This window comes from Scleropages formosus, chromosome 3 (genome assembly GCF_900964775.1).
Source record: "Scleropages formosus chromosome 3, fSclFor1.1, whole genome shotgun sequence".
Lineage (NCBI taxonomy): Eukaryota > Metazoa > Chordata > Actinopteri > Osteoglossiformes > Osteoglossidae > Scleropages > Scleropages formosus.
In genome coordinates this window covers 18,487,655-18,629,280 of record NC_041808.1, presented here as the reverse complement: position 1 = coordinate 18,629,280, position 141,626 = coordinate 18,487,655, and the positions used below count along the sequence as shown (strand labels likewise).

Sequence of the window (141,626 nt, the reverse complement as noted above, 5' to 3'; positions counted from 1 at the left end):
GACAAAAGTTTAGATTAAAGTCTTCAGGAATATTGTTGAGAAATAACAGACACCAACGAAATCAGAACTTTTTGCACGTCATTTGCTTAGATTTGGCCGCTAAGTGAAACGTAAGCCTACATGATTTCTGTGGCACAATAATAATAATAATAATAATAATAACAATCATAATAATAATAATAATTTTAAGATTGATTAACCGTAGTATTAAACACTGTTATTTTTTTTCTAATGAAGCAACTAGTGGAGAACTTTCTGGACAGGTTACCAGGTTGTCTGTGTAAAACTGCAACACACAGGTAACTTAATTCTTCTGGTAACGTTCCTGTCATAAGTGAATTTTTTTTATTCACGTGAAACTGTGATACAAAATGGAGCGTGTTCTACTTTATTCTTCATACCGTCGAGCTCTTCTCCGTTCAGTAGAGATTTCGTTCCGGCACTGTGTGAGACACCTCTCTGGGGTCTTGATTTTGGGTCCTATACGTGGCAGGAGCTCAAAGATGGCCGAACTTAACTGAGTATCAACGGTACACTATTCGTTTATGTTCATTTTCGTAGTTGTTCATGTGTTTCTCGAGTGGAGACTGTGGCCCTGGTAAGATTTTTTGGGAGATGGCTGGTTGGGGAGGATTTTCAGAGGAAGAGCTCCGGAGGTTGCAAAATAAAGGTAAAGTAAGATCATTTTTGCCGGTTGTTGTGTGCAGCACGGTCGACGCGGATGTGGTGACAGTATTATATTTTTGCCAGCAGTAGTATTTTGATATACTGTATGTTACAACTCATGGAACTCACTTTGAGAGATCTTAGTTACTCAGTGTGGGGCTGCGAGTGGCATATGATATGGTTAGTGTTTGTGCTGCAGTGAGTCTGATGACCAGATGCAGATCCCCCCTGGGCCTGTCTAGTATGTTCTAACTTACACACAGCTGAGATGGAAGCTCTATCAGAGTCTATCAACGGGTAAATCAGTGTAAACTTGGGTGGTACAAGAGGACATGGGTTCGATCCCCGCTCAGTCTGTGTGGAGTTTGCATGTTCTCCTCCTCTCTGCATGGGTTTCCTAGGTGCTCTGGTTTCCTCTCACACTCCAAAGACCTGCTGTTCAGGTTCCCCCATAGTGTGTGAGTGACAAAAAGAGAGTGTGTTCCACTGATGTATGGATGAGTGACCCAGTGTAAGTAGTGTATCTAGCAGTGTAAGTCACCTTGGTGAATAAGGGCTAGTAACACTAACATAGTGTTTACTGGAGGTCGCTTTGGAGAAAAGTGTCTGCTAAATAAATAAATAAATAAATGAATGAATGTAAATGTAAGTTGATCATCTAACATTGTATGTCACTTTGAATAAGGTGAATATTGATTTTAAAAAGGTTCAGAATTAATCAGGCAACACTGTTGCTTAATGTGTATTTGCCCTTAGTAGTACCCAGAAAAAAATAACAAAATCTGTTACCATTTCTACACAGATATGACTGCCCCAGGTGCCTCTGGTCGTGGCAGGAGAACAGCTCCTAATAACCGGAGCCGCCAGCAGCTGCAGCGTGAGAAGGCCCTTCAAATGGCCGTTCAGCAGAATGGTTCTAATTCGTTGCTACCTGACCAGCAGCTCATGAAGCCCAAAGTGCAAGTCCACAGTCACAATGTACAGAAAAGCCTGGAGCCAGAGGAGACACCTCAGGAAACCTCAGGGACCTCTGGAAAACCACAGTTGCATGACAGTGGTCCAGTAACAGATGCTCAAATGCTCTCTGATGATGTACTAGTGGCCACGGAGCTGGACAAACAGGAGGTCGAATTGTTAGTAAGTCTATGATACTAAACAAGTGAGAGTAGTCAATGGGTTCTATGTCCATATTCTTTTTTTTCCCCCTTATGTACAAGTGTAATTTCTTTTGACACATTTCAGTTAAGAGGTTGTGTTCATTCTGTCCTTGTTCATGTCTGCTGATCAAATTACAGAAGAGAAAAAACTCGACTGGAAAAGCTTCAGCTGGAGCAGAAGGTGATGGAAGAGAAGAATAAGCGCAAGAAAGCACTTTTGTCAAAAACCATTGCTGAAAAGTAAGCATCACATAGTGTTTGATGGCATGTAATCACAATGTTTATTTTTTTTAGAATGTATTATATGAGTATTAGAAGATAACACATCTCAATATGTTTCCTCATGCTTAAAGATATGCTCAAATTCCTGCAGGAAGTATGGTGGTTAAGGGTACCTTTCTGTATACTGAAGGTTATTGGGTGGGGCTAACAAACTGCTCCACTGAACTATTAAGATGTATAGATGTAAATTTGTAAAAGTTCTAATAATAATAATAATTTGCCTCCTCTTCTGGATGAAGGTCTAAAAGAACACAGGCAGAAGCTGTCAAACTAAAGCGAATTCAGAAGGAGCTTCAAGCCCTGGATGACATGGTGTCCAGTGACATTGGAATTCTGCGTGGACGAATTGAAGAGGCCAGCTGGGACTACTCCACAGCAAGGTAACACTGTACAACTGAGACACAGGTTTACTTTGCTCTCTTCCTCCATCTCATTTTTTTTTTCCCATGCACTACTCTTTCCTTTCTCCTGTTGAAAAATTAATTTCAAATTTGATGAATGTGTGTGATTGTCAGCATTTCTTTATACCAGCCTCTGAATTGCTGACACACTTGTACCAAAAAGGAAAACAACCACAAAGTATGTTATGTGTTAAAAATTTAGCAACGTTGATCATGATTTAATTTGTAAGGAACACTGCCATCTGTAGGATTACTCCTGTATCCTCAGAATCGGAAAGGTCCAAATGCACTCATCCCCAAGATGCGCCCCTGCCAGTTGCCAGAATTCACCCTAACTAAGAGTTCCATTTAATACTCATACTCATCGTTATGAGTATGGATTTTGCATGCATCACAACAGCTGAGCGGTGCAAGACTTTTAAATGTACTCATTTATTTATTTCGCACTTTTGTCCAGAGCTAGGTACAATGATTAATAAACAGTATTTCACTGACACTTTCACCTGAGCTGACATACAGTGTTACATACACTGGTCTAAGTTCCCTGTAATCATTAACACATTTATGCAGCAGAGCGATGTAACAGATACACATACATAAGAGGCAATTTGAGTGAGTGAACACAGATGAGAGATGGGTAAAGGGAATTATGTATATTTTGTGTATCTTTTTAAACAAATCTAGGTAATCACAATTTATTTAATAAAAATTCTAAGTATTACATATTAAATTGGCATAAGCACAAGTTTATAGTAATGGATCCAATAAAGTTTATGTGGTGACAGGTTTAGATATGGTTTTGGCTGTATGCTCAGAGTCAGCAGCAGGCAGCTGTACAATATTATATCGTAATTAATGAAGGAAAAGTGCCTTGTTTTGTTGTGTTATGGTAACTGATGTTAGCTATTGAAGTAATTCTCTTCAGTTTAATGGGATATGGTGTTATTTTAGTATAAATGGATGTCAGTTTTGGCCCTCAGGAAGGTGGAAATGTTTTATCATTAGTACTAATCTTAACTACAGTCTTAATTTATAATTCACCTTACGACGGGTTTCTCCGAAATAAATAACATTTCAAAAGGTGAAGGAAGAATATATTTTTCATAGTTCATACAAATCAAAATGAACTTTGATCTTTCTGTAAGGAGATTCTTACAGCAGTATTGGTTATTTTTGAAGCAAGTGGCTGTTTGTAAAGGCTTTTTTTCCCCCTAGAAAGCGATATGAGAAGGCAGAGGCAGAGTTTGTGGCTGCAAAGCTTGACCTGCACAAAAAGACAGAGCTGAAGGAGCAGCTGACAGAGCACCTTTATGCCATCATTCAGCAGAATGAGCAACGCAAAGCCCATAAGCTGGAGGAGCTGATGCAGCAGCTGGAAGTCCAGACCAATGATGAGGACCTTGAGCTTGAGATCCAGGTGGAGAGGTTGCTGGAGGAGGCAGAAGCCCAGGGAGAAAAGCCACAGGTGGCGGCTGCTGCTGGTGAGGGCAGTTCTGATGCTGCTCCCCACCAGGAAATGCCCCACACAGATGATTTGCACGCTGAAGTAAAGACAAGCGACTCCACTTGTAAAAGCCAGGATGCTTCTCCTGTCCAGAAACCTCCAGGGAGTGAGGCAGCGGCATCTGGCTTGTAAGGCCCTTACAAGGTCTTTCCTTGCCTTGCAACTATAGTAAGCTCACACAAACACTGACTGCACTGAGAGTAATTGATGTGCGATAAGCAACTATGGCATTGTACAATCCATGATCTCTGCTGAGTTCCCCTCTGCTCTCTTACAGAATGGTGTCCTAAAGTACATCATGCTGCTCAAAAGTTTACTGTCTGATAAGACCTGATGCCAAAGTATCAGTCATTTTGCACATAAGTGATCTGTGTTGTTCATAGCATGCCTTCATTTTGATGAATTTCTGTCAAATTCCATTTACAGTGTTTGTTACACACAATAGATTAGTTTTTGCAGATCTGTTTCTTCATGGATATGAGTCGGATTTTGTTTCCTTTTAAGGTGCTGTACAAAAATACTGTCTCTTTGTGGGAGACAAGTTTTGTACACTTAGCCTTTGAATAAACACACTGCGTAATAGAAGAGGCAAATGGGGAAATGTTTAAATATTTTTTGTAGAAAATTTTCTAGACCTTGTTAATTTTCTTAACACATTTGAAAAGCTCTGAAATTTTTACCAAGTGTTTTTCAGCATAGTCTTCCAGGATATGGAAAGGTGTGTCATTTGTACCTAAATGTAAATATTTTACAGTGGCTATAACAGAACAGCCATTTTGTTTTGCAGTCACTCTTAAAAGAAATGCACTTTAGTATGACTGCTTGCTGTGATTTGTTACATACTGTACAATATATATTTGTGGGATGTTCAGCTTTGGGCAAAGGATATTCAGCCTTGATACAATGTGTAATATTTGTTTTATGGTTTGGTTCATCACAAAAATTGTTTCATCTTGGTTTTTGAGGTGGTAAAATTCTTTTTGTTTCTGGTCTTTTTAAAGTAATTGATATGTTTAAATGTATTTTATGTGTTCATTTAGAACAGGTTTCTTGGACACTTTGAAACACTAACTTCGAATTGCATTTAAATGTCTTTTGTTTTTTTCCCACTTTTGTGAGTAAAAGCATTTATTCAACTGTATGGCGATTAACTTTTTTACCTTTTGACTTCATACATTACCCCTTTACTGTTCAATGTCTGAGTGATTTAAAAATGTCCCGAACTGGCAGAAAATGAAATGTATTGTGAAAGTGGTTCTTTGGCTTCTTTACATGTCCCATTTCTCGTTTATAACCTGCAATCGTTACTTTTATTTGAACATTAAACTAATTGCACGCCTACGTTTTGGTTTGCATGGTATTACTTCTAAATAGATATAGTATAAGCGCTTACTCGTTTTAATGCTTTTCCAGATGAATGTTTGGATTTCCTCTTGGCTTGAAAAAGTGTCAAAGGACGTATGCGCAGTTTTCACGAGGAAAATCAAAAGCGGTTTGTCCTGTCAAAAACTGATCTCGCTCTTTAATGTACAGTGTGGTTCGAACTGTTACGGGGTTTAATTTAAAATTCCACTCTGGCAGGTACCCTTCTTTCAAACATCATCCGTCTTACAAAGACAAAGTCGGGCTGCTTATTAGTGAAGCGACGCATTTCGCCACTAGAAAATAATAATAAGCATCTTCTGCGCGCGGGCTGAGATTATTATCTTAATTATAACGATTTACATTTTTCCTCGCTGAACGGAAAACGAAGTTTGTAGGGAAAAGCGAGGATGGAAAAGCAGGAGCATAAATAGCTTATGAAGTATGTAGGAATCTTGGAGAGCTGGGAGCCGAGTGAGACAACAGGGTCCCCGTTCGTGCGGCTCCTGATTAATGTGGACTCGGTTTTCCCGGACAGGTTGGGAAGGAGCTCGTAATCCGAGGAGCGGGGAGCTGCCGGGAGCCGCCGCGTAAAGCGAGGAAGGCCGCCTCCGGCTGCACATTACTTATGTGTGACACGCTGTGTACACCGCGTGAATTACACTAATTGGATTAACATAAATCACCAATAATCAGGCAGCGGCGGCCTTGGAAGCGCCGCTACAAAGGAGCTGACGGAAAATCCATAACGAGCTCGTTAAAGACTTTGACACGTTTTTGTGTTCACACGCACACACAGGAAACACACTGCGCTAAGCGATGCGTCCACTTTCCCGCTCTTAACATGTTTCCTGAAAACACAGTTGCTTTTTCATTCGATATTTTTTTGTTCAAAACGACATTTCTTCCTTTATTTTTTGAACCCATTTATTTATCCATTTATGTAGCATCTGTGAGAAGAAAAGAAAAAATAATGCCTCAAACTCTTTTATATTATCGTAAAATTAACATTTTTTGGTCAAAAGCAACAAATATATTTCACTTCAATATTTTCAAATATCAGTAAGAAGCTCACCTAATGTGTTTTTGTAAGAACATATGAAATACTACTTTTTTTTTTTTTTTGCAAATTGAGGTAGACTCATGAAAAAGTCTAACTGTGATATTCCCTAAAGTATTGTTTTAGACGGTGCATATTTATATATATACCTGTAAAACTTGGGTAAATATTTTCAGCATCGATGCCATTTCTGCATAAATGTCTCCGCGACATCCAGTAAATTCTGTATATGGTGTTATCAGCCCACACACCTTATTCACCAAGGTGACTTACATTGCATTTTCATAAACATTTCGGAGGTGACCGTGACACGGAGGACTCGAGACTCAACCGACGATGGGCCAGTCAGTCGTTGTTTTCAAAAAGGTCATCGCTCCTATATCACATTTACATTTTCACATAGTCCACGAGCTCTCTCTGGTCTAACGTAACTCACTGGAATTACTGGCAACGTAAAGACGACGTTTATAAATTCGGATATATTTTTTAACGTTAATGTTGACAATTAACTTTATGTTTCATAGCTACTTTGGAGAAAAGCGTCGAAATAAATATGCAATGCAAATGTAAAAATGGTCCGAAAAAGTCACGGACAAAACGGACCCAGCATGCCGTGGTTCACTTTACTCTTTCTTGCGCACGTCTGTAAACAATATTATTATTGCCCCCTTAAAATATGCTGAGGCAAATAATAATCGTCATGTTACGGAGGATAACCGTCTTAAATGTAAGCGACCCGTCGTCAGTGTGCAGTGGCGGGAGGCGCGAGGCGGGAGGCGCGAGACGCGGCCCCGTGACCCTCGCCGCTCATTAAGACGACACTGTGACCTCTCGTTGGGCTCGTTTCCCTGATTACCCCTAAACGCCTCTCCGCGTTCGCGGTGCAGAGCAATGAGCTCGTTGCTTAGTTTGTACCAGACGTAGCTGCCCAGCCATGGAAAGACAACTTTCTACATATATTTTTCATTCGGATTGATCCTCGTGGCGTTTAGCTATGCTTATGGTTCAGGGGCTCCTCTATTATTATTCTTTTTTATACAGTTTTATACAGGAATTCTTACTGTATCGTTTCAGCTCTTGTAGCGCGAGTGGGACTCGAACCAGCCAGGAACCGGACTGTAACAGTGTAAGGCAGCAGGCGCAATCAGGGCAATACTTGTGAGGTACTGCAGTGCAGCCCCGAATCGTCCTAACTGTAAAGACTAGTTTACATCGGGGTTAGTTATACGTAAATAGACGTAGTTTTTTTTTACCCCCGGAATGTGTTTCCTCTCAGGCCCTAGTCGCTCACTAAGGCCGCTGGGCTTCAGGCACGAGCTGGAGGCGCGAGCTGGAGACACGAGCTGTAGACGCACCGACGTAAGCGAGCTCCTCCGCGGTTGCCTGCGGTCGCCGCACGTGACGCCGGTCTGCTTTGAGTTAGACACCCGGAGAGCTAGATCTCCGCCACTTTAATTACTTTACCGGCTACACTGTCATCGAATCCAGAAGTAGTGAGCTTCAGCACCACTTACAGCTACACACTAATGCAACTAATTATGTTTTTATACACTGCGACATGTGCAATTTCTCAGACGCAACTTCTGCCCCTAACGAGAGACGCGGAATTAAGCGACCAGAACTATTTACGTGTCATAATATATGGAGGTAATATATTGCTTTTCATTTGTATCAGTGACTAAAAAGATAAACAACTTGTATTCTGCTATATTTTTGTTTTTCTGTAATGTGAAATTCATTCTATAGGCATTATAACCTTTGTAAGATAGACGATGTTAGAGTCGCTCTAGTCTAGTTCTTCACCTAATAACGTGGAAAATAAAGACATCATCAAATATTCATTTGCACAATGTGGACCACGAATCCCTATATACATGTTTAAAGACACTAAGTATTTATCTGAATTTTTAAAATTCTATTATATAATAATAATAATAATAATAATAATAATAAATAGTTGTCTTCACAATCAATGCACACTTTGAAATTATGATTTAACTGCTGCCCAATCTTAATTTCGATACAAATGATATTTAATGATAACTGCGCTTGTCAAGTCAGCGGTTGATACATTTTCGATCTGCGGGAAAATACTTTTTATCATATCATAAAAATCGCAGACAGTAATGTCTGTTTTATCAATTTCATAAAATTAACCTGTTGTCATCTTGTTGTAAACAATAAAATGTTGATTAATATATTAAACGGCGGTATTTCTAGTACAAGTCATTCAAGTTGAAATGTGGTTTAGATCTTTTTAATCATAATGTTCATTTACTTTGTATGCTATTAATACTCTAATAATAAAGAACTTTCTACAAATCATACAGTGCCCATTTTATTTTTAATTGGCGTTAAAAATATCCATTTGTATGATGTAGTTTGAGGCAAGTTATCACAATTCTTTAAACACTTCTAATTAGTAAAACAAAAACGATGCACACTTCGACAATTGCTCTAGTATTCCGAAATTTTCCGAAGAAAACTCTTTAACTATAATCCAAAAGAAGATGTTAAAATGCAGTTTTACATGTAGTTAAATTGCACAGGCAAAGTGGGTTAATAAACTTGCTACACAGTTACTTCAGTGACTTGATTTTGTTTTTGTTTTTTTTTTTTTTTTGCTTGCTGGAGAAACAATAAAAAGAAAGCAAACTTTTCCCGAACGCAGGACGACGAGGCTCCGAATTCGAGGGTATTTTTAGATGAAACACGGAGACGCAGTTCCCCTGGCATGGACATGGGCTCGCGCTCGAGGGGGAAAGGGGATCTGGGGGAGTTAATGATGAAGAAAAGAGTATTTCCATTCCAGCGCCTTAATTAAATGCGTGGAAAGAAGGAGAGAGGAGCCGTACATCTGGTTTCAATCTGCGTCCCTTTGATGGCATCAGACCTCCTCTTCCCAGATCTGGGGCTCGAAGCTCAGCCCTCACTGTGGCAGTCTGAACAGTAAGATGTGCCATGCGAACACTTACACCCTCCACCAGACCCTGGAAAGTGGAACTTTAAGAGAACCCCTTTCCAGGTAGTATAGCCCTTTCTCTGAATTGCCTCCATGTTTGCCAGCGTTAGAGAATCAACTTTAACGGGATTTACACAGCAGGGTATTCTAGCTGTACCAATCCAAGGTAAGTACCTTGATGAAGGCAGCCATAGCAGGAACGAGACTCACACCAACAACCTTCAGGTTGCAGGGCAACAGCCCCAACCACTACGCCACCTGGTGGTCCAAATAGATGCTGGCTTGCACTGATAACCAAGACGAGCACAGATCACTGCTTCTCAGTCAGACTGTAGATCCACAGAGAACCCAGATTGTAGATGGTCTGTTGCGCACGCCTTGGATTTAAGCATCACATTCAAATAAATCTTCGCTCTTTCTTCCCAGAAGCTCAATCCAACCGAAGCCACTTCATTCGGCAGTCGTTTACACACAAATGTTTTGTTAATTCTATTAGCCCTGCATTGTAGTCCAGCCCTGCAAGTGAAATTAATTCCCCATCCTCTGCAGTGCTGCGTGTTGATAAAACCTGATTGCGCTGTTAGATTTTACAAACAAACCGCAGCATGTTTTTACTCTATCAGTGGTGTCTGCGCTCAAACACCCACAATTCAAAGTGACACGGGGGTCTGGAGCTATTACTATTTACCTTTCTTCCCCTAACACCTTTGTCCAAGACAGTTTACTGTGTTAGTGAACCTCACAATGTTTCACCCATTTATACAGCGCGTTATTTTTACTCGGTCGATTCACAGTAAGTACCTCGACCAAAGGAGTACTACAGCAGGAGTGGGATTCAAACTAGAAACCTTCGGAACCAGAATACTATCCATCATCGTCCGCTGTTCTAGTGAGCCAGCTGTTACAACAACTGTTGAGCTATAATCAGCGAAACGAGGTGAGCATTAATGTTTATTGATCGATTGATCGTGTATCAGTGCGAGTCAAGTCCTCACAGTGGCGTGAGATTCTGGGAGGGTGCTCGCGGAGATGGGGTTCCAGGGGTTCCGTACGCTCCTCAAGCAGGGTGCTGTAAGGGGGGGGGTGGGGTGATCTGGGACCGAGAAGGGGGTCTGTTAAACGTCAGAGAGCACAAAGGCATCGCCACGTAATTACCCGCTCCCTTTTAGGGCGATGTGCCCTCCCAAGGGTCTCAAACGTTCATTTATTCCCCGTCCGCCCCCCCCCCCCCCCCCCCGTCCCCCCCTCCGCGCCCCCTCCTCCTGCACGGCCAGTCTCCGCCGTTTGAAGTGTCAGAGTGTGCGGACGGGACCGAGGGAGGAACTTCATCCACATCCGTCCGAGAAGTCAGTGTGTGACAGCGCACTGTTCCTGAACCCTTAGTCACCGAGTGCGGAGAGACAGCAGGCGCTGATCGGAACCCACAACCTCCCGGAATGTGTTGCCGCACCGACGCTGGACGGAGAACAGACGGAGATGCCCCACTCAGCGAGCCGGGGGTTGTGTAGCTCGGGGAAGGGTTTGAGAAGAAAGTGCTGAAGCCCACTTGAAGTTGAAGTTGAAGCTGGAGAGGAAGAAGAAGAAGGTCCATTTTCCTTTGAGTTGCAGAAGAAGAGCGACGCGCCTAAGACTCGAAGTCGAACGAAGCGTGCAACTAGGAGAGCGCTCTGGAGCCGTACAGTGTTGGTCTTTTCTTTACTAAGATCTCACTTGTTGATGTTGATGGGCTTGGACACTTGGTCACTGCTCTGTGTGAATAGGGAATAAAACGGCTTCTTCTTGTATTATTTCTCCTGTCTTTCTGCCTGCCCTGCGTCATGACTTCTGGTTATGCGCATGTAATGGACAGACAAGCCGCGCTCCCCAGCCGCCTGGACAGCCCGATCACAGCCAATCTGGACACGCTGCAGGCCAAGAAGAACTTCTCAGTGAGTCACCTGTTGGACCTGGAGGAGGCAGGGGAGATGGTGGGCACGCCGGGCGAGGAGGGCAGCGGAGAGGCGCCCAGGAGCATGCTCGAGTCCCCGGGTCTCACGAGCGGCAGTGACAGCGCGCAGCAGGACAGTAAGTGCTCGAGCAGAGCCCCCCTCAGCCGCCGCTGTCACGCCTGCCCACGCGCGGGAGGCTGCTCGCGTTGGCGCGTGCGCGTCCCGCTACCTGCGCCAGGTCTGACCGTGGTTCGTTCGCGCGACAGACACGCAGAAAGAGAGAAAGCCGCGGCGGCGGCTGCAACAGGTCAGGTCAGGAGGGAGCCGGAGAAGAGATCTCGCTTGTTTCTCGATCTTTGCTTACTGACCGCGTTCATAGACCGCAGCACGTGGCGTTACGTTTCCGTGAGCGACTGTGTGTGTGTGTGTGTGTGTGTGTGTGAGTGGCTGCGACCCGAAAGCGGTTCTCGGAATTGACATCCGCTCACCGATCTGATGCCGACTTATCATTTCCTAGTTACGACTTAACTGATGTTGCTTTAGTACGGATTTCGTAGCGCAGAGTTGACGCAGAACTGACGTTTAGCTGGCAATGAATCGACTCCAAATTTAAACACCCGCCCCGGTGTGTTTCCCACATCACAAAATAAAAATAGTACTCGAGAACTGCGTTGGTCATTTTTTATAATAAAGACATCACCGAGTTTTATAGATAATAATAATAATAATAATAAGAAGAAGAAGAAGAAGAAGAAGAAGAAGAACTTTTTAAAAATCGCCTGTAAAGAGGATGGTAGTGTGAAATCGATGACCCCAAAAAAGGTTTATCTGAAAGCTGCAGTGGTAAATTTAAAGGCCGGATCATGTGTGGATCGTTAATGTGGCAATAATAAATCGGGCGTTTCTTTGCACGTTCGCAGAGTGTATTTATTTGAAAATATATGAACGCTTTGAAGTAAAACGCCATACATAGAATAATTGAGAGAAAAGAAAAACACATAATGTGTTTTTATCCACACAATAAACACAGTGGAAGTTTCGCGTTGTGTTCTCGGGATAACCTGGAACAGCTTAATAATATGAAACATGGTGAAATATATAAACCATGTCAAAAAGTTAAAGCAACGAATTTGATTGATTTCGTTGTTATTTCGCTGCGCTTCTCGCGTCATCATGTATAACAGGTTACTTTTGCTCATAAATGTTCCGTTTTCTTTTATATCACCTAAAAGAGCCCAGTAGTAAATACGTTTAACTAAATAGAGCAGTTTACATTTTAACGCCGGAGTTGAAGTTCATATACAGGCCTGACATCGGATGAAGGTCATTTGTTCTTTTCGGATGTTTTCTGTAAATCGGGTATATTTTGATTTGAATTTCGTTGGAGGTGAAACAGACGCGCTCCCTGAAAGTGTTTTCCGCGTAAATAGTGGGGAAAGTTAGAATAAGACCTGAAAACAGCACAAGGGCACCAGGCAGACCGTCCAATACCCTGTAGCCTAGAATAAAAGTATCACCTCACAATAAGAGCACTGATTGACAGTGAATTTGTCTTTATTTAACCTGCGCTTACATGTTAGACTCAGCCTCAAACCTTTGAAAACCTATTTCTGCCCATTGAACTGTATTTTGACTGCAGTTTTATGATCCCTCATAAATCCCCTTATTGATAGAGTCCCTTCGACATGTGATGAGCATTCAACTTTATAAATGCGGAGCTGTACTTGTGCATATTCCATATCACTTTTGCGCCGTTAGATTTGAAAGTTTGCTGTAGTTTATGTACAGAAACATTAAGAAATATTCAGTTTATATACAGAAATATTCAGAAATACAATGTTTATTATTGCTGAGATCAGTGTTCAGTTACTTACAGTATTTTACACTGTACCACCTAAGACCAGTTGTGTTGCGCCTCTGTTAAGGTACAAAATATGTACTGATTTCACCGTTTCATAGAGGTAATATGGAAAAGTTATTATTATTATTATTATTATTATTATTATTATTATTATTGCTACAGTAGGAATGCTGACCTCTGAACACTTCAGTACTGGGATTCTTTCCTTTCATCTGGCTTTCTGTGATAAGGGTGTTTAAGGGGTCAGTCAATCCGTCAACAGGACACTTTTCCTGCCCTCTGTGACATTTTATGTGTGTGATTTAAGGAGACGTCTGCCTTTCTTCCAGGAGAGAGGTCCTTAGGGGATGGAAGAAGCATCTCCTCTTATCTAGGGATGGTTTTTATACACTGCTCATCTAATTCAATCAGAATTTTTATCTTTATATTTATTACATTGCTGTATCCCCATATTACGGCATTTTAAATGCCTGAAAAAGACACAAGATCGACAAGATTTTCGAGTAAGGAATTGTATATAATATGGTCATCAAAAGCATTAAAAATAAATATTACATTTTTCTTTTTGGTTTTGGTAGAAGTCACATCAGTTGATTGTGTCAGCATCACTAGTAGGCCTAAAAAGACTACAGGCAGCAGATAGTACCTGTAGAAAACTCTTCCTTAAGAAACATTTTTGGTTTTAACAAAGAAAATCTTTCCGCTTGTATTAAACACCCCAGAAGTGTGAAATGTCATAGCTGTTAATAGAGGTTATTAAGGGAAATCAGGGTTGTGTATGTACCTGCTGAATATAAAGAAATGTAACTTACCATGTTATGTATTTAAAAATATTGAATAGGCCAGAAACAGAAGACTCACTACAGATGCAAAAATATTTTTACTTGAAGTTAATAAATTAATGCAAACCTCATTCCGATGTTCTGATTTTTTCGTTCGTTTTTACCACTGATGTTGCGCAGGAAACAAATGTGACACTTGCATCTGCGCATTAACAGAAAATAGTGCACATTATTGCAAAACTTCTGCTTATGCTGTTAAATCAATGTTTGAAGTGTATATCAAATGAAAGGAAATTTGTCAATCAGTATAAATGTTCACTACCATCCATATGTTAAATAATGTAAATATATCAACATGCACGCTCTTGTGGAAAATTGTGAAATACGAAAAATCGGCAAGCTGCATTGTTTAAGAGTAAAATATATTCATTTTAAAGTTTTTGTTTGCTTAACAGACTTTTAAACATTTCAGGAAAATTGCCACTTACAGGTTTGAGATGCACATTGTCAATTTAATGCTCATAAAATTTGTTTTGATCTTAAGTTAGAATGAATACAAAATGCATTAGGTCAGTGGTGTCGTTTGGCCTTTGATGAACCCACCCGCTACCAGAGTTAAGTACTCTAATAGGATTTGGTTTTTCAAGTCACTCTGAAGATAGCTGATCGAAAACAAATGCTCAAATGACATCTCTTTGCTTTCTTCATTAAACTTTCTTGAGGATTTTATGCTGTGAAAGACAATGTTACACCATTGTTAAAGAAACTGCTGGCTCCACAGTTTGTGTTTTGTACAGTGCACATTATTTTTATGGGAAAGGGTGGAGGGTAATACATCTCATAAAGTACTAAAGAACTGTTCTCCATGTGAATGAACTTAATATTGCACATTTAGCTGTGTGCAAGAAATTACTTTCAAGCCATTTCTCTCACCCGGTCACAAAAGTACTTTCATCAAGAGTTCATGTTGAACTTTCCCACCGTTTGTTAGATACACATCTGGGCGATAATATTAAAATTAACGTACTATCCTTCGTCTCAAGCGGGGTTGCGATGAGCTGGAGCCTAACCCGGCAACGCAGGGCACAAGGGGGGACACACACTCAGGACAGGATGCCAGTCTGTCACTAGGCACCCCAAGGAGGGCTCGAACCCCAGACCCGCCACACAGCGGGCACCCGTTAAACCTGTGCCACCCCCCCGATTCATTTAATACTAAAGTGATTTTAAGCTCCAATGCAGTGTTTTATTCATATTTACTATTAATTGCTGAATAAGACAAAAGTAAAAATGAACCTAAAGGGAAATTTTTAGTGAGCTGGAAGTTGCATTACTGAACCTTGCTATAAATGATAAAAAGTGATGTTCGATGTGCGTCTCCGGTTCAACAGATGGTGCCATTTCCAGTTGCTGCTGTCTAAATGTGTGTGTGCGCATGTGTGTGTATGCGTGCCCCCTGCAGATGAGCAGCTAAGTGCTGAGGAGAAGAAGAAGCGCAAGCAGAGGAGGAACCGCACCACCTTCAACAGCAGCCAGCTGCAGGCCCTGGAGCGCGTGTTTGAGAGAACGCACTATCCCGACGCTTTCGTGCGGGAGGACCTGGCGCGTAGGGTCAACCTCACTGAAGCACGTGTGCAGGTAGGGCGAGTGCATGACACACTCGGACATGCACGCTTCCATAGCCAGACAGAAAATCAGAAGGCCTCGGTACAGTACCCTGGTGCACCTAAAGTAGTGGTTTCAGTCTACATAAGGCTTTACATATTCTTGCGTTCACTGCAGTATAATGGCATTGTGCTCATTTAATTGATCCAGTTCGTAGTTAATCATTTACTTCATGCTCCAAGACTTAGTTTCAGCCCCTTGACCAAAACCATTTTTATGCTCATATTATTAAACGAAGGGGGGCGCAGTGGCGCAGTGGGTTGGACCATGGTCCTGCTCTCCAGTGGGTCTGGGGTTCGAGTCCCGCTTGGGGTGCCTTGCGGCGGACTGGCGTCCCGTCCTGGGTGTGTCCCCTACCCCTCCGGCCTTACGCCCTGTGTTACCGGGTAGGCTCCGGTTCCCCCGTGACCCCGTATGGGACAAGCGGTTCTGAAAATGTGTGTGTGTGTGTGTATTATTAAACGACTGCAGAATGCTTATTACCTTGAAACACTGTAAAAGTGTTGATCAGTACTCAGTGAACATCCTTTTTCAATTCCACATTATATTTCCAGAGCATCCAAAATGCTTTAAACGTGTGTATTTAACAAATGTCGATACTTTTCCTCAGTACCTTTTTCAAGAGAACAAACAGTTGGCATCTCTTCTGTACGGCCTCCTCTGTCCACATTTACCTCGAGGATTAGGCTGAATTTTGCTTCATAGTCCTTATGAATAAATACAATTTCATTTGATCCCAGTTTGAACGTGTTTAAATCTAAACATTTCAAACTCATTTGTTATCACATACCTCGTTAAATTTACTTAGAGGAAATAAATCAGCACTTGACTTTGTGAAGTTGCCCAGACAGACTGATCCTTTTCCCTCAAATATTTCTGAACGGACTATTTATTATTATTATTATTATTATTATTATTATTATTATTATTATTAATTTCTAATGGATAATATCAGTTGCTTTCAGTTTTACATTTACAGGTTTTAAATGTTATTCAAGGCTTTGCATATAAGAAGTGGTATAGACATCATTACATCACGATTACTGCCCTCCTTGGTTAGTGTTTCTCCACATCGCCATATTTGTTCCCTGGTTGTAGGGGCACAGTTTTAACCACAGCAACAAGTCAGTCATTTTAAACAAATCAGCAGTGCTTTATGAGCTGTTATTCAGCAATCATGTATATCCACACAGCCAATATTTTTGTTAAGGAGCAGGATTTCCAGATTCTTTTCCACTAAGAGACCCCACTTTAACCACATCAAACATGTAACAAGTTACAACAATGGATCTTATTGCTGTCATTTATTGCTTCTGATTTATGCAGGGTAATTTCCAAGATAAAGAAAAAATGCTAATTATTTTGTCAGCTGGACTGGCTAAAACATAGAAGAGCTTTATTTAACTAGCTAGCAACAAAAAATCTCAACAAGTGAATCATTATATTATTTTCGCTATACCATTCAATATCATATGAGAGTAAAGGTTGATTACTGAAATAATTACAGATTTTTCAAGGTGGTCCAGTTTCCAAGTGTAAATTTATATTTATAAAACACACCATTCCAGTTCCTTAATTGCAGCTTTTCAAGCTATTTAGTTATACTTCAGACTATAGTGTTTTGAGTTATTCATGATTCATCACACTGTTTAAACTGACATCTTCACCGCTAAAATCTGTAGGCATATGTACATGCATGCGTACACACACACACGAACAAGACTTTGTACTTTGTTCTAATTTAGATATTCAATTTTCTTTACTACAATAGAACTTGAATAAAAAGGCTAAATGTAGAATATGTGTGCTTAAAAAAAATACACTGTTTATGTTAGTTAACATGATATTCAGCATGGTCTGATTATAATCTGTACTCCTTTATCCTCCCAGATTTGTCAAGCCAACTCACTGATTTCAAGATGTTTAAACACACACAGATTGCTTTGCTCTCAGTGCATGGCCAGCGCTTTCTGATAAGACTGACACTGTCATTTGGGTCAACGTCTTCCAGGTCTGGTTTCAGAATAGGCGAGCCAAATTCCGCAGGAATGAACGAGCCTTGCTGGCCAGCAAGAACGCCTCCCTTCTCAAGTCATACTCTGGAGACGTTACTGCCGTGGAACAGCCCATCGTACCTCGCCCTGCCCCTCGACCCAATGACTACCTATCCTGGGGGACCTCTTCTCCATACAGGTAACGTTCCCCCATTATGATCAGTTTTGTTCATGTTTTTGCTTAATGTATTTATTTATTATGGAAGATACTGTCTTCTCTGGTAAGGACACATTTCTTAAATTAGCTTGGATAATCATTTTTGCCAACAATCCAAGAGGCACTCTTGTCCCCCTTATGCTATTTATATTCTCACCATAAATTAATCAGATGTGTTTCTTCTGTTATTCTTCCTCACATTTTCAAACTAGCACCCATTTAATATCCTTTAATATCTTGACTCCATGGCAGCGCCAAGTAGATACTTTTTATAAAGATTACGGGAAGCACACTGACAAAAGTTGATATTTTAAAGGAGATGCATTAGCCACATCATCCCACTTCCTGCCAAAGTATGGCTTTTTTTTTGCTGAAACCCAAAAGGTCAGTGAAAGAAATGAACCTATACCTTATACTTAGAACAGCACAAGGGAAAAGTACTTACCATAATTATTTTAGCATAGAGATATATGACATATCATTTATCATTCCTTCCAGTGCCATGGCTACTTACCCACCCACTTGTGCCAACACGAATACCGCTCAAGGAATGAATATGGCCAACAGCATCGCCAATCTCCGCCTTAAGGCTAAGGAGTACAGTTTGAACCAAGTGCCCACGGTCAACTGAAGGGCTGGACAGTGCTTTTGGCCCCAGGGATCTGCAGTGTTCTCCTTACCCAAGAAAAGGGAAGCAACGGGTTGTGAGCCAGCTCTGCCACGAGAACCACAAAGTCAGCCTTCCGCTTCATGGCACGTCATCTTTTTGATGAATGTATTTTCTTTTTAAACACTTTTCTTAAACTTGCATCTATTAGACAGAAAGTAAGACTGAGCTAAGACTTGAAAACGTTTTGCTCAGAGGACTTATGCATTCTTCTAGAAGACACACTTTGGGATGCTGTAATACATAGTAACTGGTTCCGATTTCAGTTTACAAAAGAGGACAAGGCAAAGTGGATTAAATGTAATCTCTGTATATATCTGAGAAAATACTGCTTGCGTGCACTCCTATTAGAAACCCGTCAGTGATGGTGGCTTCCATCTGATGCTTCCTGGAAACCCCGCAGCTCTATCTCAGCGGCAGAGATCAGACTTTCTTGTCTACAACAGCCAAAATGAACAGAAGACTGAACTTTTACCTGCATAAAGAGAACCCAACTGGAGACTAGAGCACTGTAAATGATGTCCTCCTTCGAATATAGCCAAGCTGTTATTAACTTTTTGAGTACCTTTTATTTCCCTTTGCATTGTATACCACTCACATGCAGATGTCACCAATGTACTTACGTTATGTATATGATACAGGCAAACAAATGTAACTCGGTTTGTGAAAAATGCATACTTTTTGAACCCAAAACATTTATTTCTTTCACTTTGTATATACTTCGATTGTATCCGTATTTGTAACAAGAATCCTATATAATAAAAATGCTGTTACAGCAATGCAGTGGAAGCAAGCTACAGAGGGGTTGCATTATACAGGTAGAGAACTCCCACAGAACGTGTACTCTAATCATTTTAAGGTTCGAAATTGCTTTGTTGTTGCTCGACTTCACCCATCAAGCTTTGTTTAGGTGAATTTTCAACGTATTCTCGTTACAGTGCATCTTAAATTTCCTGGGCTGTTGCTGGCAACAGTAATGCAGTGTTGAGGAAAACTTTTATAATCTCTATTCCGTATTGTGCCGGTGCAGAAACAGGGTCATGTAGAATAAATATCAATGAAACAACCGCATGCTTGTGAAAGGACTTATTTTTTATCTGGATTTGTTCATGTTCTTTCCTGCCAAAAATGAACATGTAAATATTGACACATTCATATCTGTGATACCATGAAGGCTTTGATGTGAGCATTTATGGCACTTCAGGTCAGACCCGTTGCCTCGTTGCTCTCTCTGGATCGACTCGATATAACTGAACAACTAACCCCCCCGTGCTGTGAAAAAGGCTTGGCCTTTGTCCCTGTCTTCCTTACTGTCCTATGTGATCAGTGTTGGTAGGGGGTACATGTGTGACCCAGGAGGGACAGTGGCAACACGGTAGCCTCTGTGATGTCATGCTGAAAGTGGCCGGATGAAGCACTTGCAGACAGCTGTGTCTGCCATCAGCACATTCCACTCCCTGGACAATGTTTGTATTTACCTTGGACGCCTGATCAGACACAAATCCCAGTGGCTTCGACAGGGAACGGCTGCCGAAGTTCGCACGCAAACCAAAAGAAGTATTTTACTACATTTACAGACTCTCCTGTGACCACATCCTCCTTGAGTCCACCAGGCTGTCCTCTGGACTGGCTCTGCGAAGCTTCTCCGAAATGAAATGTCAATATCACAGGGAATCTTTTGTTTTATAAAAGTGGTCTCGTCTTGTTCCGTGACCATGGCGCGTTTTTCCTGCCCGATGACCCCTCAAATCTGTCACGTGATGTCCAGCTATCGTGGCCTGACCCACACGAGTCATGATTCCAGCGGGAGGTCTGAAACCTCTCGTCCAACGGTCTCCTCAGTGCAAATGAATAATCACACGTGTTCATCATTTTTGTCTACAAAGCTGATCTCTCCCATACTGTCATGGGCGCGTTTTCTAATGGTGATATTTGTCCAGTTTTGTGTGCCCTCTGCGGGTAGAAGGAAAGGAGAAAAAGCCCAGAAAGAAAGTGGAAAAGCAAACTCAGCGACCAGTGCTTCTAGCAGCCTCAGTGATGGCCTGTCTAGTGCACCCCAGTAGGGGGGCTGCATTGCGTGCAAAGGCCACACGACTCTCCTGCCCTCCGCCTCCTGCGGGGCACCTCCAGTCCGCCCTCTGCCAGGCCTCCCCCCCTACACCAGGACGCAGCTGTCAGAGAGCGAAGCACCCAACGAGACCTGGGCCAGGATGGCCCGCAGAGCTCCATCGCCTCCCTCCTGGACGCAAGCGGCGTTTGATCTGCCGCGGCATCCGTGCTCCTTGCTGGAATGGCCCGACCTCTGCACGAAACTACAAAGCGACCCGCGGGAAGGAATTTGCCTGTCTGACAGGGCATAGGAAATTATTACAGCTGCTGGGCAGAGGCCTCTCTCTTGAATCATCTTCCATGCAGATCTATGGCACGTATACTCTCTCGCTCTTCAATGAAACTTTGAGGTGGATGTAGTCCGCTCTCTCGCTATACTACGTGTCTTGTGTCTCATTCACCTGGCCAAGACTACTTCTTCAAGCTGCCTTAGTCTAAACTGTTGTACTGCCAGAGAACTTTGCAAGGTTTAATGACATCCAACTTTTTAATATACCAGGGGAAAAAAAAAGAGGTCAAGCCACCATGTGATGAGGCTGATTTGTATTTCTACAGTAAATGTAAAACCTGTTTTAATATTCCATGTCATACTCCAAGTCAGTGTGTGATGTCTTTCATGTGCCCGAAAAAAGCACGTCAAGTTCCACTAAATTTAAAAATGAGTCTTCATATTGAGCAGGTCTTTAAGACTGTTTTCCCAAGACCAGGATACACAGAGGACCTGTAAAATATTGATGTTCATTTTGGCAACTAAGTGTTTCCCCTCATGGCTCTTTTTTTTGTGCTTCAAACTGTTCTTTTCAGTACTGCGGCGCCCCGACCGACTGTTTTTGATCCTTAAAACGCGGGCATCGAAGAAGTCTAAATTTCGGTCCGATCGCTTGTTAAGTCACAAGGGCTAAGATGTCTAAATTTGCTGCTTATTCAAGTGTAATTCATATCAAACTGCGGAGGATTCATTTTAAACATTATCCCTACCATTCATCCTTTCTCACCTCTGGAAAGGTGAGCATGCTGATCCTAATGAGTGATTTGCAAGTAATACCTGGGGGATGGGGGGTTTTGGGGGGCTGCTGTTGCCCGCAGTGCTCCCCACAGGCTGGACGTTCATCTGCTCTTTCACGGCCCAGGCTCGGTGTCCTGAAGCACTTCCAGATGTCCGCTGAGTGTGACCTGGGCTCCGGCCTTCCATCAGCCCTGACAGCACACCCTCCCCCCACCTCACCCCTGGACAGGCAGATGACATACAGGCAGTTCACCCCTTTACCCCCACATCTGGAAGCCATTAGTGGGGAGACAGTCAGAGCGGGAAAGAGCTGCTGCACAGCACAAATTCTGAAGCTGCAGCAGTAGCTGAAGAGTTGGACATCCATCCCTGTGCTGACCGTCACGTCTCCTCCCACCACCCCCTCGTGACCACTCAAGGCACCTTCTCCTTTTTTTTCCCCATTCTTTCAGACCCACCCTCCCCGCAAGCCATAGCTCTTCCTAAAACAAACGAGCACTGTGATGCTAAGATGCTGTGTCAATGAGAAGCCTCGAATGTTAAAGAGAATTTAAAACCGCGTTTCAGGGAAACTCCGCACAGATGTTTGCCGTGCGTTCTAATCTTGAATGGCCAAAGAGCGTTCACGGTCACTACGCACAGCGAGGATTATATAGAGATTGTATAAAGTCGCATTTGTGGAAACAGGACTCCATCTCTCCCTCCTGCAGCTCCAAGCTCCACCCCACTTGAAGCCGTAGGAGACACCAGATGACTGCGGTCTCCTCGATCTTGGACCCAGAAACAGCATAAATACCAGCGGTGTTAGGTTTTCACTGCTTATCGTGCATAATCAAACCACAAGACCTTTTTTCAATCGAGATAGCTATTAAGAGGTTTCCAGGGACCTGCCATACAACTTTCCATTTTCTTGTATTACAGTGCAATGAATAATTATATGGACAGTTTTTTTAGAAGCAAATTATCCTGTAATAAACATTTCAGCTATTTTAACCATCTGTTTGCAGCATCAGTGCTGGATGAATTAGCATTTTCATTTCTCAGCCATAAATAGACCACCAAGTACAGCTCTGGATCAACTAAGCAGCAATTATGGTGACTTACATGACGTACATTCAAGTCGTCGTCACCATATAATCAGCAGTAGATTTACCCTGACGGATGCAGTTTCCCTCAAATCTGAACTATTTAAAGTATTTCTTCATGCAGGACTGTATTTTTAACCACGGTATAACTGCATGGATGTGACTGGTTTTGTATGGCACGGGGACAAACCATGTGTTACATATGATATGTACTCAACATTGCGGGCCAAAGTTTTCACTCTTTAGACAGAGAACTGATGATATCTCACAAACAATAGAGAGAAAATCAAAATGCAAGTTAGTCTGGTGAGTTTTCAAAACTCATATCATATGTATTAGTTTACCTGATTAAATTCATGATGGTGTAAATGTAACTTCAGCAACACTTATTAATTTCTCATGTAAAAACGATTAGTTACAATCTGTTCATCGTTGCGAAACAGACACATTTTACAGATGGCCTGATAAAAGCATCAAGTTTGACAGTAAAATTAAACACCTGTGGGCTTTCTGGCAGCACAGTGAACATTTAGTCTTTACCGGCCATCAGCTATAGATGCCCTGTGCTGTGACAATTGCCTTTGTCCGCTCATTTTTAGTGCCATTCCCAACTGCAAGAATCTTTGAAACATTTTCAAGTGAATTTGTGGAAGATTTTCATATGTCTGTTTAAAAAATACCCATGCGTGTTTATTTTTATAGTAAAAAAAATACTAAATTAAATAAAGTAAATAAAGCTAGGCTCGGATTTAAGCGCTGCGCTTTGTAGAATTCCAAATGTAGCTCTTTCAAGTTACACAGAAAGAAGCAGACTTATCAAACATGATCACCTTTACATCTAGCCGTCAGTTCCGAGCGAAAGCTAAATTACACGTTTTTGAGAAGTCATTAGTAGAAGTTTACACACTGTAATCATCGTTGTGATAAAACAAACCTGCGGTTAGAAAATTCAAATTGGCGCTTTGGCATAGCAATAAGAAATTTTATGGCCGTTTTAAAACATTTTAGAGGTCACAATTTGCCGTGTCTGGATTTTATTCGCTCGGTGTCAATGCTGTTGGTCAATGCTGACTTATTTTAAAACGAGCTGAAGTCACAAGTGATCCGTTAACAAAACATCCCTCTTTCCCTACCAACGGTCACTTCTTCATTCGGTCGTTCAAAGAGTGCCGAAGAGGCTCCCTTGAGTGACCGCCGCACTTAACAGTAACTAATTTAAGTTCCGGTTCTTCTGGTCCTCATTACCCTTGGAAGTGTCTTGGGAAAGCAGAAACCAACATAACTGGAGACTCCGCAGGTCTACACAGCTAGTTAAGTAAGCTTTCCCTCCAGAGAAGGCCCTATCGACACTAAAACTGCAGGAAAATGAAAATACAGACAGGGAGCCACCACGAGAAAGTTATTCTAAGGGAGTTCAAAGTACGTAAATCTGCAATATTGCATGTTGATGGGTCTTAGAACAATGCGCCGCTCTCAGGGCTTTAACACCTTCCCATCTCTCAGTGGCACTGAGTACGTGGAAGTTAAATAATGCAGAAAGTAGACCCCGACCTGCATTTAGTGCTGTTTCTGCAACTCACTTTTTATTATCAGCACTACTATTGCTATACTGTGTTGTGTGTGTAAATCATACTGATGATACTTTCTCAATCTGATTTGCATTCACTTTAATAATTAAATACAATTTAACCCTATATCAAATGGCTCACTGTGCGGTGCACCTTCAACAGTTTATCAAGGCTGGATGAAATGGCCTGAAAATTAAAGTCGGACTAAAATTGACACCCTGAAGTGCAATTTCAGTATAACATAAGATTTTCATGTTTGGACAGACCATGTATCAAAAAGTAAAAATGATGTAAAAAAGTAAATAGCAGGATACAGGGCAATGATGTTGGAAAGTTAATATATACACACACACACACACACACACACACACACACACACACACACACACACACACACACACACACACACTCTGAAACCACTTGTCCCAAGCAGGGTTGTGGCAAGCCGGAGCCTAGCCTGGCAGCGCAGGGTGCAAAGCTGAGTCGGGGACATACTCAGGACGGGACCCCACTCTGTCACGGGGTACCCCACATGGAACTTGAACCCCAAACCCACCGGAGAGCAGGCCCTGGCCAAACCCATTGCACCACTGTGCCTCCCCCTCCCCCTCCCACAAACAAGTGAAAAACAGGATTTAATTTTTTCTCTTTGGAGCATTGGTGCATCACTGCCTCGGATGATCTGCCTATGGTTATTTCTTTCAGAGACAGTTGAAATGAATTAGTTCTTTAAAGGGATTATGAGCAGTATCCAACCTAGGTTCAAACAGTTACCTGCTGTGCCATTGCAAGCGTGCGCTGAGCGGGGCAATCTGGAGGTGAAACACACCTATTTCACTTCTGAAGACACGCCTTGTGGGCAACTGCTTCGTTTCCACACCAACAAGAGAAGCAGGCAGAGTGCACCGTTCAGTTTATTTTCTCAGTTACCCATTAAATATAAGTGACAGGGTTAACATTAAATCTGCTCTGAAAATAAATGTTATATTCAAACAAATTCCTTTAACTTTGCACCTGATAAGATAGAGTTGAGAGCGCGGGCTAATTGTGAGACAACAATCTGCCACTAATAATTTAATAATAATAATGATGTAATAATTTAATAATTAAAATATAATAAAATTAAAAATAAAAATATTAAAAAAAAAAATAAAAATAATTTAATACTAAAATACACACACACTCACACACACACACACACACACACTTTCAGAACCGCTTGTCCCATACAGGGTCACGGGGAACCGGAGCCAACCCGGTAACACAGGGCGTAAGGCCGGACGGGGAGGGGACACACCCAGGACGGGACGCCAGTCCGTCGCAAGGCACCCCAAGCGGGACTCGAACCCCAGACCCACCGGAGAGCAGGACTGTGGTCTAACCCACTGCGCCACCGCACCCCCCTAATAATAAAATAATAAAATAATTTAATAATAATAATAATTTAATTCATTTTTGAATAGGGGGTGCGATGGCGCAGCGGGTTGGACCAGGTCCTACTCTCTGGTGGGTCTGGGGTTCGAGTCCTGCTTGGGGTGCCTTGGGATGGACTGGCGTCCTATCCTGGGTGTGTCCCCTCTCCCTCCCGCCTTATGTCCTGAGTTGCTGGGTTAGGCTCTGGTTCCCTGCGACCCTGTATGGGACAAGCGGTTCAGAAAGTGTGTGTGTGTGTGTAAAATTGCTTTTTCATTGAAAAAACACGGAGCTGACCAGACTTAGCCCGGCTCCCAGTGAATGGGCATGAATCGTTGCTCGCTCCATCTGGGTCGGGACAAAACGACATTGTCTCGATATCATTCGGTATGATTTACTCGATGGTTTCTGGCTGAGCAATAACAATAACAGCATTGTAAAGCAACCAGGATGCACGTCGCTTTATCCAACACAGATGTCTGTTTTCATATTTGCCAGCTGAAGAACACTACCACACTTCGTACAGTAACACGTTAGCGGTACGCACCCAAAACTCTGAGCTGTTCAGGGAATGGAAAGAAAGGCTCTGTCTCATTAGGGTCTCTTTCGTGCAATATGCTTCTCCCTTGATGTACGTCATTACACAACAAATCCCATCACGCCATTGTCGTTTCTCGCTCGTAATGCAACCCGGTACCAGACGAGAAAAGTGGGAGTGTCAGGAGTACTAGGTTATTCGGAGGCATAATTTAATAGCCAAGTGAGAAGCAGGCAGCCAAGAAGCCCTTGTGGTCTTTTTTGACTAGTTCGGCATTCGCAAGTCTGTTACGCAGCTCTTGTCCTGGAAACAGCTCAATTGTTTTTTGACGTTCGCCTTGTAGTACAATAGGCTTTTCGGGACGTCGAGGTAAATAACTGTGACCCCCAAAGAATTATTGCCGCTGCGGCCCAATTCTCACTCCAGAACTAAAATTGCATCCAAAAATACAACCGGCATAAACTTTGCGGTGATGCTGATCTTGGTTTCAGGTTTAAATCCAAAGGACAAGACATATTTGAGTCATATGCTTTGAATCTGCTGGAAATTACGCTGGATGGTGCTTTAATGATGCTATCCCGCCACATGTTATATCGAAGGAACGAGGCAGGGGAACGGTTCTGATTAAAGCTGATTATGGAAGCTGCCAACGTTTTGCACAAACGGACCGGCGACGGAGCCAAGTTTTAAACTGGATTCCGATGTGTGTCTGTATTTTATTTACATGTTGGATGAATAAGGACTTCTCGCTGACAACCAGATCATCTCTGATCGCAAAGGCTAGAGGTTGCCGAATCTATTCGCGGACCTTTAACAGGACGGGTTGCATTTATTCTATGGATATTTTAGCAATCTATTTGCTGGAATAAAATCAAAACTTAAGTACACATGGCAGCTAGTATGATGTTTCTAAATATGAATAGTATAAGAAATCCCTGCCAAAGAAAAAGGAAAACTCTAATGTGTCGTATTCACAAGTATTGTTATATATTTCTAATAATACAAAAGTGCCTTCAAAAGGTTTTAATGGAGAGCCACATTAAGGAGAAGACATTATATATAAAGGGAACATCTCTCAAGAAATGAAGATATCAGATGTTTGAACTGATCGGAGTAATGAATTACACCATACACTACTTCCTTTTCTTTGTTTTTATAAACGTCAATAAAAATAACTATGGGTTTCAATTTTCTGCCTTGTGACAGGGAACTCTGTATCACTCTGTAATTGTTCATTTAAGGTCAAACTGGTGCTCGAGTCGACATGGAAAGAATCCTCTATAATCCGGAGTCCTCAGCTGCCATGTCTGGATGGACTGAGGAGTGACCACTTGAAGGCCTAGTAGAAAGGTTTGGTTTTTGTTTTTCATTATGTTGCTAGTTCACGGTATGACTAAAAGATTATTCCACACAACCGCAGAAAGGAGAGAAACTCTTGAGCTTCGTGACTTTTTTTCCCACGACTTGAGGCCCGCAGTGACTCACAGTCTGTGCGTAGCTCTGTGGGCTTCACATGACACTCATAATGACCCCAGAAAAACAGTCCTTTGGACTACTTGTGGCTGTTTGCAATGATTTGACAGCTGAAATTCAATGGAGAAGGGTAATAAAAATGAGAATTAAAGTGAGAGTTAAATAAACAGGCCTCGGATTAAAACCAGAATTTGCAAGTGACAAAGAGAAATTCAGTTCTTTCTTAACAGAAGGAATATATTTACATTACATTTAAATTACATGCGTGATATATAAAGTATATACAATATATGCTTTTCTTCAAAATGACATACATCTGAGTAAACATAGTGCATTTTACAACAGGTGAAGCGCTTTAGATGCAGACACATGACTGTCAAAACACAGTAATTTTGTCCCGTACTATTTTCGCCAGCACGCATTATATAAGTGGCTGCATATAGAACTGATGAAAAATTTAAAGGTGATCATGACAGATGCCGTGATGCAAGTTTGTGGAGCAGTTAGGAAACCAGGACAGAAGCGGGTCTGAAAGACACGTTTTGAGGAATTCAGCAGTTCTGAGGGAGAGAGGGAGCTCATCCCACTGCACTGGAACTTGTACCGAGAACCTGCAGACTGTAACTGTAAGAGTTGCAGGATGTAAAATAATCCATAGAACTGGCTTTGGCTTTGGTGTCAGTAGAGATCGTTTGAGTCATTAGTTATTAATACCGCACGATGTAATCCAAGATATGCATTCATTTCATATAATCGAATACATTTTATCTTAACAATTTTATTCATTAAGTTTTGCGAATTGCGGGGTGAGGTGGTACAACGGGCTTGGTCGGGTTCTGCTTGCTGGTAGGTCTGGGGTTCAAGTCCTTGTGAAGGACTGGTGTCCTGTCCTGGGTGTGTCCCCTCCTGCCCTACACCCTGTGTTGCTGGGTTAGGCTCTGGCTTGCTGCGACCCCGCTTGGGACAAGCGGCTTGTGTGTGTGTGTGTGTGTGTGTGTGTGTGTGTGTGTGTTTTGCAAATTCTGAATTGAAACCAGAAACAATAAAGTGTTGTTCACTGAACATATTCCCCAGGAGCTTTGCGTTTGCAGGCTCGTCTCATGGGATTTCAACTAAAACTCCAGTCAAGCTGATTGACATGAAAATGCGCAGCTAAAATTGCAGGTACTGAGAGCTGTGTCCCCTGTGCGGTAAACTACCATACTTCTACATCGCAAGGTCAAATAAACACTCATTGTGCTGAAAGAGGTTTTACTGAGATAAATCTGAAAAAATATCAGCTTTAGCAGAGTGTGTTTTTCGTAGTATTTTCTTCTGAAAGTCTTCAGCTCCTCTTACCATCTGTTTCAGCATCTTTATTCCAACTGCCCAACGTCGCCCTCTCCGAAATAGTGAGCTCCTCTGGGAAACTTCTCGCAAGACACGAAGCACAAACCACAGCTCATATGGACCTATTCAGGAATGGAAGTTGGAGGGCAGGCGTCTCCGAGGATGAGCGTGCCTGTGCAAGAAAACAAGAACGGCTCTGGATGTGGAGCGGTGCGGCCAGCCCGTCCGAACAGCGTGCCAGCATTTGGAACCTCATGGTCTTTGTTTCATCGCGCCGTGGCCGGTTCCAGCGGGAGCACTTTGGAATGTGATCTATTTCCCTTTGTGAGAGCGCTGCCAGCGCCGCTCCAGGTGGCCTCGCTCCTAAAAGAGCCTGCACGGAAACTCGGTACCTGTTAATTAGCCAAATGGGGAGATATTAAAAGAGACAGTTCAACACTGAATTTAGCAGTTTGTTAGGGCATTTCCAAAAAGAGCCACGGCGGACGAGGGCCCGCGACAAAAGGGCCTTCATTTTCTAACCTGCATGGAGGAGACGTGTTGCTGTGGGGTTGCAGATGGGGCACCTCTGGATCCAGGGGACATGAACCCAGGTGAACCGTTGACAGCGATGTGGCCAGATGTCAGCTGCCACGTGGGACAGCTGATGAATGCCCAGTGAAACAGTAAAAAACTGTGACTGCTGTTCACAGAATGAATTCCTGTGATTTTTGATGACACATTGACAGGCCGTCTCAGCCTGGGACTACTGCTCTTTGCCTCTTGTACGGACAGGTCAGCACAGGAACAACCATCCTGCATGACAGGTGTTGCTAAAATTGGTCAAATGTTTATTCTCTATACTTCTTTTCTCTGTTGCCTAATTCGCCGAGAATCATTTGTGCTGCTGGATGCCATTGTAATGACACGAAATTATTGATTATTTCCAACTTCTGACAGGTCAATGTGAAAATGTGCTGGTGTAGTCACTAGGTGGCGCTGTAAAGCCTGAAGCTACCATGTCCCGTGCCAGTGAAGGATGGAGTTCCTCCGCAGGTGTCTGCTGTAGCTTTAGTTTGGTTTGTGCTTCCATTTGTTAGATGACCTGAAAGCTCTCTTAGAAATAACTAGTAGCATGCATATACGCGTGTTTCCAAGAGCAATCCAAAAGTGTTTTTTAATTACTTTTAATATTTTATTTATTTTATATGATCAGATGGCGGCACGGTGACATCATAGCGCCTGGATGGGTTCGATGCCCGTTCATGCTGTGTGCAGTTCGCATATCTGAGCTTGCGTGGGTTTCCTCCGGGTGCTCCGGTTTCCTGCCACAGACCAAAGACAAGTCTACAGTTCAGGTAGACGGATGGCCCTAAACTGGCCTTCGTGTGTAAATGGGTGTGTGCGTGGCTACCTTGTGGACCGGCGTCCCATCGAGGGCGTACCACCTTCACTTCAGCCTTGCGTTAATACTTCCCTGAATTAAGCTCCGGTTGACGGCGACGCTGCTCAAGAGCCGCGGCTATTGGGTGGATATGATCAGATTGCTTCATTTGGAGATTATAATGAGGACAAAAATCTCCACTTGCAGTTAGAAGTATTTACACCAGTTTACTACACAGAAGTACCCATCATCTCGAAAACGGTTCATTTTCATCAGAGCATCGTATTAATTTCAGAAACAGATTTACGCGGCTTACAGTCAGAGTGTAAAATGTCAGTGTGACATCAGTACTGCTGAACATCATCATGTATGGAAGCACGTTGCACAGCACACTGGGTGTATTTTCACTCCTTTGCAGACAGTATGTAATGTTATTTGCGATTTGCGATTTGCGATCTGCTGGGGGGGCGGGGGGGGGAGTGCGTGCGGTGTGTGTGCGGTGTGTTCCAGCAGCCCGAGCTCCCGCTCCTCTTCTCTCTGATGTCCTGGACACTAGAATGTGGACCTTGCGGGGGCGTGGAGGGTCGGGGGGGGGGGGGGGGGGGGGCGGATATAAGGCTCGAAAATTGGCTTCTTGCATAATTAAATTGGGTGGGAGGGGCGCTCTGTCGATGGACGGTGCGCTGCGCTGCGTCCGTACGTTCGGACGCATCACACACACGCGCGCAGCATCATCCCCCGCACGCGCGGCTCGCGCTTGCACGCGGGACGCCGCACAACGGATGGACTGATGCCTGATGTCAAAGCGCCCGGGGTTTCCTCCTCGGTTCCCCCCTCCCTCCTATGTATGAATTAACGAAGTGCCATGGATCGGGCTCCATTTGAAGATGAGCCCTGGAGAGGAGCGGACAGGTAACGCCAGCCGCGAGCGCGCGCGCGCTTTCAATTAGATGCGCTGCGCGGAGCGGCGTGGGGAGCGAGCGCCGCATCCGCCGCATCCGCCGCATCCGCGCTGCGCGTCCTTCATTCACACGCTCGCTGTGCTCTCTGTCTGTCGCGTTTCCTTGGTGCAAATCAAAGCGCGGTATTCCTGCACGGAGGAGCAACAGAATGATGAATGACGACGATGGAGCAGAGGAATTACACCGCCGGCCGTTGTTCTGTCGCCGGCATTCGGCACCCTCGCCTCGGACTCGTCGTGTTCTTGATCTTGTACGCGACATACAGATCACGGCAGCGCCGTATTATAATTGCTAGCATTTGATTTCATTCATGTCCGTGCGTGACAATAAATTAATAAATGAATAATAACGAAGCGAAGCGAAGGTGGCTAAATAAATTATTCTCTGTCGTTTGCTCAGACCCGATTATACCGGAGCAGCGCTCACATCCATATTGATTGACTCACTCTGGCAGCGACGTTTACGGTTCGATCGGCGAATGCAGTACAAGGAATCCGCTCTGTTTCAGTGATGTGATTCATAACGGCATTTACAGTTACGCTGAGTGTGAGCACTGCGATCACGTGACTCGCCAAGGCCTAACCAGGGATCGGAGTCGTTATTCTGGGCCAGGATTTCATTTCTCCGCTCAGCGTGGCCGTGGGGTACCGCGGTAGCGTGAGGTGTAAACAGAGGTGTAAAGAGTGGTGGGGGGCTGGGCACCTGGTAGTGTAGTGGTTAGAGTTTCTGCCTTTGGTCTTGAAGGTTGCAGCTTCTGTCCCCACCTCTGGTAGCAGTACTCTTGAGCAAGGTATTTACCCTAAGTGCCCTAGTTAAAAAAAAAAATACAGGGCCTGGTAAATAATTGTAACCTTAATATTGTTGGGTGCTTTGAAGAAACATTTTGGCTAATGAATACATTTATTGCTGAAAGATGACATTTATCCATTCAGCTGATCCCTTCCTCCAAAGTCATTTACAGCATTATATAATCTACTAACAATTGTTTACCCATTTCTAGAGGTGGGTAATTTTTACTGGAGCCATTTCAGGGTAAATAAGGTTTAACTGTCAAGTTGTTCAGTGGTACTTTAACTAGAGGTGAGACTTGAACCTGTGACTTTAGAGGCCAAAGGAAGGAGCCCTAACCAGTGCTCTACTAGCTTCACCCTTCAGTAAGACCATCTATAACACCATTTAAAACCGCTTGTCCCATACGGGGTCGTGGGGAGCCGGAGCCTAACCCGGCAACACAGGGCAGAAGGCTGGAAGGGGAGGGGACACACCGAGGACGGGACGCCAGTCCGTCACAGGGCACCCCAAGCAGGACTCAAACCCCAGACCCACCGGAGAGCAGGACCCAGCCAAACCCATAGCCACCGCACCCCCTATACCATCTATAACAGTTTGCCCATTTTTAATATAGAAGTTTATAGCTGCTACCTTGATCAAGGGCACCACAGTAGGATTGAGGACAGAAACCCAGAACCTCAGAGAGCTGAAAACAGGTTTAGCCACTGCGCCACCTACTGTCCGTAACATAATATGAAAAATAAATTTCAAAGCCAGGGGCAACCGGTAACATAGTGGTTAGACTTGTTCCCTTTGGACCCAAAGGTTGCATGTTTAAATCTCACTTTTGGTTGTAGCACCCTTGAGTGGTGTAAAATTGTTCCAGTTTAAAAAAAAAATGACCCAACAGATAAGTGTAGGTAGATTAACACTTTAAGTCGCTTTGGAGAAAAAGCATCAACTAAATGAGTGAAATGCAGTGTGAGTCTTTGTAAGCTTTCAGCCTCACGGTTTCCTGCAGATGTACTGCACTCAGCCTTTTGTCTTGTTTTGACTGCAAACAGCCAATGTGGTGGAGCAGGAAACTGGACTGTTTTTTCCACAAAGACCCTTCCCTCCCTGGAGAGAATCCCTGGTTCTTCTGGACACCTTTCTGACACAAGTTCACATACTTTCACATTATGCTGTTTGTAAAGGTAACCAGATAAATGTTACCTCTGTCATTAATTCCATTTAGTTTATCCCCCACACACCTCATCTGAAACCACGTGTCCCAGGTGGGGTTGCGGGGAGCCAGAGCCTAACCCGGCAGCACAGGGCATAAGGCAGGACAGGGAGGGGACACACCCAGGACGGGATGCCAGTCCATCACAAGGCACCCCAAGCAGGACTCAAACCTCAGACCCACCGGAGAGCAGGACCCGGTTAAACCCATCCCACCGTTTATTCCCCTGTGGTAGGCATTATAACTTGCATTGTTCATGCCATAAACCCTCATTAGCTGCAGTAAAAAAGAGGTAAAGTTAATCAGGGGCTGGTCCTGCTCCATAATATGGTAAACATGATTAGATTTTGCTGAACAGATTTTTTTGCGTGTAGTATATTTTCTACTGTTATTTCAGCACAGGTGGTAGTGCTGCTCAGGGGGGATACAAATAAGGACGAGAAAGGTGAAATTATTCAGCCGCGACGGTGCGCGCTCTTACTAAATCGGTAAGGAAAAAATATTACCGTGTTTTTGGATGTGTTTTGGGACCCGGAATGACCGAGGCTATATGTCAATCAGTGGGACATTAACAGCTGTCCAAACACCGCAGGGAAGGGCAGCGCTTCAGTTAAATGTACTTAGTAATTAGACGGCTGCGGTTTAATATGGACCATGCCTTCGCAATGGAATTTACGCTAAAACCCCATGAATCATCAAACGGGGAACAGGAAAAAAGAAATGAAAAGGAAAACACGGACCAATGACACGTTAATAGGCGGAAAACCACTGGGCCGTACATTAGGGTGCTTAAGGTGTTTTCACAGGACTAAGCCTTTCCCTCTATTGTTTTGTTTCTATGTACCAAAGCTCTCGGGTTGAATCCATTGAGGATATTCGGTGTAAAACCGCAGTATATACATCACCCGACTGACACAAACACACCTACTTTTCCTTGCTAAGTATTCTTTCGTATAGGTGGTTGGAAACATTACCACTGATTTAATGTAAACCTTTGGACTGGAAACTGTTGCGTGTGTAGCTTTGCAAACCATTACTGAAAAAAGCACAAAATGAGGACTTTTTCGCTTTCTTTTGCGTTATATTTTTTGCTTTATTATGCTCCTGCAGTGGTGCTGATTTCATTTTGCTGTGGATCCTGTAAAGCGCAGCCTTGTGTTGCCTGGTGTGGCAGTGGCTCCCTGTGCGCTTGGCTTCAGAACCTCCTTAACAGGTGACTCTGGGTCAGTCTGCGGAAATATAAAATTACAGTAATCAATCCGAAAGCCGTTGTTAGAGAGAAAACAAAAAAAGCTGAGCAGTTGGAGAAAATAAGGTTTGGTTTATTCCTGGCGATTTTGCAAGCAAAGCATATTAAAGTTGAGTGACGTTTATATGTTCATCAGCGCCGTGTTCGTTTTTATCCAATAAGCTCCTGTATGAGAGCAAGGACAGTTATATTCTTTCACATCATCTGTTCCCAATTCAGATTTAACCATAAAGCTGAGAAGCGTCAGCTCATCCAAAGAGTGCTAGGCTTTTGTGCTAAAACGCTGAACTGGATGTAGCAGAATTTTGTAGCTGCCCCGGTGCGGATGCACATTATTTGCAGACTTTATGGTTTTTTTTCGCCTTTCTCTTCAGTCAGTGGGGGCTGTGTTGACTCTCACGCGTGGGGTGACGAACCACTGTGTATCGCAGTAAATGCCATTAAAACCTTTGCTGTATCCTGAAATTAATCTTATAGCGTTCACCTTTTTTTAAGTTTAAAAACTGTAATATGAGCGGCGACAATTCATCCCTTGGAGGCAGTTAATGAACAATGTGTGAAATACATTAAATATACAGTATATACTGTGTTTTGTGATATAAGGAATGTTGTCTCTGCGCAGCACTTACACAATGCCAACCAAAACTTTGGTCTTCTCAAAAACTCACACGCACACACTTTCCGAACCGCTTGTCCCATTGAGGGTTGCAGGGAGCTAGAGCCTAACCTGGCAACACAGGGCGTAAGGCTGGAGGGGGGAGGGGACACACCCAGGACGGGACACCAGTCTGCCGCAAGGCACCCCAAGCGGGATTCTAACCCCAGACCCACCGGAGAGCAGGACCCGGTCCAACCCACTGCGCCACCATGGCCCCCCTTCTCAAAAACTATATTTATTTAACTCTTTCTCACATACACAAAATATCGGTGCTAATAGTAAATCATAAATGAGAAAATATGATAAAAAATAAAAAGATCAGAGTTTTAGCCCCTCTACACATACAATATGATCTACCTGGACCTCTCTGTGTGTCGTACAAACGGATTTTTCTTGCCGTTTTGCAGTCGCTGAATAGCAGATGGACGGTGTTGTTTACTGCCATCCAGCAATGCTGCGCAGACTCATTAGAGCATCAGTAGGACTGCGAGTGGGAGGATGTCTCCAGGTCCGCACTGTGTGCTTGCAATAGGGGGATTTACTAGTCCCCAGGCTTCTTAGGCCCTCCACATTCACATGGTATTTACTGTTACCCTCACTATATCACTTCCATTCCAGTAGATGCTCTCTCCAGATACATTCCAGCAACTCACAGCACCTTCAGAAGCTGAGGTCACAAGCTCCAAACCTTGTATCGGCTGTGGTTTATTTTTCATGGTCAAAGCTGTGGAGCTGGGTGACTTTCGGCAGGAGAGTCAGAGTCCAATTGGACTAAAGGCTACTCAATTATTGCTGTATTAATATGTAATGTATAATAGTGTATTTTTGAATGGATGGATGAATGGATGGTTGGTTGGATGGATGGATGGATGGATCATTTTCATTTTCAGCTGATTCTTTCATCCAATGTAACATTTATTTAAATGATGTATATTGTCTGATGTTTTACTGGGAAAACGCAGATTAAGCACTTTGTTTGCAACAGGGTCTTTACGAGGAGTTAATCTGGAAACCTTCAGGTTCCAAGTCTGTCCATAAACACCATGCTAGCCACCACCATTGAATATTTCCATTTACATTACGTTTATTTATTTAACTGATGCTTTTCTCCAAAGCGACTTACAATGTTACTCCAGCTACACAATGTGCTGCACAAACATCTTGATGCAGGAAGATAAATAATTTCTCCTGACTTGGAAGGTTTATTATTGTTTCGCTCTGAGAGTTCAGTTGTCTTGCACAATGGAAAACTAAGAACAAAAGACTAACCGGCATTCAGGAGTTGCAGAGATTTACCCTGTGCTTTATTTAAATTATAACAGAGGACAGCAGTCAGTTTGTTCCTTTCAGACCTTACAAAACATTACTCGTAAATGCTGAGCAGTTTAAATATCTCTTTGTGAAGCTTAGCATTAGAATACTGTATGAAAATGCATATGAACAATACAGAACACGGTGAGTCTTAAAGAATGCATAGAAATACAAAGCAGGAAAAAGTAAGTGCAGGAGAAACCTCAGAGAAAAACCTGAATTTGCAGGTAAAGTGATGTGTGATGGTTTGTCTTTGATTAAGGAACCACGCAAGGTAGTTGGAATGTGTCCACCTTGTTTATACCCTTCTTTTTAAATGCCCTTAAGGCATGTTTTATTGATGAGCTGTCAAATGATATTTCTTAGGTTCATGTACATTTTGTTTATTTGGATCATTTTAAAGATGATGTGTGAGGGGTCTTATTTTGTTTTAGCGCTGATAAGGGGGATTTTAAGTAATGTTTTTCAAGAATCTGGAGTGTGTTTTATAGTTTGTCGGAACTTTGATCACACGTCTCGGTAACGGCAGACGTAAAAAAATCCGCCCAGGTGGACTTAGAGGAGTCGCCGCTGCGTGATCACAGAGTCTTCAATCTGTTTCAGGAACTACGTGGAAGCCCGTGGGGACTCGTCCAGGAGCACAGGTCACATGGCAGGTAAGAGCCATCAAAAACAGCCTCTTTCACTGAACTATAAAAGCAGCTTCTTTCTTTTTTTTGTTTTTTTTTTTTGGTGGAGTTGACTGCATGAAACTGCAGTTAAACGCAGTACTGTAGGGAAGCAGGTAAAAAAAAAAAAATACAATTTTTGTTTTTTTAGTGATATACAGCATAATACTGTATGTGAATGGTAAAGTGATTATTTTCATAGGTTTCTCACATTTTTGGTCATTTTATTCTGTTGAGTTGTTTAGGAAAAACAGTGAAATGACTCTAAAAGCATTTAAGCTTTTCCATGCTGCATATCTATTTTGACAGTGTGACCACTGTATATTTATGGGCATTATCCATGTCTTTTGAGACCATTCCCCTCTCAGCCCATGGGCACTCATCCAGTTTGGGTCATATTTAACAAGCTTTCATCGCACATTTAAGAAACTGTGAGATGTTTAAATGCTGCCAGTGCGGCTGTGATTATTCTCCATCGGACCACCTCCAAAAACCATACTGTCATTATATCTCACTGATTTTTTTCTGCCTTTCCTTCCCTTCCCTTAGCATATATTGGGTGCATGTGTGGGTGGGGGTGGTCCTTGCCTGCCATCTGGACCAAGGCTGCTTCAGTACCCTTTGCTTTATTCCCAGAGAGAAAATGGAAAAGGGGCTGCTTGTACAGGGGGATGCGGTGGCACAGTGGGTTGGACCGGGTCCTGCTTTCTGGTGGGTCTAGGGTTCGAGTCCCACTTGGGGTGCCTTGCGATGGACTGGCGTCCCGTCCTGGGTGTGTCCCCTCCCCCTCCAGCGTTATGCCCTGAGTTGCCAGGATAGGCTCCGGCTGCCTGCGACCCCCAAGGGGACAAGCGGCTCAGAAAGTGTGTGTGTGGGCTGCTTGTACAGGACAATTTAAAAATCCGGTCGTGTTTCAGTAAAATTCCTCAGTATTAAGCAAATTGTCTGAGATTTGTGTCACATGGATGACAATTTCCTTAGCTTATTTTATTGTAGCTATTTTATTGCTTCCCGAAGCTGCTGGATCGAACCAACCACTGTAGCTCTGCTTTGGTTTCTTTATTTATTTTATTTATTTATTTTTATTTTAGGGGACATGGTGGCGCAGTGGGTTGGACCAGGTCCTGCTCTCTGTTGGGTCTGGGGTTCAAGTCCTGCTTGGGGTGCCTTGCGATGGACCGGTGTCCCGTCCTGGGTGTGTCCCCTCCCCCTCCAGCCTTATGCCCTGAGTTGCCGGGTTAGGCTCTGGTTCCCCGTGACCCTGTATAGGACAAGCGATTCAGAAAGTGTGTGTGTATTTTTATTTTTTATAGAGCGCTCTTCTCACGCAGTGACACAGAGCGCTTTAACACAGGCATACAGGAAGAAAAATTGATACAAAGAAAGAAGACAGTCAACTAATGGCTACCATAATGAAGAACTTATTATAGAGCTATAAGTATACCTACTGGCCACCGGGGAAAAGAACAAAAACTCCCAACTGAAGGTTGAGGGAGGAAAAAAAACCTCTGGGGGTCCACGGGCCAGTGGTTGCCCACCCCTCCTGGGCTTTCTAGAAAGAAACAATTTGTAAGCCAGCGTTTAATAAGTAATAATTCTTTGAGCTCTCGTTGCTGTTTTAACACCGTTACTTAGCATCCATGTGTATACTGGACAGTTTTGCACGGAGCGAATAGCATGCAGTCTTTTTTTGAGGTGTTCTACCCCCCGATTTGTCACGGCTAATAATTATTATTACACCCTCCCTTGATGCGCAACATCCACGGGAAGTCGGAAAGGCTCCGCACGCACGCTGAATGCAGATTTCTGCCAGTTTGACTCATTGCTCTACAGATGCCATGCCGACTGTCAGCGTTAGCATGTCACTGTCAGGGCAGGAATTTGCGTCTCGTGGGTCTCCTCACCACAGATGGGGAGTGTGGACTCAAACTCAGGTCCCCCCACAGGACACACAGCAATCTACCGATGCGTCACCGGGGAGGTTCGTCCCTCAGCGCAGCAGAACCGCGGAACTCGAACTTCCGATGTTCTGTCAGCGCTCGGTCCCTAACCCAGGGCACCGCCTGCTGCCATACATCGTAAAATTGCCAGTGAAATTGTTTACACATGTAAAATTACTCAGCGATTGCTTTCTTTTGCAGATTCAGGCAATGAGCCCGAGAAGTGCCCTCCGCTCCAAGCGCACACCCTCAGAGAGTTCGAGCAGGTACGTCACCTGGCCCGCTTCTCCAGCACCGAACCCGTGCTTACGAATACGCCCAAGTGTCAGCGTAAACCCGGCAGCGCAAACGATTCGCTGAGAAGCCGTAGCGTCGCAAAGGCGCGTTTCCGCCGCGCGGATGCGCGTTAAGCGCCGAGTGTCGGTTTCCTACACAGCGTGCGCAAAGCTGTTCATTTAGGTCAGGCGTATGCCGAAACTTTGATGTTTTTTGGTAAACAGCTCAGCTCGTTTCTTTCTTGTCCGCACGCGGCGCAGCTGGGAAGTAATTGTTTCTGTTCCTTTGCAACGCCGCACCGAATCCCGCGATGCACGCGTGGGGTCCCGGTGACATCTCTTCCGCATTCCTGCATTCTAGGACACGTGCCACGCCGGACTGTTCGTGAAACGAGTTCAGCGCCGTTGGCTCGCGGCCTTTCAGATTCCCTGATGCGGGAAGGGGTTGGGGCGGGGGATCGGACTCATTTCTGACAGCGCTGCTGATAAATTGAGCGCGGCCCAAGGTGGTAGGTGGATGAGGTGTAATGGGATCTGGCTCGGCTCGCCGGGCCCGCTGGCTGGAAGGCTCCGAACTTGCAGGAAGTCATGAATCACAGTCGCTTGTAATGTAGTAAAGCCATTGTGCTTTTTACTCTCTTTGAAGTGTTTCTTGCTTTTGCGAGTCGGGAAGAGGATGACAGATGGTCCGGAGCAGAAACCGGCTCGCTTACCGTGCAGATCCATCGGGACCGAACAGTTTCCAGTCAAATAAAAGAACATCAAAATATATCTCCTTTCATTTTTATATTTTTCCTGCTCTGAAGTACTGCTAACAATGAAATATTTATGAATTACAGTACAATTTTTAAAATTTACCAACTTCACTTTAAGATTATTTTTAACCTTTAATTTATATTTATGCTGTTATTTAATATGAATACAGCATATTAAATATTGAAGATTTTGCTGTAACATGTCCGGCATTCCCCCTTTGGTAATAAGTGTATAATAATACAATAAGTGTATAATAACAGCATATAAAATTAAACAAATTCCATTTTTTGTTGTTATTCCTTAATTTATTTCTTAGATTATAATTCCTTTTCGAGCAACGTAATTTAGCCTGTCGGTTACGCTGTCTGCTCGGTATTTTATAATTGAAGAACAGAACCCTATTTCAGACTACGGACCCGTTCTCAGCAGTATAAAAAGACACAAATTTGTTCTACGAAGTGAAAATGCATGTTAGGTCTTGGCATGTGGGTAGGATACTTTGACGGCCTTTAATCTGCAGTCAGTTCGTTTGTTTGTGTCTAATTGAAACCTCTGGAAACAGATCAGTGTGTGATCTCAGCCCCCAGCCCCTACATTCCCTCCAACTGGCATGTGGGAATGCAGAACCATAAGGTCTACATTCCACTTGTGTTGATTTATACCACGATCCTCTCTGTTTTCACCCAGAAACTCAACCTGCCAAAGTAGCACTCATTACCGCCCTAGAATCTTGAGCCTTAAAAGAGAAAACAGGGAAAATCATAATATCCATTTTCAAATAACAGTTATTTGGGAAATTGAAAGCACATGGTGGCCATAAATGCCATTCGTATGGGCTGCAAAATATGTTAATTGTCATAATGAGAAGTAGCACGTGGCATCATTTTGCTTATTAGAGAACTGTGACAAATTGCACAAATAAATTTGTGATGTTTGCATATGTGAGTACAAAGCAAATATTCTTTTCCTGTTTGTTTTAAATGCTGTTTGTTCTGAGAGCTCTTTGGAGGCATGCATGGTTTCGTTTAGCTCATTTGTTTTTGCACCGTGCTAGCGCTCCGACTCTGTGCCACAAACATGGCCGGACTCCGTAGCTACTTGAGGACGTTGGCGCCTCTGTCCGCCCCGCGGCGGCAACGGTAAGAATCGACGCCCCAGACTCGTGGGGCTCAGGTGGATCTGACGAGCGGTAGCTAACGTGCTCCACAAAGATTGCGCCGTGAGATCTCGGTTGCTCTTCGACGGTGAATAAGGTGACCCGAGTACCCTCGTTCTGTGACGTTCTTCCGGTGCCAGTGCTTTTCTCTGTCCCCGTCTTCTGGAATGTTCCAGCAGGTGAGACTATGGGCATCCCCGGCTCATCGCGTGGCATGTGTGAACGGGTCCGGTGTCTTCGTTTCGGGGAGGTTTCTGCAAAATGTGCAACCTGGTCTTCTACACTCTGCTGGGTACCGAATCCTGGGTCGGCTCACACGGCGTAACTGCGAACATGTGTGTGCGATAATGTCATACGAACACGTCGGCGGTATTTTTCTTCCATTTTGGCCAAAATTTCCTTTGATTCGTAGGCTATTACTCCATGACTCGTACGGTATTCTGTGCAGACTGCTTAAACTGCTATCATCTGAAACACTTAATGGGGGATCAGAGTTTACAGGCTCAGCTTTCCATCAGGGGAGACTTGTGAAAAACATCTCTAGCGCCACCAAGTGGAGGACGTTGCGGCGAAACGCTGCCACGCCGCGCTGGCAGCAAGACAGGAGAGTAGCGAGGCGAGGGTGAAGCGAGCCCTTGCGCGCGCGCGCCTGAACGGACTGACAAAAACGCTGTTATGCAGTTGGCCTAATTGTTACGGAAGGGACAGGGACACTGTGGACAGCCAGCGTGACGCAAACAACAAAGCGACGACCGCGTGGCATCGCGCTACATATTGCACTTTTGAATGGGCTCTCGAAATAAGACCCGATGTATGTGTTCTGATCTGGCCTGTGAAAGTAAAACTTTGCGACAGCATCTGTCTTTACCCCTCTGCTACAGGGCTCTGCTTTGCGATCGAGCCGGTGTGTTTCGCATCAGCGTGCTGCGGACGAAGGCCGCTCGGAAATTGGGCGAAGGCCGACGTGTAATCGTTCGTAATGCAAATGGACTGTTGTTCTGCGCCTGCGGTTGTATGGGAAAGGTTATAAACAATTTAGGAATGGATATTTCTCTTCATTATTTCAATGTCTGGCTTAATTCTGAAATAATGATGAAATTAGGCATTTACTCGGTTTTGAAGGCCATAAACTGAACGTAAAGGCTGTAAAACGAACATTTGCTGCGTCGCCGTCCAAAAAAGGTCTTAAAAGCTGGCATGGAAATGTAAAGGAAACATAAAAATTAGCAGATTTTATGGGACATCGGTGTCAAACGCCGCCTTTAGAAGTGCCTGCTATTAAATGTGTCGCGGGTTCAGGCCGAATTGCTAAGTGCTTCATTTTTCACCTTTTAGTAGTTCTCCCAGAAGGTGGTATCAGTTATGTTATAAAGCACTGATTTAGACTGAAACAAGTTAAGAAAGCTAAACAAACATCTGTCTACAGTATATGGATTATATTTTTTACACATGAGAAGACTAACATTTACAAACAGGTCTCATTATAGGCACTCTAATCTTATAGGTCTCATGTGTTTTTACTTTCATTCATTTAGCTGATGCTTTTCTCCAAAGCAACTTACAGTGTCAAGTTAGTTATATTTATACAGCAGGATAATTCTACTGTACCAATTTAGGGTAAGTACCTTGCTCGGGGGTACTACAGCCAGAGGTGGGGACTGAACCTGCAACCTTTGGATCCAAAGGCAGTACCTCTAACCACTAGAATAGAATAGATTAGAACTTTATTTGCCATTTGTACGTGTACGCACGGTCCGGGCACATAGGAATTCTTGTGCGATGCTGAAAGAGTCAAACGTATAAGCAACATGTACACAATAAATATACTAAACCTTCAATAAATAAAACTACAAAAATACAATAAATAAAATTACTACAGTAATAGAGAAGGTAAATACTAAAAAAGGAGGAAATACTATTAAAAAAGGGAACAAATACTTTTAGAAAAGGGGGGCAAGAATAAAATGTACAATACATACAAAACACACACAAAGTACACAGTAAAATATCCCATACACACTGAAATACACAGTAAAGACTACAGTAATACTGTTAGTAATAATATTAACAGGCTAATGGTTAATGTTAATAATAATGTTATTGCACATGTTATTATTGCACATATTATTATTACCCCTGTGGAGGTTAAATATTGTACTTGAAGGTTAAATATTGCACTTTATATGAGGTAGCTGGAATCTTAAATCAGTCCTTATGTAGTTTATGCCATGAGTCTCACTGTGGCAGGGAAAAAGTTGTTATAAAACCATGTTTTGTGTGGGATTATACTGGCTACCAGCTCTCACACACACTTCCTGAACCGCTTGTCCCATATAGGGTCGCGGTGAGCCAGAGCCTAACCCAGCAATTCAGGGCATAAGGGACACACCCAGGATGGGACGCCAGTCCATCACAAGGCACCCCAAGCAGGACTTCAACCCCAGACCCACCGGAGAGCGGGACCTGGTCCACCGCGGTCCACCATGCCACCCCTACCAGCTCTCTTGTATGCCTACTATTTTTGCAGCAATATTTTGTGATTAACAACAATATCTGTATAGAGCAAATCATTTTTCTTTCAGCGGCGCAACAAAGGAGTCTCGGGTACTTGTCAAGAATCAGAGTTTGAATGAGTCGTAAAGCATGTCTACTTCAAGAGATGTAAGATGTTTAAAGTATATGCCGCAGACCAGTGGTTCTGACTCGGAGATCGGTGGACACCAGGGAGTTGAGGTTATTTTAGGTGAATATGATGCATGAGATGTCCCCATGAAGACTTCAGATGAAAACCAAGGAAATACTAAAAAGTCTCAGAGCCAGAGGAATAACGACACAGAAGTTGAGTTGGCATCACATTCCATAGATCTGGTTACAGCAGCTCTGCTTCTCATTAATAACTGGCCTCAAAGTCAGAATCATGTTTTCTTTACTACAATAACCGTACGGGTAATTACTTTATCCAGAGAAGGCTGCACACATCTGCACTGAATTCACATTTAGTTGCCCTTGTGTTCTGAATCATGACACTGCTCATGAAAATGTCAGGTTATTAAAGTTGACTGATGGGGATATTTTATTGAAACACTAAAAAAACTTGGCAGAATGTCTTCTTACAGAAATTTAAACCACAGCGCTTTGCAATTTAGCGTACACTATTTTAAAAGTCACTCAAAGCAGAGTGTCAAACAGATACCGTTATTGGGATTGAGAGCATGTGGACATAGGCGTAATTTGTTGAAAAATTAGTAATTTTTCCATAAAGTAAATTGAAATTACGGTTAATGAAAAGGAACGGTAATTATGTACGTTCGTCTGAATTGTATTTTTAAATTTGAGGGTTCTTGCGGAATTTCTTTGCTTAGTCTTTAGAGTACCAAAATACCAGAGAAAATGTCGAGTCTACAGCTTCGAACCGTCGATTGTTTGGCACTATCGCTTAAGCTGTTGCGAGGACTGGCAAAATTCAGGACGAAATACTTCCGTACCACGAGTGGTAAAATATAATGGTAAAATCCCTACGGAAGTATTTCTCCAGGTGTCCTTCTTTTATGTATTTGGTGATACAACCCTATTTATTGCAAAAGTCCTCTGGCTTCAGTGCTTTCTTACTTAAAGGCATCTAGCAATTATGTGCTATTATGTTATTTCGTGTAGTTTAATATGAGTGCCATTACGCCGTAAAAGGTTTTTATAGCATACACGACAATACTTTTTGACCATTAGAACTCTTGTAAAAGACTTCAGATTCCTGTTAAGAACTTTATATTGCAGCGTTTGGACTTGGCTTACAAAACGAGTGACCCCTGAAGGTCCAGGCTGGAGTAATTGCATCCTTTGTAATTAATGTTCCAATTTTAGGTAAAAGCGATAACTAGTGCCATTTGGTTTGTGTTTTTGCATTATTTCTGTTTAATGCAATGGTTAATTAAGACAGCCCGAGCGTCACTTTAGGAAAATAGGACCATGTTTTTGCTTTTAGTGCAGTTAAATTATATGTTTTCAGTGCATTCATCATCCACACCTTCTGGACTCCATCAGCAGGTTAGATTAAAGTGAGCTCTGCCTGCTATCTTAATGTTACCGTGTTATGGCATTACAAAAACCGGACTCGCTCTGCAGCTGGTTGACCGTCATCCTCTCGTAACAGATATCGACTGATCCTTATATCACACTGATATTGCGGAAGGATCTTTTCAGGGCATGTTGTGTAAATTCAGCTGCTTACTGCTCTAGGCTTTTGAAGCACTAATTAATTCAACACTGTTCTAAACCAGTCCATCCATCCATCCATCCATCTGTCCATCCATCCGTCCATCATCAAGAACCGCTTGTCCTATTCAGGGTCATAGAGGTCGGGAGCCTATACTGAAGGCTCAGGGTATGTGCCAGCGTACACCCTGAAATGGACAGCAATGTATTGCAAGGCAATCACACACATTCAGTCAAATATACACATAAAGGGCAATTTAGAGTTCCCGTTCACCTGAAAACTATTTTTGGGCTGTGATAGGAAACTAGTAGTTTGGGAGGAAACGCACTTGAACGGGGGGCAGAATGCGTGGTAAATATTCAATGTATAAGACTGTAAAATATGGAATAGATGTAAATTCCTTGGTTGCACGTGAGAATGTAGGCAGTATCAAAACAATGTCTTTAAAGCATGAGAAAAAGATGTCGAACGACAGCTGAATGAGCCGTTAAGTAGTCGCGCATCTTTGCTTATTTATAGACCGCTTTCTGTTCTGATGTTTGCGAGTTATATAACAGCACCGAAGTTGCATAAGCCTAAATGTTATGACAGTGAAGCTTTTCAGCACTTCTCTCACGAGGCTCAGCACTGAGGCTTTTGTTGCTGTACTCACTGCTCTGTATTCACTGCTGCATCATGCATATTAAAGGGTCAAAGCCAGTAAATCTGGATAGAGATTTGTTGCTGTCAGAATGATTTACATGTATGTAGGGTACTGTTGATGGTGTAAAACATCCATTCGCATTGGATCGGACCGGTTTACCCACCCCTCACATAATTTGGGTTATATATTCCACTGTGTGGAAACAGTTGAGATCTAGCTTTTTATGGCAACTAGAAACCCTGTTTATGTAAAGTGAATGAACTTTCAACAGCTGCCCGACTGCTATTTACCAAAGTCCTAACTGGGGACTTGATTTTTTATGTTCCAAGCAAATATTTAGTTGACGCTATATCTTTTTAACCTTGTATCTTATGCCTCCTCAGAGGAAGATCACATTGCATGTTTTGGTCAGTGAGAAAATTTTGTGGAAAAATGTGACTGTGAGGAGTAAGCTTTGGTAAGAGAAACTGATGCTGTAAACCTTACATTTGTTTTGCACAAATCTTATGTGCGTAACAAGTACAGGGTTAAGCAATGAGGTCTACTCAACATTCGTTCCCTGTTCAGGGGACTGCAGCGGACAAATTATTTTTCTAATTCAGCAGCAAGTGGCATAGCGATTTGGGTCGTCCCTCTGCAATGAGGTCTCCGGCCTGAATCCAACTACTGCTACTTTACTTTTGAGTAAGTCTCAATCTGAGGGGGGTGCGGCGGCGCAGTGGGTTTGGCCGGGGCCTGCTGTGTGGTGGGTCTGGGGTCCGTGCCTTGCGATGGACTGGCGTCCCATCCCGGGTGTGTCCCCTCCTCCTTCGGCGTCGCACCCTGTGTTCCCGGGTTAGGCTCCGGTTTGCCGCGACCCCGCTCGGGACAAGCGGTTATAGGCAGTTTGTGTGTGTGTAGTTAATCTGAATTGATAGAGCAAGAATATTGTGCTGTGTAAATGGGTTTACCTCATTGTAAAGCTGATTTACATTTATATTCCTTTAGATGGCATGTTTCGTCAAAGCAACTTGAAATGATTTTCTCATTTATGTAGTGGGGTGGGGGGCGTGGTGGCGCAGTGGGTCGGACCGGGGGTTCGAGTCCCGCTTGGGGTCCCTTGCGACGGACTGGAATCCCACCCTGGGCGTGTCCCCTCCCCCTCCAGCCTCATGCCCTGTGTTGCCGGGTTAGGCTCTGGCTCTGCGACCCCGAGTGGGACAAGCAGTTCAGAGGGGGTGTGTATAGCAGGGTAATTCTACCTTAAAATCAAGGTAAGTACCTTGATCAAGGGTACTGCAGCAGCAGCAACAGTGAGATTAGAACTGAGTCCACAGGCAACGGTTCTAGCCACTATGAAATCTGCTGCCCCCTCATGTAACCTAATTGTCTAACACCGTAAAATACCCTTCACACATTTTCACACAGTACTGAGGTTGTTAGTTGTTCAAAATAAATGTAAAAGCTGCACAGATCACCCCACCACACCAGGGTTGGGGACCTCTGTTCCGTCCAACACTGTGACCGCAACATCCCACCAGAGGAACTTTGAAGAGGTTCAGGGCTTTTCTGCTCTTTGTGTCCTCCGACAGCTGTTTATAAACACCACCTTCTGGCGATGGAATTTCCTCCTCGCTTTTCTGTGTCGGAACACATTTGGAGTTTGTTTATTTGAACTCATTTTCAAAACGTGGAAAATTATTTGGAAACGTTTTCGTTCCGTGAAAATGTCCCAGAAATCAGCGTCGGTAACCGCATCGAGTCGGCTGACCACGTTCCCGCTTCCAGCAGCAAGTAACATTTGGCGGAAGCGACGTGATGCAAATTAGGTCGAATGTAAACAAGATGGATTAAATCCAGGCAGACTTTGCTCCTGCATACAGCTGAATATTATTTGCCCGATTTCTTCACTTTGACTGAAGCTATCTATATAGTTATAATATGGTCATAGTTTCTGAATGTTTATGTATGTGGCTCTTTAATCCTTTTTTTGAGTGGTGGAACAGATATGGAATGTGGGAATATCAGTTCCTTCATTTTCCTTGTGTCATATGACATGAATAGATTTCAAGATTTCTGTGAATACGATTAAAGAATGTGGCAGCTAGTCCAAGTTCATTTGAGCTGCAGATCAGTTGACCCACATGAGACCCACATGAGACCCACATGTATTTACTGTTAAATTAATGTAGTGGGAGTCATGGTGCCACAGTAAGTAGTGCTGCTGTTCTCACAGCGCCTGGGCGGTGCGAGTGGATGTGGGTTTGATCCCTGCTCATTCTGTGTGCAGTTTGCATGTTCTCCCCCTCTCTGTGTGGGGTTCCTCTGGGTGCTCTGGTTTCCTCCCACAGTCCAAAGACCTGCTGTTCAGATTCCCCCACAGTGTGCGAATGACACAGAGAGTGTGTTTCACTGATGTATGGATGAGTGACCCAGTGTAAGTAGTGTATCTAGCAGTGTAAGTCACCACGGTGAATAAGGTGTGTGGGCTCATAACACTACACAGAGTTTGTTGGAAGTCTCTTTTGAGAAAGGTGTGTGCTAGATAAATAAATGTAAATTATCATGCTCAGGTAGCAGCTGTAAGTTGACTCTCCCACACCATTTGATGTTAAGCATGTGGCCCAAAATTAGTAGATTTGTGGAAATTATAGTATTTTTTATGTGTTGCTAATACCTTTGCACATTAATATTACAGGTTATCATCGACCTCAGCAGGATCAGTAGGCGTTAATAAAAAGCTGGCTTGCTGTTATCACAGCTGTAAGGGTCATTGATAATAATAAGACTACAGAGATGATATCAGCTATAGACTTGTCCGGTGTAGACCAAAGATGGAGGAAATTCAGTCAGTCATATTATAATCACACACAAACCCATTGTCTGAAACCGCTTGTTCCATACGGGGTCACGGGGAGCCGGAGCCTAACCCGGCAACGCAGGGCAAAAGGCTGGAGGGGGAGAGGACACACCCAGGACAGGGTACCAGTCTGTCGCAAGGCACCCCAAGCAGGACTCAAACCCCAGACCCACCAGAGAGGAGGACCTGGTCCAACCCACTGCGCCAACACGCCCCCTAGTCAAAGTCTTCTTCTTCTTCTTCTTCTTCTTCTTCTGGGGGGGCGCAGTGAGTTTGACCGGGTCCTGTTTTCCGGTGGGTGTGGGTTTCGAGTCCGGCTTGGGGTGCCTTGTGCTCCCCACGACCCTGTATGGGACAAGCAGTTATAGATGATGTGTTATTATTGTTGTTATTATTATAACATTGGTAAAGGGTACTGCAACAGGAGGGGTATTCTAGCAGAGAAATTTCAGGTTACAAGGCCACAGTTTTAGCCACTGCGCTACCTGCTGTTTTAAAATCTAAGTAAGGCAGACTTGATTTACTGGGGAGCATAGTAACTGAGATTATATACATGAAATAAGATGTTTTCAAAAAGACAGTTTATGTACCTGTACCAGAGGTGAATACATGCAGAGATAAATCCATAGTCATTAGAATCTTGCACTGAAGCTGTGTGCAGATAACATGAGGTCCTTTAGCTTGTTCTTGTTGTCATTATATGTGTACTAGGTGACTTACAGTGTTACAATATCAGCTTCACTGTGTTTTTCCCATTTAGACAGCTGGGTATTTTTACTGGAGTAATTTAACGAAAGTACCTTAAACAGAAGCGCTACATCAGGAGCAGGGATTGAAACCAACGACCAACAGATTGCAAGGCAACAAGCCTAATGCTACCCTTTGCCCATGTATGTAGTGTGGCACCAGTTGTGCTCCTGTCTGGGAAGCAGTGGTTCTCCACTGTGACCAGGAGCCTTTCCACAAAGGAGGAAGGCCTGTAAACACAGTAAAGGCATGTTTAATGACCACAGTGCCACTTTGGGTGGAAGCAGGGGTCAACGTGGTGGATCGGCGCCTCGGTTCTGCGGATTTGTGGTGGAGCACCTGCTCAAACGAGACTTGCACATGGGGAACTAATAAGAACAGCCCCGTGCTCGCATTAAGTCAAGTCACACAGCGGCTGGTTTTGATTAGCTGCCGGTTTGATCATTTGGTTGCACGCAGGGATTACAGTCAACTGCCCAAGTATTTCTTTCCAAAATGTTACCTTAACCTAAGGTTTAGACATGTAGGAAAGCTCTGAGTTCTGCTGTTTTACTGCAGCCTCCTGTGTGCTAATGCACTACACATATACACACACACACACACACACACACCAGACAGGAAAGAGCCTTTTCCTTCTGTTGAGTTCTGCCCTGTGCAGTAAATCGGGCTCTCGTGTCGCCAGCGCTCCACTTGACGAATTTTTGAACGCACAAAAACCTTTTTCATTTATTTATTTATTTTTATTCGGCACATCTGCAATATTTACAGCTGCCGTGTGGTGTTTGTGTTGGAGATCAGTGACAAGAAGCCAAATGTTTTTTTTTGGAATAAATTAGTCAACAGTCTGCATGAAACACGAATGTGTGGAGACGACATATTTTTATTTTCTGTTATTTTAAATTAGATTTAATTTTAATGTGGCTTGAAACCAATAAAAATCTTTAAATAAAGTCTTAATGAAATAAAAGCCCGATGTTTCCAGGATAGGCTCTGGAACACAGCGATCATGCATAGGACAAGCAGTTGATGAATGAATAAATGAATGAATGAAGTCTCAAAGTGAATATTGTGATGTAATCATTATATCTTCATCAGTGAATGAATCACTGCGACTGAGGGACAGTTGAGGTTTTATTGATTGTGCCATAATGGTTGGATTTATGACCAAATCAAGTCACAAACAGACTCCTGATCTCCCCTGTGCTTGTAAATTGAGGACCCAGTGTACATGCAGCAGCAAACGTTCATTGTTGGAACTTGTGATGATGTCACCATAATCTATACTTCTCGTGGATGTCCTTGTTCTGATGTTGCTTTAAAGGAGAGAAGACAATGCTTGCAGTGCGGACATTTGTAATGGAACTGGATAGATGATGCAATTCCCTTTGGCAATGGCGTAATTGAAGCCTTAGCTGCCATGTACTGAGTGCATCTTTGTTTAATAATTGATCACAATGGAGTAATCCTAGGACTTAATGGATGCTGTGACTCAGACTCTTCCTGTTTTGAGTAACATCTTCCATGGAGGTGGCTTTTCTGTAGGTGTGGGAGGCTCTTATGAAAAGCTGTCTGCAAGTGTGAGTCTAAAAGGAAGGTGTAAAGATGAGGGACACTGACCTGAGTTCTTTGTCCTGCCCTATGTGATTTCAGCAGGATACCTCTTGCCTACAGTGTCATTGGTACATGTGACTGACCTGGGGCATAGAATGGGTCAAAGGATATGAGATCTAGTCCCAAGAATGCTATTCATTGTTCCTTTCAAGTGATACAGCCCTGTATTGTTTAATGACTGGGAAATGTGTGTTTTGCTGATGTATGGATGAGTGACCCAGTATAAGTAGTGTATCTAGCAGTGTAAGTCACCTTGGTGAATAAGGTGTGTGGGCTGATAACACTACATAGAGTTCGTTGGAAGTCGCTTTGGAGAAAAGCGTCTGCTAAATGAATAAATTTAAATGTTGACCATTTCCACACAGAATTCCTCCACGGCGCAGTACTGTACTGTACGAAAGACTGAATTCACATGTTGCTGTGTACTCTTGAAGTTGTTATTGAATTTCAATTTTAGCATATGAGTCATTGTTTTGATGGAATATTTCATGCCAGCATTGTGTCTGGTCAGTATTAAACCACGACAAAATTTACTAAGTGTTTGAGTATGTTTTCCCCCGCATACCCTGGAGGTGGAAATAAGGAGTGAGTCAAAGAGGGCTTTTGTGGTGATTCAGCACAGCAAGGTATGTGTGCTTCTGGACGTAGCCGCGGCCTCGTTGGCAGACGCTGCGGGAAAGTTCCCGGTCACGTAGCTAAGGAGACCGCTGCGTGGCACGGAAGTAAACTCGCATACGGCTGGCGAAGCAGAGTTTCACCCTTTAAGAGTAGATCTGTTCTGGCACACAGTTTCCCAGCGATAAATGGTAAGAGAATGACCCTCTCCCCCCTCTAGCCCAGTCATGTGAGGACGAAGTGTCTTGCGAACCCAAATTGGCAGCCAGGGGCTTAACTAGGGATATGTTTGGCTGCAAAAACCGTGACTCTTTGGACAAGTCTCGGATGTACCGTACGTAGAGAGGCAATTGCGTTTTTTTAGACTCGCTCCTGACTCAAGGAAAAAACATGGGAAAAAATATACAGCACTGTCTATAAATCATGATCTCAGGACTGGTGTTCAAGCAGGGAAACCAGTTATTTTTCACTCCAGCTCTCGCAGACAGTCGCGTAACAGCAGCTCCAGAACTGAAAGCATAGTACGAGAGAAAAATGCATTCCAGATTATTGTATTTATTTATCGAAGGCTTTGTTCTTTGATTTGGTACAGAAGGACTTTTTTTGGAAAAATGTCGGTGTTTCTAATTTGTCTTTTTTCATAATTTGCGGTCTAGAGGTAAGGTTTTTTTGAGACTTCATCACCTAGCTTTCTGTACGTTAAGTCAATAGAACTGACACGATATATTTTACATTCTGTCAGTCAAAGGTTAGGTCTGAAATTGAATCACTGGTCTTCAGCCCTGCTCTTGGCAGCTGTCCCTTGTTATCTGGTTTCTGTTGCAACCAAATTCTTAATTACTTTACTGTTAAAGCGTATGGCTGAAAGAGTTTATGATGCAAACCTTCTTCAACCACACACGTAGGCAGATGATTTAATACCGTTTTTCAGTCCTTTAACTGTCTTAGTTACAGCAAGTAATCGGAAGTGCACAGATAAACCGTTTCATGTAGTTTTATCTGTCCTGAAGCAAAACAGAGTAAGATGGCATTGAACCTTGTTGTAGGTTTCAGCCTGGCCACACCCATTCACCATATGAAGAATATTTTTGATTAACTTGTGGATAATGTGCTTGAGCAAAAAATCATGAGCAATTTTTATCGTGAGCAAAAAATTTAATTTTGTACGTAACAAATCTGTGAATAAAATCTACGGGAAGTCCAGCCACTGTCAAAGTAAACCCGTCCACTTCTTAAACTGGACACAACCCCAGTGAATCACACATTGTTTCGATTAACGTTTAACTGAGTCTTTGAAAAGCTAATTACAATATTTACGGTTCAGTGTTTATTAACTAAAAATGAAGTACTTCTACTTGACCTCCTATTTAGGAAACACCTTTTCCTGATTTGGGGGCATGGGGGCACGGTGGCACAGCAGGCTTGGCTGAGGCCTGCTCTCTGGTAGATGTGGGGTTCAAACCCTGCTTGGGGTGCCTTTGGATGGACTGGCGTCCCTTCCTGGGTGCGTCCCCTCCACCCTTGCGTCCTGTGTTGCTGGGTTAGGCTCCGGTTCCCCACAAGCGCCTTCAGACTGTGTATGCATGCTTTTCCTGATCTTATCATCTGAATACGATATGAAATACACCGAGCCCTGCAGGCGTTTTGTGCAGATTAGTGTTATTTGACTCACACTGCACATTTGATTAACAATCAAGCATAATCAGCTGGTACAAAACCTACATACAAAGCAAGAACACCAGGACAATTGTCGAAGACTCTGCATTAAAATGCATGACAGTCCAATCTGGGATGAAGCACATTGTATTTTGAAAAGAAAATGTAATGTTTCATCTCTGAAATGCAGACCTAAAACATAGTTGGATTAATCACTGAGAGGAAACTTGTAAACCGCAATGACTCATATTGCTCACATCTTGCACAGTCGTTGCTCACTGCTCCGCTTTCAGCTGAGTGAGGAGGACCGCTGCGGAATATCCGAGTCGGGCTGGGATTTACTGTCTAGCGGCAACGCCTGGCTAAAGATAGTCCCAATGCAATGTTTCTGCCATTCTGGTCTCAGCAAGCCCTGCTTTTGCATTTTGCGCTTCGTTCGGATAGAAAGGTCCCATTATGATTTTACATGCCTCAGTTTTTCTAGTGCCTCTTTAGAATAACACTCAGGTTCGAGACTCCCTGTGACCAGGGGCATCTTAGTATCCATCATCTTCTCATAACAAGTCAAGTGGCTGTGACTTTTGACAATTTCAGAATATTTTTGTCCCTAAGGTTTTAGGTGATGTAATTTCTAGGTTTATGTTGAATGGTTGAGTTACTACCAGTGGCTCCGAAGCCACTTCGTTTATTGCACTGGGCATGTGGTGAGTGGGGATGAGGGTATCAAGTAAATTCATGTAAGAATTCTGTGGGCTTTTTGTTAGAGAGTGAAGTTAGGAGATAAATGAGCCACTGGGTCCAGCACCTGGTATAAGCCAGTTGGTCTATGTGTAAGACATTAAACTCTGCAGATTCTCACAAGACTGACCCCATTGCACCTGTCCAAAATAATGGGTTGTAGTGATGAGCAGCCTGGAAGACAGAGGTAAATGGAGGGAGAAGAACAAGAGGGAAGACGGGCAATACCTAAGAGCCTCCTTGAGCACTCAGTATCTTTCAGCCAGTAACTTTCCTTTCTCACCCACCCAACTGCCCATCAACCATCCCCCAGGCTTTATCCCACTCCTGCCCCCACCAACCCAGGAACATGATCATCTTACACGCCTCCTGCGTCTCTGTCCCCATCAGTCCAGGATTCCTGGGATACCTCCCCGCAGTGAGAAAAGCAGAGTGGCTGCTAGCCCTCTGATACTAGTACAAGATGGAGCCAGATGGGACGGAGCTCTGACTAGGAGGGCCTCCAGGCCTCTCCGCCACACGTGTCACCTTAGAGCCATGCATGTGGCAAGGATGTTCCTGCCGTAGCATTCCAGGCATCCTTTAGTGTTAGCATTAGTGTTTAGCCGTAGAAGTTAGCATCGTAGCAGCTATGCTGTAGGATTCTGGGGCATCATGATGCCCCCTTCTCTGGTGGACCTATAATGTCTAACGGTTACCGTACTCTGTCACAGCACCTCAACGACCTCAAGAAAGAGAACTTCAGCCTCAAACTGCGCATCTACTTTCTGGAAGAGCGGATTCAGCAGAAGTACGAGGAGAGCGGCGAAGATGTCCACAAGAGGGTGAGTGCTGTGCGTGCGGTTCAAGATAGGTTGGATGCAAGACATTATATTCCTGCGTTGTCCAGCGTACAGGTGTTACACTTTCAGGTTGAGTCAGGAGGGTTGGTATAATTGAGAGAGGTGGTGTAGTTGTTAGAGCTGGTGCCTTGCTCTAGAGAGACCGAAGTTTGAATTCCACCTCTCGTTGTTCTATGTTTGAGTAAAATCCTGAAATTAATTCAGCAAAAATTTCCCTGCTGTATAAATGGGTAATAATTGTAAGTCACTTTGGAGAAAAATGTCACCTACTTAGATAAATTTAATATTTGAATATGTTATTGAGTTAGTAGGATTCGTTGTCCAGAAAAAGTCTTATCATTGTCATCATTTGCATCAGTAAAAATTAATATTATTCTTATTTTCATACCAAATATTTTATAAAACTTTTTTTTTTAAATTTCGTTTTTATGAATATCAGTGAAAACTGATGCATGTACCTTTGAACATTTTAAAGTAATTCTTATTTAACAAAAACATTTTTTCTGATCTTTGGCAGCACATGCAATTAAAGCTGTTTTTAATGGAAAAATATATTTTGAAAATGCAAATGAAATGGTAAACAGAATTGTTTGGGATGATATGGTAATAAATACCTATTTCATTTTGCAGAATATGTCCACTTGAGAATGTAATGGATTAGGTCAATATGTTTGCTGCTGTTGATGTTAATGTGTGTGACAGCTGGTTCCATCTCCCACTGAACAGTGTGTCCTCGCGCTAATAACATGTCCGGGGGCTGCGGTGTGCTAAGGCGATTTCAGCTAAACGGATAGTCTCTGACTGTTCAACACTGAATGGATATATCACGTCAAAGTGATCGGTTTCTACCTTATAATTAGTTAATTGTGTTGTTTTTTTTTTTTGTTTTTACATCCTTACTGTTTTGGCCTTCTGAATCTTGACCACAGCAGCTATAATTTTAGGATTTACAGATTAGGTAAGAGTTTATCATTTTCTTACAAAATACATCTCGTACATGGTTGTGAGTGCAGCTGTGGAGACAACATATGTTGAGTTCAACACGTTAGGTTTTTGCAATTTCATTGAGAAATGAAACATGACCCGCAGTGACGGCATCCGTATTGTCCGTTAGGAGACTGACGCATCCTCCAGCAATGACCTAAGGAGGGGTCAGGTGTGTACATTGCTGATGGTGGGGTCAGAATGATATTCTCAGCTGTGACCTCACCTCGGAGAACCGAATAAAAATTAGAGAAATGCTGCTGGTTTTTGTGTCGAATCGACACTCCCGGATTCAAAAGATTTCTGTGTTCAGCGACCCAGGTTTATATTACAATGTGCTCAACAGTGTCATTTCCTTTCCTGTGCTGATAGAGGGAGATTTTCTGGAGGTTTCATACTACTCACTGACTTTCTCTTCATCTGTGCCCTTTGCTGCAACCTCACATGAGCTGTGTGTATTATCCTGGAATGGCAGTAATGTTATGGGGCTCTTAAGTGAGGCCGAGTTCATCTCTTGATCCCCGCAATTACGATGTTATTGAAAGTTTGACGCAACTCCAGTTGGACATCAGTGTTCCGCTTGGTGGTTGAATAAAGAGCAAGGGGTTGTGCGGCTTTACCCAGAGGACACGCTGACAGGCAGCTGCTATGCCTGATCCCCGAGAATAAGCTCATGTAGGAGAGCGGCGGCGGGAAGGTCCTCCGAGACCTCTCTGGCCACAGCCACTCTATCGGATGAAGGTTTTTGCCCTGCTGGATAAAGGACGGGTACAAAACTTCAAATCCCACCATGCGATGCCAGGCAGATCACAGCGCTTAAAGGTGTTCTCTGTGCCCTTGTGCAACCAGATGCCATATATTATCGACCAGGTTGACTGCCAGATTCTGATATTTTTAGCATGTCAGAATCACCTGTGAAAGGCTTTCATTCCACTAAGACAGAACGCATAATTCAGTGTTGTAGTTTTCTTAAACAATTTTAAAATACATTTAAGTCTTTTGTTTTGACTAAAGTCTTTTGAGCTGTAATGCTTAAGACATAGTTTTACCAAAATGATGTTTGATCTTTCCCTGCATATCCCGAATTTTAAAGAAAGTATTTAAATCAACGATAATTCAATATACAGTATATGCATACATACTGTCTGAAACCGCTTGTCCTGAGCGGGGTCGCAGCGAACCGGAGCCTAACCCAGCAACACAGGGCACAAAGCTGGAGGGGGAAGGAACACACCCAGGAGGGGACACCAGTCCATCACAAGGCACCCCAAGCAGGACTCGAACCCCAGACCTGCCAGAGAGCAGGACCCGGCTAAGCCCGCTGCATCACCGTTCCCCCCTACAGTCTGTAGAGTTGTTCATACATATGTATATAAACATTTAAAGATGCAATTTTTTTTACATTTTCCTATATAACTGTTGTATGGAGTTTGAATCAAATGTGTGCATATGTGGGGGTGTGGTGGTGCAGTGAGTTGGACCAGGTCCTGCTCTCCGGTGGGTCTGGGGTTCAAGTCCCGCTTGGGGTGCCTTGCGACAGACTGGCATCCCCTCCTGGGTGTGTCCCCTTCCCCCTCCGGCCTTACGCACTGTGTTGCCGGGTAGGCTCCGGTTCCCCGTGACCCCGTATGGGACAAGCGGTTCAGAAAGTGTGTGTGTGTGTGTGCATATGGAATGTTATTGTGCATTTGAAAATTTATTGATTTAGTGTACAGATTACTGTCATTCTAGATCTGTGTCCATATGGGTCTCTTTTTTGCTCACGATCATGTGTCTCTTTAGTGACGAAGCCTCCAGCCAATCACCTGTTGCTCCTCAACCTTTCAGCACAGGCCTGTTAAAAAAGTCTCAGTTGCTGGGTGGTCCAAAGGGGCGAAAACAGGGTGTGACCTGTTCTGTCTCTATTTTTAGGATAACTTAACTCTGAGGAAGTTCACACCTACAGTCTGCAAAACACTGAGCACCCGTGTTGATTATAATGTCTCAGCAACAGATAAATTTGTGATTGCATATTGTTCCTTGTATAATATATCTTTATTTTGTATTGCCACAGATGTTCTCAGTAGAGGCCTGAATATCATTACTCCTGTTAGGGCATCGCTGTGATTTCACGTTTAACTGGATCCCAAGATATTGTGAAAATAGTGTGAAATGCTTAATCTTACTTCACATGTATTCAGTTCTTAGTTTTGCGTCAGGCATGATCCACGTGTCCCGAAAGGTATAACGTTTAAGGTTGGGCAAGAGGTTTTCACTGCGTGTGCACGCTCCTGTGCCAGGAGGGTGTTGGTGAAGGATCGATATCGCTGCTGGGAATGGGACACCATGCAGATGGGACCTCTGTGCTGGGAGGAAAACAGCACGTAGAAATGCTTCTATAGCAATATCAGAGTCAACAAAATCCAGCAACCTCACCCAATCTAGCCCAGCCTGCAAAATAGAATGTGGGCAAAAGAAATTCCCCTATCTTGCAAACGTCATGCAGACATCTGCTTACACAGGTAAACAACAGAACACAGTTGCCCCCGAAAGGTCTCAGCCCGCATTCTTTCTGTCTAAATATAAAAGTGATGACACAAGTGGGAGATGCACCCTGTCGGTGTTAAGTGACACCCAGGCGACACCCCCACCCGCACTGAAGGTCAGCCAAGGGGCTGCCGCACACCCTTTGTTGGGTGAACCAGTGTCACGTCCTCCAAAGTGTTTTAATAATGGAATAATGGAATATTTTGGGCATGACACACCTTTCAAAACTGTATATACCTGTAAAGCTGTCACATGTGCTTTAAAAAACCATGATGTTCTTCATTGCATGTCTGGTGAAGGGGCTAATATTGTTCTCTCTTTCATATGCAGAACATCGAGTTGAAGGTGGAGGTGGAGAGCTTGAAGCAAGAGCTCCAGGACAAACAGTGTCATCTCGATAAGGCTCTGTAAGTTAAGATCGCTTCTGCATTTCAGTTTTTCCTGAGCGGTGAACCATTATTTGGAGCATTTTCGGATGTGTTTCAAAGATGTAAAGAAATAGAAGTTGATTAAAATGGAAGTTGGGAGGAACATAAATAGGCCTCTACATTTTGCTGTGTGTTACTCATTGAAAAAAATACTCCAAGGCCAGTTTAGCTCAGAATTTGGCTCATGACAACAGCAATTATTGCATAATACAGTAGTTGTGTAACTTGGCACACGTAAACATATTTATTGCTCACTCGCAATTAGGGCTTTTCTTATGTCAAGTGTTACTGACAGCCATACTACAAGACAGCATCTATGTAAGTGGTCAACAGCAGATGATTAGATCAGATTCCTGACGGTCCTGTTACACCGAACAGCTGCCGGAGGGCAGAATGCCAGTATTTGAACCCATACACTATGCTTGCCAGCAGTTAAAGGGCAGAGCTGACTCCCTCGGTAGCGCTGCACTGGGGAAGAGGAAAGCTGTGATTGGTGACTGCAGAAAGGAGGCATCCGAGTGATGGTGGACTTTCCGTTCGAGCGCTTTTCAAGGGCACATCTCTTCCAGCATTGCAGTTGTCCATGTAGCATGCTGATCATCCAGACATTGTGACCCCTCCACTCTTTCCATACTGTTTACAGTACATTATTATTTGCTTAGCGGATGCCTTTGATTACTCAAAGTGACTTAGGTTCCTTAGAGGGTTACCTGTGTTTGTACCTTAATATGTGATGAAGCAGATTTAATATGTCTGCTTTAGTGAACAATCCATTCCCTCTGATGGTTTGAACCCACAGCTTTCTGTTCACAAGACAACCTCAGCACCCCTGGCCGCTCTGGATGATTTTTAGCAATTGCTGTTTTCTTACTGTAAAGCCTTGCCATATTACTTACAGATATCTCAGAACAGCTGAAACAGGATGCACGTCCGCATCGTTTATCTCTAAGCAATCAACAATATTACTGGCACCAAACTGTAGCAATTAATTACTCTGTCTAATGACATTAAAAGCACTATAGGTTTACAGTAGTGACTACACACACACACATACCGCCTGAAGCCGTTCGTCCCAAGTGGGGGTCGTGGCGAGCCGGAGCCTAACCCAGCGACATAGGGAACAAGGCTGGGGGGGTGAAGGGACACACCCAGGACGGGATGCCAGTCCACCGCAGGGCACCCCAAGCAGGACTCGAACTCCAGACCCGCTGGAAAGCAGGCCCTGGCGAAACCCTCTGCACCACTGCACCCCCCGGTAGTGACTATACTCACAGGCAAATCAAGTGCAACACCCTGACTGAGATCCAGGTCAACATTTTGTTTCATTACTTTAAATGACTTTGCACACCCAGAAGAGTAAATATGGTACAGTGAATCAAAAATAAAATGGTCATGTGGAGTCCTTTTTGGATATAAGGGAGGTCATGATGTAACAAGTGCCTGAGCTTTTATATTTGGGTCAGGGTGCCCAGTTTAGCCAACCTCGTCATGTTGGATGGTGTTTACAGCATTCTCGAGGTTCGTTTTGGACAGCTGCAAGTAGCTGGGCTGCCGCTATCGTGGCTCCCTCCTGTTCCCAAGCAGTCCCACGACTCAGCAGCATCAGTGGGGATGCACCATCTTGCACTTAGGTCACCTTTCCAGGCTTCCAAATGGGGACTCGCCAGGGTGACGCCAGCCCCAGTCGGGGTCTCGTCTGAAATAAATGGAGTCCTGTTGAAAAAGCACGTCGCATTCTGAGCGGACGCTGGGGGCGGTCCGCTGAGGAGACGCAAATGCCGCAAATGCCGGCTGGTCTGGGTATCATACCTCCCCAGAGCCCCGTTTTTTGTCTTCTGTTGAGTGAATGAACTGATGGACGATGCTGACTAAAATCTCTACATTGCCCCATTATCCTCCAGGGCACGTTGGCCATATTTCCACTTTGTATATTATTCTTTTTTCCTTTCTACTCTTAAAAGAATTGATTCTTGCCAGATGGCTTTGTTTTCTGCAAAAACTAACAAAAGTAAGGCTACACACGTTAGCCCTTAGGGGGGTAAAATGTTGACCGTCATCCGCATCTCACTATAAACCGTCATTTTAAATTTATGGTTTCTACTTGTATAAGCTACAGCTTTACAGCTATAAGTAGCTGTAATATAGGATGTCAGTGGGCTTCACCGTGCAACCAGCAGCAGACCGACTGACATCACAGTCCTTTTATTTCTGAAGCGGAGACAGCCGGTGGACCACCAAGCAGACGCTGGAAAATAAATCTGGAGTATAGGACACCGCAACGGAAGCCAACACGGTACAGGTTATTTGTAGCCTGTGCAAGTGACCGGGTTTTGATAAACAACAAGGGACGTTGAAGGAATAAGACCAGGGTGGATCCACCTTAGTGAGCCTGTCATAAACAAACATGTATTATGGTGGAGGTTTGTCTGTCAGTGCTCACTATAGGTTTGCTTGTAGATACCCAAGTGATGACTGTGTTAATTCATCTGTTCTCTAATATACTGTATCATCATTGCGATAAACATATAATAATAATAAACACATATGTCATTTATCTGGTATTTGCTGAGGCCCAGACTAATGTGTGTTGTTGCTCAGGACATACAGTATACACACACACACACATTTTCAGAACCGCTCATCCCATACGGGGTCACGGGGAACCGGAGCCTACCCGGCAACACAGGGCGTAAGGCCGGAGGGGGAAGGGGACACACCCAGGACGGGACGCCAGTCCATCGCAAGGCACCCCAAGCGGGACTCGAACCCCAGACCCACCGGAGAGGAGGACTGTGGTCCAACCCACTGCGCCACCGCACCCCCTTTACATACAGTATATGTAACCATAAAACTTCTGTAGCTTGAAACTGACGTGTTAAATCTTAATTTCATAGCTTGCAATGATTCAAGCTGCGCTCCGTCCACATTCCTTTAAAGTACCTCGCTGTATAAATGGGTGAAAAATTGCAAGTCAGTTGTGCGAGCACAATATTGCAGGCCACCTTGGACGTGTGCATGAAATAAAGGAATAAATGCCCATGCTGTCACAGGACAACAGCGGAGAGCGTGAGCAGCCACAATGAGGCAGAGCTGCAGCGTCGATGTGAAGAGCAGCAGCAGGAAATCGATCACATGCAGGAGATCCTGGAAAGCAAGATCCAGCTCCTGCAGGAGGTACCTCGACCAACATCGTTATTGCTAAAAGTGGAACGGAAAGCTTCCGTGTGATACAGAGCCACTGAGGGCTGTTGTAAACCTTTTGACCTGGTCGAACTGTGCGTTATCTTAGGAGGCCAAGCTGGCACGCAATGAGGCGGCGAAGATGGCCACCCTCGTAGATTCCAGGTCCCTGCGCAGTCTGCCAGCGGACGCAAGTTCGAAAGAGAGCCCGGAGGAAAGAACACAGATGTCGCCCGGTGTTACGGGTAACGGGGACAGGTGAGACCATGAGGAATGTGGCCCATGGGGGTCCATGCTGCTTGGGACTGCGTTAGCCCAGTGAACACTGAGCCACGTCACCCTCTCATACCAGCAACAAGACAAGAGAACTTGAAAGCCGTAGTGCTGAACACAGTGGGTGATGGCGGGCATCTGTCCCTGCTGAGCTAAAGTTTTCCTCACCTTGAACTCTCCCTGATCTCCACAGAACGGTGGAGGACCTTACCCAAGCGCTGCGTGACAAGGAGGCTCGGGTTGCCGAGCTGGCGGATGAGGGGACGCTTCTGCGGCGGAAGACGAGTGAACTGGAGAGCCGAGTGCGGGAGCTCATGGCCGCTCTCCAAAAGAAGGAGCAGGATGCGGAGGTAACGCTGTGTGCCGTTGTGTTTTTTTTTACCTTGCCACATGCTGGTCCGGTCATTGTTTGCTCTTTTTTTAGCAATTTACTAAATAAGTCAAAGGAGGAGGGGTGAAGGACTTTGACTTGTTACCTATGCATTATCGTTCCCGAAGGGTCTCTTATTGTACCCCGATCAACAAACATTTAGTCTTATTCATTTTGCAAATGCTTTTCTACAAAGCACAGTACATCTCTGAGTAAACGAAAGTGCATTCCACAACAGAAGAAGAGTTACAGATGCTAGCACGCAAGCGTTGAAGCACAGTCAGCTCGTCCAATAACACTGTTTTTACTGGCGCACGTTACACGAGCAGCTGCATACAGAACTGATATGGAAAAAGATGATTGTGACTGATAGGTGCAATGTAAATTATGGAGAAGTGCTTAGATCAGGGGAAGATTAGTTCCAAATGGGCCAAGAGAAGGGGTATTGACGGATAAGAGTAAGGGATCTAGCACGGAGCCATGTGGAACACCAATGGAGAAACACTGAGGGGAATGAATCAAAGTATGTGTATCCCTGAAAAAAGTTTAAAAAATGAATAGACAATCTAGGAAACTATTGTGGGGGGGGTGGCGCAGTGGGTTTGGCCCCTGCCTGCTCCTTGGGGGGTCTGGGGTTCCAGTCCTGCTGGGGTTGCTTTGTGACAGACTTGTATCCTGTCCTGAGTGTGTCCCCTCCACCCTTATGCCCTGCATTGCTGGGTTAGGCTCGTGCTTGGGATAAGTGGCTTTAGCCAGTGTGTGCGTTAGAGGCTGCAGATATTGACAAATACCCCAGGTCTAAGTTATGGCAGCAGGTAGTACAGTGAGGTAATGGCCTTTGCGGCTCAAAGGTTGCTGGTACAACTCTCCAGAGGAAGTGTGCTTACTGTATCGAGTAATGAATATCAAGTAGAAATATACTGCAGAGATGTGTGAACTGTATCAGCTAAGCAAACAAAACGTGAATTGAAGTCGTCTATATTTTCTTAATCGGCAAAGCACGGTCCCTGGCATTTTATTGCTGCAGGGACAAATTTGTCAAATATGGTGGGATGTCCTTGTCCAAGTAAATCCTGCATCGGTATCCTTTCCCCTGCCGTCCTTCCAGGGTGAAATCGATGAGGACGAGCTGTGCACTCAGCAGGAATACAGGCGTGTGGGATCAGGTTCATAGCCTGGTAGCGCTGGGTACTGTACAGGATCCTCATCCATGGCTAGAGCCTGTCCTCTAGAGGAGCTGTGCAGAAGTGAATGGTAGCTGCTGTCAAAGTACATTAGGAAAAGTGAATTAATCCTGTTCTAAAGGGTTTTGCAGCAGTTAATATAACAATATAGATTATATTTCTCAAGTCATATTAATCAGTACAGTAGAGTATAGTGATATATTACTAATGTGATGTGTTTTCAGTGTTGTGTATTCAGTGACAGTATTTAGAGTCATCTGGACCGCAGAGCACACATGATCTGTATGTTTTACTAAACAGCTCTTCTGACATATTCCACATGAAATCTCTCTTTTAAACTAGGCTACATTTAGATGAAGCACATAATTTTAAAGTGGTATGTTGTATTTAAATAGTTTGTTATTTTTGGAAATCCTCTACTCTTCGGGTGTACTAGAAATGTTTGACATTCTATGAGTGCACAATTTATGATCCAAAAAGATAAATGTGATACCGTGTCTTCAAGTCTTCCCAAACGCAATGCGTTGGTTTTAATATAGAAAAAAAATTTTAGTTCCTGAAAGTGCAACACTGGACCTTCTGCTGGTTGTTGTAACTATTTTTTTTTTCCTCATAACTCATTTTGTGGTTAAAAATGCAATACTTGTGCACAGACCGGCCACTTCCCTGCATCCGCCGCCTTTGGGCCCCGTTGCTTTCCCTTTCAAATCAGCCTTTAGAAGCATGTAAATGTTCAGATCAGAGGTGCGAGCCGCTCGGATTTCTCATGCCGCCTGCTGTACCGACAGCCTCTAGAAAAAAACGAAGTGGATTTTTAAGATAAGCAAATTTCACGCGGCCAGAAACATATTTTAGAGGTATTTTGGCATAAGCTAAGATGCTGCTGCACTGGTATTATATCTGTTGGCATGTGGGTGTGTGAGTCTTAAGGGGGGGGTCACAGAGTTTCAGAGTTTCCGAGGTGCCGGCAGCCAAAACAGATCAAATCCTGCTGACCTTATGGTGCTAATACAGGACTGGAGATCAGAGCTCAGTGACACAGAGTTGCAAAAGGGTCTCCGGGCGGCAGCTGTATTTAAATAAGTCTCTTTGCCAGGCAGACAAATCCTTCATGCTGGAGGCTGGTTAAACTGGAACCAGCTGCTTTGTATTTTAAAAAGACTGAAAGACAGATAGGCTGATAAACTTTATTGATCCCGAAGGATACTGCAGAAATTGTCAACAGAATACACTGTCAATATTAAATTATACAAATCTGTTTAATAGCCATCCAGCGCTGCATAACTTGTGCAAGTCCATGAACATTTTATAGGAATGAAAGTTCAAAGAGCACCATTTGCTTGAGCAGCTCTGCTTTTGGTGAGTGTCAAGTTGACAAGATTAAGTTTAATTGCATTAGGAATAAAAGCACCGCAAGCCGAGCTAACGCGGCATTAAATTGTTTATTCTGCCTATATTTACTAAGAGCAGAAATCTAGAGGGGGAAATCTATTCTCTGTTTAATTTCTTTGGCCCCCCTCATGATTACGGATTTTGCAATTTCTTTAGGGCTCGGAAGAAATGTGCTGCGCTTTGGTGAGTAATTCACACTGATTAGAACAAATGGGCTTTTAATTAAAGCCCCCATTCCTGCACAAAGACAAACTGGCGCTCTCCGTTTCTCTCCCGTGGCCACCTAACAGCCGCAGTGAAAGATTTGGCCGTAGCACAGAGGAGTCTTATAAATCAGCCTTAACGCTAGAAAAACAAAGAAATCTTAACATGCTTAATCAACATAAACAAATGCTCACTCATGAAGAGAAATAGACTTCATTATGGTCGGGGATTAATGCCGAACCCCGGGGTGAACGTTGCCCTGGAGAAAATGGCTTTTGTGACAGATTGCTGACCGTGGCAGTTAGAATACAACCCAAATCCACTCGGCATGACCGAAATACTTCAGCGAAATAGTTTTTACAATAGCAAACAGTGCTCGGAGAACATTCTGTGACTTTGGAGTCACCAGCATTCCGGTCTGATGTTTCCCAAGCTATTTCCAGTCTTCCCACCGACAGCTGTGGGTTTTTTTATTATCAAAATACGGACGTGTCCTCGCTCCTTTTTAGACGCCTCCCTTATCTTTCTCTGCGTCTTGTTGCCACGGTGACCTCCCTGCTCCGAGATACCCTTTGTGAAGCGGCCTTCATTGCGTCCCTCTGTACACCATGTGATCTTTGAGACTCTCTGCCAGGCCCTGCTGCACTACGGGGATTTTTCTGCATTTGTTGTTTTTAATTTTCATTTATTCATTTCATGGTGTTTTACTCCCAACCAGGTTACAGTGATTGACCTACTTAGAGCATTTTTATTGTTTTAATTTAGGATAAGGTACTCGCTGTCCCTTTTCCCCATATATCTGTAGTACACGATGTTAGTGTTCATGGTGTGTTACATTAGTTGCTCATGCCCAGATACAACATTAATAATGCACTGTATGTTCACATAATTACTCCATGTTCACAGCATAAGAGGGACAGGAACCCCAGTCCTTTGAGTCCTTATAATCTATTAACATGTAACAATTAACTGAGATTTATAAATTATTGTGACAATCTGTTTTTCCTGGGAACAGGTTGCTAATGATGGAGTCCAAAGTGTTGAGGTCGAGGTGTTTGCGAAACTTCTGTTTTAAGTGTTACATAGAGACCCGGTGACTGGTAAGGGATAACAGTGAGGGACTTGACATAGAGAAGACCTGTGAAGGGGCTTCTCTGACGGGGACATGCAGGGACACTCCCTGCTGCTGGGGAAGGTGTTAAATAAATGGTGATGAGGAAAGGGGCCCTCTCCCCTCCTCCCTTTGTGCATCACTGTCATAGAAACTCTATTAATAGCATAAATACACTTACACTAGTATTAATAAGGCCTTAATGTCAATGAAGACAATGTAGCATCAAATATTTGTTTATAACACAACACAGCGCCGCTAACAGCAGTGTGTCCACGTGCTGCGCAGAGTGACGAAGAAAGTGTTCTTGGGAACATTTCATCACAATGGTCCTTGAGCAAAGTCATCGAAATGTTTGGGCCCAGTGTACCATGCCATGCGTTCCATGTCGGACACCGTGTGCATGTGAGATGCGTATGTTAAATGAAGGAATTCAAGTATCGCATTAAAAGGAAAGCTAGAAATATTCTAAATAATGCAGCGAGCTGTGTTACTGAGGATTGTCAGAGCATAAGAAGAATCACATCGGGGGGGGTGTGGTAGCGCTGCGGGTTTGTCTGGTGATGCTGTGTGGCAGGTCTGGGGTTCAAGTCCTGCTTGAGGTGCCTTGTGATGGACTGGCGTCCTGTCTGGGGTGTGTCCCCTCAGCCCCCTTGGCGATGCAGAAATGGATGACGCAGTCCCTCAACTTAACACTGATTTTTACTCTCCTGAACACTGTGTCCCCTCGCGTTGCTCACTTGCTATCATGGACTTGGCTGCAGTAACAGTACCGAAATTGAATTTTCCCACTCCTGCTCCTCCTTCCTACACAGAGCAGGTTTGTGCCGTGGGGCGGTTCGCAGCTCTTCAGCGCCGCACGGAACACTAGTATGCGCGTCATACAGATTTGAGCGGCGAAAAAAAGTCACCTGTCAGTGTGGTAAGAGTGCTTTGTACAACAGGGGTGGCCGGAGGGGTGGTCGAGCTTCAGTCAGGGGTGGCACTGGCCACCCACGGCCACCACGTAGCTACACCCCTGGATGGATGGATGGATATTTCAATCCTCTCACAATGGGAATTTGTCTAAATGGGCTGATCTCATCGAACGAATTATCCCTGCCTGCTATGCTAAGGATGAATAGCAATGGGAAAAACATCATCATCTGAAACCGCTTGTCCCATTCAGGGTCACGGGGAGCCGGAGCCTAACCCGGCAAGTCAGGGCGTAGGGCCGGAGGGGGAGGGGACACACCCAGGACAGAATGCCAGTCTGTCGCAAGGCACCCGAAGCGGGACTCGAACCCCAGACCCACTGGAGAGCAGGATATGGTCCAAGCCACTGTGCCCCCGCACCCCCCATAGTAAAAACACACACACACACACATTTTCAGAACCGCTTGTCCCATACGGGGTCACGGGGAACCGGAGCCTACCCGGCAACACAGGGCGTAAGGCCGGAGGGGGAGGGGACACACCCAGGACGGGACGCCAGTCCGTCGCAAGGTACCCCAAGCGGGACTCGAACCCCAGACCCACCGGACAGCAGGACTGCGGCCCAACCCACTGCGCCACCGCACCCCCATAGTAAAAACAGTTTATTACAAAAGTAAAATCAGCTAAATGAATAAGTGTAAATTTCACTCTTGCTGTAAATCACCCTGGACAAGCGGTGTCGTGTCGGACAAATAAAGGTAACAGGTAGGAGCGGAAGAGAAAGTACCTCCGACTCACTAGTTGAGTGTGTGTTGTGTTGAAGGCCGAGCTCGTGCCGAGAACACCCACACCCACACACACCCACACACACCCCCACACCCACACCCACACCTACCTACCTGGAGTGGAGACGCGGCGAGCGCATCATCGGCGCGATTCACCTGCCGGAGAGCCGGGCCGTCGTCGTCTCGCTTTCGCTGTCTAATCGTGATCTCTAACACACTTTCTTGTACAGTTCAGTTGTACCACTGCGAGGAGTGTTCTATTCGCGGAGCCGTACAAGCCCCGCTTAGACACGTCACGTGTCGGCCGTGTGTGTGTGTGTGTGTGTGTGTGTGTGTGTGTGTGTGTGTGTGTGTGTGTGTGTGTGTGTGCGCGCGCGCGCGCGCGCTGGTGGTTCGCTCTCTCCCGCGGCTCCAACCGCAGATCGCGATCCGGAGCGGCAGCGAGCAGCTCGGCGCTCTTTGCGTGTACATCCACAAGGACACGAAAGCGGGAGCCCGAGCTGTGGATGGATGCGGAAGGCGGAAGCCTTCGAGGACGTGCAAGGACACAAGCAGGCTACGCAGCCCGCGCCGGTACCGGTGCCGGTTCCGATCCGCCGGGTCCCCGCTGCCCATCTGCGCTCACAGCGTCACTGAACTAAGACGCCTTTTCGCCGCACGCCTCGTTCATCCTAATGTTCCGAGCAGTTCTGTGTTTTCCCACAGCAGGCTCTGGGTTCGTTATTTATTGCTTTTTTTTTTGTCTATATTTTTTGTACCTCTACTTGAACTTTTTGTCTCAGTCTCTTTTTTAACTGTTGTTGCTCAGCTTGCTCTTTTATTTCATTTTTTTGCTCGGTTCTGGAGGGCTTTGTAGTTTTTTTGCTTCTTTTTTTTTTTTGTACAGACCAGATCAGATCACATTACAGTGAGTTTTCCTGGACGAATACTACAACCCATTTCTGCCATCCTTGAGCTTTATTTCTTTTTGAATGCGGAAGGTGTCTGGAAACCCCTTGTTTAAGGTGACAGTTGAAATTGCCTTGCAAAAGTGATGCTTTTTTTTTTATTAAGATATATTCCGAGGTCTCGTATGTTTCACCACTGAATTCTGTTCGGAAACTGAAAAATACACGAGAGTTTGGATGAAGAACAGGATTGGACAAGAAATTTCTGATCGAGAATTGCCAGATAAACGTGCCGTCTGTACGCGGTGTCATTGTGTTCTGGGTCGGCTGAACCGCAGCGGGTGATGATGGACTCCAGGATGAAGGATGTGTGCCGGGTGTGTGGCGGGGAGCTGTGTGGGAACCAGCGCCGGTGGATATTCCACCCATCCTCCAGGCTCAGCCTGCAGGTGTTGCTGTCCCACGCTGTGGGGAGTGAGGTGGCCCGTGATGGACGCAGCGAGTTCACCTGCAGCAAGTGCTCCTTTACATTGGAGCGCCTGTACCGCTTCGACACGGTCATCGCTCGTGTCCAGGCACTTTCTGTGGAGCGGCTCCAGAAGCTGCTCCTGGACAAGGAAGGGTTGAGGCAACACGTTGCCAGCCTGTACAGCCGGAACAACAATTGTGGCCCCAGGGATGGGCCGGTTGAAGGTGGTGTTGACTGCCTGGTGGGCGTTGCCGATCCATCAAGCGCCAAGTATGGTGCTCTGCTCCAGGAGGACCTGGCCTACTCTGAATTTGAGTCCTGGGCAGGGCATGGGGAGCAGGAGCTAAAGTACTTTCATGGAGCCTCCAGAGTGGCAGAGGTCCCAGGCCACTGGCCCAGGAGGTGCCAGGGTTGTTCAGGCCTGCGCGTTGCCGACTCGGACTACGAAGCTGTTTGCAGAGTGCCCCGGAAGGCAGCCCGCAGCCTGTCCTGCGGACCGTCCACCCGCTCTTCAGCTGTCACATTGTACATCAGGGATGAGGTTCCTGCAGAAACCACTGTGCCAGAGGGCCGGTACATTGCTTTGGGCGATGACCAAATCCCAGGGGAGGGTAGTGCAGAACATGTGAGCCCCACCTGCTCCGCGGAGTCTCTGAATCCATCTACTGACCCAGCCCAGGCATCCGCTAAAGGAAGGGATCAGAAGAAGGCCCAGTTTTCTCAACGGGACCAACTGACTGAACAGAAGAGGACCACTGACCGTCCCAGCCAGGTGGAGGAGACCCTCAGCTTGGGCAAGCACCCAGCGTACATGCCTATCAAGAGCCTGCGGGGCAGCCGACTTCCAGTTTTGGTCAAACCCACATGTTCAGCGTCCACCTTTAAGAGCTGTTCCACCAGTGGAGGTTGTGAAGTCCCCTTCAGGCAGCAACACTTCCGGGCAGATCTGTCACTCCTGGAAGACCTGTGGCAGGATGTCTATATGGAGTACATCCCATTACGCCTCGGGGAGGTATTGCTCCTCGTCACGTCTCACCACCAGCTCTTCAAAAACCTGCTAAAGATAAATTAAGCAGAAAATAATGAACTCTGCAGAAGATCAATATATGTATTAGACACTGCTTTTCCATTTTAGGAAAAAAAAAGAGAGATTTTTGTGTCTTTTAGTCCACGCTGGTTGATAAACATGACTGTTAAGTCTTGAAATATAAATTTTAAAATGTAACAGGTTTGTGTAAATTCAACAGAGGTTGCTCATCATCATATGATTGGAGAGAAACTAGACATTTGGCTTTGGACTTAAATTAAAATTTAGATACACTTTTTCTTTACAGAGTAAAAAACATACTGAGTGAGGAAGTAGAAAGTCCACTGGAGATTTTCTAGTGCTGCCCTGATTATAATCACACCCTAGTTTGCCATCTCCAGGAGAATGACAGTCTCTTAGCATCCTCACGAGCATTGATTGCCATGACAACTGTTACCCCAGTGACAGTGCAATGCACTTCATCAAGTCGTGTCTAGCATCCCTAATCAAGCTGATATTTTATAGTCCTTCCTTTTACAGCTTGTAATTTGTACTGTAGTAATGCTCATTAAGCAACCCTTGGGTACAGCTCTAGTTATGGGCTATTGCTAACAGTGTAAAGCCTCTTCCGTACTTACATTTATTAATTAAGGTCACCATTATTACCTGCTTACAATCATTTACCCATTTATACAGCAGGGGTTTTTTTTTTTTTTTTTTTTTTTTTTTAAAAGAAGCTAGAATAGTTTCAGGGTAAGTACCTTGCTCAAGGGTACTATAGCCAGAGGTGGGGATCAAACCTGCACTCATTGGGTCTAAAGGCAGTAGCTCTAAGCACTACACTACCAGCCACCCCCACTCTTCTTTGTACCTGGTACAAACAACCCAAAATGACAGTCTACAAAGAGATTTCTTAGGTGAAAATCTGCAATCTGTTTTTATGCAGAAAATGAATGCAATGGCAAAGGAAAACGTATTTATTTTATTATGTTAAAGTGGATTTTATGTGAATGACATATAAACTCTGTTCACGTGTGTTCATTCTTACAATGGTAGTTCGAGCCAAGGCAGAAGTGAGATTATTTTGACAGTTGCGCTCATTATAGTTCTTGGGTTTGGTTTTCAAGGGCAGAGGAGAATTAGGGACACCTCTAAACAAAAGATAATGAAAGAACATGGCGATCATCAGGGATTTTGACGATAAAGTGTCAGCCCGTTTATTCCCACTGGAGAACTTCGGCCCAGTCAAGCTCCTCTGGATTTTTCAAGGTCCTCGGCTGCATCGATTCGGTCTGTGCTGTGGTCCCGCTGTCTCCTCTGACCCGAGAAAATGGAGTTGTGCTAAATGGAGCCTCAGACGCTCCCTACGCCGAAACGGGTTAATGCACTCTAAGCAGAGCCAGCCTACTTCTACCCTGAGCTTGAAGGCGCAGACCCTGATACGAAGGGACACTTGGGTCCCATCTGGTACCGCTACATAGCGCAAAATAATTTAACCGTTGTCAAAATCGATCTAATCGAAAGAATTTGACTCCACGCTAATAAATCTCAGGCGCCTGCAACACGGATTCCTCTTTCGCGGAATTAGGGAGTAACCCCTGAATGTGTTTCCTTGCCTGTCTCATAACCTACACGCACGCAAGCAGACGCAACTAGACGCACTCGTAAAGCAGATAATTCAGTGAGCCAGAAGTGGCTGTTTGGAGGGCTTCTTTCTCGGGGTGTTTTTGTGCACTTCACTTAATATGCAGTTATTAACTGATTGACCCTAGAAAATATTAAATAGCAGTATATCATTACAGGGGGGCGGTGGTGCAGTGGGTTGGACTGGGTCCTGCTCTCCCGTGGGTCTGGGGTTCGAGTCTCGCTTGGGGTGCCTTGTGATGGACTGGCGTCCCGTCCTGGGTGTGTCCCCACCCCCTTCGGCCTTACGCCCTGTGTTGCCGGGTAGGCTCCGGTTCCCCGCGACCCCGTATGGGACAAGCGGTTCAAATGTGTGTGTGTGTGTGTGTATATCATTACAGGGGAATCATCAGGAGACTTTTGCTTTCACGACTTACAGTAATGCCTTAGTATTTTTTCAGCACTGTGACAAAATTCTTGATTGCATAATGTCTAACAGATCCCTGTGAGTGTATTTATTATTTTTTTGTGGTTGCAGTGACCTCACCTGCTGCACCCCATCTCTGACGCGGTATGCGTGTTTGTTCGTGTTTTCCGCAGGCGCTGATCGAGCGGCAGCAGTCCCAGCTGAGCCAGTACGAGCGTGCTGCGGGGGAGTGCGATGGCGAGCTGCAGAAGGCGCAGCATCAGGTGCGGTCCCTCCAGGCCAAAATCCAGCGCAGTGAGGCCAGCAACCAGGTAAGCGCTGCAGCGACACTGGATCGCATCTGTATAGTGGGGACCTGATCTTTCCCACACGTCACCTGCATGAATTGCATGTCAGAACTGAGAAGCGATGGGTGATAAAATCAAATTTTGCCTTTGAAGATGTGTTGGGATGGATCAACAGGGATATGTCACTCACGTTTTCTTCACCTGTTGAATTCTGGTGCTAAGCAGCACAAGTATTGTGTGGCAAATGACAGTTGTCTTAGAACTGATTTATTTTCGCCCCTGTTTCGTATGCCACCGAAATGGGTCTTGCGATATACCGACCGGTCCGTGCTAAACGGGTGCTACGTCATCCTCTGAGCGGTCCACGCTAAATAAATTCCTGTAAATTTAAATGTCCGCCAGAAGCTGCAGGACAAGCTGTGCGAGATGGAGACAGAGCTTCACTCTGTTCGTCATTCAGCCCGGCAGCAAGAGCGCACCATCCAGAGCCTGAGCGACACGCTTCGCACCCGGGACGTAGAGGTGCGATTGCTGGGATCATTCACCACCTCCATCACCCCATCAACCTCCATCACCCCTAACTCCTGTTCGTCTTACAGTTTACATCTTACCTTCAGTAACCGAGATGTATAAATGTGTATGGTCACGTGCGTACGCTGTCCCCCCAGGCTGAGGAGCTGCGTGTTGTTGTGGAAGGGCAGAACGAGTCGCTGCGTAAGCTAAGGGAGGCTGTTGCTCACAGGCAACTCCAGCAACCACAGGTGAGGGTCCCTCGCCGGGCAGCGGGCTGTCAGTGCATAGGGGTCGGTCCGCCGTCCCTTTGCACACGTAATGATTCCTGTAGGGGTTTAGACAGAACAGGTATTTCAGCGGGAGTCCCCTCACTTCACTGACACTCCCACCCAGGCGCTGAATGAGGAGTGCCCGCGGCTGCAGGCAGATCTCCTGGCCCTGCAGGGGTCCCTCTTCTCTACCCAGCTGGAGTTGCAAGGCAGCCGGAGAGCCCGGGAGAAGAGCGAGCGTCAGGTGGCCGACCTGATCCGTGACCGTGACCGCCTCCAGAATGACCAGCAGGAGGCGCTGGAGCATAGAAGTGCTATGCAGCAGCACAGCCAGGTCTGCAAGCCTTTGACTATGGCGGCATTGTGCGTGTGTGTGTGTGTACATCAGGTCCACAAGATATGCAACAGTTTTATTGCTGGAACCCTTGTGTATATCATTTTTAATGCAAATAGGATTTTGTGCATTAAATACATTGTTTGGGGGGTCGTGGTGGCGCGGTGGCGCAGCGGGTTTGGCCAGGTCCTGCTCTCTGGTGGGTCTGGGGTTTGAGTCCCGCTTGGGGTGTCTTGCGATGGACTGGCGTCCTGTCCTGGATGCATCCCCCTCCTGTGTTACTGGGTTGAGCTCCGGCTCGCCGTGACCCTGCTCAGGACAAGCGGTTTCCGACCGTGTGTGTGTGTGTGAGTTTATAAATCTTGTGGATTGCTGAATGAATGTATCTGTTTTTCTGTATTAATATCGCTGTGCAGTGGTGAATATGTGTGTATTTCTGTGCATGCATAAATATGTCTTTGTATGTGTCACTTAGTGTGCCGTAATCATGTGTGTGGGAGTGCGTCTCTCCGTCTCGGTGTGCGTCTGCGAGATGGTGCGTGTAGCTGCCGTCCTGTGACCGTGTCCCCAGGAGCTGCGCAGGGCTCTGCGGGAGGCCAGATCCGCTCTGCGGGAGAAGGAAGAGCGGCTGCGGGAGCAGGAAGGCCGGGCGCTGGCGGAGCGGGAGGCGCAGAACAGGACCGTCCAGCTGCTGAGACTCTCGCTGCAGGAGAAAGAGCAGCTGCTCCAGGTGCGACGCAGCACCGGAACACATACGCACAAAGACGCACGCGTCAACGCTCGGCAACAAACGCAAGGACTCGGACACGCGATCCCTGCAATTCGTGCAAAAAAAAAAATGTTTTAACAAAATTTATATCAACAAAGAGATGTAAATATTTCTTGTGCTGTGTGTTTATAGTTGTTTACTTGCAAACAATATAAATGATTGAAATAGCTATTTTTTAACAAACCGTTTTGTTTTGTCACTACCGTGAGAAAACCGACCAGTGACCTCACCGAGAACGAGGAAACGGTGCAAAAACTACGATTCCTTCCAGTTCTGAATTTCCGGAAAAACACTTTCATGTTATGTATTGATACTTTTTGAAACTTGTAAATTGCTTTAAATTTAAAAAATTGATTTTCATTTTTAGTTTTGATCATTTAATTACAATTTCTTTCTGTTAGTTAAGTAACATCTTTTTTTTCTTTTTTTTGGAAATTCTCCAAAATATATTAAGAGTATTGTGGCACTCCGGACCGTCCAGCAATTCCAATATGCTGTCGCCCAAGGGCCGATCCTGTGTAGACGAAGCGTATCTTCCTCACCCCCTTTCCCACAGGAATACTCCGAGCTCCTGGACAGTCTGCAGGACCGCAGGGGATCCCGGGATGTCCTTTTGGACAAACTGAGGGAACGCGTCAAAGAGCGGGATCGAGCTCTGGAGGTAGGCTGTCGCTCCACCTTGTGCTGCCTACAGCGGCGCCCAGCAAAACCAACAGTATCTTCTGTGCTATATTAGATACGTAGAGATCGCTGCGGCGGGCTGTTTTGTTTGATGCGTGCGAGTTGGACGGCCTTGAGGGTTCAGCTGCGGGAAGGATATTGTGGGGTGGGTGGGACTACCCAGCAGTCCCGGGGATTCGGCCGCTTGACGGCCACGTGACTCACCCTGCCAGCGTTCCGTTGATGACAAGTTCCGCTGCCTGGAGGAGAAGGATGCAGAGGTGCAGAGGATGCAGCTGGCCCTCAGGGAGAAGGATCGGGACCTTGAGAGGCTGCGTTGCGTCACATCCAACAACGAGGATACCATCACGGTAGGGGCACAAATACAGACACACACACACACACACACACAAAACGCCTGTTCTGTACAGCCTAGAGACCTTTGCCGTATGAGAAGAGACAGGTGCACAAGAGTTTGTCGGGAAAATGTTTCCCTAAGGTCAGCAAAACGCGGTACGCGCACATGCAGACGTAAAACAAACAACACAAGTCCAAGGTTGGAATAAAATATAACAAGATTTGATAATATTAAAGGTAATAAAAGATAACCAGATTTGATAATGTTCTGGATTAACAGAGCCACTTTAAAGGGTGAAAAACTACCTTTTCCATGATGCCCAAGCAGTAACTATGTGTTTGTGTGTGTATCTGCACCTGTCTTCTGCTCACGTCTCCATGTGTATGTGTTGGCATATTTGCGTGCGCATTTTCATGCACTTTTTTTGGTGTGTGTTTACATATCTGCACGTCTGCATGTGTACGTGTGTGTCTGCCTGTGCACCCGTGTGTGTGTGTGTGTCTCTGTCTGTCTGTCTGTCTGTCTGTCTGTCCATCTCAGAGCCTGGACAGCCTGTTGCGGGCGAAGCAGCTGGAGCTGGACCGTGTGGCGGACACCTGCAAAAGCGTGCAGAGGCTACAGCGAGAGGTGCGGGAGCGACTGGAACGCAGCCTGGCGGAGAAGGAGACGCTCCTCAGCCAGATGCAGGCCTCTCTGAACACTCGCACCAAGGAGGTGCAGGTACTCAAACATCATGGGTTGATCTTTAATAAATTGATAACTATTGTACAACCAATACAGCAAAAAAGGATTTAAAAAATTAATTAAATGTTTTACAGAGTACCTTTTTGATTTGTAATAGCTACATGGTACAATCGGCCCTAAGCCTGGCCGCCACGTGACGCGTCTGTGATTGCAAGCCGTCAGTGTTAAGAGCTCAGCAACATGAATTGATCAAGGGTTTATATTGTTAAGTTTTTATTTATTGTCATTGTTATTTTCATTGTCATTTATTCATTATCGTTTTTTTTCATTGTGACTTCGGGGTGAAAGTGACTTCGGAGTCCCGGACAAAAAAACGCAATGGCTCTCATTCTAACTTGTGTTTATAAGGACGTGCGTTAATATGCGTGTGTGTGTGTGTGTGTGTGTGTGTGTGTGTGTGTGTGTGTGTGTGTGTGTGGCAGGAGCTCACCGCTGCGTTGCTCAGCAAGGTCTCCGTGAGTCAGGGCGAGGTGGTGGAGCAGCTCCAGAAGAGCCTTCATTTGAAAGAGCTCCTGTTCCAGAAAGTGCTGTCGGACCGAAACCAGCAGGCCCAGGAGCACCACGCTGAGATCCAGGAGCTTCTCCGCACCATCGGCGCCAGGGACCAGTACATCCAGGTAGCCCCACAGTCCCACAGCCCACCGGTGGCTGTTCTGGACAGAGCAGGCAGTATCACGGTGACTTCCGTTTGGCTCCAGGACTCCTCCGGGCAGCTGGCTCAGGTGATCAGCGAGCGCCAAGCTGAGGTGCAAGAGCTGCGCCGGCAACTGATGGTCCAGGAGCGAGAGGAGGACAAATTACGTGGCTCGGGAGAAGGCCGGGGCCAGCTGGAGCACCTGCATGCCCAGCTGCACGAGAAGGAGGCCATTATCCAGGTAAGGAGGAGTTCACATTTATACTTTATAGTCTATCAATACGTTCATTTTTTTTTCCTTTTTTCGGTGAATGCATTTAAAAAAAACACACCATTACAATAATAAAGTGAATAATGGAAATAAACATCAGATACATCTTCATTCTCCATATGAGCTAATACCCTTTTCTCTACCACAGGAGCTAATGCAAAATCGGGAGGAGCCGATGGTCACATCCAGCCAAGGAGAAGTGGGCACAGGTGAGTCTGGAGGACAGATACACTGATTCTGAGTGGTTCAAGCCTTAAACACACATTCTCACACACGCACACAAACACACAGGCCATTGTGCTTTGTTAGTCTGAGTAGCTGTCCCACTTGCAGGGCTGTGTGATGGTAGGTGCGAGGCCCAGGAGAAGTTACAGGCTGTCCAGGAGGAGCTACACATTGCTTTGAGGAAGGAGAAGGAAGCCCAGGTAGACCCCCTTCACACCATCTTCTTCGAGCATTTCTTTTTTAATTGAGTCAAGCGAAATCCCATTGCGCCCTTCTCTACGTGCGTCTCTGTAGCTGGAGGTGTCGAGCCTGCGTTTGGCCCTGTCTGAAGGATCGGAGGAGACGTCCACCTCCGAGTCCAACCCAGAGATCACACACCATAAGGAGGACCTCATGAAGGTTTGCACAAGGCTTCCTCTTGCAGGTTTTGGAGTGAATCTGCTTCCGTAGAATCATCGGACACGGGTTAACAAAGTGTAAACGCCTTCCTTTAAAGCTTCTGTTCGTCCCCTTGTGACGTGTTGTATTTGCTGTGTTTCATATACGTGGAGCAGCTGGTGTCACTCTATCGCCAACTGAGTGAAGCTCTGAAGACAGAGAGACAAGTTTACAACAGCGTGGGCCTGATCCGCTCCCAAGGAGACGGGTGGGTTACTGTTGAAGACCCTTAGGGCAGAGTGATTTAAAGACTCGAATAGGGGTTCGTGTGAATTTGTCAGCATTTAATCAGATATTTGACGCTCCCTTCCAAAGCTCAGATGTAGTAGGAATAACGCAGATGCGACCGATTAAACGCAGTGCACTCATTCCCTCGTTTACTGAATTGACTGAAGAATTGGAATTTTTTCCCATGAGAAATAATGGAATCGGTAACATCGTTATCGGGTCGTTTGATATTCGGTCGGTTTTCGGGAATGGATCAGAATGATTTAAAGGGGGGTATAAGTGTATTCACTTTGTATTTTGTCCTTCTCTTTCTATTCCGTAGCCCTGAGAAGATGAAGGCGCTGCACGTGGAACTGGACAAGGTTCAGGCGTTGCGAGGGCAGTTGGAGGAGCTCCTTTCAAGGGCTCGAGGTGCAGCCTTGGCACATGAAAAGGCAGCTGCGGGGCAGCCTAGTGTTGGAGGTGGGGAACAGTGGAGTTTGGAGCTCTGTCAACAACGCCCCTCCCAGGTGTCGGGGGACACTGCTTAACGCTCTGAGTAACGTGTTTCCTTGGCATGTGTAACGCTTCTAACCCCAGTGGCTTTACTTACCAGAGTCACATGTAGACAAAATTACACCCGTCGTCTGAAACCGCTTGTCCCATGCGGGGTCGCGGGGAGCCGGAGCCTAACCCGGCAACACGGGGCGCAGGGCTGCAGGGGGAGGGGACACACCCAGGACGGGACGCCGGTTTGTCGCAAGGCACCCCAAGCGGGATTCGAACCCCAGACCCCTGGAGAGCAGGACCCGGTCCAACCCACTGCGCCACCACACCCTCCATGACAAACTTACAATATTAACAATATTTTATGATATTACTGTAGTTCTACAGTATTGCTATAATGTTTTATTCCTTTGTCCAGTATGTGGTTTTGCAGATTAAGTGTAGTATGGATTTGTTTTTGTATCATGTCCTTTATTTACATTTTAGCCTAGTCTTGAACGTGGCTTCAGAATGTTGTGTGCAGTATACAGAAAAGGTGTCTTGATCAATGTGAAAATACTTAGCCTGTCACTGGATTCGTGCAAGATTTTGTCCTGTAAATGCTCATTTTGTTTTGCTCCCTGTAGTACACGCAGGAAACCAGTTGCTTACATGCATGTGTAACTGAAGGGACATCACGGTGCTGTTGATGGACACTGAGATCTGATTGCACGATGCTGATGCCATACTGACCATAGTGGACTCGGGCGCTTGTTGAGCATCGTGTCGGGCGCCTTTCTTGTCCTCAGGTTCCGCAGGGGCTCCACCGCTTGTTCTTGGCACGTCTTGCAAGGAGACAAGAGTAGAACTGCTTGTCTCAGCTAGCAGTGTGCGCTGACTTACAGCTGTGTGCTTCTTGACTCCCAGAGTGAAGCTTCCCTTTTCTGAACTCCTTCTCTCCCATGTCTTTCTCATCATATCTTTTCTAGAAGAATCAGCATCACATTAGCAAAAGCCACTTCCTTGACCGCACTTTAATGAGCTTTATTCCTAATTTGTGAGAAGCATTAAAAACACCTTTGAGTGACTTTCAGAATAACGTAGGGGCTGTGCTGTAATATTCAGGATAGATGCATTTCACTGTTTATAAAAGCCTGTTATGAGAGTTTGCATAGCCGTTAACTAATTTTTCGTGTGCACGGTTATTGTGCAACAGAAAAATGACTGAAGTGCGTCTGATAAAACGGAGGATCCTTTTTTTCATGCAGGTACAAATGTAATGTATAACAAAGAAACTGAATTTTTAATGACTGGCTGCCTTCATTCTTCCTGAAAATACTAAGGAAAAACATTTAACAACAGATTAGTGAAGTTTTGTGGTTTTGTGCAGTTGAATTTCAATTTCAAGTGCTTTGCATCTTTTCTTTTCCCACCTTGTGAGATTAGAGCTGTGGCTTCGCTTTAGACTCTCTGTAACAAAGCCACCACTGTCTTCATCTCAATGTCTCACAGCTGGATCAGGGTAAGTTTTGCAGGATCTGCATCGCTGTTTCGGGAGCTTTTTGTCACGTTCACGCAGTATGGAACATCACGTAACCTTCATGTACATCGCTCGTAGTTTATAATTGTCCCAGTTGTTGAAAACTTCACGTTTGGGAAATAAATAGCTGACATGCTTTTAGAACAAAAGGTTTGGTTGTTGGACCTCTGTATGATCTGATTTAATCACATTCACTTTTTGGTTTTATTTATTCTTCGGGATGCCAGATGCTTCATTAAATACCGAATAAAAGAAATCCCCAGTGCTGCTGTGAACAGAAGACCTAGATGTCCTAGTCCCCCACTGTAGTCCACACTGACACTGATGCGTGTGAATAAATGCACCCCCTTCGATTTCGCCCTTTTAAACTCGACGTAAATTGTTCCCCTCCTCCCCGACTACTGCTGCTCGATGATATGTCATCTCCTTGACTTTGCAAAATGCTGGAAACAGCCAGCTTGACCTCATTGTAAAGTTCCATCTAAGCACAATTATTGCACAAATTAATACATTACCACAATTAATGTTAGAATAAATTCTTCAGCACATATTATGCATTATTAGTATTATACATATGTTAATTTTCTCATATTTACATCAAGCATAAAATAAGCATCTGACTTCTTCATTACATTTTTCCACATTGTACACTGGGAAATTAGTTGAATTTGTACACTTACTAGTTCCCTTCAGGTTAGCGCAACACTGAATTTTAAATATTGTACAGTATGTCTTGTCATGAGTGATACATTACAAACACTTGTTGCATATTTATAGACTACTGGGATGTTTTACTCTGTGCTGGAGGTGAAATACCGCCAGTGGTCATGGCTGACAGGTCTGGGCATCAGAATTTAAGGCAGAGCTGCTCATCGCTCTCATGGAGACTGGGCAATGCGCTCAATGAAGCAGCTCAGCAGGTTGCAGAGCCCTCGTCCCGAACTGATCAAAGTCAACTACACGAATAACTAATGAGAGCCACAAACTCAGATCCTTTTCTGCTCCTGCATTTACACTCCAGGAAAATCCTCCTGTCTTTCGTTTGCGGAGCATGCTTTGGTCCTTCAAGAACAAAGAAACATTCACGTGGGGCCAGAAGGTGGCGTGGTGGTTAAAGCTGACACCTCCCGCTCAAAGGACCTGGGTTTAATCCCACCTCCTGCTCGAGTAACAGTGAGCAACTTGCTTACTTTGAACTGATACGGTAAAAATGTCCCAGTTGTATGAACTGATAAATCACTGTAAATAGCTTAACGTTCTAAGTCCCTTTAGAGAAAAACTAAATGAATAAATGTAATGCGCTGTCGTGTTAAAAAGAAGGGGGCACGGTGGTGCAGTGGGTTGGACCGGGTCCTGCTCTCCAGTGGGTCTGCGGTTCGAGTCCTGCTTGGGGTGCCTTGCGACGGACTGGCGTCCCGTCCTGGGTGTGTCCCCTCCCCCTCCGGCCTTACGCCCTGTGTTGCCGGGTAGGCTCCGGTTCCCCGCGACCCCGTATGGGACAAGCGGTTCAGAAAATGTGTGCGTGTGTTGAAAAGATGCACATCTACCTCTGGAATATAGAAATCCACATCCACAGTACTTGTTTAATAAAGCTACATAGTACAAGGTAGTACTCATATTTAATCTTACCCATAGAGAAAGTATAGTTCACAAGGAGTCTCTACTCCAAATGTGTGTTTTTTAATGAATCTCAGCGTATTCCGCAATGACTCGTCAGCACATTTGTTAGCTGACGGGAAGCAGGGGAAGCTGCTCTTGTGTCCGGCGCTCGGCTGTGTTTATGTAAGTCGCGTACACTCTGTTCCTGGCCCTTCTGCCGTTCCGGGCATCTCTGCTCCGCGGACCTCGCAGCAGGAAATATCTCCGCCTGGCTGCCTGGCTGCCTGCCTGCCTGCGGAGGCCCAGCCTCCTCCCTTTCTCGGAAGGAGCGTGCTCACGGGTGGATCTTCTTGCTTTTTATACCTTTAATGATTCGTTTTGTTTCTATGTGGGGAAGGGAGCGGCGCACATGCTGGCTTGGCGGGCCCGTAGGCCCTCGGCAGACGTGAGCGTAGCAGGGGAAGTTGTTCGGGAGCAGGACTACGAACAACGTCGGGCTTCACTGTGACGCTCCAAGGGCTGCGATCGAGACCGGGAGGAGCCGAGCGTTTCTGCGCGTGTTGCTTTTGCGGTCGGCAACAAACGCGCGGGAGAGCGGAAGAGGCATCGTGCTCGTCTGACAGGCCACTCGGTGTGTTTCGCAGAGCTCAGCACAGAGGAGGAACCAGAGGAAGAAGATGGGAGCAGTGAGTTCACGGATGGCGCCGAGGAGGCGGACGTCACAGTGACGGCTCGAACCTTGGCTGCCGCGCAGGTAAAGTGGCCGCTGATGTTTCCGGCGTTAAATGTCGTTCGGATCGCGTTTTTCTAGAATGTTCTGTGTCCATCCGACTTAGAGATTCTCAAGGATGCAAATTCTTCCATTTATTCATTGTTTAATGTATTGTCTTCTCTTTTTTCAAGACTTCTTTGTGGAGCAAGCGTTTCTGTGTCCAGTCACTAGTTTGTAGTAAAATGCACCAAAGCTAAGGAGGAATGTGGGACCAGGTTAATTCAACTCCCTTTCACATTGTTTACAGGTTGTTTCTGGTGCTCCTAGTTGGTCAGTAACAGGATCGGGAACCCTAAACACGTTAACGGTGCAAACCAGTCAACACTCGGCATTAAACGGGAATTTGCGGAGATGATATTTTAATCTCATTACTCAAATTCCTTTTTCTCCGCCTGTGTTATTGAGCTTTTGCTAATTGTGACGTCGTGGCTGGATTTGCAAACAAATAAAGCAACAAATAAACGTCCAGTCGCATTTCTGCTAGTAAGTTAAGGACCAGTGTACTCGTATTTGCTACTGTACTGGCAGCTGCTTTAAGTTTTTCACAAGTTTTCTCTGCTATTAATTTTATTGCCACTGTGGGGAAAAAATTATTCCTATGTATGCATTATATAATGCTTTCTATATTTGATAGTTATTTGTTCCATCACCCCACAATGCTGGAACATGTAATAATGATATAATAAATAATTTTCAACTTCACATGGAAATTTTTGTATATCCTTATATGATTTTATTAACAGACAGAATGCAAATTTGTTAATTTAGACATAATCGGACCAGAAAATTCTCAAATCAGGAAACTTCCGGTAAATTTACACTCGAGACATTGGCAACATATAGAACAGTGCGCTGTGCACCCTGAACAGAATGGTAGCGCTGCCCATGAGCCGGGGGATTTTCGAGGAGGACCGGTGAATGGGATGCTGTCTCAGCACGCCATGGTGGATGGACTGGGCCTGGCAGAGTGGCGGTGCAAAATGCAGCAGCTGGTGGAGCAGAAGAGGACAGTGGAGCGGGAGCTGGGTGAGCTGAAGGCCCAGTTGGAGAGGACCGGCTATGCCTCGCTGTCCCAGATGAGGTACGGTGTCCCAGGCGCACTCTAGATCCCTCATCTCCCATCATGCACTTTCCTAATTCCTGGATGCAAAAGGATTTAAGCGACTGGTGGCCATGTTTGTATCCTACAGGATGGCACTGCTGCAGCTGCGGCAGGAGAATGACAAGTTGAAAGTGCTGGCGAGGCAGGCCACATGTAGAGGGTTCGAGAAACGTGCGATGGGTGGGCCGAGCGAGGAAGGCTGCCGAGGCGGCGGCAGGATTCTGGAGGAGGAGTCAGAAGAGGAGCGGGAGGAGAGAGAGTCGGGGTTGGACGACACATCTGGGGCTGAACGGGAGCCAAGTCCCATGCAGGGCAAACGTGGTGCCTCTGGCGTGCTCCTGCGTCAAAGCCGGGGGAAGAGGCCATGCACTAGGCCGCACTCCTTGGACTTGGGGGTCCTGCTGTCCCACGGCCAGGCTAAGCCACCCACGCAGGTAAGCAGGGCATGGCATCGGGCTGAAACCACTCTTGTGCTTGTTTTGAACTTGGGCCGTTATGTGAAATTCCTCGTCACAGTCACTAAACATCAAAAACCCCAAAGAAAAACATTACACCCCATAAAACGTCACACACCCCAATGAAACGCCATTCATCTCAATCAAACGTCATACGCCCCAATGAAACATGATCAAAGACAATGTAAACAAGGCTCTGTTAGATCATTGGCCCGATTTTTTTTCTTTCGGTAAGCATCACATATGGGTTATAGCACCGAAGAACTTTCTAGAACATGCCGGTTTCCTTCGAGGGGTAATTTTGTGTGCCGCTCGTGTAAGATGTTACGTAAGCTGCTGCGGTCCTGGCAGTTGCAGTAGAGTTTGCAGCCAAAGGAGGGAGGCCTTTGTTTGCCAGGTGTCAGTGGAGAGCAGACAGTGTCAGTGTGTGTACGGTGTGACCGGATACCCATTTATGCCTATTGAGTGCGGGCCTCTCTCTCACACGTTGTGCTCCAGGGGGCAGTGCGATACGCGGGTGAGAGCGGGTTTTGGCGGCATGTGGAGACGGGCCTTCGGGAGCAGGCGGGGCAGCTGCGCACGGACCTGGCGATGAGCCGGCAGGAGAGCCGTGAGCTGCAGGAGAGGCTGATGGTGTCGGAGGCCACGGTGCAGGCCCAGGCGGAGCAGCTGAAGGAGTACCGGGAGCTGCTGAGTAAGAGCCGCAGCACACGCACACTGTTGTAGTCCCCTTGAGCAAGGTACGGTACCTGACCTAAATTACACACACGCAGACATTTTCAGAACTGCTTCTCCCATATGGGGTCACGGGGAACCGGAGCCTACCCGGCAACACAGGGCATAAGGCTGGAGAGAGGGAGGGTACACACCCAGGACAGGACGCCAGTCCGTCACAAGGCACCCCAAGCAGGACTTGAACCCCAGACCCACCAGAGAGCAGGACTGCGGTCCAACCCACTGCGCCACCGCGTCCCTCCAACCTGAATTACTCCAGTAAAAATTGCCCAGGTCTATAAATGGGTAAATCACTATAACTGTTTTTGCAGCATCTGTATGCTTTAAGTCAATTAATTTAATGCCATCAATTTTATCAATAAAAACCACTAGCTTGCTTAATTAACACGGAAGCGCAAACACACATAACGTCGTAAAATTACTACTAAATCTTAAGAATTTGCGTGTTGGTAGTTGCGTGCGCTTCTCAGTGTCTCACTTTAAGGCGGGAAGAAATTCTACCCGTGAATAGGCCACCAAATTATGGTTAGGATTAGAATAACTCAATAAAGATGTCAAAAGAAAAATGAAACTGAAAGAATTATTGGCGGTTTCAGTTCATTTAACAAAATCCAAATATAACTTCATCTTCGGAGGAGTCCCCCGCAGCATCGGGCTTTGTGGGAGAGGTGCGCAGTACTGAGAAACACAACACGTTTATGTTAAACAAGGCCTAAGCATGCTGTCAGGAGATGTTATGTAGGAAAATGTTGAAAGAGGGATCTGAGCACTGTCGTGATTTCTTTCTTCAGCTGAGACCTCAGTGGAGCAACACAGTAAGCAGGTCCAGGTGGACCTCCAGGACCTGGGCTATGAGACGTGCGGCCGCAGTGAAAACGAGGCCGAGAGGGAGGACGCCAGCAGCCCAGGTGACCGGGGACCCCTTTGCCTTATTGATTCATCTACAGGGGAATTAAATGGGTATTTGAGTGTAAAATTCGCCTTCCAAATATTCAAAGACACAAACCTTTTCACGATTTAATGACATTTTTTCATTTATTTTGCTCAAGGATATACATATTTTATATGTATATATAATGGCTTTGTCTGAGACTTACAGAACCTAATCCATAAATAAAGGGACATCAATTTGTTGTTTTATTTATTGTATAGATGATAAAGAAGTTTGTCTGTGGTGAGAAGCTTATTGGGGATACAACCACTGAAACTGAGCAAGAGGTTTTGGAAATCACATTTTTTTATTTTCAGAAATTTAATATACAGTAAACTTGTACTGTTAAAGTAAATTAAAGTTTATATAAATGCCTTGCAGAGAATTTTTTTTAAAAAATACGCTAGAACTTTTGCTTTACAGGACTTAACCAGCGAATAAATTGAGGGAGAGCTGCATTACTAGGCTCATTTTGATAGTAGTGAAAATGACTTTAGATTTACAAACAAATCAAGATACAAACAGACGCAGTGGTGTTTGTAAGTTCAAGAACCAGTGTACTCTTCAATATTTTAGTATTCCTACTAGGATTCACTACCAGTACAGTATGTTTTAATCTATTTGTGTTCAAACAAAAATGGTGTTACTGTAAAGAAGGCCATTTTTGCGATTTTGCTGACGTTGGAATAACTCCCATGAATGCTGTTCAGTGATATTATTGATGCAGCTAGATGTATTACTAGTATTTCTCAGGTGTGCAGCTTCAGTCCCTGTTGTTCTGCATCTCTCCTCAGAGTTTGATGACCTGGAGGTATGCACCGCTCTGGCAAGGCAGGACTGCGTGGCACCGTGGTGGGCAGGGGATTATGGGAAATGTGACGACGTGGCAGACCTGCGCGCCCAGCTGGCTCAGGCACACAGGGCCATCCGTCGCCTTCAGGCTCGTGTGCGCTCGCTCTCCGCCACCAGTGACTACGCCTCCAGCCTTGAACGGCCACAGCGTGGGACCGATAGGGCCTCCCGTGGCCCCTGTGCTCCGCCCGCTCCTGGTGGCCCCGAGGAGGACGAGGGCTGGCAGTCAGACGCGCCGGGACATAGCAGAGAGCTGCAAGAGCTGGTGATCCGGGTGGCATCGCTGGAGGCCCAGCTGAAGAGCTCTGGGCTGCGGGGAAAGGACATCATGGAGGACACCAAGTCTGCCACCTGGCCAGGGTTCGATTTACGTGCCACACTCACACTTCAGTCTTTTATAGAGCTGGGTGAAACACCGTGGTCAAAGCAGTATGGCCCCGTGGACATTATAGTGAAAGTGCCTGTGCTTTGCTCTTACAGGAAGTTTGACACCCTGATTCAGGCGCAGGCCCGCGAACTCTCTCACCTCCGGCAGCGCATGCGTGAGGGCCGTGGCATCTGCCACGCGCTGCAACGCCACCTGGGCGACACCACCAAGGCCTTTGAGGAGCTGCTGCGTGCCAATGATGTGGACTACTACATGGGCCAGAGCTTCCGGCAGCAGCTGGCACAGAGCCACGCTTTGGCTGAGCGTGTTGGCACCAAGATTGGCGGCCGTGAGTCCCAGCTCCTTCCCTCCCACCCATCTAATATAGAAGGGAAAGAGTGTGCTGCCTCCCAGTTGAAATACGGAAATATTTAACTGCAAACTGGTTTCTGAATTGACAAACACAACCGGGACTGCTAGTCTGTTCGTATCTTCATCGCTTTGCTGATTTCTGCTAAATCTGGCTTAGTCTGTGTGGAGTCTGCGTGTTGGGAAGGGTTTCCTCTAGGTGCTCTGGTTTCTTCCCACAGTCCAAAGACATGTATTTCAGACGGATTGCTGACTGTAAGCTTTCCTTTCTGTGTGTATGTGTTGCTCCGATGTATAGATGGATAAATGAATATAGGGAGTTTGGTGTGTCTAGCAGTGGGAATCACTTTGGATAAAGGCATCAGCTAAATAAATCTAAAATCATTTAAAAATCATTCTACACTGCTTTGGAGAAGAGTGTCTGCAAAATGAATAAATGTGTGTATATACATATATATATATACCCAGAGTCATCTTGATTATTCATTTTCTGTCTCATCTTCTTATCTTTCTCTTCTTCCAGGGGACCGCCCGGAGCTCCGTGAAGACAAGACAGATCCTGAACTGCTTGTTCTGCGGTGGGTTTCACACGCTTTCCTCGGTGTTACTGACACAAAAAGGTCACGCACAGTCTTTGTTAACGATGTTTCACATTCCGCTTGTCACGTCTGGGCGAGAGTCCGACACGGACGCATATCGCTGTGAGGTCCAAGCACAGACGTAAAGTATCAAGTGTATTCATAAGTGCACAGTGCGAACTGGGAAGTACAATGTGGACCTAACCCGGCAACACAGGGCACAAGGCTGGAGAGGGAGGGGACACACCCAGGATGGGACGCCACCCTTCACAAGGCACCCCAAGCGGTACTTCAACCCTAGACCCACCGAAGAGCAGGACTCGGTCCAACTCGCTGCGCTTCCGCACCCACCCCCCCCCCCCCCCCCCCCCCGCTACATTCAATAAATACTAATAGTCAGTGTTAGAAGCTGGCTGCAACAAAACCGGTAACCCTTTGCTTCCCAGTGCTGAGTATCTCTTCAGCATGGAGTGTATTTATGGTGTGGAGACGGGGCTGTCCAGCTGAGGTCCAGCGCTATGCCTGGGGATTGGACAATATGTGGAGGTGGAACTTTTTGTGGTAGTTCTGCTTTCTGATCTGCACTTGCACAATAGTATGTGGAGGTGGGGCTATAAAGATGTGGTCCTGCCTTGTGCCTTGAGCTTGGCGGAGACACTACTGTCCAGCTGGCACCCACTAGGGGCAGGTGGAGAGGGACTTAGCAGAAGCTGATTTCCTCTGTCCAGGACTTTGTGCTCACACCAAACCATCAGCTGACCCCACAGCAGGTGTGACACCAGTTTCTGAATTGTTTGTGACCATGTTTTAGCGCTTATGTCCCTGATTCTTACTCTGAACCATGTCTTTATTTACTTTGAAGTTCACGAACATATTCAATAAGGCATTAATAAGTGATCAGGGGTTTTGGATGGAACATGGTAAGGCATATGATATATTTATCCAGGTAGAAGGAGTACAGCACATAGGGATGTACTTTTCACTGGAACAGAAGTTCATTGAACCACAAGTCGCAATCAGTTATGGAATTTAGCTTCAGTTGAATCTGGGGGAGATGTCACGGTAGGCGGCGTTAAGCTCTGTACGTGGCTCAGGTCTCCCTTTGCTCCACTGAAAGGGTCATAGACCTTCCCTCCTCCTGGGCTCTACTCCCCCCTCCCACCCTAAAATATTCGCACCACCCACCTTTGAGCTGGTAAATCCCAGCGCTGCAGGGTTTGATGAAGCAACAAACTCATGTTAGCTCAGCCTTTAGCTGCTGACTGCACTGTAGGGAGAGAGAGCCCAGGAGGCCCAGTGGCTCAGGAAGTGCTCTGCAGCCCTTAAGAGGCTCACGGCAGCTGAGACGCGCTAATCGGCCACCTCCCCCTGGGCTCAGATTGGTGACTGTTGTTGCATAGCATGGGCCAGCCAAGGTCATATTCCAAGAGGGACGCTGAGATGGGAACTGGAATGAAACGGACCAACCAGATGGATTGACGGAAACCGCAGGGAGATTTTGTGTTTGACAAGATCGTTGGAGTTGCTTTGCACTTGGATTACTGCCGTCGCGTTAGGCGGTACACCCAGCCCTCGGACTCATACCAACGGGCGTATTCAACCTGCCTGTTGGACTCCACTTCCAGATTGCACCAGGCTTGGGGGCAGCTCACTGTCACCAGGGTCTATGGCCCCCCTGTGGAAGTCCACATTGCCTCGGAGCAGCCCGCTGTATCGCGGCTCGCTTTTCTCCTTCTCGCGGTGGGAGAGCCGTGTGCCGGAGCAGGGCTGGGCTTCCCTGAGGAGGCAGCTGGAGGCAGAGAGGAGTGCACTACACATGCAGCTGGAGAAGTATGGGAGAACAAACACCCAGGACATGCACTCACACCGTGGAGAATGAGGATTCCTGGGAGAAGATAGTCGATACAGAAAGGAGTGTATCTGAGATATGAATATAAATTTACAGATTCATTATGCAAGCTGTATCTGAACTCTGTCTGATATAAAGAAAAACAAAAAGACCCTCTAGGACAGTGTTAAATAATACACATCAGTTTGTGTGTCTATATGGTGCTTTTGTCTTTGCCTTTTAGAGTCTATGTTATGTCTGTGTGTATTTTTCTGAATGTGTGGACTTCCCATAACCTATGGGGCAGCAGGTGGCGTAGTGATTACAGCTGCTGCCTTTGAATGCGAAGGACCCAGGTTTGGATATCACCTCCTGCTCTTGTGCCCTTGAGCAAGGTATTTACCTTGAATTGCTCCATTAACAGTTACCTTGATTTATAACGAGTAAATCGGTGTAAGTTGCTTTTGAGGAAAGCATCAGCTAAATAAGCAAACGTAACTGTGTGTGGCTCCGTATCGCTGAAAGAATGGATGGTAGTCCGTGTTTTGAACGAGGTTGTTACGCGGTGGAGATGTTCAGTGGAATACGTTGTGGTTCCGTGTGTCCTGGAAAGGGAAAAGTGAACACAAGTGTAAACCACAAGTTCTTATGGAAGGGTTTCAGAGAACATGGCAAAAAGCAAGCAGGGCTGTCCTTAGGGTATCTGTCATTGTGCTCCCATGCGACCAGCGCCATTACCAGTTCAGGTACTTACCTAGAGCCTGGAATCTGGGCACCAAGGAACTCACTGAAGTTCTAAATGTGCTTACCCAAAAGTTCACCAGTTTATTCACCAGTGTGACAAATACTGTTTATCATTTGTACTTCACTCGGTTTCTTTACCAGGCTGAGGAAGGAACTTCAGCAGAAGGACGAGATCATTGAGTCCCTGCACACCAAGCTACAGCGTGCCGAAACACCTCTGAGCTGCCGTGACCCCTCGGAGACCACCGACCACTCAGATGGGACCTCCTTCATGTCAGACGAACGCGGTTCTGTGAACGAGGACCCGGAGCTCAGCTCAGACGTGGACCTGACTAGCGAATACGGTCAGGAAGAGCAGAGCAGGAGACCACAGCCCAAGCAGACCAGCACAGGTAGCGGACCACCACTTGCTAGTCAGAAAATATTAGGATCTCCTGAATGCACCGTGGAAAGAATCTCGCAAGCGGGAGACAGGAGCATGTCAACGTTTGAGCTGAAGTGTGTACCATGTTTGTTGTGTTGTTTGTATGCCAGTACAAACCCACCCTCATGTCTTCACCAACCACCCGCTCCCATCTTCATCTGGCACCATTTACTTTCAGAGTCCCTCCCTCAAGACCACCCGACACAGTCCTCCGCCATCCCATCACCCACCTCCCTATCTCGTGACACTCAGTCCTACAGCAACTGTCCCAGCATGCCTTCTACACCACACATATCCATGGACAATCAGGTACAGAAAGGTAGGTTGGCAACGCAGGTTCCCGAGCCCCCTCTCTGAGGCACTAATTACAATATACAGTGTTTGTTAAAGGTCTGAAATAATATGCAGACCTGAGGCAGCTCAGTTTTTTTTTGTTTTTAGTTTACATTACATTTACATTTATTCATTTAGCAGGCACTTTTCTCCAAAGTGACGTAAATCTCAGCAAAAAACACAGCGAGTGCATTACATCAACAGAAGGACGGACTTGGATGCAGACACGTGATTCTATAAACCAACGCACATCACACCGGCAGCTGCACAAAAGTTTATCGATTATTCAACCGTTGTAAACACAAAATTATTGAACATAAATTGAACATAAACGTTTTCACATATATCATGCACTTAAGAGATGATGTGAGAAGTGAGTTTAATGAAGATACAGTCTAGGTATTTGCGTAATGTAAGAAATTCTGAAGTCTGTGGTGATAATACAAAGAAAAAGTTCCGCCAGTATGGACCTTTCTCTGTTATTTGCCTTCAGGCCTTCATTGTGGTCCCATGTCCAGTTCCCTGCCTAATCCCCACCCTCAGCACGGGCTAGAGGTCACAGGTCAAAGGGCAGACTTGCCTGTTGAGCCCCACTCTCCCCTCCCGGGGGCAGGGCTATCCTCCTTGACTGAAGTGCATCAGGAGCTGCAGTTTCTGCAGAAACAGCTGGGAGAAAGTGAGCGTCTGCGTTAGGATGCGTCTACTGTATCCCCCACACGCCACTTGGCTGAACCTCTGCATCCAAGACAGCACACATGCGCAATAATTGCTCATCATGTGCTGTGGAAGTTTCACTGCTGGATCCTGTTTTTTGCGTTTGCATCTCTTTAAAACTGCATGTTTTAGAAAAGTAAATACACTGTGAAAAGAAATCTGAGTCAACTTCTTATCTGATAAATGTGATTTAAAGTAGTTTTACAATTAGTATCTCTGCACCTGGGGGGTGCGGTGGCACAGTGGGTTGGACCACAGTCCTGCTCTCCGGTGGGTCTGGGGTTCGAGTCCTGCTGGGGGTGCCTTGCGATGGACTGGAGTCCCGTCCTGGGTGTGTCCCCTCCCCCTCCGGCCTTACGCCCTATGTTACCGGGTAGGCTCCGCGACCCTGTATGGGACAAGCGGTTCTGAAAGTGTGTGTGTGTGTGTATCTCTGCACCTGATGTTGTGTGATTTATACTCTCCTTTTGAGTGTGAAAATCCATCTCACTGGTATTTATTTCTCCTTTTTTTTCACGTAGGTTTTCCTCTAGCCCACAGTAAGCCATTGTCCAGCACCCTTCTGGCTTCCGAATCCCACCCGGACCCTGCCACGTACCCCCCCCTTTCCCATCACGCATTTCAACCGAACCAGTTTGCGTGCCCAGTAGGAAGCACTGCTTTAAACACACCTGCAAGCATTCTGGAGAGTAGTGTTTCGTGGGAAAGAGGGCATGGCGGCTATGCCAATGCTTCATCTGTCTCAGGGGGCCTTCTCATGGAGCAGAACCTAAAGGAAGTGCGCAGCCTGAGACAACGTCTGGAAGAGTCTATCCGTGCAAACGAGTGCCTCCGCCTGCAGCTGGAGGAGAGGCTTGCTTTAGCCACCCGAAATGGGGGTAAGGTGCTGAGATTCTCCGGTCTGCGTGGTGAGCCCCGTACTCGATTCCTCCGTTGCTAATGATCCAATATCTCTCGCAGGGGCACCCACAAACATCTACATCCAGGGACTAGAGTCCCTCACCCCACTGACAAATGAGAACCGGTCCCTGAAGGAGGAGAACCTCCATCTCCAGGCCAGACTTCAGGCATGCAGAGGTATCAGTTGAAATCAACAACTGCTCACCTCTAGTTGACAGTTAACAATAACTGACATAAAATGTGCATTTATGTTCTACAACTAACCAGACCAACTCTTTAGAAACCTAAAGTAAAATGCCCAAAGAAAAGTCTTCACATCTGTCTGGTCTGTGTGTCTCAGAAATCCACAAGGAAGTGGAGCAGCTACGGGAGGCGGTGCTGTCTGAGCGGGCCCAGCTGAAGGAAGCAGAGTTAGAGGCAGAGCAGTGGAAGGAGGAGATTCGACGGCTGCAGGGACTCTGCTGTGAGCAAGCAAAGGAGATTCAGCAATTGCAGAATGAGCGACACAGTAGCCAGGAACGCACCAACAGGTCAATGGATGTTCACTGTTACTTCACCTCATGGAAGTGAGATGATCCCACTTCTGACACCATCACTGTATTTTCCATGTTTGTGTAGAAGTTCTGTTGCTCTAGGTACAGTCGCACTGGTTTCACACTTGTTTCTCATGTGCATATGCTGGAAGAGTTTTGCTTAGCATTGATTCATCTATGGGGGGCACGGTGGCGCGGCGGGTGTGGGGTTCGAGTCCTACTTGGGGTGCCTTGCAATGGACTGGCATCCCGTCCTGGGTGTGTCCCCTCCCCCTCCAACCCTGCACCCTGTGTTGCCGGGTTAGGCTCCGGTTCGCCGTGACCCCACTTGGGACTAGCGGTTTCAGACAACGCGTGTGTGTGTGATGCATCTATCTTGTACGCCTATGTGAGTGGTGTGTGACCGTGAATACCTTTGTGTCTTTAGGCTGCAGCATGAGGTGAATCTGCTCGAGCAGCAGTTGTCTGAGAGCCAGCAGCTCCTGCGTTCACTCCAGTGTGAGGTAGATGTCTATGACCAGCTCTGTAGGACCTCTAACAGGCTACCGGCAGGTGAGCAACTGGCATCCTAGTAGTTAACAGCTCAGCTTCACCTAGAAAAGATGAGTGAGCATTTTGAAGAATGTCAACCAAGGGTCAATTGGTGATTTTCTCAGGGGGATTGGAACCTGGACGGTATGGAGGTGAGGTCAGTTTCCTTGGAAACTCCTCCCCCAAGGATCTGGCAGACTTGTTGGTGGAGGTGCGTGGCCTGCGTGCGCAGCTGGAGCGCAGTGTGCAGGAGAACAGCAGTCTGCGTGCTCAACTGGAGCAGCAGCTGAGAGGGCTCAAAGTCTGCAATGGAACCCAGTCCTCTGCCATCTCTGTCAGCACCATCAGTGTCCCACATGGTAAGCAACCTCACCACTTAGGACTTGTGCTGAGGACCAGGGAGCAATCTCATTCAGTGTCATCCATAATCTTTTAATCCACTAGTTTTCTGAAACATCTTATATAGTAATATAATGTAGTAATTGTACATTAATATATGTTGTCCTTCATAGCAATCTGAAAATGTTCAAGTAATGTAATATGCTGATGATTGCAACGTTAGACTTTTTGCAGATATAACCTGCATGTTTATGGTCACACGTCCAGTTCCTTAATCTCTAAACTGTTTGTTGAGGTGTGTGAGCTGTTTTCTGCCCCCTAGACCTTGCACCATCTCCACCCGTCAGGGACATTGGGCTTCTTAACATTGTACCTCCCTGCTCACCGTACAGAGACCTAGCTGATCCAGGACTCGTTGCTCATGGTGTGCTATTATTTACTATTTCTAACAAATATATGTCTACGTATGTCAAACACTTATCTTTTGCATGTGTCATTGCAATTCCATGCACATGGGATTCATGATGCAGCCGCATTGGTTGTGTCTTTGTGGCCTCATTAAGATTGTTATCCTTCGCAGACATCCTGGAGTCGCACCCCTTGCTGGAAGGTGACGCACCTGATGGCTCATTTGCCAGCAAGAATGGGCGCCACGCAGTGGGCCATGTGGATGACTTCAGCGCCCTACAGCAGCAGATCCTGGAAGGGAAGGTGCTGGTGCAGAAGATTGAGGCCACACTGCAGTGTTCAATGGATGCAGTTTTGACAGGGGTCATCTCCAGCCAGGTGAGTTTGGCTCCTCCAAATACTGAGCTTACACAGTGCCAGCCTCACAGTAGCATTACCACCTGTCATCACCCTATATTTGTTCCTAGGCTCTTCATAATGGCTATTTGAAGGGACTCTTCAGCAACACAAGAACCCTCCGGGCAATCTTGGAGGAGTCCTCCTCTCTCCTCAGGATGTTCTGGAGGGCTGCTCTCCCTAGCAGTGACAACTTTGCCCAGAATCTTAAGAAGGTCAGTACTCTAGCCTGACACCTCTAGGGTCATGGGGAACACCTTGAGGAATCCAGCGGCAAAACCTCTTGGGATCATGGGAAAGACTGATGATGTTTTGATCTCAAACCAAATGTCAATTTTTCTTCTTGTTCTCCTACATTGAATATAGGGTACTCTTAAAATTTTCTCAAGCCATTTTATTTCCTTTCACTACATTTACATTAAATTCATTCATTTAGCACATGCTTTTCTGCAAAGCGACTCACTATGATTATTAATTAACAGTGGCTCAGACCTGCTAAATCTCTCTGTACATTTAAGTAGGGTCGCAAAACTCACCTCTTTCAGACTCACTTCTCCCCTGAGCTCCTAAGTGCTTGATAAACATGCAAGTTATCTGTTGAACTTGTTTAATAATTGAAAAAGCCGATATACAGCTACTTGTATAATGTATTCTGGTTTATACGGCAGTTAAGTGAACAGTTGACTGTACTCTAGAATCACGAGTCTGCATCCAAATCTCTCCTTCTGTTGATGTAGTGCACTTTTTGTGTTTTTCTCTGAGACGTACGTCGCTTTGGAGAAAAGTGTCAACGTGTTAAATGAATACATGTAAATGCACATGTAGTTGATACCTTTACCCAAGGCGACAAGCAGAGCAGTAGAACACATTCATACTCACGTACTACAGGCCATTTCGAGTCACCAAATCATCTGAAACACATCTTGTGTGGGAGGAGGTGCAGTGCCAGTAGTTCTCTGTTTCTTTCTGATGATCCTTTTTGCGCCACTCCAGGAATGGCCTTTCATTATTCTCTCAATATCATCTGGCCATAGGAGGAGGCCATGAAGGAGGAGATCCAGCAGCTAAGGCGGAGGATTCAGGACCAGGAGGAGGTGCTGCAAGGGACTGTGGAGAGGCTGCGGAGCACAAACCGCACCAAGGAAAACATGGAGAACTACATCGTCAACCAGTGTAAGTGTCCCCATCGCCTTCCATGCTCGCTAGTGGAGGGGCCTTTGGAACATGGTGGATACTGGCTTTCTGTTGTCCTTCCCATATTTTAGATGCATCATATCATCATGGGCTCGAGATAAACTCTTGTAAACTCTTTTCTGTTTGGTTGTAGTATCAAGGACACGGGACGTTCTGAAAAAAGCACGGACAAACCTGGAGGTGAGATTCTGGTGCTCCAAAAACATTCCAGTTTGAACAGTTCTGCGCATAACTAAATAAAATAAAGTTGATGATGAACGCTGGGTCTGGAGGAGAGCTGAATGGTGGTAGTTGAGGAAGAAGTTCCTATGTGGACATGCAGTCTACAATCACTTTCCATTGGTCCTTTCTGTCCCTCTGACCTTTAACCTGTGACCCCCACCCGTGTCTCGTGACCCTCATCTTTTCTCTGCCCCTTTCTTTCCACTGCTGAGTGTATCCAGAAGAACAAGCACAAGGTTTCCACCTTAAGCCCCTCCTCTTCCTCCCCTGGGCCTGGTAAAGGTACGGCATGTAGGCTTCCCTTGCCCATACCTGCACTGGCCGCTGTAGTCGAGCACGTCACGTTCTGCCATCTGTCACATGATCATCCACAGTCACTCAGCCAACAGTTTGTGCTAAGAGGCTACTGAGTGAAATATGGAAGTAGTAATCAGCCTAAATGAAGGTTATCAATATGGGAATCTGGATATGAGGCTGAAGTACAAAACGGTTGCTACTTTACTTACAAAGCTTCGATCGTTGGGGCTTTCAATGTATATTGCTGCGAATTGCATTAAAGAAAAATTTTTGAGAGGGATAATTTCTTTTTGGGTGGGTCAGTTGGCTTTTATAGCAGGAAATACCATCCAAAAAGACCATGCTGAAAGTATTTCTGGATTGATGTGTAAATTATTGATATTTATGTCAAAGAACCTTGGTAACCCAGAAACATAAAAAATGGTGTTGAACTGTAGGTATCTGCTATGTGGAAGAGCTATTTACATACTAAAAAAGATGATCAAAAGCCATGTGACTTTTTGACATCTGCTAAATGAAAATGTTAAATATAATGATGAAATTTCCAGGTTATTGCTAACTATTATCCATGTTCTTCCACACAAAAAGCAAGCCTAGCACAATGCATGCTTATTTCAGTTGCATAAATAGACTTTCCTTGCACAGAGTGGATGTCACGGAGCATGCGTGTTGTTTTTACGTGCAGAGATGCTCAAAATTAAGTGTCGAAACATCTTCAACGGAAGAGCAAATGGGTGAACTTTTCAGGTTGCTTCATGTCAACTTGACATGTTTTTCCACCCTACCCTGCACCTCCTTCTCCAGCTGAAAGCCCAAGAAGCCCCCTGGAAGGGCGGCGATCAGACTGGGCTTTGCTGAACACCTCGCATCAGGAAGGTAGGGAGGCTGCCAGGCAGTGCCCCCCCAAGAAGCGAAGAGGACAGCGTATGTTTCAAGTGCTGGCTTACTGACCAGTCCGCCATCACGACCTTTCTCCAGTCCCAACTTGGGAAAGCGAAGATGTTTTTATGAGAGAGTCACAAAGACTCCACAGAGGTCTCTTTCAGAACTGTATTTCTTGACTGACTGAGTGTCATTTTTTTACACCTGTCAGACTGTAGAGAGTTATATGTACTTGCATGTGTTTATGTGGCTTTGAAAACAATTGCGTATTTAATATCAAACAAGTCTCCTTTTTCTCCCCGTTCTGTTCTGTGGAATGAAAATGTGAAATATTTTCTGGAATTTTTTAGGGTCTTTTGAATGTTTTGAAACACAGAAAGGGTTTTTACACAGAGTATTAATGTGTTTTATTAATGTAAACGGTTTTACCATCCTTTTTAAAGAAGAAAACAACCTGTACGCAACCCTAAACTGTTCTAGATGAGCTTGTGCAATAAGAACTGTTCCTTGACTTCTGTCATGTCACATTGGCCTGACACTGAAATGATTTAGTTATTCTACACTTCTAAGATGGTCAGTGCAATTCAAGTGAATTGGAAATATTACACACTGATATTTGATATTCACTAAAATATGGAGTTGCATGGGAAACGTTTGCATAAAGAGGATAACCAATTCTGCCAAAGTTTTAAGTCAATTTTTATCAATATTCCAGGCCTATGTGTGGCCTATTATTTGAGGTCATATGACACTTTGATGGATACTTTCTAGAGCCATCTGGACAGGAGAAACGGTAACCGTTAGACGTTTGGTCTATTATCATTTAAGTATGGTTCATGTAGCACTTTTTTTGAAAATGGACCAAACCTTTTCCAAACTATCTAGAAGTATATTTCACACCTGGGAGTAGTTTTGTCCTGTGATTCCAAATCCAGAGTTGTATTTGTGAAAAATTATGTATCAGTCCTTGAAAAATTTCATTTGTGTTGTCAAATTCCAATTTGGTTTAGGAAGTAACTCCAGCTGAAATTCAAGCAGCATTTATATTTTGAGGTATGTTATGTGGTCTTAATGTACTGTATACCTTGAAAAATACAAACTTTGGCAGCATACTGGTATAACCAGTGTCCTCAGTTTTAGTGTTAATGACAGTCACATGCAAAGCTTTTTAACCTGTCATTATGCTTATGCTGTACATTTTGCTTATGTTATAAAATGCTGTACATAATCTGCTTTCTGCTATGCAGTATTTATCATGTTTTGTGTGATTTGTACATATGCCACTTGCGACACATGAAAATGAAATCTCCTGGGTAGCTGTGCAATAATCTTTATTTTTTTTGTTTTTCCTGTTGTAATATCAAACAGTATTTAGCAGGTTTTCAGTGCCATGATTTATAAGTGAGGTTGCCCCTTTGCACATATACCGTACATACTCCATATTTGGTTTGGTCGGCAACTAAGTCATGCTTATGAAAAAGTATAGGAACCCTTTGGAATTATGCAGATTCGTACATCGCATCTTAAGAATCATCCATGCAGCAATACCGATAATTCCAAAGGGTTCACAAACTTTTTGTCATAACTGTAATTTAGCTGCTCTAGCAAGTACATACATTTTTTGCAAGTTGTGTCACTTTTCTGGCTTTTCTCGTTGCCTGTCATGACTATTTACTTTGTGTGAAGACAGCATGGCTTGCTTTGTGTTCCCTCCTATTCAGTGTTCATAACAACTACCAAAGTTCTATGGAAGATCCCCAGTCAAAGAGCTGTTTTAGAATGATAGATTTTAATATGAAAAATGCGAATTCAAAATAATCTGCAGAAAATTTGTGGTAAATTGAGAAAGCGGAGATACTTACCGTAATGCTGTGTATACTTTGTGTAGAAGGGAAGCATGCCTGCTGGGCATGAGCTTTGTATGATATGTACAGTATATAGACAGTGGTCCATGACAAGTTGTTTTTGATGGAACGTGTGAGCAAACGTATTTGCAAATGTACTGACTCAAGCGCTGTGTTCCAGTCAGACCATGTGTGTGAAGTGTTTGGGTTGAGATATTCTGGGATGCTTTGGATTATTGGGGAATTAAATAAGTAAATCTTGTTAGCCTATCGTTGTTTGTGTGGATTCATGTGGTTGACTGTCTTTTTACTAAAAGTCAAGTCAAAAGAGAGCACAATGAACACCAGACAAACTACCAGGCTATATGTCAGCCTACATTTCCCTTTATTAATTCCTTAGGAGGTAAGAGGGTCTTAAAAGTACTATCTTCAGTAACAAGTGACAGTGCATGACTTTTTTTTTTTTTATTTGGAAAAAAGTGAAGCCACCTCCAGCACAGTTTAACCAATGATGTTGCTCAACATAACATGTTAAGGTTTAAAAATTCAAGTTTTTCCCCATCTGTATGATACAGTATGTACCACAACCCGAGTACAGAAATACTGTATTATTACATATATTCAGGTTTTAATACCGTTTATATTTCTGTTCAGTTAAGTAGTCTCCTAGGTTAAATGTCTCATTACACAGAACTTCTTTGGAATCTGACATTTGTAACAGCCCAAATAAATGTGAAATTTCCAGAAAGCATGACAGAATGAGTACACTTTCAAAATCAATTAAATTCAAGATTAACAAAGGATTAGTGTAATGAAAAATACAACACATTTCAAGGGTGATGATACTTAAAGTCTGCTTATTCTCCATAACAAAAATCTGTCCTGCTTGAAAGTCAGAAATGGTTCAACCTAGATTTCACCTGGGAGGTGGTACGTTTAGGCATGAATGGACTAAACATGCAAAACATTCAATGGTTCATCATTAAACATCAAACCAAGTTTCGAACACAAGAATACACTATGTAAGAGATAAATACATTCCTATTTAATAAATAATATTAAGAAAAAAAAAAATCACACAGAACTGTCTTCACTGCAACAGGATACTGAAGATAAATAAAATCCAGGAGAACCTACAGTACCAGATTCCTCTTCTGCATAGATAAAGCTTACAATAACGCTCTACTCACAGCATCAATAAATGCACAGGTAAAGTGCTCGCAGCATTATGACAAAAGGCAATAGCATAAGCACCATGACTTCAACCCATGCAGGTGACAAGTGGGCAATTCAATTCAGTCCATTTTTGAAATTAGCTTGTTCTACAACTTGCATTTACAAAGTTGGAAAAATAAAATAAGTGGTACATGCAATTCATTGTGCATAAAGAATTATGTTATTTGGCATGTTTTAGGGTATATGAATGCAATTGCCAGTGGGGTCATTCACACTGTCACAAACTATATTATAAAGTAAAACAGGATGTTTGCTCTTTTGTATTTCTCCATAACTCAAATAACAGAATTTTTTTTTTCCCCTACTAATTCCTGATGACTTGATCATTAATGTTGTTTTCTTCCCTGGGTATCAACAAGAAAAATTATTTGCAGGATGTGCAGATATCTTCAAGAGAAAAAGTTGTGAATCTGAGAAGAATTCATGTACTAAATCAACGTGGATCAACAAGAAACATGGACAAAGCAAAATCCTCAAAAAAAACAGCACAACTTGTTTCATGACATTTTGCAAATGTAAGAATACTCGGATTTTTCTTCAGTCAACTGAGCGTTAAATAATGCAAATATTATTTGCTAACATTGTGTATACTGAAAAAATCTTGATGAATAGTGATGACAGAGTTCTCCATGAAATAGTTACAGGCCATCATGCCTGTGCAAGAAATAGGAAAACACCACTATTGCCATGGGGCCTCCATCCCTTCTGTAAACTGTTTTAGTGCAATCTTAGCAAACATGTAATTACAGACAGCATAAGTACGGCAACCTAAACTTATCCAAGTGATTAAATGGGCTTGTAAAGCAAAGAGGTCACGTATTTCTTCTTGTATCGGTGGGTAGCACTCAGAACCATGACTCCATCCTGAATGAAGCACAACATAATGACACGAGTTTTAGTTTATCCATAGTCGATAATGACTTCGCTTTCATTAACCCTTGCCCTGTGCCAAAATCAATGGGTGCTAAGCAAGGAGGAGTGAACCCTGGATGGGAAGCCAGTGCAATACAGAGTAGCCCCCCTTACACACCACAAGCAATTTAGTGCCGCCAATGCACCTAAACTGCACTTCTTTGTACTGTGGTAGGAAACTCATGCAGACACTGGGAGAACATGCAAACTCCACACAGAATAAGATGGATTTGAAACTGTGCTTGAACAGCCCAGGTGCTGTGAGGTGGCTCACAGTCGATTATATATAGCTTATTATTACAATGCCACACCCATCCTGTAGAATGGAAAAAATATGTACAAGCATGCAGAAGAGAGACATTTCAACTGTACCTTTATTGAAAGTGCATACAGATGATTCAGCATCACATGATTGGGCTCAGGCAGCAAGGCAGGATCACACTGAAAAGGAAACATTTCCTCATTGGTAAGCATAACAAAAACCATTTTCCCTACACTACACTTTCTACACTACTGCAAGAGCAGAATTTACTCCAAATCTAGCTTGACACTGCTTCTCTATTAGCAAAGAAAACAAGGAGAGAATGGTGACCAGAAGGGACTCACAGATATGTTAGTGTCCTTATTCAAGATGACCTGGAGAAGGTGTGGGGGTAGAATGGGTGGGGCTTTGAATCGTTCCTCAGGCCGGAATGTGTAGACTTCCTGTCCATATGGGCCTGGCGGAGAGCTGGAGAGGTCTGCAGAACAATGGACAAGTCACCCTTCCGTACCATTCCTAATGGCTTGTCTTTACACTCACACTAACCTTAAACACAACTTTAATTCACCAGTGAGACAGAGAAGAGGTCGCACAAAATGTGCTGACTGATTAGTTCACTTTCAAGTAATTCAAAATAATTTGTTCCTGCCAAAGAGATGGTGCCTATAAAAAAAGTAGTCACTCTCCCCTTTTTTTCAAATTTTACTGCGTTACAGCATGCAACCATGATATATTTAACTAAGAATTTTTGCCACTCATCAATGCAACATACTCTGTAATATCAAAGTGCCCATTCTTCTTCCAATCACTTAAGCTCCATCAAGTTGGATGGTTCCTGCTGGTGAACAGTAACTTTTAAGTAATTTCACATATGCTTAGAGAGATTGACATCTGGAATTTCATTGGGCCATTGCAGGACATTAACCTTTTTGGTTTTAATGAGTTTTCCAGTCCCTGCTGCAGAGAGCATCCCCAAAGTGTGATGGTACCACCACCATGCTTCACTGTAGGGATGGTGCTCTCAAGTAGGATGTGCTATGTCAGATTTGGACAAACTCCAGCAAAGATTTGAGTATTCTTCTTGCCACCCTTCTATACATGCCAGATTTATCAAGTATGTGCTAATGACTCACACATGGTTTCGCCCATCACTCATGTGGAGGACTGCAACTCCTTTCAAGTTACTATAAGCCGCTTGGTGGCCTCCTTTACTATGACCCTCACCAATTCATTCAGTTTTGAAAGATGGCCAGTTATGGGCAGATTCACAGTTGTTCCATAGCTTTTTAGTGATGGATTTCACAGTGGTTTGAGGTATATTCAATGGAAATGTTTTTAGATCCTTTCCCTGACAGGTGTTATTCAATAACCTTGTTTCATATCTGCTTAAAATCTTCCTTGATCTTCATATACATTTATCTGACACTTTTCTACAACCCCAATTCCATTCCAATTCCTACATTGTTTTTTGAAGATATACGTTTATTCTGAAACTGATGCCTGCAACAGCTTCCAAAAAAGTTGGGACAGTCAAGTGTTTACCACAGTGTAACATCACCAAATATATTAATAGCACACGTAAACATTGACTGAAACTGCTTGACCCAAGCAGGGTCATGGCGAGCTGGAGCCTAACCCGGCAACACAGGGTGCAGGGCTGGAAGGGGAGGGGGACACACCCAGGACGGAATGCAATTCCATCACAAGGCAGCCCAAGCAAGACTCGAACCCAAGACCTGCCAGAAAGCAGGACCCAGCCAAGCCCACTGCGCCACCTCTATTAATAGCACTTAAGACTTATTTAGGGTAAGTACCTTGCTCAAAAGGTACTACAACAGTAGATTCAACCCACAACTTTCAGAACCACAGGCAACAGTTACATTGTCAGCTACCTTGCCCCCACCCAAATAAATGATTTAGTGTTTTCTAGAAAATCCATTAAATGGGGAAGTTCCCACACATTGGTGTATTATTCTGAAATCATATGAAATACCTCAGCTGCACAGAGGAAGACTCCAATCAAGTAATTATGTGATTTGGAGAAGAGCTGGTTACTCAGAGGTAATTTAAGTGTTTTAAAGCAAGGGAGTGAATATTCAAGCATTCAATTGTTTCTTTTTTTTTTTTTTTTTTTTTTTAAACATTTTGGTGTATTATCTGGATTTTATTCACTGACTTTTTGCTGATAAGTGGAAAAAAATTCTCAGTTAAGTACATCATGGTTCCTGGGGTTTAATACTTTTTACTGGCACTATACCGTATAATCAACTGTGCTGTGACGTGTAGTCTGTTTTCATACGACGCCTTACTTCTCACTAACAATCTTGTTCAAATGAAAAAAGATTAAATATAAAGCAAGTTTTAGTGGCAGAATATGCCTTTTACGTTGCTACATAGACACTGCATCTACACGTGTGCGCACTTCATTGCTTTCTGTGACTCGATAAGTTCACCTGATGTATCAGAACACTCAAGGGAATCCACTTGCAAGGCATCGAACACCTCAAAGTCAGACTTCTTGACCTGGATCAGGTTGTTGATGGTTCCCAGCTGGCTGGTGACTACAGGCTGAAACAGAAATAAGGCATTCTTCCCTTCTACAACTGATCTCTTGACTGCTCAGGAACTTTACAATCTGAAATTTCCTCCAAGATCTACTTTTTCAGCGCACCTCTGATGGGTCATGTACCCACTGTCCGTCTACAAAGAACTTGTACTGATGTTCCCCTTCTGGCAGATCCAGGATGGCCACAAAGTCATTGTGACTAGAAAGACAAAGAGCATTCCAAAATTCTATGCCAGTATTGCATGGGACCTATTTCATAAAAATGTGAATGTAGTAGCTCAAAACACAAGTGAAACACATCATTAATAAACATATGACCAATACTGGGCACGAAGTACAGTAGTGGATAAGTAACATGGTCAAAATAGTTGAAGATCCAAGTAGTAATAATCTTAAATGTAGGTGCACATTCTCACTATGCAGTTTTCACAGTTCATCACAATAAAATACAGCTACATTGTCATAAACAGCAAGAATGATTAAAAACAAGACCCAGAAAGTGGAAAAGGAAAGCTAGTTTGTTAACAAGTTAACCTCTTATTGAGCGGGATCTTGGTGCTCCAGTTGTTGAAAGAGCCGGAAATGTAGACCTCCTTCCCCCCACCAGCCCAGCGGATCACGGTGGGTCTAGCCTGGGGAGCAGGCTTGCTTGTGTCTTCTAGGTCAGAGGTAAAGGGCAGGAACTCCTTCTCCCCTGAACCCTGACAGGCACACAGAACCAGCAGTCTGTACAACACTTCAAATTCAAGCATGCCCATTCCTTGTACCCTTGTGCTGCAGGGGCATGCCATTACACAAACATAATCTCCAGATGGAATGCCATGGACCACATGCAGCAAATAAGCAAACTCAGACGGTCAATCAAGCAATGAACACGTTACGAAAAAGCCTTCTAAAACCACAGATCCACAGTAAGTTGTACAGCAAGGCTAAGCGTACTAGATAAAATTGTGGTCTGGAACCAAGACTCGTGGCCGGAGGGTTCCTGGTTCAAGTCACACAACCAAAGCTGTCCGAATCGCTCCGATTAACTACTCAATCATTTAAAATATGTTCAACTCTAAGGCACACTGGATAAGAGAAAAGAAACAATAACGACAACAGACATAAATGAGGAAAGTTACTGATTAAATACTCCACACAGGTTACAAACCCACACTATGGACCATAAGTTTTTTTTTTTTTTTTTAAACAAAAAAAAAAAAAAAAAAGGACAAAACTTAATATCTAAATTCTCTACTGATGATCAATCATGCTGGAGGCTTTGGGGATATTTTGTCATTAAAATCTACACCCAACAACAGATGAACAAGCAAGTAAGCAGGTACCTTTGTATCCAGAATGTTGGTATTGAAGATGTTGGGGTCATCTGTGCTGTCCACCATGATCTTGCCTGGTTCCTGGTCCTTGTGGCTGCTACCACTGTCAGAGCGGTGGGACTTTGCCCCATGGCGGTCACCAGAAACACGGTCACTGGTGTTTCCCATGATGAGTTAACTTTTAAGTCAGACCTAAAATACAAACGCATTTGTATTTCCAGGCATCCATGGGCTAACAGCTTAGGGATTTAACACTATTATTGTATTCTGTAGTATTCTATGACTCTGTCTACATACTCACAGCAGTGACCTAAAGATCTGACTATTTTATTACACTGCTATGTTGTGAGGGGAAAATGGGAGAGCATACAGATATGACCAAAATCGGTTTTTAATTACATTTATTCATTTAGCAGACGCTTTTCTCCAAACTGATGTACATCTCAGAGAAAATACAATTTGTGCATTACCTTAGGAGAAAGAGAGACATGGTTGCAGACATGTGATCCTTAAGTAAACTTAGTTTGTTTCTTTTCACTTATGCACCGATGTTCATCGCTGGAGTTAGGTGCATAGACTCAGAATATACAAATCCTGATCACCTTCCTACATTTTTTTAATTATAAGGTACACAAAAATTTACATACAATACAGAAGTTGCAGCTGTGTAAAGGCTTATCTGGGCCTGATCATAAAGTCACGGTGCATGAACATTTACACCATACATGAGCTTGAGAGATGGGCAAAGTGAGTCTGGAAAAAGAGGGTTTTCAGACCCTTATTGAATGTAGACAGAGTTTCAGCATTCCTGAGTGAGAGGGGGAGGTCATTCCACCACAACGGAGCCAGAACTGAGAACCTCCGCTCTTTACTTTTCGGGCACGGGACCACCGTGCGAGCAGAAGTAGATGACAATTAGACAAAATTTTACTGCAATAACGAGGAATTTATTTTTTAATTAATTCATTTAGCTGATGCTTTTCTCCAAAAGCAAATTACAATGTTAAGGCCACAATTATTACAAAGTTACAATTATTTACCCATTCATACAGCTGGATAATGTTACTGGAGCAATTTTGGCTAAGTACCTTCCTTGCTCAAGGGTACTACAGTTGAAGGTGGGGATCAAACTTGTGACCTTTGGGTCCAAAGGCAGCAGCCATAACCACTACAGTACCAGCATTTTAACTGCAGGGACTGTAAACACGAGAGCGGCTTAAACCTGGTACTGGAGGGCTACTTACTGTATGTATAGCGGCTTTACATGTTGTCAAGTGCTGGTTAAGATTACGCAGTGATTCGAAAAAGGTCATTAAGACCTGCAGTAAACTAAAAATCTGCAGAGAGTAAAACGCACCCACTCAGAACAGTAGTGCTGCTGTTTTCACAGCTCCTGTCCGATGCTTTTGAGTACTGGTGATCAATCAGATGACAACAAGCAGCGCACGCCTGACAACTGGGAATAAATAGAAATGAGCTTTTGTAAATAATATATCTAATGCCAATTTAAATTAATTTTGACGCTGCAGGAAAATTTAATTAAAAAAAAAAAAAAAAAAGAGCCATACAAAGTATTGCACATTTGTAATAAAACTTTCATGACGTAACTTGTAAATACTGTGGCGCGCAGCGCTCTGGGTTCGGACAGGGCAAAAAAGGACGCACAAGCAGCGTTAGTCAAGAACATTTTATAGAACGTCACCACACAGAAAAATAATCCTCTCAACCCAAGAACTTCTATTTCCCTCAAGAACCTCCGCCTCAAATCAACGTTGCCCGCCTGCTTTTGCACAGCCCCCATAACTTTTCCTGATGTTCGCAAATGCACTAACCCCATTACGCTCCCCGTAAAACGCCCTAGTGGTTGAACACTTAAATCACACTTTTCCCACAATTCAACTCTTTACAATGGACCCGTTTCCCGCCCAAAATCTCGTTACAATACAGCAGTACTCAGAAGTGCGAGTATAGCTAGAGAGCCTGGGCTGTCGATACATGTAGAAGACGAAAGGGGTGGTTAGTGGGTTGTTCTGCTTTTAGTAAAGTGTCCTACATGCGTGTGAACTGCTGTAGAAGAGCTGCGAAGACACGTCAGCTCATTTCCTCGGCGAATTTAGTTGTTAACCGAGCACACGAAAAAAAAAAGTGAAGAAAAAAAAAAGGTTTTTACTTCTACTCAAAGTTTTGACTGGTAAACTAAGGTGTGTCTGTATAGTATTGAAATTTTATTAACTGTGCAAGTAATAAATAAATAGAGAAAGCTGACGACGCCCAGGAGATGATCAACACTGGACAGTTTCAGTTTGAGACAAAATTTACAGTCGAAGTTGACAAAACTAGATAAATTTGAAATTAATTTTAACGTTCTCAATTGGCAAAAATAATTTTTTTGTTAAAAGAGACTTTGTATTGACGGGAAAAGTTACGAAAAGACTTCAGGTGCCAACTGAGTTCCTAAGTTGAGAAAGAAGTGCCTGGTGTTACGTCATGACAAAATTAAATGCTTATATTTTTCAAGGTGTCAGTTGGACCTTAAATTAACATAACACGAAGTTTCTGGAGGCAGTTTTACACTAATACAACATATGATATGGGAAAAAAGCTGTAGTTTAACGGTGACTTGCAATTAGTCTTTTGCCTCCTTGTCTGTGCCTGTATACCTACAAGTTGACGACTTGTTCGCAAGAGCACAGTTTAATCATCCATAATGATCGTCTTTCACAGCCAGAAACTCTAACTGCAGCCTGGATGTCACGTCGCGTTCGTCTCCGCGCCGCTTGGAAACCTCGGACACACCCTGTATTTCTGTTGGAAAACAAGAAATCACGCTATTTATCTTAGACACATCCTCCTCCTCCAATGTTATTTCCCGACGTCCGTCGTCTCTCCGTTCGGGCTTCTCTACTCGTTACCCTCTTTACTTCCCGATGTGAAAAGAGCCGTTTCCCCGCACGGCCGCGTACTGCACCGCACAACTGGAGCTCGACACGTCCGGGAGCCCAAGAAACCCCCGATACACAGTGACTGAGTGAGACACGCAGGCTGCAGCGAACGAGTGTGTGTGTGTCGGGACGCAACTGCAGCGTTTCTCCGAAAGCACAACAAGGCCATGGCATTAGGAGGATTACAAGCGACCATCTGGAGACAACAACAGTTCTGAAAACGGTCCAACGCAACGGGCGTTTTGACCCTCCGTTGCAAATCAAATGATACTGCTGGGACTCCCCACCCCAGTACTGATCAGCTGGTGCGACTGACATTCTTTAATAATTAATGTATGGCCAATAAGCAGCGAAGTCCTGTGCATACAGTTTGACAAGTGGTTTATAAGTGTCTAATGATTTATGGTGTACGGTCAAATCTCAGGCGAACCTTCTGCGCAGCCGCAGCGCGCGCGCACATACACACGTACGCTCATCGGTGTCCACACACACTGACTAAACACCGCAATATTTTTAGCTCCTGGCATTTAACAACAAGGCAAGGCGCACTCGTAGTGTGAAATTCCAACCCAGCGTAGTCTGAAATAATGGAAGACAATATGCACACGAAGAAATAAACTAGATTGGTAGACTTACCAGCTCGCACTCCGTTAATTATTGTATTTCAGATGAAGCTGCTTCCCACACAACTCCGACAACATTCTTGACAGCACTCAATACATCGCCTAAGAACAAGCCAACCAACCAACCTACCCACCCACCGGCTTACGGCGTCTCTCAAGACCCAAAAAACGTGGAATTACAAAACGCGATCCTTCTTCGAGCTCTTTGAGAAATTAGCACGGTGTTGGATGCGATTATTATTACTATTCTGCACATCTTACAGTCATTAAATTATATATGTGTCTAAATTTTATAAAAATTTAACAGCGTTTTTCTATATGTACATATGACAATGTAAAACTATAATGGTTTCAGGATGCAAAAGGTTTAGAAAGCTCAGTAATGTGCAACAGATCCAATGAACCAATGGTGTTAACTGGTAATTCACTATACAGTAAGCGAAATGGTAATGGTGATTTTCATATATGGACTTTGCTAAAATATGTGACAAGAATAATCAAACAGGAAACACTTTTCATTATATCATCTACTAGGTTGCAAAATATTATTCTGTGGAAACTAAGGCTGACTGCATGGCAACATAATGTGTCTGTTGTTATTCAAGTACAGCTGTGAATACTACCAGCACATACTGTCTATACTTTGAATTCCATGCCTAAACAGGATTTTTTTTGGAGCAACATGTGTGACACACCACACATTCTAATTTATAAATAGTTGTTGTTACAGATGAAGTTTGAATAAACATTAAGTTAAATTCTCATAATTTAAAATCACATTTTTTGTCAAACCAACTGGAAACCGCACAAGTGACATGTACGTCGTTTGTGCCAAGTATGTTTTAGGAGTAGGGGAATATGTAGCTAATAAACCTTTTCAAGGATGGGGTTCGGGTTAACGTGTAGACAGTACTGTACAGTATATCCTTGAAGGCCACTATTGCCATGGCTGTGTAGTCAGTATTATACCTCTTACTCTGTTAGGGCTGATGCGTGGTGTCAGTAAATCCTTAGTGGGTGTGGGGTCAGTCACTCAGTATAGCCTTTCAGCTAATAATGATACCCTTTGATTAAGTAATCATGGCTTCAGTAGTTCCTCAAATTGCTCCTTCCGTGTCCTGAAGATTTTCAGCAAAAGTTGTCACTACATTTGACAGTGACCGACAATGAGCGATAACGCCAACACAGAACCCGCTGAGGAGAGGAAGAAAGCTCTCTATCGCTTTACAAGGAAAGTGACTTCAGTGTGGCGAACTGACATCTGACATTGGCCAATGAAATTCACAGATGTCATCTGACAGTGAGGAGGTGTTGCTATTGGCTTACAGTAAAAGTGACTTGATTGGATTAGAGGAAAAGATGTGACTGACAGTGGATAGGGCCAATGAAATTCCCAGATGTCATCTGACAGTGAGGAGGTGTTGCTATTGCCTTATAGTAAAAGTGACTTGATTGGATTAGAGGAAAAGCTGTGACTGACAGTGGCCAATGAAATTCCCAGATGTCATCTGACAGTGAGGAGGTGTTGCTATTTGTTTACAGTAAAAGTGGCTTGATTGGATTAGAGGAAAAGCTGTGACTAACAGTGGCCAATGGAATTCCCAGATGTCAGCTGACTGTGAGGAGGTCTTGCTATTGGGTCACAGTAAAAGGGACTTCATTGAGTTTGAAGAAAGAAACTCAAAACATTCAACCTGAATAAAAATAAGTGCACCGTGACAGAGATGTAACTGAACAAAAGCAGTTATTTATTTTTTTTTTATTTAAATTAACTGGTGTAAAACAAAAACGTTGCGTTGCACTGAAGTACTCTGAAAACAGAATAGTTTTTCTTCAGTGCAAGTGAAGTCCAGAAATTCAAAGGGACTTTCAGGCTGCAGTGACTGAGTGAAGCCGCATGGCTTTCATGATGATGAAGAAGAAGTACAAGTTTTGGGTGGATTTCGGGCTGGAGGAGCTCTCCTCCGTGCCCATTGTGAACGGGGTCCTCTTCTGTAAAGTGCGTCTGCTTGACGGCGGCTTCTCTCAGGAGTCCTCTCGGTAAGGACCCAAGTTCCTCACACACTTGGACTCTAGTGAGTCAGAGTGAACTGACTCTCAAGAAAGTCTGTTTAAACATTAGCTAGGTGTTCGGAACTGAACCTCTTCTTTTGAAACTAATCACACTGACTTGACTAAGCTGCAAAAGGTAGTGACCTGCTGCTCCATTATTTTCCCTTGACAAATCAATGGTAACCGTGTTGTTCGTGTGCTGCCGTAGCTCCTGTTGCCATGGTGATCGCACAACACTAAATAAGTGTTTAAAACGGGAGCTACGAGTAGTGCCCTGCCCTGGATGTTTTCTTGCAATTGCTGGTTGGAATTCCACTTCTGCTGTAGTGCCTTTGCCAGTTTAGAATAGATACCCTGCTTTATAAATCGGTAGATCACTGTGAAGTTGATTATTAACACTGTAACGCTGTAAATGATTGTGATATTGTCAGCCACCTTGGAAGAAAGTCGCCAGATAATAACCAATGTAAATAAAATGTATCACTATTGTCTTGATAGTTTGAACGTTTGCAGTACCGTATTTCGCCGCTAGATGGCATTACCGTCATAAATGTAATACTAAGCGCATAAATTCTTTGTCTCGCTTGACTGCTGTGAACGTTAATCTGTGCATTATTAGTAGTAACTATAAATAGTTATAATGATCGGTGGGCAAACGGTATATAAAGCCACACTCAGACAGAGTGACAGAACGAACTCTCAAATGGGGGTATTCTTTGAGGATAATTACATAATTGACATGATAAGCGGTTCACTAATGTGATGAACGAACAGTAAGTTGCTGCTATCATTTTTATTTATTATGTAGTCCACATGGTTTCCGAAGTGTATTTGCGGAGAACGTTGTGCCTGTTAATCAAAGACAGCTATGAATCCGGAATAGGACCTCTAGTCCAGAGAGGAAACCATTGATTGTACCACGTAAATGCGCATAACTAAGTTGTATTTCGAAACAAGTATGCAGTTTCACAGTTTGCATTCCATAACTAAGCATTTTACTCCAATCTAGTGTAACTATTCGTTTATAAATTATATTTATTGTCCGTACAGAAAGGTACTGCCTAAACAGTATTTTTTATTACATCCTCACTGTTTGTCGTAATTTTTTCATATTGATAAGGCACCTTAAGGCATTCTACTGTTTGTACAGGCTGTCTGAAGTTGTAGCGCGCCGCTGTGCGAAAGGTCGGACAACTCAGCACTGTTTCGACAGTCCGCCTCAACGTCTGCGAGAGAAGGCGTCTTTTAAAAACACACTCAGCGTTCCGCACTCCGATTGGTTCAGACCTCTCTTACGTAGGCGTCCGACCTATCAGAAGAGAATGCGTTGGAAGCCCGTTGAATAAAACACAAGATAACGCTACAGAAAGGGTTCCTGCTCTGTTCGTCAATCCGGTGCTGGCGTTAACAGGTCATGGGGGATGTACTGTCGCTCCTTCTTGGCGGACTCTGAATCTCGAAGAGCACGTTCCCCGCGCTGTGAAGCTGCATGGCTTTCATGATGATGAAGAAGAAGAAGTTCAAGTTTCGGGTGGATTTCGAGCTGGAGGAGCTTTCCTCCGTGCCCATTGTGAACGGGGTCCTCTTCTGTAAAGTGCGCCTGCTTGACGGCGGCTTCACCGGGGAGTCCTCTCGGTAAGGAGCCCCTTTCTCCTGCTCCCTCTCGCACGAAACGTCCTCCTCCTCGCACGGAAACTCAACACTTTGTTTGGGGACGAACCTCCGCTGTATGACCGCTTGGACCGCGTCCCATACATACACTAACAGTATTACTTCCTCGCCGGTCGGGTAACAAGTCCGTTGAACGTCAACAAGCTGCTGCTGAAGCTCAACTTGTACTCGAGAGAATTAAACAAACTTGCTACCGAGCAACTAAAGGCGACGAGCTGCTCCTTAAGGCTCCGGGATAAAAAGCAGGAGCGACCGTGTCGCTTCTGTCGGCCGGCGGTGGCTGTCAGTCGGTGGGCGCGAGGGAATGAGTTGCGGTTGCCATGGTGACTCACTGCGCGAAAAGTAAGTGCGGTTAGGAGAGTTTGACGCGACTCGGAGCGTTGATGGACTTCATAACGAGTCACCCTTTACACTGTTGTCTAATTTTACTGTACTAATACAGGGACAGGACCTCAATCATGGGGATTCGCACCGGCAACCTTCACCTTGCATGACACCACCTCCTGCCATTAAGCATCATCTGTTGCACACACGGATCTTTTAACCTTTGTCAAAATGTGGCCAGTGCGACCCAGCTGCGCATAGGCTTCTCCATCCCATGTGGGGTTTGGGTAGAACCTGCAAGTTCCCTTCAGGCTCTGTTCCCCCCCCCCCCCTTCTGTCAGTCGCATGACTTGAGAGCTTGTTCAAGCAGTTGGCCGACTTTTACCAGCTTTTGACTGTCCGTCTCTGCTTCTCACTGCAAAGGCAAACATCTAGAAAGCACAAGCAAGACATACTGAGAATGTTTCTTGTGTTAAATCACTGTTGCGCCGAGCTGTTCAGTGGCTCCGTCGAGACAGTGTGGTCAGGCAATTGAGGAACTCGGTGTGTGCGTGCCTTCAGACCAAGACCGGCCATGTGCGTGGCTCTAATAGGCGGACTCCTTTGTCGTGGTGACACGCTTCGCTTGGAGTAGGTATGAATCGGGGAAAGGAACGGCTCCAAGGGGAAGCTGAGGGAGCACATGCTGAGCCCGGGGCGTTTGAGGTGTGTCGGGCGCATAGAAGGTGCGCTGCACCTCTGGAAACGCTTCCATGTGCTGGAGCACAAATGCATTATATGCAGAAAATGTCTTAATCTCAAGGCCTCGCCAAACACGAACCTGCTAAATATGAAATATTATAAAATTTGTCATTGGTTTTGCTGTATTTAGTTGTGTGATTAGTGTGGAGTGGACCTAAAGTCACTTTAGACTAAGCCAGCATGGGCTTGAAAGGCTCCCATCAGTCGCTACTTTATTTCTGTGAAGTGTCAGGGGACTTTGATTGACTCAAAGCAGCAGCTCTACCCAGCTGAGCTTCAGTCTTTGACACTGACCTTTACTTTGTTCCTGCACCATTTTTCATAAATGCAGCGTCTGCACGAGCCTGATGTCAGAGTTGTCCGCAAGCTGCCACGTGCAGCGTATAGTAACGTTTACATGCTTGCACGGACAGACGTGGTAGGAATGATGTAACGTGATTAACAGCTGCCGTGATACATTGTTTAACTGGTCTCGGTTTCATCAAACCTCTTAGTTGTTTAATACTCACTGAAGGGGTCAGTGAGTGTGTTGGTCCTGAGATAAGTACTGGCTCTACTTTAGTTGACATCACTTTGACCCGCAGAACTGGATTGCTCTGTTGAGTATATTAGATCAGATCCTTCTTCACCGTTGCTTTTGACTTGATCTGGATCATTCGAAGCATCTCTTAAATTCCAGGTATCCTTCATGTCAACGTAAAAGTGTCTTGTACATAGTAACCAACAGACAGTTTTATTAGACTTCTAGTTGGCAAACTGGTGCTATATCTGAAGGGTCATGTGACCTTATTGTCACAAGATGCTTTTCCAGTTAGTTCCCCCCCATCTGTAGTTTTATCTTAGCACAATGGATTTTGGCAGCATATTCTGTTAATAGCCCTGCTCTGTCCTCTTCTTGTCGAATCACGTATTCGGTCAAGCTGCTGTCAGACAGCGTGTCAGAATGGAAAACTTGTTTTGAATTCTGCTTTGGTTGGTTTTTCAGTCTACGTCGTGACTGACCTTTGGCAGCGTAGTGACCCTGCTCCGTTTGCTTTCAAGCTCCGAGGTGCTCGCAGCGCGTGACAGCCCTGGCGGCGTGCTGCGTCTGGGATGCACACGAGACGACCGACCTCCAGGCATACATTGTGGACCCACCAAGCCAGTCATTGTGCCTGGTCTAAATATAGTGGCGCGGGAAATAAGATTCCGGCTCTCGGCTCAGAATGGCTTGTTGGAGTTCTTTGGATTTTGTCCAAGGAGAATGACACCACATGATGCAGGTGCAAACTCGTGAGGTGCAATTACATTTCTACACTAATTTTATGAATTTATACTCCAGAATAACTGGTTATTTGTTGTATAATTTGCTTATGCTGTTTTCCCCGCTTGGGGGGCATGGTGGCGCAGTGGGTTGGACTGGGTCCTGCTCTCCGGTGGGTCTGGGGTTCGAGTCCCGCTTGGGGTGCCTTGCGACAGACTGGCGTCCTGTCATGGGTGTGCCCCCCCAGCCTTACGCCCTGTGTTCCCGGGTTAGGCTCCAGCTTCCCGCGATTCCGAATGGGATAAGCGGTTCAGACAATGTGTGTGTGTGTGTGTGTGTGTGTGTTTTCCCCACGGTGAAAAAACAAAACACATGGTCTAACATTTAACCACTTTTGTAAAGCTAGATTTTAATTGAATTAAGTTAGGTTAAGTGGTTCATTAAATAGGTCATTTTCTTCTGGGATTTGATCTTACAACCTTCTCATTAGATACGATGCTTTGTGCGGTCAGCTAAACCAGCTGAGCTGCATGTTTATTTAATCCTTTTGGTTATACATTTACTGTATTTTTGGAACTGTGAAGAAAATAATGGAAGTAGAGCTGTATCGCATTTGTCTTTTTTGACATTGGAAGCTTCTTGGGAATAAGAAACAAGACTAAATGTCTCTCATTCAACCTCTTCAGTGTGGGAAAAGTGGTATACTATGTTGTTAAGAATGCACCTAAACCAGAGCTGAGGAACCCTGGTCCACATGTGCTGTAGGGTCGCTGGCCTCAGCTTCAGCTTGGCATCTGCTGAGATTTTAATGAAATAAATTCTTTATATCACATTAAACACAGTGCTTTAGTTAAGGGCTCCCTGTGGTTCCTTGGTCCTGTTGAACTGAAGTGGTCTATAAATAAGTCTTATTACAATTATAGTGGAAATAATAACATGAACTGTAACGTATTACTAAAATTTTTTTCTACTATCATGATATTTTTTAATGGCGGTTTAATATTAATTTAATCTTATCTGTCACTCTACAGATAAGCAACACAAACTTGTGCTACATGTTCAAACAGCTACATATGGACAACTTTCAAAAACAAATTCAGACTTTCTGTGTTTACCGAATGCCGTTTCCAATATATATGGTGAGGTCTTCAGTTAAAGCTGTTAAACATTAATGCAGCACAAACTAAACGTGGAAATAAAACTTGGCGCTCTCTGACTCGCGAGAGATCAAGGCAGAACTAGAAAAAAGAAGTAAACTTTTATTATTTTTATACTGAAAGGCTATAATGCCGGTCACACTCTTTTAAAGGACCCGTGCATGCAGTTTTGTTTGACTTGTGGTTTTTTTAACAAACCAGCTTTATGGTGCTGAAATCATTTCCATTCTTGTGAACTGTATGATGAAAACCTTGAACCGCCGTCGCTGATGAGTCAGATCTGGAAAAGTGGTTTTCATGCTTGCTTTCCTGTCGATTTAGCGGTTCACATTCAGAAAGTATAAAAAACATTCCATGGCAACTGTATGCATGGAGAGGAAAGAAACACAAACATAATACATGATCCATATGCTGTTGCTGATCTGACATCATAGTAATGATGCCCTTAGCAATCAGTAAACATGAAAACCATTTTTGACCATTGCATGAGACACATGATACTTAGGTTTGGAAATGTGCAGTAATGGCAGCAATTTGGTTGCAACATGCGTCAAGTTATTGAGGTTTAAAAAATCATTGCATTGAGCAAGACATGAGAACTTGACCCAGACTTGTTTAACTGATGATGAATGGTTTTCTCTATACGCTAACGTTTTCCCTGTCCGCACCTCCCTAAACGTCTATGTCTTCATAGGATGTTCTCTGGGACATCTCAGCTGTGCGTGTGTGCGTGCGTGTGTGCGTGCGTGTGTGTGTGTGTTGTTCTTCTTTCTTTTTTTAAAAAAAAATTTAAAATGTTCCAGGGACTGTGATACATTTATTCTGGGAATAGCACAAGATACAATCTTACTGGAATGGTGTTCTCTCAGCTACTTAAGTGTTGAGTGTAAGAATTGTGATTTCACAAATATTTTGATCTGCCCCCATATTCCTGTTTCTGATTGATTAATATATTGTAAGAGCTGGTTACTCTTATATATTTGGCAAGGAAATGTGTTTTATTAAGGCCCACACCAGAAGGTCACTCTGCAAATATGTAGCTGACACACGTGTCTTAACTTCTGCTTGAGAAGTTAACGTTTGACCAGCGTTCAAAACCTGATGAATTTTGGAGTATCTGTTGGCCCATTTGGAGTTTTTTAGTGGTACAAGACCAACCCTGCTAAATACTCCAACCTTCAGTCCCTGTGTATTATATTCTATACAATATAATATTATATATTATGTGCATGCAGTTTTGTTTGTTGCTGTGGCCCAGTTTTGTTCTGTTGTTAATCAGTTTTAAAAAAAAAAAAAAAAAAAGGTTTTTGTGGTCTTCCTTGTGAAGCCTCACATGTTGTCACATGAAATTCAGGTCTTTCCACAAACCATGGGACTGGTAGGAGCTCTTGTTGATCTTCTGGGCTGTTGAACTGCTGGCGGTTTGAAATGGAAGAGTAGTGATGGGAAGGGCCGCTGGTGTACTGTTTGTGACACGTTTACAGAAGTACTTGAATTTAGATGGGTGTACTGAGAAGTCATGTTAACGGTACCGTTTGTATTTTGTCCCAGATGAACTTGATTGCGAATTGAGCCATTATTTCATCACAGAAGCTTGCCTGAAATTGGAATTTTTGTTTCCATGAGTAATTTCATTTTGGCATTGTTTTTAATGCAGGTCGACTTTCTTGTAGAGCGGTGATTCACCTCCCCTGGGTAGATTTCCAGGCTTTCTCCGTGTTTTTTTTTTTTTTTTTTTCTTTTTCCCTCCCCTCCTCTCTCCAAGTTCAAATTACGTGCACTCATCAGATCTGCTTCTTAGTCAGAGATATGTGACACTCTGCCCAGACTCCAGGGCAGACCTGGGATCCATTGCTTGTACCAGGTGACTGGATGTCTCACAGCTGGTCTTCACAGTGATGTAAACTTGTACCAGAGTGTGACCAGTCCTTGAAGGACTGGAGTCCAGGAAATGTCATTTGGAAGCATCATCAGCCCTGTGCCTACGCTAAAATCTGCTTTCATTTCAAACAGATTGCCCGCTGATTTATGTGTCGGCGATGTACGTCCGAGTAGCGTGTCACTGACTGTCAGCCTTGAGTGATTCAGGAACTGGGGGGTTTGAAGTCGAGCGCATGTTCTAAAATCCTGGTGAAGGACAGTTGTTGGGGTAGTCGCTCTGGCAACAGCAGCATTTCTACCATCGGCGGGTGATTGCAGTGTTTTCACCTTCACCCACGCTCTGTGATTAAGATCATTAGTGGTGACACCATAGTGCGCTCTGTGCTAGTGGTTTTGTTTCATTGGAGCAGCTTCTCTTAGATGGATATCACTACAAAGTGTTATTTAATGCACTTTATTTTAAGACGTTCTAATTCTGAGAAGAAACTGGTGTTTAATTTGATGTCACGAGCTGAAGAGTGGGTGTTTTCACTCAGTTACATTCCAGCATTTCAACACTCTGGTTAATACTCACTCGTAGGATATTTCACTTCCTGTGTTACGTGGACTGGAATGAAAACATGTGGCCTTTCGCTTTCCACTGCCTGTCCATGCGTTGGGAAAGCTGAAGTGGGACAAATGCCATAAAATGGGCAGTCCTCTTTTTTTTTTTTTTTTTTTTTTTTTTCCTCCCCCAGATGAACATCTCTTCTGTTTTACCCAAGGCACAACAATAAGAAAGTGTATCACATGAGGATGCTCTGCAGCACCCCCGTTGCTAGGGAAACCCTTCTATGAAGAGACACAGTGGTCCTGTACGCTGGCTGCCTTGAAATCAGAAGAGCTCTCTCCTTTGTATTCTTGGTTGACCACTACCTGCTGTGCAGATATTGCTCCACTATCTGCTCTGATGCCAGTACTGTGCCGTGTCTTGTATAGCATCATTTCACCTGATGCGGGGTGTCTATAAATACCGATTACAGTATGCAGTAACACCAGTAATCACAAGCAGTTTTGATTAAAAGGAAGAAAAAAATACTTTTTGTATTTCAAACAACTGTTAATTTTGGTATCTGTAGCTGGCTTGAAGCTTGTCTGATTTTGTTGGTGACGAGCACTTTGAAAGTTTTTCCCACCGTCTCCTTGGAAACCGATGGTCTGGCGCTGGTCTGTCTTTCCCTTTTCCACTGGATCCGTTACTAAGAATTTACTCTTCTTCTTTCCATGATCCGTTCTGAACAATTGCTGAACATTTACAGGAGATTGTGTTTCCGCACTGATTTTTCAACGATGGAAGCCATCTTTCATTAGGTTCTGCTCTTGGGTTGCTGGTGGAAAAAGAATAAGACAGTAAGAATAAGTCAATGAAAACAATTCAAATGATGTCACACCCACTGAACGAGTTGACATTGGATAGTCCAAACAGGAGCCAGATAACTGAGATTACAATAAGTGAAACGAATGAACAAGGGCTAATGGAGGTTGAGGACTTGCAGTGAGAGCCGGACTGTAACTGAGAAAAAAGACCACATGGTTGCTCTGGTCTGGCACAGCTCAGATTTGCGAAATTCAAATTCAGTCATAAATTTGAAGAAATACCTTGAAGCCTAAAGTAAGGGTATTAAGTGAAATTCTTCATGAAGCTGAATTCTCCTAATCCAAAGTTTTTATGACTAGTTTAATCAGGGTGATCATTTATGGACACGCTGCTGTCTGAAGCACCCAGTTATCGTGGTAGCGGATGCACGTGGTAGCGGATGCACGTGGTAGCGGATGCACGTGGTAGCGGATGCATGTGGTAGCGTTTCTTTGAAAGGCACTGACTCCCGTGTTGTGCTTCACCCCTTTTTCCAGGGAGATGGTCCAGGCCAACTGTGTGCGATGGAGGAAGAAGTTCTCCTTCCTGTGCAAGATGAGCGCCAACGCCAACACGGGAGTGCTGGACCCGTGCATGTGCAGAGTGTCCGTGAGAAAGGTACGCCTTGCTGCACTCCGTTCCCAGCAGCGAGAGTGCAATGTGCTGGGCTGCTCGTCCTGCCGCTGTCCCAATACACGTTTCTAACATTTTGTTTTTCGCCTTGTAGGAACTGAAGGGTGGAAAGACGTACGCAAAGGTTGTAATCATTTTCTTCTGACCCCGATTGGTTTCACTGCACGCACACAGTTTTTTCGATTAAATTTTTACTGCTGCTGTAACACTTCTGGGTGTAGCTCCGGTCGGAACAGTTGTAAGGGCACCGATAAGCTTTTGTGTACAGCAGGTGATTTGTTTGAGAAGTCATTCTTTTATCAAGGTGTGCCTTGTGCTGTTCATACAGTAAATATTTCGCCCAAGAATGAATAAGACTTCAGAAAGCTGAAATGACACACGAGATTAAAAACTCAAGATTTCTAGGCATTTCTGCGAATTCGAGTATTGTACAGTTCGCAGTGCGAAAAGTACATTTTACAGACAGAGGGCTTGCTTGTTAATTTAATTCCTCCATTGCTATAGCATATTAGTTGTTCACTTTTTCTAAAAGACCATATGAGCATGTGGCACAGTACATCATCTGTGAAACACAAGGAGTGAACAAGTTTCTATTTTGCTGCCTCTCACAGCTGGGCTTTGCTGACCTCAATCTTGCCGAGTTCGCTGGCTCGGGGAACATCACCCGCAGGTGTTTGCTGGAGGGCTACGACACCAAGCACATGCGGCAGGATAACTCCATACTGAAGGTGCGGTAGGAGGGCCTGGGGTGCGTCACCAAGCCAGGCTGTGTGTCGTGGCATGTCGGGGCTGTGTTGAGTATAAACAGCTGGTAACTATGGGACCCGTTTGAGTTCCTGCTTTTAATAGAAACCGATCCTGTGCTTTGCGTTGCATTATTCAGTCGCTTCGCAAACTGGTGTATTGATGTGGCCTGCTTGTTTGATTGCCTTTTTCTCTTGTGTAGGTGATCATCAGCACACACCTGATGTCTGGGGACCCGTGCTTTAAAACGTAAGAAGAGTCCTAATTCGCTGTTTGTGTAGACATTTATAAATGACTTTCTTCTAGTTGTTACTGTGCTGAGTATTAAAGTATTAAATCGGTAGACACGCACACAGACAGACACGCCAGTTGGGTTCTTGTTGCTTTCCTGTGTTTGCGTTCGGTCTGTGACTATGCTCTCCAGAAGAACGCAGTCATCGAAAAAACTGCAGCCCAAATATCAACCACAGATCAAGCGAGACTCACTGAAAGGAAGTCTGTTTGACAGATATATCCTGTCTCAGGTTACCGCAGTAAAGTGCTTATAGAGGCTGCATGTCAACTGGAAATGAGTTCTGAGTTTTTTTTAAAAATGTGCAGCACCTTTGTATCTTAAACTTTTATCTGTACATAATATCTAAATCCACATGTGCTGTGTAATAAGGGGAAAGGTTGTAGTACATTTCCTTTGCTGGGCTGTTGGATAATTCGTTGCCCGTGCACTGCTTTCCAGTTTCCAAATGCCATCCAGCCCTTTGTGACAAAAAGCCCATAAATAAGCAGCATATTTAAGAGTCTGAACTTGTGACATAAACAGCACTATTTCCCAGCTCTGTTCATCTGGTGCCCGTTTCTTTTCCGAACTGCAGTGCATTTTAGTTTTATATTTTGCACTGTTGAAAGGCCTGGCATGGAGGCGATGCAGTATGTTCAGCATTAAGAATGCCTTTTTTGTGTCTCAAGCAGCATTTCTTGTGCTGAAACTTAAAAACTCCAAAAACCTCTATTAAAGACTGGAACCAGTTAGTCACAAAGCGATGTGTTCTTGCTGTATTATATGGGTTCATTGCCACATTCCAGAGAAGCTTCCAAAAATAAAGAAAAAATTAGTATTTGGAATGCGGTCGTGCTTAAGGCACACCCTTCTTTGGCTTAAACACAGTTAAGGACTTTGTGGAGTGTGAGAAAAATGCAGCAAGAGGGAGGACAAAAGCTGACAACCATTGTAGATGTCAGACCTTATTAACACTCCAAAGAGGATGAGGTCTGAGGTGAGTTGAAACGGAGCTACATAGCGCTGGGTTCCCGGAATCGGTGCTTACGAAGTACCAAGTGGAGACGGTGGAAATAAAGCATCCAGCAGAGATAATGTGGGCAGTGATGTTTGGCTGTGTATGGGTTTTTTTTTGGGGGGGGGGGTCGTGATGGAGAGGGTTCTCCCAGAGCCCAAAGTGTGACTCTCCTGAAAGCAAACCCGTGTGCGTTCGGCATGTCCACATTCAGCTGAATCACGTCAGATATCAGGAGCATCAACTCAATCGCAGTAACCAATCGAATGACATTGTGTGTGTGGGTTACTATTTCCTTTTGTCACGAAGGTTATTCAGCTGGTCAAGAAGACGTAATATGTGTAAAATGAGACAAACTGCCCCTTCCTTCTGACAAGGGCTAGTAAGAAGCACCACACATGCAAGACTACAGTTTAAAATTTTAGGACAATGATTGCCTAAACCAGGCTTTAAGTTAATGAAAACCTTTTCCAGCGTTGCTTACTAGGTCTCCGAATACTAACAAGTCCTCAAAAACATAGCAGGCGGTTGGAGGTTGTGAGTATATTTAAAAAAAACGACTGGTTTATGTGAGCAGTGAACTGACAACGTTGTGCTCTCCTGGTGTGGGTGCCACTCTCCCACGCACTGAATCACCCAGCTCTGACTCATAGCAGGAAATCCCGGGCGCTCCTGGAGCGGCTCTGGAGCCGAGTGGGAGGAACTCTGAGCCGCTCCAAGATTGCATGATGCCCACTCCGTCACCTGCTCTGTGGCCCTTGTCCCGTGCTGCCCATGAACCGTGATTTCGCCTTCTGGTTCTGGTTTGTGATGCAGTTTGCGATGCATAAACGGGGAGTGGGTTTGTCCTGTCAAAGTAGAGCCTAAGTCTCGCTGTAGCAGGTAGCATGGTGCTTAGGGACATGGATGTGTAGCACGAATGAGGGAACCTGCTGTAGGAGGCTTGACCCCTGTACGCCGGCTCCTGAATGCACAAACACAATCGGCAACTCTTCGTAATTCCAGTCATTTCAACCACTGTCACAGTCAATAAGAGTTAAATAATTTGTCCCTGAAAACCAATCAAATATTAAAAAACGGGCTAATGAAATTACTTATTTCACTCTGTTTACAGGGAAGAATTACAATTTCTTGCAGCCCCGTCCTAATTCACCCCAAAATCACTTTGATTCCTTATGTCAAGGAAATAGTAAGGTAAAACATTACCGTTTCATGGTTTTTTTTTTTTAAATTCCATCGCCTCCGCAGGGCTTTTTTGAATCACTCGTTTAAGCAAAGCTTACTTATGCTTGTGTCTGGGAAGGTTTTCTGAGCTGTGCGTCGGAAGCTCTTTTTAAAAAAAAAATCATACTCGCATTTATAGTAAAAAAATGGGCTTCTAGTAACAAAAGCTTCCTTAACATTGTACATCTGAGACTTTTTTGTTTACCGTTGAAATAGGCTTGAGAACAGTGAGTTTTCATTTCATTATATTTTATTTTTAACTTATAAATAAGTGGGGGGAAATGCAGTGGAGAGTTTCTCAGTGTCTCTCTCACAGCCGTTTGGCGCAATTATCAAATGCAGCCTCTAATTATTACGCTGGACTGAATGTCACTGGACAAGTCCAGTTTGAACTAATCTGAGCAGTACTGGATCACCGCAACGTAAAAATCGGTAAAAAGCAACATGTTATGAGGACATCCACAGTTTTATACAACAAAAATATAGAAATTACAATTCAACAAGGATTCAAGCATTAATATAAACCGCTACAGATTAATTTTCCTAGCAAAAAAAAGAACTCTTCCCTTGAGTCATGCATAGCAATGCAATGTTTTTAGAAAACATTCAGATAATACAGCTATAATAAATTCTAAAAATATTTTGTCCCTAGCGACATTAAAACTGATTAATTATTGAAACTAAAAACACGTTATTTCCACAAAATTCTACTATCTTGCTGCTGATCACTGACACTCGGACAATAAAAATGGGCTGTAAACAGTGTGAAAGCAAGTTTAATTCAGGCTGTTCTGTTTGGATGCTGTTCGCTGCCATATATTGACTCAAGCAATACAGCTTGCATTTTCTGTGCAACAGACAGACATTTTACATGAGTAAAGAAAATTTAAAAACAAAATGGAAAATATTCATCTTCGGTGTTGAACTGAACCCTTCATAATGAGTGTACTTGCCCTGAACTGCTCCAGTAAAATGTCTTGCTGTCTAAATGGATAATATACTGTAAATTGCTTTACTCGAACGTGTCATCTAAGCACCCTAATAATAATATCCCCTTGTGAAAAATGAGCTGTCATGTGAGTACTGGAGCATAGACCAAGTTCCTGTTTCTTGGACAAGGTTGAGAGATCAAAAGTTTCTTTCATAAAAATGTCACCAAACTGGGAGGGTGTGTGTGTGTGTGTGTGTGTGTGTGTGTGAGCGAAGCACTTTACAGGCCTGCGAACCTGGCCGGCAGCGCTGGGCAGGTTTGTCTTCAAATTTCAGTTCATTTGTTACATTGTCTTCGAATTTGAACCGTGAACCATCAGCACAAGCTGTACCCATTCTAAAGCAATTCTTCAATCGAAAAGGCAAATGTACATTGTACACAGTGACATCACTGCTCTGTCAGGGAAAGGGGGGTGTCACAGAGATTGGTGTATGCAGAGGCTTCCTGTTGGTGCTCTATTAGTCCCGTAGCCCCCAGGAGGTGTGTTTGATGCTCCAGTGACAACAGACTTTGTCTCCCATAGGCCACCATCCACAGCCACATACATTGGGATACCAGGAGAGGTTGAGCCTCTGCTCGAAGACAGGAAGGGTGGGGAAACACCAAAGTCATTTCTAGGTATTTTATAAATTTTTTTTTAATCCATTTTTTGGAAATATGCCATTTGTCCATTTTGGAAGTTGCTTTAAGTCTCATTGTAAAGCTGAAATCTTTAACCCGAAGATCTGAGTTTTGAGTACATCTGTGAGTTAAATTTCATTATACTCATTATTTCCTGTGGACCCCGATGAGCGAATAACATTGGATGAAGTCGTATGTCTGTTGCATAGGTCACTTTTAAGCATAATTTGTTGTCAAAGGTCTGCCCCTTGCAAAGATCTGTGATCTCCGAGGCAGCTTGTGTAAGAGAGTGGGAGTGAATACTGCATGTGTGTGTTACTTGTAGAATTTGGACCTTACTTGGTTCCTGTTTTTCTTGGCATCATGAGATTTCTTAAAGCTTTAACATGACTAGACACATCCATACCACATTGTGTCTTTGCTGTACCTGACAGAGACCCCAGGAAAGAGCGCCTCTGTTCCAGAAGAACTTGGTGTGTGTGGACACTCCAGAACTTCCAGTTATGCCAGTCAACAGTCTAAAGTATCAGGTATGTAGGCTTGTAACTCTGGGTGGAAGTCCAGCTTGCTCAGACCTTAGAGCACAATTACAGGGCTCGGCATTATTTTTTGTGTTTCCTGGTCTAGAGGGCAGGTATGTTTAACATTTTTCCTGTACCATCAAATTTTGAACCTCTTCAAGTTTGGAACATTTCATAGAGTAATGTAGAGGGTTAGAATACTCTTTAATGCACAGCAACTCGACACAAACATCTGTTGTTCACATGTTTACCATTTATTTCATTTTTACATGCAATTCAATTTTAATCTAAAAATAAATTTCACTAAGAAACTAACAAATTAGGTTTACTTAAGAATCACACGTCTGCAACTATGTCTGTCTCTCTCCTAATGTAACGTACGTCGCTTTGGAGAAAAATGTATGCTAAATGAATAAATGTAAATGTAAGAACAAATGTGAATGACTAAGTATAAATTCAAATGAAGGACTAAAATAGAGATTAATTGCAATTATTAAAAGCATTTCTTTAAAAGAAATCTCAAGATAAGAGAGGTGCTGCTTTGTTTTATTTTTGAGAAATTTGGCTAGCTAGAAAAAATGATTTCTAAAGGAAAATTGTAATCAAAGCAAGACAATTAAGAGTACCACATGAGGAAGCACACTTAGAAATTTGTGAACTTCCTAGCAAAGAATTTCAAAATGAAAATGCAGATACATGTTTGTTGAATTTGTTAATATTGTACCTTTTTAAATCTGTCTGGATGATAATCAAAACTATTCCACCATTCAGCTATGCAAATTTAAGCCAACTATCTTGCCCAGACACTCAGACAACCGTTAATGTCTAGCAGCCCTGTTCTATTTTATGCACCGATACAAACTCAAGGACCGCATGGGGGAGGTTCTCAGATACTTATTGATTCTCCATCATCTCTTGCTCCTAACTGCCCTTGCATCTTATATTTGTGCTCAGCCTGCTCTCAAGACACTTGCCTTTTTTTAAAAAAAAGAAAAACTGATGTGATCACCACTGTCTGGAACGGGCTGATGTACTGTAGGTTCGGCTTTGAGTTTCTTATGAATTCAATTGATAATAAGATTGGCGGATACATTTTCCAGTGCTAAATCCCCTGTGCCATGGGCAGCTCCACAGCGCCAGCTTTCAGCCTGCCCCCCCCAGTTACACAGGTTTGATTCTATTATCTCCTGACCCAGGGCTCCCGTTAAACACATTTACGTGCCTGATTGTGAGAAATCATTGGCATTTGCCGGGATGTGAGGTTCGTGCTGTGAAATGTCCAGCTGAACTGACTGAGACAAGTGGCTTTCAATAACTTTAAATCCATTGAGCTTGTAACAGTATTCTCACACCAAGGATAATGCGACCGATGCACTAACTTGGGCTCATTCAAATTGCCCTCTGGGGGAGAGGCATTCCAAGTACCCTACTGCTTTTCGGTGTGTGATGCATGAGCCCCAACAGGGTGTAGCAGAGTATTTTTAGCATAAGTGGGAGTCTTTGGCAGTGCTCACCTTTCAAAAAGATGTGAATAACACGGAAATGTGTGGGAGTTTGATACCCCAGCAAATCTGTAGTCACACCATCATGGTCCAAATGAGGATTTCCCAACTATACCATGGGGGGCTCAACAGGCATACTGGTTTTCATCCCAGCCAGGCTTAGTATTTTATGTTTACATTTATTAATTTAGCAGACACTTTTCTCCAATTTTAAACCAAACTGTATTTAAATTTCAGATATTCGGGGATTCAGACAGACATTCAGTTCTCAATGCACAGTCGGTACTTCCAATATCATAGTTTTTGCCCGCACACATTACACAAGTGGCTGCATACAGAATTAGATAGAATTGGAATACACACAAAAATCACACCTAAAACCAATGGGGAAATCTGGGAAAAACTGTTTTGAAATTTCAATTCAATAGATGATCACAAGAATGAAGAAAAGGAGAGGACCAGAATGAATATGTTCAGCTTTTGTTATGTATCAGCTATAAAGGAGGTTTAAATGTAACTAGTTTTTGTGTGGCTTTGGACAGGGTACAGCACAAGCCATTCTCGCTCCTCCAGCCTGTCGGAACTCACCCACCGTAGGAACACCTCTGTAGGCAGTTCTTCCACCGGCATCGCTAGCATCCCAGAGCCCAGTGAAGATCGGGAGCCACGGGCCTGTCCCCCAGTACCGGAGCACCCTGGAACCCCTGTCAAAGGCCCTGTGTCCAGCGATCGCCTCAACAGGTGACCAGGAACCCTCATCTCTGGCATAGACAAAGCGATGCAGGGTAACGGCTGCAAAAGGGTTCTTGATACCCCAGGGAGTAGAGTCTTGTCAGAAAGGTTTCAAAGACTAACTGCCTTAGTTTGTCCATTGACCTGCTCACAGTCATACAGTTTCTGTCACAGTACCTAAAAAGTACACTGGTTCCTCATGTTACATACATTTGAGTTAAGAATTTTCAAAGATGTGGACATTTTCCAGTTTTTTAATTACATTTTCTTCACTGTTCCTAAATTTAATGAAAATTATATTTACAGAAGGTACCCACAAAATAAATGAAGAGGAATTTGTTGTTTTAAGCATATATTGTGTAGATGATAAAGTTGAAAGTGGCTTGAAGCTGACTAAAGTCAAACATGTTAATGTGATGTCCCAGTGTGCAGTGTTTCAGATAATTCTAGGAGCCTCTGAATGACATAGATTTGCAAGAGTAATTAGATGTTGTCCTCCCAGGCATCCGATGAAGCAGGACTCCATGGAGTCGCAGCTAAAGCGGGTTGATGCCACCAGGGTGGATGCAGACGACATTGTTGAGAAGATCTTGCAGAGCCAGGACTTTACCCACAGCATACTGGACTCGAGTGCTGAAGGTATGGATGCAGGATAGAACACGTATAAGAGGTCCATGAAGCCGAAGGGCCTGTTTTATGTTAAGGCAGATGATGTAAGGCTTGCGGAGGTGCTTGACTGTGTCAAGCGTGGACAAAAGAGCGCTTTGCAGAAATGAAACACCCACTACTGGTTGTGGGAGGACATGCATTCAGAACAGGCTTTGAAAGAAAGATTTCCCCAGTTTTTTCTCTCCCACGTTCAGCTTGGAATTGAAAGCTTGGGATGCTGCAGGCCTTTCAAAGCATGTTCTACTGAATAAACCATGAATAAACCATATAACACTGAATGTGACAAAATGCTTAATGTTCACAACTGGTAATTCATTAATCATTGAAATGAGCAAGAAAATTTTTTTTTAAGTAGAGCTATATTGCACGAGGTGAGTTTGGGATCTTGCCCTCCATATAAACACAAGCCCAAACCCTCTCATATTCCGTCTTCACCTCCCGGGGAGAATTTACCCCACTGCACATGCACAAGGGGTCTAAAACTGATTCTGTAGGTTCTCAATTTTAGTTGTGATGTGGTGGAATGGGCTTCCCGTCCCTCAAAGCTAGTGAATCCCTTTCAGTATTGAAAAAGGGTCTCAACATATGTTTTGTATCTTTCTCTTTCCTCTTCTCCTTGCACCTCCAGAAATTTGCATCACATCTGTCAGTCACCTTTGTATTTCCTAATAGTTCTATATGCAGCTACCGGTGTAACGTGTGCAGGCAAACACTGTGGTATTGGACAAATGTACTGTGCTTTGACCCTCGTGTGTCTGCATCTAAAGCTCTTATGTTGTGAAATGCACTTTGCTCACTCCAAGTTGTACGTGGCTTTGGTTGAAAAGCATCTGCTAAAAGGATAAACGCAAATATGTATGAATTCTGGCATGTCTTTCAGTTGCCTAGTAAACAGCCTTTCCCAGTGGTAAAGATCAGTAACACTACTTTAGTTCTTGAATTTGAGCGTCAGTTTTTGTGACCAGTGTTTCTGTGCTTTGCAGAGGAGGGTCTTCGCCTCTTTGTGGGCCCTGGGGGAAGTACTGCCCTCGGAAGCCATCATACCAGGTGTGTATAGCAAGATTGATTTGACCTCCATGCTGTTGTGGCTGTCAGTGGTCATCACTGCTACTGCACACCATAGCTATCAAAACTGCAGTGTATTGCATGAAGGAAGTGGGACCAAGAAGTTTCAAATCCCTATATTGCATGCTTGCGCTAAGTGCTCAGGCAAGTTAGTTCACCATGCAGTAAAATATTGTATTGTAAAGGATCCATTGCGGGCATGTCTGAGCCGTAAGGTTAATTTAAATACAGCATACACTGTAATATATAGTAATAAAAGGTAATGTCCTGCAAATGATACTAATTTAGAGTTGTCTCATGGAGTATTTTGGTCCTTTGTTTCAGGGTTGATGCGGGCGCATATGAACAGGTGGTGATAAAGCGTTAGCTCGCCGAGAAGGACTGTGTGAGGGCTGACAAACCAAAGTTTAACAGGATGAGGGTGGGGTGTGTGGATGTGCAAGTGCGAGTGCGTGTGCTCGTATGAGTGTGTGTGGTGTGGTGCGGGAGCCGCAGTACCTGGGTTCCTTCCCTCGGTGCTTCAGTTCTACCTGCAATGGAAGTTGCAGATCCCCATCCTCTCTTCAAGAAATGGCGCCCCCTGCAGCCAGAACGTCCCTGTTGAACTGAAGTCTGAGGGCGCAGTGGATCGTTAACAACGCTGCTTTGCACCCCGGTGACATTGCAGACATCAGACTCCCTCTAAGCTCCCCGGAAACAGGAGCTGACAATTGTTCGCAGACCCTACCTTTATTTTAGTTTTGTTCATAAAAACAGTTTTAGCTAATCGGTAGTCTGGAAGACTTGGTGTAGTACCTTCTTTTGTTGTCGTCCATAAATATGCTGCTAAGCAGTGTTCATTCAGGAGAATGTCACGGACTGGTTTACTCAGTAATGTGCTGCGCAATTGATGGCATCGAACGTTTTTGTGGTAATGACATGAAACTGCAAACTCAGGAAAATGAAGAGATGAGATCTTATCAGACTATTCCAGTAATGTTCTTTTAATAGCAGAATTGGACCTGTGTCTTTCTCACTGAAGGGACAAACTGATAAGATTGCCAACTATATGGTAAAATACACTATAATGGCACATTATAGGTTTTCCTAGCCTGAAGTTTATTGCAATGAAAAAAATCTGTCAATGCCAGAGTAAGTTGATGGGCAGAAAATTTCCATTGGCACAATGTCATCTACAAAGTTTTGAAATTAGTGCTATTCAGAGTATTCTTACTATGCCAGTGTGCTTGCAAGATTCAAATACACCAATGTTTCTTTTTTACATTTTCTCAGCAAAAACACCATCGCTTGGAATGAACAAATGCTTCTTGTCAGTATTCACAGTTTTTTAAAGTTTATATTACTCTGAAGAAATGTGTTTAAGAAAAGGAGGGTGAAAAGAGTTCTGATATTCCGTTTGCCATCACAGGAAGGAAAGCTACTCAAATATTTTATTTCTTGAGCTCTGTACGTTTAACCTATAACTGTAAAAATGAATGCACTGGCTTCTCTCATCACATTGGAGGTTTGAATTTTCAAAGATTCAAACTTTTTTCCTCAGATTTTTATTTGCATCTTCTTAACTTGTTCTCTTTCTAAAATTCCAGTGTGTTGTTCAGCGAAATCAAGCTTTTCCACTGACGGCTGTTAGTTTGCAATGAAACAATATAAGTTGAAGACATTACCATATACCACAACTCTGTTCAAGGTAGTTTTTATACCCTGATAATGAATTACAAGCTTATGTCTATGAATTAAGATGTGTGTAAGCGTAGGGATTCTGTGGATTGTGTTGGTTGACAAATCGCTTTATGGAATTAAAGGTCCAGTTAACTCACGAGTGGACTTGGATTGTAGGGTATCCTAAGACAGATCTCATGTGTTAACTGCCACTACTTCACTGCACAGTCTCCTGCTGCTAAAGGGAATCATTTTCTTCTTTGAACATGGCTTCCGCTGCCAAACCATCATACAGCCTTTCAGCAACTCTTTAGCACAGTAGTGCTGATGTTTGGTTGATGTCGCCCAGACGTGTTTTAGGAGACGTTCGATTTTCTTTTACATTCCGATTAGCAAATCCAGCATCTGTCGATATCCAAATAAAGTAAAAGGTAACAAACGGTTGAGCTACCAGTCCTGCAGGAAACGTCTGTAGCTGTAATTAATTTACCTCAACAAAGCGTTGCCTGTGTTCTGTGTGCCTTGCAGTGCAAGTGCAAGATGTATGCCACTACTTGTTAACAATATCTGCCAAATTATAATAAAGTGACCCTTTTTTCCATCTCCCCTAAATATGCCAATTTAACTTCCACCGCGCCGGATAATTTCAGTGTGCCCCCTTCTGGTACTTGACAAGACATTCATAATAGATTTCTTTGGCGAGTTGAAGTGTTTGTGTCCTGTACCTGTCTGTACAGCAGTGCTCGGTGTCTTATTAAATATCAGAAACGTACGCCGTACGGTACTCGGCCAATTTCATGTGAAAAAGGACAGATACATATGTACGATGCAATATCAATAAAAAAAGTCTTTAAGAAGGAAGCGTATGCCTGTTAATTGTGTTGTTGGGCTCAATAATTATTTTGAGAACTGTTTTTACACATCGACAACTAGTGAGGGCTTGGAAAGATTAAATGACCACCCCTCCACTTTAATGTCTTGCACCAGTAATCTTTCCGGAGCAGAGGTGGTTCCTCTCTTGCACAACCTGCCAGTCAGTAAGAAGCAAAGCTTGTCTCTCCCTTTTAAGCGTTAAACTGTCTTATGCATCCGCATGTAAAACGGACACCTTTTTTTCTTTTGTTCATGATTCAACTTTAGAAAAGACCCTGACGCAGAATTATCTATTTCTAAGCAGTGACATTCAGCGGAGCTAATAATAGATAATACTTTGCCATAAATGAGAGCAATGAACGTACCACTTTTTTGTGTTAACTGAGCTCAGACTTCAAGTGCACCGCCTGTACAGTACATGAGAAATGAGTTTCCACGTTTCTGGTCCTGTTTTAAAGTCAATGTTTATACAGATTAGAAAAAAATGTTATTTCTTGGCCGCGGGCAAACAAAGGACTTAATGGAGAAAATGTTATCATAAAAAATATTCAATGTATGCAATTTTAACTGGACAAGCGGGCTGTGGAAAGTGGAAATATGTACGCGTACACAACGTGTACATTTTAACCAATAAAAGAAGAAACGTTTTCTGACAATTTCTCATTTTACGTAACTTGCGTCATTACGTATCCGCATTTCCGGTCCCCTTCCAGACGTACGGTATAGCCATCTTGTCCAGCGGAGAAAGACGAGAAGTTTCTGAAGCCGGGGCAGGATTTTCCACTCATTCACGTGAAATATTGCTGTGCTATTAACGTTCCATTTCTTAATGCGTCGTTAATAATCGCAGCGAACTACATACTGTTTGTTTTAATGGCGTAAAGTCTGAAGAAGGCGCCGGATTGTTGTTCGTATCGAAGCACGACCGACCGCGTTAGCTTGCGCTCGTTAGCCGCTCAGCCAGTGCTGCGCTCCTCGGTAGGACATGATGGCCAGCAACGCCGTGGCCGCGAACCCGCAGCAGACCCAGGTCGTGAATAAACCCGCTGGCTCGGGTAAACACGGCAACGTGCTGCCTCTGTGGGGGAACGAGAAGACTATGAACCTGAACCCGATGATCCTGACCAACATCCTGTCATCTCCCTACTTTAAGGTGCAGCTGTACGAGCTCAAGACGTACCATGAGGTCGTGGACGAAATATACTTCAAGGTGGGCAGCTAGCCAGCGAAACGCACTTTACTCAGTAAATTACTGTGTTAATGTTAGTTAATTACCTCACAAAGTTACTTGGCCTGGGGGTGGTTTTGTTATTATATTAGTACAGAGGCCTACGTGCTCGTCCTCTCCTAGCAGTGAGTAATAGCTTGGGTGTTTTGTCTTTTTCTGTGTTTGAATCAAAAAAAGCCTTTTCGATTCAAAAGGTTGCTTTGTTTGTAGCTTCAGCTTTTTTTTTTTTTTTTGACAAAACATTGTGAACTAGTCTTACACATGGGGTTCTCGGTCGTAATAAATAATATATGTGTTATCATAAGGTTGCCTCCCTTAGCTATTTCTTGGCTGTAGTCACCAGTGAGGACTTGCTAAGGCCTGCTGTGTTAGTAGTGAGAATGAGAATTTAGGCAATTTGAAGGCAGATCTTATGTATTTTGGTTTACTGGAACAGGATTTGCTAATCCAGATGTCATTTGTAGGTGTCTCATGTGGAGCCTTGGGAAAAGGGAAGCAGGAAAACGGCAGGCCAGACGGGCATGTGTGGAGGGGTAAGTAGAAGTACGTGCCTGGATTTGCAGGGTTCCTTCACTGCCTAGGCAGTAACAAACACATTTGCTTCCCTTTGGCAATTGATCGTTTCTCACATACTGTGCTCTGTCCCTTACAATCAGGCAACGCTGAATTGGTCTTATTTCCAGGTCCGTGGGGTCGGGACTGGAGGCATAGTCTCCACTGCGTTTTGCCTGCTCTACAAACTGTTCACTCTGAAGCTGACTCGTAAGCAGGTGATGGGACTCATCACTCACACTGACTCTCCCTACATCAGAGCCCTAGGCTTCATGTACATAAGGTTCGCATCAACTTACCTGCTTTCTCAACTGAGTACACGTCATGCTTTCCATAACCAATGAAATCTATACTTATTTTTAGTGTATGCTATGTGCCTACTACTGAACTTTTGTGGTTTTTGAATGGAAAAAGTACTAAGGTGTCAATTTTTACCCTAAATGTTGGACCTGACGTCGTCCCTCCCCCCCCCTTTCCTTTATTCTTAACGTTGACAGGTACACTCAACCACCTGCGGATCTCTGGGACTGGTTTGAGTCGTTCCTCGATGACGAAGAGGTATGTCACCAAGGGTAATGCATATGATTTATTTTTTTCCTAAATAAAGTGCATGTTAACAATGTGCTTCTATATTTCACCGTGGTGCATGTACCAAATTTTCACCTTTATCCTTATTTGGTTTAATTGTCCCTCAGTTTTCTTGAAACTGAAATAGATTAGTTGCTGTTCTTACTGCCTGTTATGGGTAAGTATAGATTGAAGCTTTAAGATATGTAAAGTTTGTCCTTTTTTTTAGAAAGTATAGTGAGTATATATTAGGCTTTTTTTTTTTTTTTAAACACTTGTCAGCTAAATTTACTGTAGTGTTTCTCCCCCCCTTAAAGGATTTAAGGCATTCGTTTGCGTTGTCAGCTATCATATTTCTTCTGCATACCATTTTGATAAATCTTACCTCCTTTCCAATTGGCTAATTTCAGTGTTTTCTTCTTTAGATCTCCCTTGTGCAGCAGGTGAATTGGAAATTGTATCTCAGCACAATTGGTTTGTGTGTGTGAGTGCAAGCAATTGTTTCACTGTTTAGCCATGATTTTTCTGTAGCTTATGTGAACCTTCCTGGTTGTGTCTGCTTGCACTGTAGGTTTCACTCTGTACAATAGCTTACTAACATGTCCTCAGCCGTCAGATGTCTTTAAGGACAGCTCTCACCATTGAATTTATTTTAACACAAAACTGTTCGGGAAATGATCAGTTTATCAAAAGGAAGTTGGTTCGCTATTGTGCCCATAATCATGTTTTGTTTGAAAGGAGCCTACAATGTAATCACTGTTTTAAACAGGGAAACATTACTATGGAGAAGCTAACTTAATTTCCATCACTTTTTTGTGCATCATATCACCTATACATTTTAAATTACATACACATATTTTAAAGATTTCTTTCAAAAGCATTAAAGTGAATATTGGGTGTGTAGTGAAGTTGTAGTAGTTTCATGTATGTTAGTATTCTGGTGGGGAAAAATTCACTTAGAGTAGTTTCACTGAGAAGCTGTAATAGTTTTTTGGGGAAGATGCTGTAACGGTCTGGCTGGCATGCTATTTTTCAGGAACTGGATGTAAAGGCTGGAGGCGGTTGTGTCATGACCATTGGGGAAATGCTACGTTCTTTCCTCACCAAGCTGGAGTGGTTCTCTACATTGTTCCCACGCATCCCTGTTCCAGTCCAGAAGGCGATCGACCAGCAGATAAAGAGCCGGCCAAGAAAGCCCCCACAGAAAGAGATTCAGGAAGAGTCCACCCAAGAGCCATCACGACAGGCCAACCATCGGCGCTCCAGGTAGGTCCCCCGCATTTCCCCTGTGCATGCAGGCTTTGTGATCTGTTTCAGAATAGTGGAGTCTGGTCGGTGGATTTAATTACACTACCACAAGTCTCATCTTTTCCTGTAATACAGTTAAAAAATGAACTTAACCTAATTCACTCCAGTGAAAATTACGCAGATGTATAAATGGGTGAACAATTGTAGGCAGCATAACACTGTAGGTTGCTTTGTGCTAAATAAATGTAAATGAACACTCCCAATTTATTATAGGACTCCACGAAGAACACCAAGTCCACGGCGATCACCCAATAGGTCACGAAGCCGGAGCCACCACCGGGATAGGAACAGAGCAAGCTTTGACCGGGAGCTAGAGAGGGAGAGGGACCGGCAGAGGAGGGAGAGGGAGGGTAAGGACCGTGATCATGACAGAAGGGATCGGGCAGGCAAAGAGCATCGCCACTCCCGCAGCCCTGACCGAACTGTAGAACGACGGCGCAGTCGGAGCAAAGACAGTCGACGGAGCCGTAGCATCAGCCGGGACAGGAGAAATGACCGCAAAGAGAGGGAGGCTGAAAGTGATCGTGAGAGGAGAAGAGACCGTGACCACAATAGAGACCGGGTAAGTGATAGGGAGCGGTCCAAAGACAAAGGAGCCAAAGGAGATGTGGAGGATCGGAAGCATGAGGACAAGCACAGGGAAGAGCGCAGAATGAGGAAGAGTAGTCGGAGTAAAAGTAGGGACAGGAAGAACAAGCGCAGTCGAAGCAGGGAACGTTCACGCAAGCGCAGCCAGAGCAGGGAAAAGGCAGACAAGCGGAGTCGGAGCAGGGAGAGATTGGACAAGCGCAGCAGGAGCAAGGAGAGGTTACGACACCGCAGCCGAAGCAGGAAGAGATCTCGGCACCGCAGCCAGAGCAGGGAGAGGGTACACAAGCGCAGTCGGAGTAGAGACAAGGCAGAAAAGCGCAGCAGGAGCACGGAGCAGTTAGCCAAGCGTAGCCGGAGCAAGGACAGAGCAGATGACCATAGCCAGAGCAGGGACAGGTCAGCCAAGCGCAGCCGAAGCAAAGACCGAGCTCACCGCCGAGATAACAGTGATGTGAAGGAAGACCAACGCCGACGAAGTGAAAGTGCGGACAGAAGGGGCAGAAAGGAGAGGAGCAGAGAGAAGTCAGCCTAATTTATCAGTCTTATTTTATTGTATAGTATGTTGCTGGTGTCCGAACAACTTGCACATAAATTCCTTCTCCTCTCTTCATCCTTTGTTGCTTTTTTTTGTAGTTGGAATGAGCCTTTCTCATCAATCCATTTTTCCAACATGCTCAGAATTTTTTGTAAATAAGTCTGAGAATGTTTTAAAACTTGCTGGAACAACCCCTCCATCTGTTCATATGTACCAGACACAAATGCTAGGGATGTTTTGTGTGTTTGGTTCATTGCTCGGTTGCCATTTTTCTAAAAAAAAATAAATAAATAAATAAATTTTCTTGAAAGGGGATTCTGGTGACTTACTTCATATGCACCAAAGGCCTCAGCATGTGCAAGCTTTCACTACAGGTAATGTGGATGTTAAATCACGTTAGTGTGCCTCAGCTTGAAGTGAGGTGTTTAAAATGTGTTCCAAAACTCAAACTTTGTAGCAGTTACAGACGGGGGTCTGGCCTGTCTCCTAAACACTGAACGTTGTTTGATGTCAGACTTTAGTCTCAGGTTTACACCTTCCTTCATGTTCGCATGCTTTTTTGGGATGTCTTTTCTCTAAAAAACAGCTCAGGCTGGACAAGGACTTCCACGAAACAATTAAGGGTAAGGACTGCAGACTCTTCTGATAGGATCTTTTGAGAGCTGTCTGAGAAACAAATATTTAAATTCATAACCATCCAGTTCAGTATTTCAAGTTTTGTCTATAATATGAATCTTCTCTAAAAGAAACTTTAATGGTGCACAACAAAATACAGTAAAACAAAATGCTGCATAATCTATTTATTTGTTTGCTCCATAATGTTTGCAAATTTTATTAAATCACAAAGTACATTTTTGGTTTTAATATTTTATTTGCGAACCCCCTTGTGTTAAGTGAAGTAAACATGTCAAATAGTTGATTAGATGTTTTAAAAAAACAAGATTTCCAAGATGAAATTCAATACCTATGGGATTATAGAAAGCAGAGCTGCATGTGTGACCTGGGTATTTCTTGTTTTTATTTTTAAACACCATGTCAATTTCTGCAGGCAGATGAGTTGACCTTTAATGCGGTTGGTCCTGACCCTTGACCTTTAGATGAAAGCCCCGGTGCTTATGCACGCTGCTTGCGAGTACGGGCTGCTGTTAGCAGAGTTCTGGGCTGACACACTAATACAGTATGTTGTGGCAGGCTTCAGGTTGCTCACTGTGGACTCCTCACCGTACACCGACAGCACCAGCGGCCTGGGATCCCGTGAGCCGGACGCCTCTCTGACAATCATGCCGTAATGCGTGGCGCCCTCCACTGGACTCCATTGCACTTGCAGGGAGCTGGCGGTCACCTGCGTGAGCCGCACCGCTGGAACGGACAGACCTAAACGCCATGAGAAACGGGCTATCAGAATGGCGACTAAAAACGTTAGACTTCCGTTATTGAACGAGTCCGGAAAGGTGATTAGTTCCAGCGTTGCGTGTTTCGGCTGAACGTTGAACCGGCGCGTAGTTACCTCTCTCGGGTACATCCGAAAGCATTTCTGCCTCTTGCACATCTCTTCTTTTGCGATGTACTATTCCATCTGGTGAAACAAAATTAAACGAGAAAGCTTAACCCTAACCCAACGTGAAGCAGGAAGTGAATACGTTGGAATTAATGTATTCTCTATTGTGGTAGCAGGTGAAACGGTGCTTTGAGTTGCTATGTTCCATTCAAAAGACTCAGGTTTGAATCCCACTTCCCTCTTTAGTCCCCTTCAGCGAGGTACTTACCCTGCACTGGCGCAGTAAAAATTACCCACCCGGTAAATAGCTATGTAACTATGAACGCTTGCTTTTACTCCAAACTGCTCACCCTGGATAAGTGTGCTGGGATTGCTCTGTCCGGCGGTGCTGATGGCCAGCACCGTGATAGCGCTGTGGTTGACGCCAGCCAGGACGCAGTGGAGTTCGGCAGTGCGGCACACCTCAACCTCGTCCGCCCCGCGCGCTTCGTGCACGGAGTACTCCGTGGCAAAGATGGAGGCGTTCCAGGAGAGGAAGGCCGATCCGTCGATGATTTGATACGTGATGGCCGGCGGGGGGCAGGGTGCTGAAAAGGCGTCGTGACATGTCACTTCGCAAGAAGAGATCGGTGCGTGCCTGTGAATCAGGACCCGGAGGGTCTGAGGGTTTAGTCCCTGTACCTGTCAGCCCAGACGTGGCCTCTGAAGGGGCGCTGGTGCCCGCCGCGTTCCTGCTCCTCAGCTGCATTGTGTATGAGGAGCTGCACGGCAGGACAATTTCAAAATGGTTCCAGTTCGTCCAGTAGGAGGACACGTTGTAGAGGGTCTGCTCGTTTCCCTGGATGGAGCCGGTGGCTTCCAAAAGGTACTCCGCCCCGGAGCTGTTCACCACAGCCCAGGAGACCCTCAGCAACTGCTTCCCATCCTCCATGAGCAGCGGCCGTACCTGCGCTGCGGTGGGGGGGCAAGGGGCTGCCGAAGGGCAGGTGGGGCGGGGCAGTAACAGCTGGGTCTCATCAAAATGGAATAAATAAAATCTTACAGCAAATGTTGAACTCGTAGCTTTATCTGAGGTTTTCAAGGAATCTTGTCTGTGATTGAATTGTGGGGCACCTGTATTAACAAGCTTTTATTGATCGTGACATAGTGGTCGGATTCAGAAATAACTTGAGTTACAAATGACTCCGTGTCCCAGTTGTGTACATACGTTGAGGACCCTGTCTGTATGTGTGTTTTTAACGTTTTTCCGCTCTGATGTTTTATATCCAGTGCCCTACCGGCTCGTCTCTGGATGCGGACAACTCACCACTCATCAGATGTCCCGCCATGCGGGCGTTGCTGTCACAGGTTGCACCGTGAGCCAGCACGTCCACAGCGTACTCCTCCCCACATGTGAGCCTGCTGAGAGTGCACTTGGTGTCGCTGCTGCGGCAGGTGATGTTGTGGCTGGACGCTGATGTCGCAGTAACCGTGTAAGCGGTGGCACCAGTGCTGCCAAAGCAGGACACTATGGCTGTCCCTGCCTGACCACCTGGGAGCACCGTGATGTTGCTGGGAACACAAGGCACTGTGGGACGAGTAGGAAAAGAGCTGTCATTTCAGTTAATCTCGTTTCAGAAATTAGTTTTTATTAGTTCTTTAAGACGGGGGCGCGGTGGTGCAGCGGGTTTGGCCGGGTCCCGTTCTCTGGCAGGTCTGGGGTTCGAGTCCTGCTTGGGGTGCCTTGCAATGGACTGGCGTCCCGTCCTGGGTGTGTCCCCTCCCCCTCCAGCCTCGTGCTCTGTGTTGCCAGGTTAGGCTCCGGTTCACCGCGACCTTGCTTGGAACAAGCGCTTTTAGCCACTCTGTGTGAGTACGTGTGCGTGTGTGTAGTTCTTTAAGGCACGATTACCTGTTTATGCCTTTCGTTAAAATTGCTCCTTTAAACAAACCCAAACTCTTAATATATACATCTCATCGCTCTTATTTATGGATATTTGCACTTGGGCTGGAAGCACTTGGGTGTCATGTCTCACACAATGTTTTATTCCATTATAATCATGTAATTACATGACCACTATAAGGATGAAAACTGAATTTCCAATTTTTTTGTATCAGAATGACTGAAGTGACTGAATATAATGAGTGCTCAAAAGTGTTCCTCTGTGTCTCCCTTCCTCACCTCCCTCCTTTCCCATAGCAGCCTGTAGTTCAGCTGGTTACGGCCTACAAGGTGGTCAATGGATCCCTAGTCTGATACCTACAGGGCCTGATTCCTCCCTACTCCCTACTCCCCAGCAAAAGCACTACACTCCTCCACCTCTGGCCCCTTAGTGGTCCCACTCACAAAGGGGTCCAACATTGAAAGTCTATATGTTTTCAGTTTG

General features: G+C 44.4%; 6 protein-coding genes across 15 annotated transcripts; 5 read left to right on the top strand and 1 right to left on the bottom strand.

Annotated features, from left to right (window-relative positions):
• The first annotated feature begins 498 nt into the window (after positions 1-498).
• gorab (golgin, rab6-interacting) lies at positions 499-4,994 on the top strand. The gene is made up of 5 exons (XM_018753332.1): positions 499-670; positions 1,469-1,799; positions 1,962-2,063; positions 2,345-2,485; positions 3,722-4,994. The coding sequence occupies exons 1-5, from the start codon at positions 568-570 to the stop codon at positions 4,140-4,142; spliced, it is 1,098 nt and encodes a 365-aa protein (XP_018608848.1). The 5' UTR covers positions 499-567; the 3' UTR covers positions 4,143-4,994.
• A 6,003-nt stretch (positions 4,995-10,997) lies between these two features.
• On the top strand, positions 10,998-19,573 carry LOC108935041 (paired mesoderm homeobox protein 1-like). Its single transcript, XM_018753295.2, has 4 exons — positions 10,998-11,458; positions 15,428-15,603; positions 17,642-17,823; positions 18,340-19,573. Exons 1-4 carry the CDS (start codon positions 11,212-11,214, stop codon positions 18,470-18,472), a joined length of 738 nt encoding a protein of 245 aa, XP_018608811.1. The 5' UTR covers positions 10,998-11,211; the 3' UTR covers positions 18,473-19,573.
• An 11,534-nt stretch (positions 19,574-31,107) lies between these two features.
• Positions 31,108-100,398, top strand: LOC108935118 (myomegalin-like). 7 transcript variants are annotated; one of them, XM_029250284.1, is made up of 46 exons: positions 31,108-31,304; positions 37,172-37,224; positions 39,378-39,442; positions 55,136-55,246; positions 59,105-59,181; positions 62,253-62,376; positions 62,492-62,640; positions 62,849-63,005; positions 73,223-73,360; positions 73,739-73,858; positions 74,005-74,097; positions 74,243-74,452; positions 75,024-75,182; positions 75,778-75,882; positions 76,115-76,252; positions 76,780-76,959; positions 77,406-77,600; positions 77,682-77,858; positions 78,037-78,097; positions 78,222-78,313; positions 78,408-78,512; positions 78,668-78,759; positions 79,102-79,241; positions 83,028-83,137; positions 84,025-84,236; positions 84,346-84,691; positions 85,211-85,406; positions 86,239-86,355; positions 87,173-87,590; positions 87,711-87,946; positions 88,490-88,544; positions 91,258-91,508; positions 91,719-91,859; positions 92,367-92,549; positions 93,109-93,465; positions 93,548-93,664; positions 93,828-94,017; positions 94,448-94,572; positions 94,677-94,910; positions 95,213-95,314; positions 95,471-95,676; positions 95,766-95,909; positions 96,729-96,867; positions 97,022-97,068; positions 97,332-97,392; positions 98,212-100,398. In XM_029250284.1, the coding sequence occupies exons 1-46, from the start codon at positions 31,258-31,260 to the stop codon at positions 98,355-98,357; spliced, it is 6,921 nt and encodes a 2,306-aa protein (XP_029106117.1). In that variant the 5' UTR covers positions 31,108-31,257; the 3' UTR covers positions 98,358-100,398. The 7 variants fall into 7 exon arrangements, with proteins under 7 accessions (XP_029106117.1, XP_018608940.2, XP_018608939.2 ...); XM_018753424.2 differs by lacking the exons at positions 31,108-31,304; positions 37,172-37,224; positions 39,378-39,442; ... (3 more) ...; positions 62,492-62,640; positions 62,849-63,005 and adding an exon at positions 69,521-70,984 and having other exon boundaries at positions 76,133-76,252; XM_018753423.2 differs by lacking the exons at positions 31,108-31,304; positions 37,172-37,224; positions 39,378-39,442; ... (3 more) ...; positions 62,492-62,640; positions 62,849-63,005 and adding an exon at positions 69,521-70,984 and having other exon boundaries at positions 97,335-97,392.
• prkab2 (protein kinase, AMP-activated, beta 2 non-catalytic subunit) lies at positions 99,965-110,123 on the bottom strand. Of its 2 annotated transcripts, none has more exons than XM_018753430.2 (8): positions 110,007-110,123; positions 106,438-106,620; positions 105,644-105,810; positions 105,215-105,308; positions 104,997-105,111; positions 102,888-103,021; positions 102,654-102,722; positions 99,965-102,233 (listed from the first exon to the last, which is right to left on the bottom strand). In XM_018753430.2, exons 2-8 carry the CDS (start codon positions 106,594-106,596, stop codon positions 102,156-102,158), a joined length of 816 nt encoding a protein of 271 aa, XP_018608946.1. In that variant the 5' UTR covers positions 106,597-106,620; positions 110,007-110,123; the 3' UTR covers positions 99,965-102,155. The 2 variants fall into 2 exon arrangements, with proteins under 2 accessions (XP_018608946.1, XP_018608947.1); XM_018753431.2 differs by lacking the exon at positions 110,007-110,123 and adding an exon at positions 107,786-107,953.
• Positions 110,124-111,686: 1,563 nt separating this feature from the next.
• Positions 111,687-132,876, top strand: LOC108935296 (protein FAM102B-like). Of its 2 annotated transcripts, none has more exons than XM_018753803.2 (11): positions 111,687-112,033; positions 120,956-121,076; positions 121,186-121,215; positions 121,703-121,819; positions 122,038-122,084; positions 125,863-125,957; positions 126,395-126,490; positions 128,526-128,724; positions 129,218-129,354; positions 130,368-130,431; positions 130,774-132,876. In XM_018753803.2, the coding sequence occupies exons 1-11, from the start codon at positions 111,891-111,893 to the stop codon at positions 130,814-130,816; spliced, it is 1,092 nt and encodes a 363-aa protein (XP_018609319.1). In that variant the 5' UTR covers positions 111,687-111,890; the 3' UTR covers positions 130,817-132,876. The 2 variants fall into 2 exon arrangements, with proteins under 2 accessions (XP_018609319.1, XP_018609318.1); XM_018753802.2 differs by lacking the exon at positions 111,687-112,033 and adding an exon at positions 113,392-113,680.
• An 803-nt stretch (positions 132,877-133,679) lies between these two features.
• LOC108934928 (pre-mRNA-splicing factor 38B-like) lies at positions 133,680-138,023 on the top strand. Of its 2 annotated transcripts, XM_018753148.1 has the most exons (7): positions 133,680-134,191; positions 134,674-134,742; positions 134,893-135,044; positions 135,259-135,319; positions 135,754-135,771; positions 136,365-136,594; positions 136,850-138,023. In XM_018753148.1, exons 1-7 carry the CDS (start codon positions 133,967-133,969, stop codon positions 137,757-137,759), a joined length of 1,665 nt encoding a protein of 554 aa, XP_018608664.1. In that variant the 5' UTR covers positions 133,680-133,966; the 3' UTR covers positions 137,760-138,023. The 2 variants fall into 2 exon arrangements, with proteins under 2 accessions (XP_018608664.1, XP_018608665.1); XM_018753149.2 differs by lacking the exon at positions 135,754-135,771.
• The last annotated feature ends 3,603 nt before the right edge of the window (positions 138,024-141,626 follow it).

Excerpts from the sequence above, each read along its gene's own strand:
- gorab (XM_018753332.1), top strand. The coding sequence starts at position 568 with ATGTGTTTCTCGAGTGGAGACTGTGGCCCTGGTAAGATTTTTTGGGAG. Across the intron at positions 1,800-1,961 it reads GACAAACAGGAGGTCGAATT|AAGAGAAAAAACTCGACTGG; the intron begins GTTAGTAAGTCT and ends ATCAAATTACAG. Across the intron at positions 2,064-2,344 it reads TCAAAAACCATTGCTGAAAA|GTCTAAAAGAACACAGGCAG; the intron begins GTAAGCATCACA and ends TTCTGGATGAAG.
- LOC108935041 (XM_018753295.2), top strand. The coding sequence starts at position 11,212 with ATGACTTCTGGTTATGCGCATGTAATGGACAGACAAGCCGCGCTCCCC. Across the intron at positions 15,604-17,641 it reads TCACTGAAGCACGTGTGCAG|GTCTGGTTTCAGAATAGGCG; the intron begins GTAGGGCGAGTG and ends AACGTCTTCCAG. Across the intron at positions 17,824-18,339 it reads GGGACCTCTTCTCCATACAG|TGCCATGGCTACTTACCCAC; the intron begins GTAACGTTCCCC and ends CATTCCTTCCAG.
- LOC108935118 (XM_018753422.2), top strand. The coding sequence starts at position 69,848 with ATGATGGACTCCAGGATGAAGGATGTGTGCCGGGTGTGTGGCGGGGAG. Across the intron at positions 74,453-75,023 it reads CTATGCAGCAGCACAGCCAG|GAGCTGCGCAGGGCTCTGCG; the intron begins GTCTGCAAGCCT and ends CCGTGTCCCCAG. Across the intron at positions 94,018-94,447 it reads AGCCAGGAACGCACCAACAG|GCTGCAGCATGAGGTGAATC; the intron begins GTCAATGGATGT and ends TTGTGTCTTTAG.
- prkab2 (XM_018753430.2), bottom strand. The coding sequence starts at position 106,596 with ATGGGAAACACCAGTGACCGTGTTTCTGGTGACCGCCATGGGGCAAAG. Across the intron at positions 102,723-102,887 it reads ATAAGGACACTAACATATCT|TGTGATCCTGCCTTGCTGCC; the intron begins GTGAGTCCCTTC and ends TTTCCTTTTCAG. Across the intron at positions 102,234-102,653 it reads TGTATGCACTTTCAATAAAG|GATGGAGTCATGGTTCTGAG; the intron begins GTACAGTTGAAA and ends TGCTTCATTCAG.
- LOC108935296 (XM_018753802.2), top strand. The coding sequence starts at position 113,535 with ATGGCTTTCATGATGATGAAGAAGAAGAAGTTCAAGTTTCGGGTGGAT. Across the intron at positions 126,491-128,525 it reads TCAACAGTCTAAAGTATCAG|GGTACAGCACAAGCCATTCT; the intron begins GTATGTAGGCTT and ends GGCTTTGGACAG. Across the intron at positions 130,432-130,773 it reads CTCGGAAGCCATCATACCAG|GGTTGATGCGGGCGCATATG; the intron begins GTGTGTATAGCA and ends CCTTTGTTTCAG.
- LOC108934928 (XM_018753148.1), top strand. The coding sequence starts at position 133,967 with ATGATGGCCAGCAACGCCGTGGCCGCGAACCCGCAGCAGACCCAGGTC. Across the intron at positions 134,743-134,892 it reads AGACGGGCATGTGTGGAGGG|GTCCGTGGGGTCGGGACTGG; the intron begins GTAAGTAGAAGT and ends TCTTATTTCCAG. Across the intron at positions 135,045-135,258 it reads CTAGGCTTCATGTACATAAG|GTACACTCAACCACCTGCGG; the intron begins GTTCGCATCAAC and ends TAACGTTGACAG.